Source organism: Podarcis melisellensis (genome assembly GCF_964234715.1).
Source record: "Podarcis melisellensis genome assembly, chromosome: 1".
In the NCBI taxonomy this organism is placed as follows: Eukaryota; Metazoa; Chordata; class Lepidosauria; order Squamata; family Lacertidae; genus Podarcis; species Podarcis melisellensis.
The window spans coordinates 30,743,905-30,852,332 of NC_138528.1; the positions used below are offsets into that span (position 1 = coordinate 30,743,905).

The 108,428-nt window shown below is 41.9% G+C and overlaps 3 protein-coding genes and 1 long non-coding RNA gene across 7 annotated transcripts; 1 reads left to right on the forward strand and 3 right to left on the reverse strand.

The window, feature by feature from the left end:
• Positions 1 to 17,010: 17,010 nt before the first annotated feature.
• On the reverse strand, positions 17,011 to 67,831 carry YLPM1 (YLP motif containing 1). 4 transcript variants are annotated; one of them, XM_081908239.1, is made up of 21 exons: positions 66,742 to 67,830; positions 62,043 to 62,282; positions 56,090 to 56,281; positions 53,686 to 54,959; positions 49,776 to 51,881; positions 47,643 to 47,733; positions 44,017 to 44,506; positions 42,244 to 42,336; positions 41,479 to 41,656; positions 40,863 to 40,996; positions 38,552 to 38,706; positions 38,015 to 38,077; positions 37,625 to 37,744; positions 36,853 to 37,029; positions 35,685 to 35,768; positions 35,427 to 35,510; positions 34,355 to 34,438; positions 26,206 to 26,257; positions 19,014 to 19,144; positions 17,693 to 17,874; positions 17,011 to 17,406 (listed from the first exon to the last, which is right to left on the reverse strand). In XM_081908239.1, exons 1-20 carry the CDS (start codon positions 67,735 to 67,737, stop codon positions 17,728 to 17,730), a joined length of 6,891 nt encoding a protein of 2,296 aa, XP_081764365.1. In that variant the 5' UTR covers positions 67,738 to 67,830; the 3' UTR covers positions 17,011 to 17,406; positions 17,693 to 17,727. The 4 variants fall into 4 exon arrangements, with proteins under 4 accessions (XP_081764365.1, XP_081764364.1, XP_081764367.1 ...); XM_081908238.1 differs by having other exon boundaries at positions 40,863 to 40,999; positions 66,742 to 67,829; XM_081908241.1 differs by lacking the exon at positions 62,043 to 62,282 and having other exon boundaries at positions 40,863 to 40,999; positions 66,742 to 67,829.
• LOC309373146 lies at positions 21,318 to 25,348 on the reverse strand. The gene is made up of 2 exons (XR_014169791.1): positions 25,247 to 25,348; positions 21,318 to 24,998 (listed from the first exon to the last, which is right to left on the reverse strand). It is a non-coding gene; the product is annotated as an uncharacterized lncRNA (long non-coding RNA).
• A 1,782-nt stretch (positions 67,832 to 69,613) lies between the features above and the next one.
• Positions 69,614 to 75,832, reverse strand: FCF1 (FCF1 rRNA-processing protein). The gene is made up of 8 exons (XM_081915814.1): positions 75,705 to 75,832; positions 74,611 to 74,678; positions 74,237 to 74,308; positions 73,208 to 73,356; positions 72,563 to 72,635; positions 71,693 to 71,780; positions 71,236 to 71,330; positions 69,614 to 69,875 (listed from the first exon to the last, which is right to left on the reverse strand). Exons 1-8 carry the CDS (start codon positions 75,705 to 75,707, stop codon positions 69,827 to 69,829), a joined length of 597 nt encoding a protein of 198 aa, XP_081771940.1. The 5' UTR covers positions 75,708 to 75,832; the 3' UTR covers positions 69,614 to 69,826.
• A 1-nt stretch (position 75,833) lies between these two features.
• Positions 75,834 to 98,220, forward strand: AREL1 (apoptosis resistant E3 ubiquitin protein ligase 1). Its single transcript, XM_081910462.1, has 20 exons — positions 75,834 to 75,973; positions 81,947 to 82,194; positions 83,215 to 83,274; positions 83,726 to 83,952; positions 84,653 to 84,890; positions 85,006 to 85,175; positions 85,252 to 85,432; positions 85,604 to 85,851; positions 86,214 to 86,291; positions 88,046 to 88,187; positions 89,218 to 89,339; positions 91,498 to 91,573; positions 92,079 to 92,188; positions 92,683 to 92,862; positions 92,968 to 93,093; positions 93,259 to 93,388; positions 93,499 to 93,557; positions 94,280 to 94,369; positions 94,841 to 95,016; positions 95,217 to 98,220. Exons 3-20 carry the CDS (start codon positions 83,259 to 83,261, stop codon positions 95,317 to 95,319), a joined length of 2,472 nt encoding a protein of 823 aa, XP_081766588.1. The 5' UTR covers positions 75,834 to 75,973; positions 81,947 to 82,194; positions 83,215 to 83,258; the 3' UTR covers positions 95,320 to 98,220.
• Positions 98,221 to 108,428: the final 10,208 nt, after the last annotated feature.

Genomic DNA, 108,428 nt, shown 5'->3' on the forward strand with positions numbered 1-108,428 from the left:
ATCCAGTAAAATGGGTCGCATATAAATAATAAAGCTATCAATATAGACACTTTTAGCAATTTGTTTCCCTTTAGCCCCAGATATATGGATAACTCGGTCAAGTGGAAACAGACTGAGATGTGCTCAACGAAGCTGTATTCACTGTTTCCTCCAGTTGCTTAGCTATGTCTGAAAGACTTTACAAACGCGTAAAGTAAAAAGGGAAGTTTTCTGCTACTTTTTGAGGGAAATTTATACAGTAAGGCAAAAATGGCTACTCTGTTCCCTCTGCACAGACAACATATTGTTACTTGCTTCCCACTTCTCTGTGTAGAAGGCGATTGAGAGGGACAGCACATAACCCAGGATTGCTTTCCTTTGGGAAAAGAGACCACTGGAGCCTTAGGGCATTTTGTTAATATTTGAGTTTATTTACAAATACACAACGTAAGCACAGGTGGAGGGAAACAGCGCAACACCCGCCTTCCACTTTTAGCACCGCTTGTTTCCCTCGAACTTTCCTCGGCTATGAGTGGCGGGCGCGGCGCTACGGATCCCTCTTCGAACTCTGGGCAGCAGACGGCGGCGAAGAGAGGCGGAGTTTGCGAGCTGTATGCAGATAAGGTGCCGCCGCGGAGCATTGTGGGGAGGCGAGAACCGGGGCGCGAGGCGAGCACGGAGAGACCGGGGCTCCGTCAGGCTGGGCTGGTAGATGATGCCCGGCTGCGGGCGAGCGAAGGGAAGCGAGGACAGAACCCTCGTGCGGGCCTTGGTATGCTCGCTGTGCTTTGAAGGGGTGCGGGAGGACGGCGGCCCGGGTCCGGTCTGAAGAGAAAGCATACTTACCTGGCAGGGGAGACACCTTGATCATGAAGGAGGTTTTCCCAGGGTGAGGCTCATCCATTGCACTGCGGGTGTGCTGACCCCTGCGATTTCCCCAAATGCGGGAAACTCGACTGCATAATTTGTGGTAGTGGGGGACTGCGTTCGCGCTTTCCCCTGACAATTATGGTCCCAAAAACAGAAGAGAAAATGCTTACTTTTAGGTTAAGGCTGGGCTGTTTTCCAGTAGTTTTTACTTCAATGCAAGAAGTGTCTAAGTGGGAAAATAATATTTGTATGTTATGGCACCGCCGCAACGAACAGATACGAGAGCTGTCATGGGCTCTTTTGACTTGTAACTTAAGTTGATAAGGTAAAGGTAAAGGTACCCCTGCCCGTATGGGCCAGTCTTGCCAGACTCTGGGGTTGTGCGCCCATCTCACTCAAGAGGCCAGGGGCCAGCGCTGTCCAAAGACACTTCCGGGTCACGTGGCCAGTGTGACATCGCTGCTCTGGTGAGCCAGAGCTGCACACGGAAACGCCGTTTACCTTCCCGCTAGAAAGCGGTCCCTATTTATCTACTTGCACCCGAGGGTGCTTTCGAACTGCTAGGTTGGCAGGCGCTGGGACTGAGCAGCGGGAGCGCACCCCGCCGCGGGGATTCGAACCGCCGACCTTTCGATCGGCAAGCCCTAGGCGCTGAGGCTTTAACCCACAGCGCCACCTGCGTCCCTACTTAAGTTGATACGGAGCAGTTAATAAGCCCTCTCTTTGGGTTTTGATCAATCGGATACAACACCATCTAACAGTTTATCTGTCCAGTCCACATTTTACTAGCTTCTCCCACAATAATATCACAGGGGATTTTGTCAAAAGCCTTAAAGCAGTGTTCCCAATTGCTAATTAATGAGGACTCCCTGTATTTCAAAAGCCAAGCCACGGACCTACTTTTGAAAATTTTGATAACTCTTTGGTAGTTACCTCTGCAAAGAATTTGCACTCTATGGCAGTTTCCTCTGCAAAAAAATTTTTTTAACACAATGTGGATTAAAGTAAAGGTAAAGGGACCCCTGACCATTAAGTCCAGTCCCCCCTAATAAAGGATTTTAGGTATACTAAAAAACAGACTAGGGCTGAGCGATACCTGTTTTTCAAGTTGTGATATAACAGCAGTTAAACATTAAAATATTCCGATATATCACGATGTCTGAAATTGGGGATCAGGCGTGAGGATGTGTATTACAATTGGCTGCCTTACTCTCTCCCATGAGGAGCGGCAGAATGCTGTGTATTGCAAGATTAGAATCGTTTTCCCGCAAAACCGATTCTGGCCAATATATTGAAAAAACGCACAGCGCTAAAACGGATAAAAAAATTATATTACCATGCAAAAAGAATACAATAATTAGGACAAGTCAAAGGTAGTGAAAACACCTGGAAGAATCCCGCGACTTACGTAAAGCCCATGACAACAAGCTACTTCTCCTTCTGTTTTTTTGACCATGATTGTCAGGGGAAAGCGCGAACGCAGTCCCCCACTACCACAAATTATGCAGTCGAGTTTCCCGCATTTGGGGAAATCGCAGGGGTCAGCACACCCGCAGTGCAATGGATGAGCCTCACCCTGGGAAAACCTCCTTCATGATCAAGGTGTCTCCCCTGCCAGGTAAGTATGCTTTCTCTTCAGACCGGACCCGGGCCGCCTTCCTCCCGCACCCCTTCAAAGCACAGCGAGCATACCAAGGCCCGCACGAGGGTTCTGTCCTCGCTTTCCTACGCTCGCCCGCAGCCGGGCATCATCTACCGACCAGTCTGATGGAGCCCCGATCTCTCCATGCTCGCCTCGCGCCCCGGTTCTCGCCTCCCCACAATGCTCCGCGGCGACGCCTCATCTGCATTCGGGAGTCGCTCCGCCTCCTCGCGCTCTTCCCCGCCAAGCCGCGTTCCCGCCAAAGAGGAGGTGGAGCTGCTGACTCTCAGTCCCAGCGGCCGCCTCTCTGTTCAGGGCGCCGCCGGAGGAAGAAGAGAAGTTGGTTTAAGGCAGCGTTTGTTAGTTCGCCTTGTCGTCCTCGCGCTGCCGAGCACTCGGCTTGCAAGGGCGATGCTTTGGCTCCACAGCCCAGGAGACAGGGCGGGAGAAATAGATTTCAGTATTTGCTCACATTCCCAGCCCATTTTCCCGGCCTCTTTTCCTCTGCTCCTCCCATGCCCTCCCCTCAGTTACTAAGTTTTGCTCATGACAAACTTTAAAAACCTAAAATTTATTATAGTTAACAAAATACCAGAGAGAAAGCAATTAGAGCCACTCTCACGAGGAGAAGCTACTGGAGAAAACAGAGGCAGAAGAGTGGCAGAGAAGACAATCCACACGCACATGACCGGATGCCTCAGGATTAAAAAGAAACCCCCGGGTCGTGGGGAAACGGTGAAAACCCACTAAGAATAAATAATCTGAAAGTGACAGCAACATGGAAAAGAAACCTCTATTAGCTGAACAATACTGAACGTCTACAGTAGTTGCTCTGCACTCTTGCTCGTTCCATGAACGCCGTAGGATGGCGCTGCTGGAAAGCCGTTGTCTCCGGAGAAGCACATATTTGAAATATTTTATTGTCACTTGTACAACTTGTATACAGTGAGATTACACCAGCACCCCCCACTCAGCTCTCTTAGTCTTAATTCCCCTCGTTTACTGACTCACACCCACCAAACCTGAAAGTCAGTTGCCCAGTTGTTATTTTTCATTCAGCAGCCTAACAGCCCATGGATAGAAGCTGTTCTTTACCCTGTTGGTGTGACTAATCACGCTTCTATATCTTCTGCCAGAGGGCAGGAGTTCAAGAAAGTGCCAGCCAGGGTGTGAATCATCCCTGAGAATTTTCCTCACTCTCCTGAGGCAACATTCTTCTTCTATTTCATCCAGAGGATTCACGGGACAGCCCATAATATCTTGTGCTGTTTTCACCACCCTCTGTAGGCACGTCCTATCAGTTGGTGTCAAACCAGCATACCACACCCTGATGCAGTATGGAAGGACACTTTCTATTGTGGACGGGTAGAAGGAGACGCGGGTGGCGCTGTGGGTAAAACCTCAGCGCCTAGGACTTGCCGATCGCATGGTCGGTGGTTCGAATCCCCGCGGTGGGGTGAGCTCCCGTCGTTCGGTCCCAGCTCCTGCCCACCTAGCAGTTCGAAAGCACCCTTAAGTGCAAGTAGATAAATAGGTACCGCTTTCTAGCGGGAAGGTAAACGGCATTTCCGTGTGCTGCTCTGGTGCCGGTTCGCCAGAGCAGCTTCGTCACTCTGACCACGTGACCCGGAAGTGTCTTCAGACAGCGCTGGCCCCCGGCCTCTTAAGTGAGATGAGCGCACAACCCTAGAGTTGGACATGACTGGTCCATAGGGGCAGGGGTACCTTTACCTTTACCTAGAAGGAGATCATCAAATGTTGATTGACATCGTTCCGCAATACTCTGAGGAGATGGAGTCTCTGTTGGGGTTTCTTAACCACCTGGGTTGTATTTATTTTCCAAGTAAGGTCTTCACTGAGATAAACTCATAGGAATTTAAAGGAAGAGACTCACTCCACACAGCCCTCCCCGATGTACAGCGGGGCTAGTTCTCCTCTCTTTCTCCGAAAGTCCAACACCATCTCCTTTGTCTTGCTGATATTAAGGTGCAAGTTGTTCCCAAGGCATCATGTAGATATTTTTTATATATTATGCATTCATATATATGAAGGCCGGGCAACTTCCTACGGAGACCTGTGTAAAATACACGTTAATATTAGAACGTAAGATAAAAAAGCCCTTTGGGATGAGACCCAAGGCCCACTAGGGACAACACTCTTCTCACAGCAGACCAGCCTCTCTTGTGGGAAGCCCACGAGCAGGCCGTGAGCACAGCAACCCTTTGTGTGATTCTTGATTCCCAGGCGGTTTTCTGAAAGCTCTCCTAACTATGACAAAAAGGCAACTGAAAACATTGAGCAAAACATAAGTCAAAATCTTAGTAAGCCCAAGTATTTTTATTGAGCAACACACGCTAAATCTGCTTTTGTACACCAAATATCAGGGGAAAGCGCGAACGCAGTCCCCCACTACCACAAATTATGCAGTCGAGTTTCCCGCATTTGGGGAAATCGCAGGGGTCAGCACACCCGCAGTGCAATGGATGAGCCTCACCCTGGGAAAACCTCCTTCATGATCAAGGTGTCTCCCCTGCCAGGTAAGTATGCTTTCTCTTCAGACCGGACCCGGGACGCCTTCCTCCCGCACCCCTTCAAAGCACAGCGAGCATACCAAGGCCCGCACGAGGGTTCTATCCTCGCTTTCCTTCGCTTGCCCGCAGTCGAGCATCATCTACCGACCAGTCTGACGGAGCCCCGATCTCTCCGTGCTCGCCTCGCGCCCCGGTTCTCGCCTCCCCACAATGCTCCGCGGCGGCGCCTCATCTGCATACAGCTCGCAAACTCCGCCCCTCCGCCTCTCTTCGTCGCCGCCGCCTGCTGCCCAGAGTTCGAGGTTCGGGAAAGCAAGCGGTGGCGGGTGGGCAGGGTGTAGTAGGCGGTGCTAAAAGGAAAGAGCAGGATGGGCGGGGGGGGGGCATGAGTGAGCGAATCTTCGGTGGGAACAGTGCTGGCGTCAGGCTATTTTGCTCCCTTGGCAAGTCTAATTACTTGCACCCCGAAATAGAAATTGCTAACTTCGGTTTTATAAAGCAGCCCTGTCTTGGGATTTTAAAAATCTTTTATCTTTTATCGTGTTTTTAATATTCTGTTGTTGTTGTTAAAAAGCGATTGTCTTGCAAAAAAAATTAAAAACACAAAACTTGAAACTGCTCATTTTATTTTAAATTGGAAGAGTCTATTATTGTGTTTCTCAAATGTAATAGAAAATGTTTTAGTGCACAACTAATTGTATAAAACTGCGCCCCTCAAAGGCCAGTCCTGAGTCCCTTTGAGGTCTGGTTGGTTTAATGACAGCAGCACCCTGGGTAGGAAGCCTCTGAAACCTGCAATGGCACCAGGCTGTCTTATGTGGCTTCCTTTTCCCACTCTGAGCCCAGTGGATGGAGTCAAGGAGAAGAGTCTGCTGCCAGCCTAGTTGGCATTTCAAAATGACTTTTTCCTTCAAAGGGGGAAGATGGAGTCACAGGGGTTGAGTATTCACTATACACATTTAAAGTGTGTTTTCCCCTCAAAGGATTCTGGGAACTCAGTTACCTATTGTCAAACTTAAAAAAAACCCATACCCAGAATTCTCTGCAGGATAAAATGTGCTTTAAAAGTATGTGTACACAATTGGGTTCCTTGTGTAACCATTGTGTGCTAAACTTTACCCACAGCCATCTGTGATTTGAATTCAGTATTGCTCAGGCCTCACTTAAACTTTTTCTGGGTCTGCCCTAACCCTCCTTTTAAGATCCCCTTTATATTCATTTGGATGCCAACAACAAAAGGAGGAAGCATTGAAGCAGGGAAAAGGCAGTTGGGGGGGGGGGGTTACCATACCTCCATTATCCTTTCTGTGGGGATGGATAATTGGTCAGTGGTAGTAGATGCTTTGCATGCAGAAAGTCCCAGGTTCACTCCATATAGTGTTCTTTTTAAAGGATCAGGTAGGTGTTGTGAAAACATTCTGCCACAGTACCTGCAAACCTACTGTTAGATCTGATATAAGACCAGTTACCGATGTTCTAAATTCTCTCTTCCAGAGACAGATTGGCACTGCTTGTTATTGTTGTTTGTAAAATCAATGTGTAAAGGTAAAGGGTAAAGGGACCTCTGACCATTAGGTCCAGTCGCGGACAACTCCAGGGTTGCGGCACTCATCTCGCTTTATTGGCCGAGGGAGCCAGCGTACAGCTTCCGGGTCATGTGGCCAGCATGACTAAGCCGCTTCTGGCAAACCAGAGCAGCGCATGGAAACGCCGTTTATCTTCCCACCGGAGCGATACCTATTTATCAGTTTGCACTTCATGCTTTCGAACTGCTAGGTCGGCAGGAGCTGGGACCGAGCAGCAGGAGCTCACCCCATCGCGGGGATTCGAACCGCCGAACTTCTGATCGGCAAGCCCTAGGCTCTGCGGTTTAACCCACAGCGCCACCCATGTCCCAATATCACTGTGTACATGTAACTAGACCTTAAGGCTGGAACCAATATTTATCTCTGTGGTGGAACAGAAGTAGTTTCCTGTTTAATATTACAGTGGCATTGTTTCAGTTTTCTTCAGAATCAAAACAAATTGGTAGGAGGACATTGAGTGGCAGTGGTGGCAAGACAGTTACCATTGCTACTCCCCCCCCCATTTAATGAAGCAAGTTTTGTGGCACTAACTCCCTTTTTTATATTTCTGTGTCATTTGTTTTGTGCTGTATTGTAAAAACACCCCGAAATCTGATATGATGAAAGGTGGTGCAAAAATGTTTTAAATAAAGGGCTGCAGGTGTATTGCTACTTCCATACTAAGTAAACTAACTTTTACAACCGTTCCAGCACTGCTCCTGTTGTAGGTGTATGCATGGGCATAGCCAGGATTTTTGTTAGGTGTGGGGCAGGCCTTTTGTTGGGGCTGGGGGAAGAACCTCAGTTTGCTATGTATTTTTATTATTTTATTGATGGGGGGCAGCTGCCCCACTCTGCCTATGCCCATGGGTGTATGTATTTTATATGCTATTGACATTCAACTATCGAAAACAGGTTGAGGAACATTTTTCATCCTGAGGGCCTCATTCCCTTTGGGGCAATCTTCCAGAAGCCACATGTCAGTGATGGGCAGGGCTAGAGGCAAAACTGGGCAAAGCAACAAATGTAAATTTTACCTTTGTATAGGAGGCTAGTTTCTGCACAGTCTCACGCTTCTCCATCCTGGGAAGCAAGTGGCAATATTCGAGTTAAATGACACATACCAGCCAGGCAAGAACACTCAAGGTGTGTGTGAAGCAGGGGTGGTGGCTGTGGGAAGTCTCAAGGTCTTGGAGGCCTTGCCACAGGCCATGCAGAAAGTCAAGCAGAGCTACCTAACATCCTGGCAAGGCCGGCATGGGAAGAAATCACATGTTTCTTTTTACCCACATTAAGGCGTGACATTATTACCATACTTCAATGGCTCATTTATGAATCAGATTTGATTCCTACAAGTCATTTTCTGTCTCCCTGTGTTGGGCATTACAACTCATTCAAGAAAATGGATCCGAAACACACACGCTGGAGTATACAGAACAAACCACAAAACTGCTTTAAAAATTCTTTATTTTCATAAAATGCATACGTAATCAGCAAACGTTCCTATAAATTAAGCTTAGCAAGTACAGGGCAACACTGTAGCAAAAAATCCTGCTTCAACAGGAATAATTAATCTGCAATTTTAGAGAGTGGCTTTCAAGGAAATACACATTTTCACTTTATTGTATGAAACAAAACAAAGCAATGCAAAGTGCTGTTTTGGGCATGTGCAACAGTTACAAACAACTCAAAAGTAGTTGTTCTTTAGTATTATCTTGCCAGCACCCTACATTTAGGTGGCACAAGAGCCTCTGTTTCACTTGATTTTTCCAAGTTTTTTTGTTTCTCAAGTTTATTTATTACTTACATTTATAAAAACTACTCACCATCCTGTAAGATGATCCCAGGGCAGATGATGCACAATTACGCAATAAATTTAAAATGTAATTAAAATGGCACTAAACCCATAGAAACAGTCCAGTAGCACCATGAAAAAAAGCTGTATCCACTCAACGGCTTCCTAATGCCTCTATGAAGAGAAATGTTCTAAAATCTATCAACGGTGATGGGTCTGCCTTCTCACCTGAGGGAGGGGGAGAGTTCCATACACAGCAGCCCCCAAAGGCGGCCTTATCTTGCATCACCACATAGCAAAGCCACACTATTTCCCCTTCTTTCCTTCCTTGATTTGTCAAGTTCCATAACAGTAGTGCAGAAATACTTTGGGAGTCACAGAAGTAAAAGACACCATTGTGGATAAAGCAACTGCAGCTTTGTCCTACTTTTTTGCCAGGTAAGGCTAGCAGGGCTAGTTAAAAAGAAAAATTTACTGATGCAAAAATGAACCAAGGGTCTAGAGCAACCAATGATGTGGGAGAGGAAAAGGCCTCTTACCTTTGGTGTGCCAGTTTTGACTTCTAAGTGGCTACAGCATGGTTCAATGTGGGCAAGTCACCTTCTGAACTTCCACTGAAACCACTGTCTTCTAGACAGTGTGAAGTAGAGAATAGCGTATTGGACTGAACAAGGGTTTCAACCCCTCTTCAGTTGCAAAGGTCATTGGAGAACCTCAGGACCACACACAGTTTTTAATCTCTTGCACAGGGTGGTTCTGAAGATAAATGGAATAATCCCTGTACTCCTCTGAGGAACGGTGGGATACAAAGGTGAAGCACACATGCATATAGTGTCAAGGTAAAGGGTTCAGCTTAGTTCCTTAAGCATTTAATGAGCAAAACAATTCTTATTAGAATCCAGTTCCTATTAGAATATAGACTTTCCCCATGGCTTACATTTAAGTTACTTTAGATATCTTAATTCTGCCACTGACTGGGAAGATCAGGAGAATGTGTGAATGCATGCATTGCAGAAAATATTCACATATGAATATTTTGCTAAGCATTTCCTGATTTTAAATTTTAGCCAGCATCTAGGAGCAGTATTTCTTCTTCTTCCTGGGACTAGAGAAGAATCGCACAACAAACGAAACAAACAGTACTGGAAAATGTCATATTAGTGAATTCACAGTATTTGACAGCCTCTCAGAGTATACCGAAGTATTAGAATAAAGGATAAATAATTGAGTAAGAGGGAGAAAACTGCACCAATGAGCTGGAATATCCTTCTGGAGATACATACAATTTCCTGAGATTACACTGTATTGTGTCCAATATAATGCAATAGAAGAAACATTACAATGGACATAGTAAGGAGTAAATTGCTTGAGATTTCACTTTGCTGTTAGGTAAAAGTAGGCTAGCAAGTCATTCCCAGTTTAGTCGAGTGTATTCAATTCAGAGAGAAAATGTAAGTGGATCAATAAAAACCGTGCAAAACAAGAAGTCAAGACTTGTGCAAAGAAGCATCACAGGGTTTTAGGGCAGATTTAAGCGCACAGATACAATGCAAATACTCAGTTGAGTATAGGAACCTCCTATACTGAGCAACACCATGTGAACTGATGTAGTGATGTAAATTTCTGCCTAGGACTTGCGCTGTCATGGCTCTTTCCCACATGCAAGCCATCGCCTGATGCCGTGATCCTGGACAGACATATATGCATGTATATAAACTCTTTCAGCCAACTCCCCAGCCTCCAAAATTCAGCAATCTAGAAGCAATAGATTTCTGGAAAAAATGACGAGTTTAAGATTTCATTATGTTCAAATGACAAGCTACATTTTAATATTACATGCCCAAGTCCCAGGCTCATATGGTTATGAGAAGCTTTTGCTGTTGTTTTCAATTAACGGCAATTTATTGTTCAGGAGTGCCTTACCTTGTATACTCCTCCCTGGTCACTTCAAACCTGGGGATAGCTCAATTGGTTGAGCACATGACTCTTAATTTCAGGGTTGTGGGTTCGTGCTCCATGTTGGGCAAAAGATTCCTGCATTACAGGGGTTGGACTTGATGCCCCTCGTGGTCTCTTCCAACGCTACAATTCTATGAAAGACACTCTTAGTACTGCCATGATTCCAAGGTTCATCTTATGTTCATTTAAGTGTGGTAGCACATGGAATTAGAAATGTCCTTCCAATGAACATTAGGAAGGCACCTAAAGTATTGACATTTAGGTGCCTGCTTAAAACTCACCAGTTCATTCAGTCTTTCTCTGAAATCTAGTTATGTTGGTGTATTATTCTGACCTACTGATTTGTGATGCATCTTTGTTTTATGGATGTGATATTATTGTTCGTCACTCATGCATTTTTCTTGGTGAAACGGAAAATGCTAAACAAACAAACAAATGAATGTTTTGTCCAAACCTAAAACTGTGGTTAATTTTAAGTATGGTTTACGGAAACAAGCCCACTTCATGAACCACGGCTTGTTTCCTTAAACCATAACCACAGTTTATTTGGGTTCAGACATAAAGCTAAACTGTAGTTTGTATGTTTTCAATTCTCTTTTTATCTATCACAATAGTGCTGAAGGATTATTTTGCTGATGAATCCAAAGCTTGTTCAATTAACACTAAATTATGGTATTGAATGAAGCCATTAGTTCTCACATTATGCTTCTTAAAGGAAGGAATTTAGAGGATAATTTCTGTTATCTTAAACCATGTATGTATGAGGTACACGGACTATGGCACATGTACAGGCTTTGTGTATGCCATGATTTCACAGGAATGCAGTTAGGAGCAGAATGTGGTGGTGGATACAGAATCTGGTTGAGTGTCTCATGTTATTTTTCAAAAAAGCAAATCTCTGGTTTTCGGGATGAAATTCCAAAAGCCAGAAGCTAAATAAGATTTTCAGAGGTTGTTGTTGGGCTCAAAATTTCTCATCCTCTTCATGGACTGGTAAAAAAAGCAATATTATGCATAAGAAGCCATCATCATAATTGTTTCTGTCTTTATTCATCAGCTTATCCCACAAAGGGTTTATGTACAATATAAAGAAGTAATTTTTTAAAAATTACACACAATATTTTACACACAATATTCTTTAGTACAGACTACACACAACCCTGGGTAACTCTACTTTGCTAGAACTGCTCTACTGTGTCTCCTGTTCAACTTCTATTTCTTATGCTGTAGAAACTGATTTTAAGTTAATGTTAAACTTCAACTTGGAAAAGGATGTCATGGAAAAATATGTTTACATCTCCATCATGTTCTGTACACCATGTTCTGTACATCCTTCTGCTTCATAGCTACACCTATGTACTTACCTTATTTGCATATGATCCCCACTGTCAGAACAGCAACCTGCCAGTCATGATGCAGGTCAAGAAACAGACAAAATGGGGTTTTTTCCATTAAACAATATAAAGTATTTATTATGTAGCTCCATTCATAACACAGCAGTAGGATTTATCTGAACTATTAAATATTTTATTTTAATTGAAATGAATATATCTCCTATGCTATATAACAGGTGTAACCTTCCTGCCAATTAGATTTAATGAAAAACCATTCTACTATAATGGAGCACTTGTTTATTGAAAGAATCAAAAGACAACTTGGGACGACATCGGCAGAGTTCACTACTGTAGCTATCAAATGTCACAATTCAGCCTAAGGCAATCCTAATGACTAATCACAATTCAGCCTAAGGCAATCCTCATTCTGTTATATGAGATTTGTAAACATAATATTGTCTATTTTTGAAAGAGCAGTTCCCAAAGAATGCAAGCTGCCATGGTTATTATAGATGCATTTGATCATGGACTCCCATGGATACTATCAATATGCATCAAAGTATCATACACAGTGAAGTCAATGTATGGCGAAATCACCCTCATCCTCAGCATGAGGATCACCCTTGTCTTCTCCTGCTTTTGGTCACAGAGTCTGGAAATAAGTGATACTCCATTGTATTCAACAGAGAACTAAGGTGAACATCCCATCAGTTAAAGGATTCCTCCTTGCATAGTGGGAGTTCCTCTTGTCCCTCTGTGCACCTCCTAAATCTGTTCTGGAGGTTCCCCAAACACTTGTGGAGATTTGTGGACAGGGCAGGGCAAGGCATGCACAGAGGGAGGGAGGGAAAGAAATCCCATAGTGCTAGCACAATAATTTGAGTCCTGCCCACACTGTCCCGATGGAGGTAGCATTTGTGTAGCTGGATGATGGTCACACCCAATTTTGGAATAAGGTCCTATGCTGCAGGAGGCAGCACAATCAAGAGTGAAGCAAACTGTAACCGAATATAGAATATACACACTTAAAAGTAGTTGGGAAGGAGGTGAAGGGTGGAACCAGCATGACAAGTGAGAAAATGTAAGGGGAAGAAGTTGCAGTGTGCCTTCTCCAGCCCCAGGTAAGTAACTGTAAAAAGATTTGTAAATTTACACAGCAGTCAATGTATATTACCCTATCACATACACTCTGGCGGCCCACAACTCCCACAATTATAAAACTACAACCCCCAAACTAGTGAAAATATAGTAGAGAGAAAAAAGAAGAAACCAGAAAAAAGTAACATGAGAGAAGGGTGTTGGGGTTGTGTTAGTGCAAATCAATAGGAGCGCTCATGCTTAAAAACTGAAATAAAATCAACTTTTCTGCCAGATTAAAACAAATTGAATGTGAAAGACACTTTGGTCAAGTGATATGTGGGGAAAAGGTTGGATTTTTGTGTGCAAGGATACTGGTTTATCCATCTCTGTATTGCAAAAACCATTTGTCAGAATGCGGAGAGGCTGTGAAAACACTGGACAGGTGTCTGGAGCAGTGATGGACTGGATGCAAGCCAATAAACTGAGGCTGAATCCTGAAAGGTTGGAAACACTTGGGTGTTTTCCATGAATCAGAATTAGGTGTGTACCCTTTTTCTGGGAGATGCTGCACTCCCCCTGAAAGATCAGCCTGAGAGTGCTCCTAGCTCCCAACTTGTCACTGAAGTCTCAATTGGCTTCTGTAGCTAGGACTGCTGAAGCCCAACTTAGGCTGGTTTGCTGGCTTTAGCCGTTCCTGGGCTGGGATAGTCTGCCCTTTGTTGTCCATGCTCTAGTAACCTCCTTGGAGTATAGGTGGCGGCCATTTTAGGTGTGTTCAACTGACGCGCGATCGTTGACACGCAGGTTCTTTTGAACCCAAAAGAAGGCGGAATGAGGGCGGAACATGTTTATAGACACTCTGCCAACATGCACAAGGGCCAGGAGTGGAATTCCCATGAGAAATGGTCGCCACCGGTACTTGACGGTCCGGGGGCTCCAGGGGGTGCAGAATGAAACTGCTACGTTAACAAGCAAGGCAGCCGGATGGGACCGTAACAACAACAATAATGGTACTCAAGTGGTATGTACCAAGTCATTGATCAAAGCATTCCACCCTCCTACTCAGAAGTGTACCAGTGAATTATAGTACTGACAACATTTCCCCACACTACTCATTTTAGGAAGCCAGACAGATATGGGAAATATTCAGCGTTTCTCATAAACACCTCATTCCAAGCTCAAAGATCAAGGAGTCCACTAACTTTTAATACTAAGCTGATAGTAAAATGATGCAAATTGCTCTTAGTGAGGGCAACCAATGTGCCATTTACACAAAGAATATTGCATACATTATTTAATACCTACCCTGTTTTTCAATTACAATTCTACAAAGCTGTGACAGATAATTATTCAGAAGCTGAATAATTATCAGTTTGAGGATGTCAAACATGTGGAATGAAAGCCTCCAAAAATTACTTTTATAATTCATTAGTTTATTATTTTTTTTGCTACTATTCAAATAGTCATCAATGACCCAAGTACATGGGTCCTATTGAAGTACTTGAGTCAAGACAGCCTTTTCAGAAGTGGTGCCCAAGATTTGAACAGCCTCCCAAGGGACAGCTGCCTCATCCCTCTTCTGCTTTTAGATAGACAGTGAAGATCGTTTTATTGCAACAAGCTTTTGTAGATTATTTCCCTCATATTATTTCATCCTGTCAATGCACTTTTAATCCATTTTCAAGACTGTCATGCTTTCATTTATTTCATCATTTTTTTCTGACTATAGGTTGTCTTGAAAATCATTGTTAGAAATGCAGGACATACATGCTGAAAAATAAAGCCAAGGCAATGGGTCTCCCACGTGGTCTGTCCACAACTGTTCTTCAGAGGCATTCCATGAAGTCTCAAAGAAAGTAAAAGGAAAAAGAAAAGAAAACTATGAAAAAATAGGTGTCACCCTTGTTGGTCCATTGGAATATCCATTACATACTTCTAGTCATATTGGTTCAAGTAAATACTATTCCAATTGTTCGTCTCTTTCTTCCCCTTCTTGCCATTTCTCCCTTCTTGCCAAAGGGGGTGTATGGGGTGTTAGGGGAGGGGAAGAACTTGGGGGGGGGGAGGAGAGACACATCATGCTCCGTCTGGGGTAGTTTGTCCATCTTTGGTTTCCACCTTGCATTCAGCTCTCACCTGTGGCTCCTAGAAGCTGTCAGCACAAGACCTGGAAATGGCTTTGACTGGCCGGATAAACCAGGTGAGGGTAGCTGATGGGTCTCAAACCCTCGGTGAGTTAGGGACTTCTCCTGCATGTGAAGACAGGCTCCAGTGGATTGAGTGGACGAGAGCAATAGTGGGACCAATGGTCAAGAAGGTGGTTTCTGTATGTGTTGCAGAGGGAAGTGAGGGGCAGATGGGGCTTGTCAATCTAATGCAGCACATCTGGGAGAAGGAAAACACCTAAACATCAGCTTCCTTGCGGGATATCTTCGGGAGAAGAAAATTCTAAGGAGGAAACCCTAAACAAATCTGGAGTGGAGTCCCTAAGACAGCAGGATGGCATCTTGTATGTCTCTTTCTGGCAACTCCTGCAGCCAAGCTGGTGTCAAACGTATTGCTCTGCTTTCCATTGGGACCACATAAATGAGGCCAAGAGGGGAGTCTTGTTGTCTTGGCAGCCCAGGACCTCCATATATGCTGCCCACGCTTGTGCCCTGGAGAGGTCACTTTGGTGCTGCTTATGCAGCAGTTTGACTTCACCCTCAGGGGTGCACTCCACTATCTCACTTGAGATACAGATGCAAACAATCGCTACATATCGTATGTGTGGCACGTTGTCCATAGGTGGTGCTATCAAACCACAGGAGTCAGGGAAAGGTGAATGAACACATAGAACAGGAATAGAAGAATTGCAACCACAAATATATAAGTGACTCCATGTAATGTAATGAACTATAGTATGATGCTTGGTAGTATCAAAAGGCACCAAAGTTGTGACTGAAAATGATGGTAAACCAGCAATTAAAGTACAGTACAATTACTTATATCCAGATATAGTATGACAGGAAGATTCAGACCTGAGTTAGACAAGATGCAGTGAGAATCTTAAGTCTTCCATTTCCCCTCCTTCATTCTGCAAAAGAGCAGTAAGCCACAACAGCCAGCTTAACTAAGTACCTGCGGAAGTATGTTGGTTTATATATGAAAGGCATCACTACATAAAAACTCACAATTCAGTCACCTCTGCAGAGTTCAAACATGAGATTCTCCTGAGCATCTTTATCTGAAAGATCCAGTTATTATTCCAGCAATGTAGGTTCCCTTTGTCTTCTCAAAAAATTGTGAGTTTCATTTAGAAACAAAGAGTGCAACTCTTGAACTTCATAAGGTCACAAGAGCTTCTAATTTCCCATGTCTCCTCGTAATTACTGTGAAATGCAGGCCCACAAATAGCTTGCCAAATAATAAAGAGTCACAGTGCGACAAAATAGGAAAGTATACATATGAATAAGCTTTTGTAGCCATTTAACATTCTGCACTGTATCCAAATATTCTATTGTTCATTCTGGGAACAGTTTCCAAATTATACATAATTAATCAGACTAGAAAATGTCAAGTAAACAAATATATTACAATGATAAACCATTCATTAAATACTAAACAGTGGCCCTCCTTCAATACAGCAAAAAATGCCCTCGTCATTACTAATGTACCCATGAATAAAAATAATTTGCTAGGCAATCACAAACTGATTGGCTAAGAAGAGTTAATGAAGCATCTTTCAAGGCCACCACCACCACCCTTTTTCTAAAAGAAAACTAAGATAGCAATGGTCTCATTCAAACGATTTGGCACCTTCTCCATCCATATAATTCATAACACAAACCACTGAATTGGAACTCGAAAAGGACAAAAGCAGTTCATTGCATTTGTTCGTTAGCAAGCATGCAAAACGGAGCATGTAACAAGACAGAGAGAACATTGTATGTAAAATCGCTTGACCATCCTCCCTGAGGCAAATCATTTTCTCTCCAACATAAAATAAAGCCTTCTTCTTCGGACAGCTGAAATGACTTTTAAGCTCCATGCACACACTAATGCTTTCTGGCATTAGTGTGCACATTTAATTTTTTGTGTGAAGAATAAAATTGTTTTGAACAGGAAGTTTATAAGGAACACAACATGTTAATGACCAAGGGCTCCGACATTCCGCAGAGTTGAAGGGATCATCTTTTTAAGCAAACCACACAAACACACACACACACACAAAATAGAGCAGCCTATATAATATATGGTCGACTAAGTCATTCACTAGGTTCGTAGTGAAAGTTTATTGTTCTGTTTTCTAGTACAATAAACTACAAAGTTTGTACAGTAAAAAATAACAACAGCCACAAAGCAACAATGCACTTGTAATGCTGACATTCTGCGACAGTACAGAAGAAGAAATGTCCATGGCCTCATCTTTCCACTCTTCTGCACGCATAAAAGCTAGAACTACTAATTTTAACACAAAAACCTTTCACATTTAGATGCAAGCTCCATATAACTCGGGGGTGCTGGATATCACCAGGTAGAATTCCAAGGAATGCAATAGGGAAGAACACAAAAAAATGAAGTTTCGAAATAAAAGAACCGCACAACTCTCCAGAGGGCGAATGACAAGTTCCACGTCACCCTGTGTTCAGCTCTCATCAAAGCGAACTGCCTGCAGGGAAAAGGAAACTGTTACAGAAAAGTAGTTAAGTTTTGGGGACTGTGAGAAAAAAAGCAGACTGCTGTTCAGTAATCAGGCTTTCCCTCAATTTTTTGAACTGTGGCATTCCAATTCCCTCCAGCTACCATGCATCATATAGAGGAGATTGGACACAGACATGCACAACTGAGAAGTCTATCTATGGCCTAATGTCCAAATTATTATCGAGCGGAGAATGCTATCATTGTTCATTCTTGAGGTCATTCTCAAAAACTCACCAAGACACAGGAGCTCTTACCTCGTAGGCAGAAAAATTCTACTCGACAAATTGCGTCAGATGTACTTTGTGCGATTGAGGGCTCTCTCAGCAAAATGACCACTTTCATCGGTGATTTTCTCCCAATCCGTTTGTCCCACCACAAAACCAATGGCCCTCTTTCTGTCTGCATCCTTTTTTTCTTCAAGGTCTGCCCACCTTACCTACGAAGAACACAGCATTGGGATGATACTCAGTTCCAGAAAACGAAGCGAGACATTTTTGCCAATAATACGGTTTTGCGCTCAGCGAAGGCTTCGGACAACTTAGAAAAAGGGAAGGCAACTTTACTGGTTCAGCATTCTAGAATGCTCAAAGATTTGCGGCCCTCACAAGTTTGCAAGTAGAATTTATTTAGTGTCATATTTATTTATTAAATTTAGATCCCACATCTTCTTCCGAAGAGCATAGGAGCTAGTGCTCTGAATGTGCAAAGCAGGGAGCCTTTCACGAAGACTTTTGCCCCCTCTTCAGCAGATGCGAAACTGTTCACGAGGAATTCGCTGGGGGAAAAGAGTGAACCTGTCCCAGTTGCCAGGACAAGAGAGATGACATTCCTTCGCTCGGCTCCATTTGCGTTTAGTTTAGTAGTTGGGTAGGAAGGGGATATGTATAAAGATGCACATCCAAATGTGTGTCTTACTACTGTAAGGGAGTGCAGATGTGATTCTTCCATTTGCATGGCATTACTTTCAATGGGATGCATGGGACAAGGAAACTGCCGGCGCACTGTAGCAAGTTGTCCAGGCAACGAGGATGTGCTCCCTTTCCCACCACAACAGATGCAGGTGCGAAAGTGAAATAATATGTGGAAAGAAGTGCAGGGTTTTTCCTGTGTCCCCACACCCCCTTCCAATGTTTTGTACAAAAAACCAAACATCATTAAAATTTGGCTTAGCACTAAGTGGAACCAATCCTTCTTCAGGGAACCTGTACAAACTTCAGGACAGCTCTAATGTGTGTACTCAAGCCATACTGCAAATCTACCAAATACCTCCATATTTTCCATTTCCCTACTTATTTACTGTTTCCTCATCTTCTTACTAAGTAGCCTCTGCTGCCTTTAGCTATAAATGTGTACTACTAAGCTTTGCTATCTTCCCTGTATTTACAGGAGCATGACAAGATATGGATTTTCAGAAGAAAATTTCAAGAAGAGAAATTGAATCTAATGGACATTAAAATGAAAGCAATGGCTCCACAGTGCTTCCAGACATAGATTAGCTGAACTAATAGGGAAAACTTTAGGGAAAACTTTCTGGGTGAGACCCTCTGAGACATTAAACCAAAATTACTTTATTACCCTCTTCTTTCCAGGTTCAGAAGCACGGGTATCATAATCATCTGGAAGCTGAAGATAATCTTCCATTCTGCTGGCAATTGCTTCCCAATCACGCTTCCTCTTAGCACCAGTTCGCAAGCCATCCAATTTGTCTGAGAACAAACATACAGCCTCAGGGTTAAAGGGGAAAAGCACACTTGTGTAATGCCCAATACAAACAAGATGCATGGGAATGCTTTCAGAAGGGCAAGCTGCTATCTTATAGCAGTGATATATGCAAGTTCTTGGGTGTCTTCATGAGCAAAATGGCAAAACCCATTGTCACTTTTTTGAAGAATCAATCTGTGATGATCTGGGAGAAAAAAATTGTGCTGGATGCTGATACAACAGGCCATATCATGTAGCGATACCTGAACATGTTTTTGAAAACGATACAAATTTAAATACTAAAGGAAGTTTTTAATACCTTGTGTTATGCCAACGCTGTGGCAAATGCGTACCAGTGCACCTGCCAGATATCTACATTTATTTTTGAAAGACTATAAGACGGCTTTTGAACTGCCTGTGTTGGAGTCAAGGACATTTGACTTGTGGTGCAGAGCACCAGCCATAAAAGGAATAAACCCACAAGCAGTTTCTCACTTTGCCTGAACGGATATGACTGTCCTCATGTGAAGTTCAGTATTACTGTTCTAATAAACTTTTGGTGTGGTCAATTTTTCCTGAACATTAATCTTTAAAAATGTGTATTATTAGGAAGCAGTTGCTATTGCCGAGAAGCAAACTGTTATGAATAGGTGAAATTTGTGTCAGAGCTCACAAATATTTTCTATATGCATAATTCCCCCCCCCCCCGGTTCATAATGCACTACACAATTCAAATAACGTACTACACAATTTAAAATTATTTACACCAAACTATTTTAAGTGTACAACAGTATGTTTAATGCTATAGGTTGTCTAAATGGTTCCCAGAGATTGCTATTAAAAATTAGCAAACCTCAAACTATCTGTTTGTAGACAGAGCTTTGCCTTGCCTATTTGCCAGAAAGCAGAAAATATCAATTTAAAGAACTGCAAAAATTAGCTTATTTATTAATCCAGTGAACCAAAGTAGCAGCTATATCTAATTTAACGTCAAATTACAAAAGAATTTTCTGTAAATCAGAAGAAAAATGTTAAGTATTAAATAAATTCCATTCAAATAATCTAAATGCCATTTTTCTATTCTTGCTGGAACTACTTCAAGCCTGAATGATGATAAATGCTATAAAATTTACATTATTTGGAAGGATAATATTTATCTGTTATTCAGCCACACTTACATTAACCTGTTTTTAAAAGTTAAACACGCTAACTATATCCAATTAAAAATGGCAGTTACAGCTCCAAAGATACCATCTGCCAGTAGTCAGATATAAGTATTGTTAACATTCTGCAATAATAGAAGTGTTTTGAAATCCGAGTGTTATGCACAACATTGCTCAGAAAAAACACATTTTCTATCAAAGAGTTTAGAATCATGAATAGAAACAATTAATGTATAAATGCCATGTTAGCAGATATCTTTACATATTCATTTAAGATTAGAAGTATATAAGATATGTTGGAACTTGTACAAAAGAGGGCCAGGAGCTAAAATGTGCTTGTGTATACATTGCAGATTTTTCTTTCCATATGTCATTCTTCAATGTTGCATGAAAATATGTTCCAGAACATCACCCCATCTTCAAAGCAACATTGGGGACGGGGCTATAGGAGGGGAGAAAATCGCTGCAGCTCATGCAGCTCCTTGGACACTCATCCAGGAATCAAATTGTTCTGAATGAAAGCATAAACTGGCATATCTGATCATCAACACAGAAGAGTTTATTCCCTCATTCAGGTGGGATATGAATGATGTATGCAATAGAAAAGTGAGAAAGAGGTACTGAACAAAAAGTCCTTGTTCATTCAGCAACCTGTTTCATAATATTTCGTTCCTTTTCACGGTGTATTTTTAAAATGTGATGTAATTTTAAAAGGTATTACAGCACAATTTCTCCTGCTTATTTCCAATATGGAAGCCCTTCAAGCGTCTGATCAAATGCCATTCACATTGATAAGGCTGTATTTTTTTCTGACCATGATGCATATGTCTTATACAAATATGCTATAGTGAGTAAACGTCTGCTTAAGCCTTTTTCTGTAGTTATTCCACAAGCACATCCATGGTACACTGAGGATTCCAATCACTGAGGTTTTTTCACTGCTTTAGTGACCTCGTTGCATTGTTATGTGTGGTGTTCTTTCTGTGGCCTGCATTTCTTTGTAAAATAAATTTCCACGAGGAAAGAAAAAAGTGATGTGAACCTTAAAATGCAAAATTCAACAAATACTTACCTCAATAAACATAAAATAAACAAAGAACAGCTTAAGATATAAGGTGCCAATAGTGATAGCCATTTCATACACCGTTTTTATAAAACAGTGGAGACGAACATTAGATCTATGTTTCCCATGAAGTTTGATTTGGTACCAAAATAACATGGAAAAAAATGAATCAAAAGAGTGACTGCAGATGTGAAGTTGTTAGATGGACTCATGATCGCTTAGCAGCAGTTACATTTTTAGCTGAGGTAATAATTCATTTGGAAGCAGGTATGCAAGAAAATTTCAGGTACATAGTATTCAGATGAATGCCAATGCAGCATTTTATGTTATAGGCAACATTTACTACAATAAAAGGTTTACATATATCTATGAATCAGGAATCTAACACAGTGACATTTCCTTGAGGTTTATGAGGGAGCACTCACAGGGGCAAACATTTGGATCAGATCACAACATTCAACAGCATTTTGTTTCAGAGCAACTTGGGATGATGAGCAGTATTCCTACACTACCTAAATGATTTTCTTTCTAAGTTGCCCTCGTAAAATAACTTTCACCAGGAGGGATGGGAGGTGGGTATGTCAACTATGAATATCGCTGGCCATGGTACTTCTGGTATGTTAAGTTGGAAACGGGAGGGACTGTGCTTCTGTTCCTATGTGACCAATCAGTTCCGAAAGGTACTCTGCTCCATGGAATTTATGCTACAGGGTTCCAAAAATATCCATCTTGAGTTCCTTGCTGTGTAATGTGCGTCTGAAATGACTGTCATCTGCAGACCTGGTCTGAATTGCCATCAGTATTAACATTTGACACACGATTCTCTTTCTATCTACATCAACATGGACTACAGAAGCTCTGAACATGTGTTTGAAATTGGGAAAGAGGTTGGAAAAATAAAGATAGACCTTCTGATTCGATTTAATCAGATGAAAGGTTAAACATTCTTTTTGTCAGAGTGGTCAACCAGACACTTCAGGGAATCCCACCAGAATGGCATGAGGCCAACCCCCCCCACACCCCTGTTGCTGGTACCCAGGAACTGGTAGAAAGAAACACTGCCAAGTAAGACTGAAGTACTGTTGGCTGGTGATGTAGTTGAGCAGGAAAGGATTTGGACAGTTCTTGGTGGGCTTGAATTCACCCTAAAGGATTGGGTTTGCAGCCTGGTGTTGTTAGGTCTGGTCTTGCAGATAACTTGAGTACCCTTCATGGCTCATAGCACCTTTTAAGCAACCTCACTTGGTACACAAACCGTGGCCATTTTTTTGAAAAACAAGCTCTGGCCAGAGTTATGTTATGCATGCCTTGATAACCTCCAGATTAGATCAGTGCTATTTGCTTTATGTGAGATATCCTTTCAAGATCATCCAGAAAGTTCAAATAATTTAGAACAAAGTAGCAAGTCTTACCTAGAACTGATAAGACTGATAGAAGGAACATTCTCAACAGCACTTAAAGAGGTTTCCTGCCTTCCAATTTGTTTCTAGGCACAATTCATGATGCTGGCTCTAATTTATAGAGCTCTAAAGCATTGGCTTGGGGCCAGGTTAGCTGAAAAACCACCTATTCCCTAACAAACCTGCCCAGTTATTGTCTTCACAGATTCTACTAAGCATGCCCCTACCTTTGAGTTGACATGGAGGGCAACAAAGGTGGTGCCTTCTGGCTCATTGCACCATCTGTAGAGCTCCCTCTAATGTCTATTTGCTTAGTACCCTCCTTCGACCACTTTCAAGATCCCAGCTAAAGGCACTGCCTCTTTGCACACCCTTTATTACCTTTGCTTTCATGGCTGTCTTAAAACTGCTTTGAGAGATGGTTAAAATTGCTTCTAACCCCCATCACCCCAATTGCCGACAGTTATGTTTCGACAATGGACTGAATTATTTATTTACGTGAATTTCAATAGCCTTGGAAGCTGCCTCAAATCAAAGCTGAGAGCTGAAGCACTAACATTTTAAAAGTAAATTAATGTAGGACTCTTCCTTATGTAAAAAATGTTACTTACGTAAAAAATGTTACCGCTGGAGGTTTTACATACAATGTTCTTATAAGACAATTGGTTTGTTCACAACAGTCACATAAAAACAAATTGTGCCTCTACAGTGAGTATGTGACCCCAACATATCAGTTCATGAACTTATCTACACACACCTCATTCAGTGTCCACCCAACCATAAGGGCAACACGGTAAGACAGATGTTTCCTACCATTTGTTACAGAGCAACAGTTAGAAATTACAGGAACCCCCAGGTACAGAGTAAGAAAGGGATGTTTCCTATATAATTCTGCCATTTCCTCCCCACTGAATGTAGTATGCCCATCTGAATGTATTCTATGAAAATCACAATGTACTGCTATCTCCTGCTTTTGCACCTCCAGAATTACCATCAGAAACCTTGGCCACCAGTTCCAAGTCACTAAATATCTAATTTAACCTAATGGACTGAAAGCTCATGAAACTACTATAAACTGAGACGATAGTAAGGAACACTCTCTGAACTCGAACAGGGACTGAATATGTAAAAATTCTCAATTATGCGTTTGTATATAAAATTAATTGCTGAATGCAAAAGGAAAAACTTACTATAGTTAGTCAGATATACAAGAGTATATGAGGTCAAAATGCACGCACTGCCATAAAAAAATCATGTAACTATTTACAAATCATGTTAAATCCATCAAGATTTTACACTACGCAGGTATGACAAAATATGACACTGAATTAGAGACAGTAATATATACATTTCTTGCATGTGAAGACTTTATTGGGTAGATTCTTTTCAACTACTTAGCTCTCCAGCATGAGATTTTGGCTGATATTAGGAATTTACGATGCTCTTTTGAGATTTCAATAGCACATCCAACAGAACTTAGCAGCAGAAAATGTGCCACAACTGAAAAGGCTATTTTATGCAAACAGTATAAGCAATGAAATAGTCTCTTTATACTACACCCTAACACTGAGTATGAGCGTATACACTGTGTGTGTATGTCTTGTGAGTATGCACCAATATTCAAATTCAAACTCTCAAGGGTCACCACACACACTTTGTTTTCCAGCTTATGCTGCATACTCTCAATGTAATCCAAAGCAGAGCGATAGCTTCTCAGATAGCATGTTCAATTAATCAATGCTAATTTGATTATGGAAACCCCTTTCCTGTGTTGCATGATTGACACCAACCCAGACTGATATAGATATCTGCTCTGCAGTTTAATATAGATGGTTTTATTTACTGTTTCATATGATTTTTTAACTTTAGTATTGCCGTTGTGTATTACATTGACTTTTACAGCACTGAGACTGCTGTGATAAAAGGCAGGTTATCAGTGCTTTAAATACGTAGACAAATGCTGAATATGCCTGCAGTACCTAAAATCCTGGAAGTTAAAGGTATCATGGAACCTCGGAAGCCGAATGTAATCTGTTCTGGAAGGACGTTCGACTTCCGAAACGTTCAAATTCAGAGGCGCAGCTTCCAGCTGGCTGACAGCTAGGCTTTTTGCAGATCAGAAGTCGAACGTTCAGATTCCGAGGAATGTTTGAAAACCAGAACATTTACTTCCGGGCTTTCGACGTTCGGGAGCCGAAATGTTCGGGAATGAAGTGGTTTGAGAACCGAGGTTCTACTTTACAATGAAGGGAATGGGGTACAGTGGTACCTCAGGTTACATACGCTTCAGGTTACAGACTCCGCTAACCCAGAAATAGTACCTTGGGTTAAGAACTTTGCTTCAGGATGAGAACAGAAATTGTGCTCCAACAGCACGGCAGCAGCGGGAGGCCCCATTAGCTAAAGTGGTGCTTCAGGTTAAGAACAGTTTCAGGTTAGGTACGGACCACCGGAACAAATTAAGTACTTAACCTGAGGTACCACTGTACTTTATTAGTATTTTGTCCAGCAAAGCTTTCAAGACTGATGCTGGAAAGCAGCACTAATGGTTTAATTCAATCTGTTTAACAGAGAAACTGAAAAGTAATGGGAGTTCCTTTATGCCAACATTCATCGTATTTTTCGGCATTATGTATATATTATTTCTTTGATTATTTCTTTCACAAATGTGCTAATAAAATTGATTTCAATGGTCAGGCAACTTCCTTTTGAATAAGGTTTATTCCTATGAATCCTATGAAACAAAAGCTGCACTTCCAGAAGGCTTTTTGATGCATTACTTAGGCTGGTCAATTAAATTACTGCATTATGGCAGTAGTATAAGAGGAAGCATGCTATTAAATAAGATGGTTGAAAATAAACGTTAAGACAGAAACAAGGTGAAGTATGGGCTTCATATCTTCACTCAGAAGTATTGAGGCTTACCGTAATTAAATGTAAAGAATGAACTGACACTTGATGTCATCACAAGTTGACCAAACTTTCTAGTAACAGTACTTAGACATGCTCGTGGTCATTTGTTGTTCCCAACGATGCTACAGCAAGGCATAGTGCCGAGCAACATATGAAAACTAATCAGTTTAATATAAATGCCCCGTAAATAAAATTATAGTGTAAAGAAGAATATAAATTGATTCTATTGTCCTCAGCAGCTCAGCAGGAAATGCAAATGCAACTCACTTATTTGAATGCTAGAATAAAAGTAACATCATTACGCAAACCACACAAAAAGCTACAAGTTAAAGGATTCGATTATTTGTACCTTTTCCAACAATAAAAGGTAAGTGCATATTACACAGCTCAGAGATATTTGTATTTTCAGAAATGGCATACCCAATTCATATCATTTTGCCTTAGGGCAAGTGTTCAGAGCTGCAAACAAGAGATGTGCAAATACTGTCATATATATTTTACTTGGAAAAAAGAAATGAAATACCCACCTAGTTTTGCTTCAGAAGTATCCATCTCCCATTTGCTTTTCGGAATGTAACCCTAAATCATATACAGAGAGAAGCTCGAAGGATTAGAGAGAGATAAGAGACATAACATACATTTTAATTTGCAAAAGCATTATACTGTAAACATTTCCTTAGGGCTACCTGAATGAGAACTGTGAATGGGAAGAATGTTTTTTAAAATGCAAACTACTGCAAACAAAATCATAATTCCATCATATCCAGTGCAAGAGATCACTCTCAGTAAATAAAGGGCTCCTGAGTCAGTTTACAGCAACAACAGTAGAAAGACATATTACATACTTCTCACTGTGGCATGATCTGAAGTATATTTGTGACAAGTCACAGAGACCCAGGCACATCATGGATCTCCAGATTTCCCCAACTCTGTGTGCTGCATCATAATGCCCTAATTTTGGGGAGGGGGAGAGGGTGGAGCAGGAATGAGGCTTAAGAGGTTCTAGGGTTTGAGTAAAGAGTTTTACCCATTGTTATTTGCATTCGTTCCAGAGTATTTTCCACAAACATAGGATCAAATTATTTATTCTGAAATAGGTATCTTTTTTCAACCGTACAGAAGAATTCCGCAATTTGTGTTCCGACTACACAGTGTATTTTTATTAAACAATTTTATAATGGCACAAATATTTAATATGAGAGAACATAAAAATGCCGTGCGAATCCAGTTTTATTCCTTTGGCTAGCTTTAGATTATATTTTATATATGAGGATATCTCCATATGCTCAGCTTGAGTTTGATGATGTTTATGTTATATGGTGCTAGTCACAGATGTAATGCCAAGTGTAATGTGTGAACTTAAACAAGTCCGGTTCCGATCCAACGGAGCATGTCTGAAGTACTTGATGAGTAACTTGCTTTTTCAAAAATAAGAAGAAATCCCATCAACCAGCTATTTGGTAGCAAATGGGACTGAATACAGTGCTTGTTCTTTCTCCTGAGCAGCTGACACTATTTCAGCTTTGTAAAGAAAACAATGTTTATGCAGCCCGGGCTGCTGGATTGGAAAGCGGTACTGAGAAATAAACACATGTTTTGTGAACAAGACTGCCCCATTCAGCTACCGACATACATGCACGGCCCTAAGTGGACCAAAGTGAAAGTCTGTAATAACAAAAGTACAACCCTAACAATCATTCTTTGTTAAGATTTTATGTGAACGGTGTGTCTCAACTGAATATAACAAACATTTAACTTCATCCAGATAGGACAGATGTACAGTTAGTTGGTAGAAAACCTGATCTAGAAGCAGATGTACAACCTGTTTTGGATGTACTCTGCATTCCTTTTGATGAATCAGGTTTGTAGCATGAAGAATGCTCCTTGATCCAGTGCTGATTTTCAAGGTTGTGACTTGGGAGTGTCTTTTACCTACTTAGGCTGTTATACCAGCTGCTACCTTCCCTGGAAAATTCACATCTGGTTGTAGTCATTTATGCACCACAAAACTTTGTAACCCGCGCTACATGGGGTTGCCCTTGAAAAGTGTCCCAAGACTTTAAATAGTGCAAAATACCACAGCCAGGTTGCCAGCAGGAACGAGCCAGTCAGAGCATATTATTCCAAGTACTGGTTGATCTGCATTGTCTGCTGATTGGTTTCCAAATTGAGTTCAAGGTGTTTGTTCTTACCTTTAAAGCCCTACACATCTTGGGCCCTATGTATCTTAAAGGCCAATGTATCTCTGGTAAGTAGTACCTCAAGGGCATGCACAATGCAAAGTTTGACGCTTGATAGGTAACGAGTTTGGTGAATGTCCACCAAATTTTTAGTACTACTGCTAGTTCTATGAAATGCTCTCCCCAGAAAGAATCACCTAGCCCCAAAACGGTATGCCTCCAGGTGCTAGTCAAAAACTTGACTCTTTGGGAAGACGTTTGGAGCCCGGTGGTTCTGTTCTCTCATATATGAGTTATTCCATAGTCCCGTGCTTCCACTGAAATGACCATGTTGTCTATTTTTGTTCTGCCACTGCGTACTTTTGCTTTGGTTTTTACTGTGCTCTTTCTATTGACCATGTTGCTACCTGTCTGGATTATTTATATCATGCTTTATTATATAAATAATAAATAAATAAATAATTTCAAATAAACTAACCTTGTAAACCCTTATAGGTAACTCAGTTCATATAAATCCAATTAATGAGTCAGAATTCCATAAGTACATTTAGTTTCCTCATTTTAGAAATTCAGGAGTTTACTGCTTCTGTGAGAATGTTATTAATCTGATCCTTAGTTCAAACCATGAAAAGCAAACAACAGAGGCCGAAGACAGAAGTGAAAAAAGGCAGAGGAGGAACTCTTTCTTCTTCTGATAGCCCCACAACTGCTTTTCTCATTCCTTCTCCACCCACCCTTTTGAAATACTGCCCCGGTTGTTGCTTTTCCTTACAAAACAAATTGAGGGAAATGTACACAAAATTTTGTATAGTGTGTAATTTGGCCCTCACTTCTGCTATAAAGAAATGGCATAACACCAATGGAGTAATTCCGATTTCAAGAATGAAAAGCAAAGAACCTCTCAAATGGCGCAATATCCCTATGTATTTAGAATATTTTCCAGCTATTAGCCATTGGGCCAAATTTCTTCAAGCTGTTTTCAACCTTACCTGTGAGTTCTTCTCACAAAATGGGTCTTCCCTCTCCACTGCAACTTTCTGCACACCAAGAAAAGCAGTTCCTGAGGGTTTGGAGACCCTCTGGAAGGGCATGAAATAAGCATGGAAAGACTGCAATGGGAAGGGAGAAGTGCTGAACATATGTAGTATCTTCCCTTGTGTAAGGAGAAGTACCTTTTGCTTGGCATCTTTGGGTCCAAACCATTGTCATAGTGGATCAGAAAATGTGGATCAAGAAGTGGTGAAATAAAAGAAAGTGCACAGTAAGAATAAATGGACTGTTATTCCAATGGAGGGCTGTAGAAAGTAGAGTCCCCCGAGATTTGGTATTGGGACAGGCACTTTTTAACAATGTAGAATTAGGGGAGGGAAGTGAGGAGGCCAAGGTTGCTGATGTTCACAGTCATTAAAACAAAAAGAGATTGTGAAGAGCTCTGAAAGGACCTCTCCAAACTGTGATAATGGACGACTAAAATGGCAAATGCATTTCAATGTAAAGAAGAGTAAAGTGATACACGGCGGTGCAAAAAATATAAATCTCACGTATATGTTCAAGCAGTCTGAACTAGTGTTGACTGACCAGGAACAAGACCTTGGGGTCGTAGTGCATAGCTCGATGGATATGTGAATATGTTGACCCAGTGTGCAGTAGCTGTGAAAAAAGCAAATTCCATGCTTCGGATTGTTAGGAAGTGAACTGAAAATAAAATTGCCGATATCATAATGCCGTTTCACAAATCTATAGTGCGACCGCATTTGGAATACCGTGTGCCTTTCTGGTTGCCTATCCTCAAAAAAGATATTGTAGAATTGGAGAAGGTTCAGGAAAGGGCAACCAAAATGTTAAAGGGGACGGAGCATCTCCTCTGGGAGAAAAGGTTAAAAACATTTCAGGCTCTTTGGTTTAGAGAAAAGCTGAGCCAGAGGCAACATGATAGAAGTGCATTACGCCATGTACGTTATGGAGAAAGTAGATAATTCCCCCCTCTCTCATAGCAACAGAATTCATGGCCATCCATCCAACGAAGCTGAGTGTTTCGAGATTCAGGAAAGATAAAAGAAAGTACTTCTTCACATAGTACACAAATTATGGAATTCTATCCATAAGAGGCAGTGATGGCCACCAACTTTAGAAGAGAGGCTTTAATAGAGAATTAGACAAATGCCATCAAGGGCTACTGACCCTGATAGTTGTGTCCACTGCCAGAGGAAGTATGCTTCTGAATAGCAGCTGCTTAAGTGCTGTTGCTGGGGGAAGGTCCAGGACGCTGGTGACCTTCCTTTGCCAAGGTCATAAGTCAGTCTTAGGCTAACAAGCTTTGGTATTTGTCCATCCATCTGGTGTTTGAAGATCTTCAGGAACAATGACAACCTCCAAACCGGTCCTCTCAGTCCCTCACTGAGTCAGCAGAAAACAACGCCCCAAAGACTAAACCAGACGCATCGATGACTACATATTTATGAACTGTTCTCAATAAACCTAACTTTTAGTTTAACAGTATAAACCACATTTGTGTGGATTTTTAATAGCTGCTATCCTTCATCCTAATAGTTGTTTCTCATTAACATTCAGAAGGGGATTATTGGGAAACAGTCAGGACCAGACTACCCTCCTGAGGAAGGCAACATCCTCATGGTCTTTTACATGGTCTGTAAAAGATCCGTGTCCTCCCCCCCCCCCAAAAAAATCTACCTGATGGTGCTGGATCTGCAGACTTTTAAACAAGAGAACTCAGTGGCTATACCAGATGAACAGACTTTGAGCATCTGTAGCTCTTACACCTTCTGAGGTAAATACGGAGTACTCTATGAACATCAAGTCAAAACCACTGCTCTTTGAGTTGGAGTATATCATCCAAATAGTTCACCTTGCATATGCATTTAGAGTTCCAAGCTCCAGCTTAATAGGAAGCTCAACCAGCAGTCCACTTTTGTACAAAGCCTTAGAACTGAAATTAAGACAGCAAAAATACTTACAATGATGAAGTACTACAAATAGAAATCATTGATTCTAGAGCGTGGAAACGTCCTTGTGTCCTCATATAATTCACAATGGACCTCCCCACAAGCAGTAATACTATAAATATGTCACCCTCAAAATAACTATAGTTATGTATCAACTATATATCTGATACACTCATTTTATAACCCTTTAAAATGGTTATATTCCTGTTTGGGTTCTGTAAACAAAAAATGATTTAAAATAAAACTCAAATACATTACTGTAAACGTTCTATCCTTTCAAAAAAAAAACCTGAAAAGTAAATAAACAATTTACCAACTTGAAACATGTCACTAACAAGCTTCTAAAAATGGCTCTTGGCCCAATATACCAGGGATGAATTAGGAGTTCTGAATATATATGCACTGTGAAGCATTTTGATTATATCACCACTTAAACGTATCCACTATCATAAAGTTTCACTCATTTGAGTCATGGAATTATATCTCGTTGTACGTTTAACCTCCAGTATCTTTGTCTTGCAGGTTACCCAGACTTTTATTCTTGCCATCAGCAGAACTTCCAAAGATCTCAAGAGCCAGTTCCTGGATGCTTTGAGAGATTATCAAAATGTTACCAGTCATTGCTGGGGCATCTCCTTTCATCTCTAGTTACTGCTGCTCAACTTCCAGGCAGATCAGTGAAGCCAACTGAATTCCAGATGCTGGGATTTGGCTGTTTGCGGCGCATATATACATATACATGTTGTTGTTGTTTAGTCGTGTCCGACTCTTCGTGACCCCATGGACCAGAGCACGCCAGGCACTCCTGTCTTCTACTGCCTCCCAGAGTTTGGTCAAACTCATGTTAATAGCTTGGAGAACACTGTCCAACCATCTTGTCCTCTGTCGTCCCCTTCTCCTTGTGCCCTCCATCTTTCCCAACATCAGGGTCTTTTCCAGGGAGTCTTCTCTTCTCATGAGGTGGCCAAAGTATTGGAGCCTCAGCTTCACAATCTGTCCTTCCAGTGACCACTCAAGGCTGATTTCCATATACATATACACATACATGTATGTGTGTGTGTGTGTGTGTGTGTGCGTGCGTGCGTGTGTGTGTGCGCGCGCACATGAGAATAATCAAAGAAACATGGTCTCCATAAAACAGTCAGGATCACCTCAGCTTTGCTTGTTCAAATTATTGTCACAAAAAAGCAGGAATATGTATCAAAGTCCAAAGAGGCCATTCCACTGGCATGATGCTCGTAGCTTCCAGCTGGTTTTTCCAGTACCTTGAGTAACTGTTTTACCTTGATATTGGTTATTTCTTTGTCAGAGACGCATCAATTATTTCTTGACATGTCTCTGAATTCAGCACCTTCTCATGGTTCAATTATATATGAATCTCAGAAATCTCATAAGTAAGCTGCAGAACCCAAGAATAGTCAAAATCAACTGATGCATGGCACTCTGTCTTCTTCAGTAACTTCAATTCAGAATTCTTTTTGAGGTGAACTGGTTCAGGATCATGAAGTTCAGAAAGTGTTAATTGTGCCCTATTATCACTGAAGGGGAGGGAAGGTACCAGTGGAACATCCTTGATGAGTTGCTCAACAATGGAATGTAAGACCTGTAAGTGCTGTTCAACAGTCGAAACGACTACCTTCCATATCTCAGAAATAAGTAATGGCACCAAAAGCTTAATTGGATTTCTTCTTTTTTAGTGGGGAGGCTTGGCATGGTTAGGAAAGACAGGACAAATCTGGCACAATACACACAATCCAGCTGTTCTCTCTCTTGGACATCTTGGCTGGGGATTGTGCATTGCCATATGGTGTAGAAGAGCTGTAGCAACAACCCACTTCCCACAGGCAACGGATTCTGTGTTGGGCTGTTGTCCGATTTCTTCCTGACTTTGGTGTTGCATTAGAAAGAAGGGCCTATCTGGTTGTCAGCTTCTTAACCAAGCAATCTTGGGTCTTCTAGCTTCCTTTAAGCCATTAAACATGTAATCTCCACTCACGCAGAGCAAAGGAAACAACAACCTCCCTTTGGCTATGAGCCTTATGTTCCAATGTTCCATTGGAACACGTAATGATGGTGGTCAACAAAAGAGGTTTAAAGACTCTCTCAAGGCAAATCTAAAAAAATGTAGTATAAACACCAACAACTCAGAAACACTGGCCTGCGAGTGCTCTAATTGGAGAACAGCTTTTACCACAGGTGTCATGGGCATTGAAGACTCAGGAAGAAAGGGAGAAAGGTGCATAGCGGAAGGCGCGCTTGGTAAACCCTCACCATGATCAACTCTCGCCCGGAAACCTATGTCCCCACTGTGGAAGGACGTGTGAATCCAGAATTGGCCTCCGCAGTCACTTACTGTTACTTACTGTTAAAACCATGTTTATGGAAGACAATCTTACTTGGCTATGAGTGATCACCAAAGAAGAAGTAGTTCAAATGTTTTAGCCATAGGTTTCTACAGAACACATTGCCCAACATGGAATATGAAGAAAACTATCCTTATCTGCCATAGTAAAGTTATGCAGGTCATCCCACAAGTGCTTATGACCAGTCTCAGTGAAGATTTTTCCTGTCTCATTCCCATCTTTAAGAGCTTTTAACCTCAGGTGATAGAGATGACATATACGCTTCTGGTAGAAACATTCAGTACTACCAGTCTTTTATGGCACAGTCTACAGCAGAGATTGCAGGGGACTGTTCATGCCCTTTTAAAGTATCTGAGAGACTCATGCACTTGAACAGCAATGACATGAGGAACATCTCTCAGATCTCTTTGAAGATATTCTTACCATTTGAAATCCAGTTGATTTCCAGTTGGAAATTTTGGTCACCTGGGACCATGCCCTGATGTGCCTGTGGAATATACTATCTGCCAAAAAGAATAAAAAGAGCATGTCTGTGGAACTATCCTGCCCTTCAACCAAGGTGCTAGCAGGATGCGAAGATGGAAAGAGGGGCATAGAATTCAAGAAAGGATCGTTAGTGTTGTGTTTCAGCATATCCTAATGTTTTCTACTTTGTAGTCCCCTTCAAGAGGAAAGAGTGAAAGATGAAGATCAATGTCCCCCTCTCAGTCATCGGTGACTACATTAATGATGTGTCTTGCCTCTGCATCAGAGTTCCAGAGGAGAATTTGGCTCTTTGCTGACTGCTCTCTTATCAGCTGAATGAGAAGGAAATATTTTACTTAAGATCTTCAAAGGCTGAAATCCTGTAGTGGGGGCTTGCTTCTGAATAAACAAGCACAGGATTTCAAGCCAGGAGCTATTTCTTATAGCTAGAAAAAGTTTAGTTAAGAACAATTCTTCAGAAAACAGCAAAACGAAATTAACAATCTGAACATCTCTTTCTACATTCAGGATTTCAAAGAAAATTTCTCCATTCTAAAATAATGAAGTATAAACCCAGAACTCCCATATTGTTGGAAATGGTATCAGCCAGGGGGAGGGGATTTGGATTTTAGTGCAGACAGAATCCCTGTTAGGCACTGTAATAAGATAAATTTGTTGATGGGGTTGGGCTGATGTGTTTCCTACCAGTTCACTCTCTTCTTCCTCTGCATCTTTTTTGTTTTCGTCTTTCTGATCTTCAATGTTTGCATCAAAATCCTCCATCTCCACCTAGGACAAGGTACAATTTGAAAACTACACATTACCTGTTTGTTAGAGATGTTGCAGCACTAACTTTGTACTTAAATAAGAGAGACTCAAAAACATTTTTTTTGAACCAAAGATATGTATATACTATACAAGTAAGATTTATCTTTTCTACAGAACTGTACTGTATTTATTTATTCTTCTATTTCTCATCTCAGAAATTGATGAGAAATTTGCAACTTGCCTTTCTGTTCCACACACCTTCTTTAATACTGATAACTTTGCATTACAATACTTCTCTTTCTCTCCACATATATGCAAATATGTTCCTTTTAAAACCCCCTCAAAATTCCTACGCTTTCTTACAGTGGCAGACAACTTAAAAAGTCTTGAGCAGATGACTTCCTTTAGACACTTGTTTTGCCTGTATTAAGTGTGAAAATGTGTATTTGTACCCATAGTATACTGTATAGGATCCTAAGTCACTGGCCCATGCAATTACAGTAATCTCCTTCAGAAAGCTAAAATATTTACTCAAGAGTGAAAGAGAGAAAGACTTTACTTTATGGAATGATATCAGTCAAACCACTATGTTTTGCTGTGTGTTTCCTCATGGGAGTCCTGTGTTGGCCTTGGGAGTGTACAATTCTTCCAGATGTCTACTACTTTTCAATTTAAGATTTCACTAAACAATGAATCTGTAGTCAAATCCTGTACCTGCTTTCTACTTTAATAACTACAGTGGTACCTCACTTACATACGCTTCAGGTTACAGATTCCGCTAACCCAGAAATAGTACCTTGGGTTAAGAACTTTGCTTCAGGATGAGAACAGAAATTGTGCTCCAACAGCGCGGCAGCAGCGGGAGGCCCCATTAGCTAAAGTGGTGCTTCAGGTTAAGAACGGACCTCTGGAATGAATTAAGTACTTAACCCGAGGTACCACTGTATTCATCTTTTCTACAGCCATGAATATCATATACATGGATAAGTTGGCTTCTTGGATATCTCACCTCTTCAATAGCAGCATCTTGTAGCAAAGAGCGAATGTCTAAACGTATCATATGACGGGGTGCTGTTTCCCAATGATCAGCCATCTGGAATTGGAAAATGAGAGTTGGAGCAGTTTCTACAATATTCAGTATAAAGAATGCTTGGGCTACTAGGACCAATGTGGTACCATAAAACGTAGTACCTTCAACCTCCCCTACCCCCCCCACCAGGATGAGTAATTCTTGTAGCTCTGTGACTCCAAAACTTTATAAAGTTACCTTACTGATCTCCTTGAGCTTACGTCCATGGACATTTCTCTTGCAACAAGTTTGGTTGTCTGCAGTAATTTCAGCTAGGTAGACCTAGAAAGCATGGTGTTTGGGGGGGGAGAGAGAATGTGCTCAGAAACATCTGATTCATCCCCAACGTATTTTCCAAAGTAAGCTTGGTGAACTAAGGAGAAGGAGTGTGTGCAAATTTAAATGGAAAAGGCAAGGCTAAAAGAAAGCACAATCAGCGCCAAGGATCCATTTGGACTTTAATGTGGAAAACTACTGGCCTGTGTGCTCATGCCCCTCAGTCATTTCTTGGATTTTATTGCTCTTTTCTAGAGAGGCTTTCAAAGTAATTCACAACAAAACAACAAATGTATTATAAAAACAAAACACTGTAAAGGCAGTATTAAACTACGTGGCAAACTCAAAACAATTCCCCAGTCAACTACAGCACCTGGATCAGGAACTTTTTATTGCCTTTCTTTAGGTGGAGACCAAAAAAAAAAAAAAAAAAAAAAAGGTACTCTGATGGCAGGGAATTCCACAACTGGCTGCCATTCTAAATTGCAAAAGGGGAAAGTGGGCTGTATTATTTTCTTTGGATTCCCGCAGGGCTTCCTACCTTCCACCTGCCATCATCCTGCTAGTTTTTTCTATCATGGCCTGGTTAGATATGCTTCCAAGTCAGGCCAGGATCTCTGCTTGGGCAAAAATCTAGTTTAGGCCTTGCCCTTATGTTTCACTAACCTTGCTCTCTGCCTCCAGCCTGCTTGTTGCCCCCCTTATCGACCGCTTCAGGGCATCTTAGACCCTTGAATGACACCTCAATTTCAACTGAGGCCATTAAGAGAGATTTAAGAGGCTACCTAACATGAAATCAGACAATTGGTCCATCTAGCTCAGAACTGTCTACTGGCAGAGGTTTGCCAGGGTGTCAGATAGGAATAATTCCCAGCCCTACCTGCTGATACCAGGGACTGAACCTGAAATTTTCTGGGCTCCAATCACACCCTTAACATTCTTGGCAGTACTGTCCTTATATCCTACAGGTACCCATGGTTTGAGTTTGCCTTGGCTGCCAGTGGCCCAGTGTTAATGCTCAGGGTTCAAGGGCATGGAAAACCTGTTTTAGAGCAGCTAACAATGACAGAGATTATCCAATAATGTTTACCTCAAAGCCTTTTGTTTTTGCAGCACTCCAAAACTGCTCAAAATGGCGTACTCTGTCATTAATGGCATCAAGGATGATAAAGGGGAAAAACCCATCATCCAAAGTCTTTTTGAAAGTTTTGAATAAGCTGGCACGATAGATTTCTTCCATATCAGCTTCATATTCATACTCCAAAATCTGCTCCAGAAAAAGAGAAGGTTAGCTAAAAGAAGAACAAGCCTTCTTGCTAAAATCTGAAATTCAGTTACTGCTATCACATATGCTGGTAAATATATCACATATACTGGTAAATGCTACAGAATAAAATTGTACGGATGTCATCATACTGCAGTTCCCATGACTGCCAACAGATGGCCATGGGAACATTCAGGACTTCAAAGCACAACATGGTGCTGTCTGAAAGCCCTACGCAGTCCAGCATTCCTATCTGTGTCTCCTGTTGTCATTGAACACTACTGCAGTGGTCCATAAGTAATGGAGAAGAAATATGTTGCAAAAGTTGGATCCAGACATGTGCTGGAGGAAGATGGCTTTTTGTGTTTTTTAAAAAACCAATTATTCCTCCCCCCCTACAGTCCCCCATGTCCTAAGAAAATATGTTCCAGAGGATTGGGAGGAAGGGCAAAGAGTTGAAAAATCACATTTCCCCTTCATCTATGGAGAATATCTGCTGGATCTTAGCGCCTTCCACAAACAGAAGGATCCTTTCTGTAGTCAGGTGGGACTCTATGGATCTAACACAATGAGTTAATCAACAACTGAAATGGAGTACCTTCTTTTTAACTCTTTTCTTTGTATCAGGGTCTCTCTCTTCTTTCTCTATTTCAGTGATAAAATAGTCGTCCAGGCTGAGCACTCTGGGTGCAGCTCCTCCACATTCAACTTCCTTATCCTGGGAAGGAAACACACAATTAATAAATAGCCTGCATTTATGGTGCAAGTGCCTCAACTTAGAACATACAGCAGCCCCTCACTGTTAGTAAGAGGGAATTTTGTTCCCCCCTCTTCATTACAAGTCAATCCAGCCACTATATATTTTAGAGCTCTGAATGATTAAATAAAGGAAACTGTGCACTCAGACAGCTGGGACCAAAATGCAAGTGCGTTCCACTCTTCAGTGAAGACTGAAGATGCCAAAGAAAGCTGCTGGTTATTCACTCACCCTGATAAGCTTAGCAACATGAGTCTTTCCACTGCCTGGCAATCCTCTCATGATAATGACAATCTAAAACAAAGACAGCATAAATTAATTGTGTTATTATTTACATATTCATTGCATTTATACATCGCCTTTCTGCCAAGGCACCCAAGGTGGTTTACACTTCTTTACTGTAACAACTTCACTGTTCTCTCCCTGGCAGCTGCTGAGAGAAACATTTTGCAACCACAGAATCAACCAGGCACCACATTTAGCAGCATGAGGAATGGTAATGGTAGACCAGTCAACTCCTTTTCTTGCTTGCTACTCAAACGTGGCAGCTCCTGTGTGGGGATTGCTTTCATCCTCACAGGGTAGCAAGCAAGGGGAGGGGAGATCTGGCTGTGCTTGGAGAGCAGAACTGCCTCCAAATTCTGTCAAACTTTGGAAGGCATGTGAATCTGTCAGGGGAGATTACACATTACATAAACATTAGCTGAAGTGCCTATTTCTCATGCATTTTGTTGCTTAATATTAGAAAGCCACATTCACACTACTCACCCTCTCTGGTCTACTCTCCCTTCCAGGTGGCTTCAGTATATCATCCACATTTTTAGATTCTGGTTTCCTCTCTACACGAGGAGCAGGTGGTGGTTGTCGGGGTAACGATGGAGCAGAAATGGGCATTCTTTCTTCAGGGTAATTTCTGCGGTCACCTAAATACGAAGTTCACACAAGAGAGAAAAAAAGAATTAACTAAAATTATGCACTGAATTACGAGACCATTAGTTCCTAAGAGACTTCCACTACTGTTTCGAATATGCTTTGTGGGCAATTTACTCATTAGTCTGTACATTTCATTCATTTATTTTAAAGTGAAGTTTCTCAACTGGAACAAAAACAAAGAAGAACCCCAAAAGATGGCATAGTGCAATAAAAATGAATGAATAATATTTTCCCTTCAAGCTGCAGACTTTGATACTGACTTCTTCAGTGGTTTAGGAAAGTTAATTAACCTTTGTTTCAGGAGAAAAAATGTGCTCCTTTGATTTTAGCCACAAGGACAAACAACAGAAATGATTATGAGAAAATAAATCTCTCAGAAATAGGATAAATTAAGGTGTGTTCTCATATGTACTGAATAACAGATATATTGCTTGAATTGGAACATTTATCTAAGAACATGCAAGGGTCTAATTAGGAAAGTAAAGGTAAAGGTAAAGGCACCCCTGCCCGTACGGGCCAGTCTTGACAGACTCTGGGGTTGTGCGCCCATCTCACTTAAGAGGCCAGGGGCCAGCGCTGTCCGGAGACACTTCCGGGTCACGTGGCCAGCGTGACAAAGCTGCATCTGGCGAGCCAGAGCCGCACACGGAAACGCCGTTTACCTTCCCACTGGTAAGCGGTCCCTATTTATCTACTTGCACCCGGAGGTGCTTTCGAACTGCTAGGTTGGCAGGCGCTGGGACCGAGCAGCGGGAGCGCACCCCGCAGCAGGGATTCGAACCGCCGACCTTTCGATCAGCAAGTCCTAGGCGCTGAGGCTTTAACCCACAGCGCCACCTGCGTCCCGCATCTAATTAGGAAAGCAAATGCCAAAAAAACCACATTGAAAGGAATAAGAATTTTCTATTACCATGTGTAGCACAATTTCCAAATACAACTTTGCATAATCCTTTTTTTTGGGGGGGGATAGATAAATAAAATCAAGAAATGTTTAATGTGCAGCACCTGCTTTGTACATGTGATAACCACAATGGGTGATTCATGAATGAAGAAACCTAAGAATCTATCTGCATGAAAGTCTTACTACAGTGGTACCTCGGGTTAAGTACTTAATTCGTTCCGGAGATCCGTAATTAACCTGAAACTGTTCTTAACCTGAAGCACCACTTTAGCTAATGGGGCCTCCTGCTGCTGCTGCTGCGCCGTGCAATTTCTGTTCTCATCCTGAAGCAAAGTTCTTAACCTGAAGCACTATTTCTGGGTTAGTGGAGTCTGTAACCTGAAGCGTATGTAACCTGAGGTACCACTGTATAAGAATGAGATAGATTATTCATATCCTTGTATATAGGACAACGGCTGCAATTCTACATGCACGTAGCTACAAGTAAGTCACAATGAACTCAGTGGGACTTACTTTTTAGTAAACATGCATAGGATTGCAATGTATATAATTATAATGGACTGTATCTAATGTTGGGTGAAAAGAGTTCTACTTGTGTAACAGGACTTTACCTTTCTCTCCTTTCATTGTGCACCCCCAAAATCTTCTCCAGAGGGTCCCCCAATCCCTATAGCAGAATTTGAGGGTGCATGGGAAGATTGCAGGGGAGAAGAGGTGAGGGAAGTTCTGTTGCACAAGAGGAAGTTTACTGCATGAGCAAAGCAGTGTACTGGATGTAGCCCAGTATCTATTCAGCACATGCAAAGGCTTCGGATATTGAAAATACTGAGTCTCAAACTTCATAGTTATTGCAGGGAATGGGAACCTGTGGCCTTCTGATGTTGTTGGACTCAAACTCCTATGATTCCACACTAGCCTGGCCAATAGTCAGAAGTTGGGTCTTACTGATATTAATAGTCAGACAGACCGAACACAGTTCTTTATTTATTATAGATGTAGCTATACTGCCCTTTAATCAAACTCCTGGGGTGCTTCACATAAAAAATTTCCATTACATTGGAATGCAAATATGATTATTCTTAAAACCCCTCTTTAAACCAAGGAGGGTCAAATATATAAATGAAACTTCAATCACTGATAATACTTTTATCGTTAATTATAAGGAACAACTAAGCAAGTTCATATTCCCAAATTCATTCTGAGACCTCAATATTCTAATATTTCTTCAAGGTTGAAGATTTATACCTCCAAACATCGGAGGCCCATGATCATAAGGTGGACGATCAGGTTTTCTGTCATATGATTGTCTTTCAAATCCTCCCCGTCTTGAGTTTGAATGGTCTTTGTCCCGATAGGACTGAGCTCTTGAAGGAGATGGCCTGCTAAAGGAAGACAGCATATTGTAACACAAACTGCATGATTTCTTTGAATATTACACATTTAACAAAAATGTACACGAGATTCTCTGATAAACCAATTTCTGGCCAATCCTATACTTTGCTGCTGGATGCAATGACTATCCTTGATTAAGCCCACCCCAAGTAATATATCCCTGTATGAAACAGTTACAATCTTAGCCATACACCTTTCAACCAAGAGGGGAAGAAAATTGTAAATGTCTGTCCTGCCATGGCACATGTTCACAAGGCTTCAGCCCACAAGCAGAACATGAGTACAACAGTGCTCACTTCACTTGTGATTCCCAGCAACTGGTATGCATACTCCCTCTGAGTGTGGAAGTAAAACATGATACTCACATGTACAAAAATCAAAAAGGAGAAGTGACAGTTCAAAAACTCAGCACCGCAACCTGTATGAAGACACACTTCTGAATCCTACTTATTCCTCCTATATTACATACCTGTCATCTCGTTGATAGCGTTCTTTGTCAAATCTTTCCCGTTCGTGTTCTCCAGAAATACGGTCCCTGTATGGCTCTCTCTCTCGCCTGAAGTCTCTGTGATCAATATTGACATTATTTTGCCGCTCAAAATAAGCATCTCTTTCCTTGAGATATCGATCCCGTTGGCCTGGGTGTTCTGGAAAATGAAGTCAAAATAATTTTAAGAGTTATTCTACAGGATCACAGAATGAGGTAGAAGCATCAAGTAGCAGATTTCTTGGGCTGAACTACTTGACTACAGTAAGGGATTGCATGTTTGAATGCTCCTTCATTTTAAACACGCCATTCAAGACAAAACACAAACAACAAGGAGAAGGCTATTCTAAATCTCTCTTCCCCAACGTGCTAGTTTTCTATGTATAGGGAGCTTTTTATATGAGGGGGCATTCCACCCTACCTTCAGTCTAGTACAGTCTTGAATTCTACCACCTCAGTCTACATCAGCCATCCTCTACCTGGTGCCCCAACAACCATGGCCAATAGGAATTATAGATGAAAACATCTGGAGCACATCAGGTTGGGAATGGGGATGGCTGTTGTTCTTCATAGTATCTAGAACAACTCTTTTGACTATTTACAAGAATTCAAGACATGGTGAAAGCCATATTGCTTTAAAAAGGAGGTGGAATGCGTGTATGTTTTAACAAGGAACCTACCAAATATCAAACTGATGCCTGCCTTCTACTTAAAAGAGACATCTCAGAGACACCAAAGTACACCCACCTTTTGAAAAGGGCTGCCTCTCATGAGGAGCTTCTGGACGCAGAGTTATACGCTCCCCATAAGGAATTTGTCCACCTTTACTACTGGTTATATCTGTCAAATACAAATTAGCAATAATAAAATTAAGAGATATTGCCCCAGATACCATCTTTGAATAAATGCATTCAGACCATCACCAGCAGCTTGGAAATCTTGGAGGCTGGGGAAGAAGATTTACCATCCACTGCCCTCCCCAGCATTTCCCTTTGGCTTTTGTCAATCTCTGCAGGACGAAAAGATTATGGTAGTCAGCTGCAAGCCATATAGCCTGGTGAGGAGACCCCTCCCAATCTAAACTGCAGTTACTTAATGCCCTTGGAGTGCAGTAAGACTAGATCCAAAAACTGGAATTTTATTGTCAGTTAACTTTTGTTTTGTTCTGTTCTGTAATGTATTTAAGTCCAGCTTATTTCTTTTGCAGTACTGAATTTATTCTGTTTGCTGAATTGTTGGTTTTTGTCCTATTTGAATGTACCAATATGTTTTGAATACCACTTCTCTCCATCCTGCCCCATTAATGTTTTGTATTCTGAAAATAAGTGGATGCCTCTTATAATTTGGTTTGGGTGGGCACAACTTGGTGTAGAAAGGCAACCAAAAATAAATTAAGCCAAACTAAATCAGCCAACCAATAAGTTTCATTTCTTCAACAAAGACATTGGCTCGGGGGACAATAACAGGAAACAGCTGCTTTTTTATTTTAAAGAAGAGCTGTATAAATTGCTTAGTCATCAAACAGCATTTGCCACAATGTGGTACTGTGCATTACTTACAAAGCTTTAATTAAATTAAAAACAGGCATTCCCCAGCTAAAGCTCTCATGAGAAAAATACCACGGGGAAAAAAACTAGCAATGCTGTAATTTATTGATGGCTAATTGTTTTGTTTCCAAAAAACAAAATAACAGATGCCAATAAGGAACCTTAAGTAGAAACACACACAAAAAAATCACAAAACTGGTTTTGATTAGTGGGTCCCCCACTTAATCAAATCTTGTCTGCAAGGAGGAACTGGGGTGTTTTGATATAGCAGCAACCTGGCACAACAGCATGTTTCAACATAACAAACGCTTTAAAAAAGCAGAACTGCCTCCCTCAATAATTCCAATGTCAAACCAGTCCAGTATTCTGTTTCCACACTGTTCATATTTTTATAAACCTCCACCATGTTATCTTTTCTCTAAACATTTTAGCCTGAAATGTTTTAGCTGTTCCTTACACGGAAGATGTTATTAGGTTTTGTGAACCTTTCAGACACGCGATCAGTTTATGAATACCTAGGTAACAACCAATGTTACCAATATCTTCTCCTTTACATCATATTCTTGCAGTAAAATGGCAAGTTCTGACTGAACAATGGCAGTTATAGAGGCTGCAAATTGGCAGTTTATTATTTATCTGCATAAGGCCCAAAGTATTATTTGTTATTTCTATTGATTAGCCATCTCATAACACAAATACTCTAGATCATATTCTGTATAGGAAGGAATAAAACAAGAGCCCTTTCTCATTCTAGTTCATAGACAGGCTAGACAATTTAAGGATCAGGGAATCAGACATAACATCAAATTTCTCTATTAAATTATCAATGTAAAGATGCCCCAAAGGGCCCATTTTTAATGCACAGAATGCAGACCAGCACACTCCTCTGATGAGAATGATATTGGCTATTTTTTTTTATGCTACAGACATAATCATTCTGTTAATTAGCATTATTAAGATAAACAGTAATCACCTTGCCCATGGCCGTGTCCATGCCCGTAGTCAACAGTCTGATGAATAATTGGTGGCTTGGAAAGTTGTGCTATACCCGACCCAAAGGAAGTTGCGACTGTTGATGAAGGTAATGAAAGATCTGATGCAGGTAAGTCATTCTCGGATTTTAACCCTTTATCTTCACTGCTATCCCAAAGTCCCTGGAAAGAATCCTCATCCCAACGTTCTTGGCTCATGGCAGGTGATGATTTGACCATAGCAGCTGGACCTTGAGAGGCTGCTGCAGTTGAAATGGGAATTGGAGTACTTGGCTGTGTTGGTGGACCAGACATTTTTACCGATGGGAGGGGGCCCTTTGTCGCTGGGACAGATGGCTTTGCAAGTGCAGCGCCTGGCTTGGCTGTTGGGGCAGCTTTCCGAAACATGACGGGTGGCTTTACTATTACAGCTGGCGTAGGCTTAATAGATTGCTCCTCTATTGGTATCTCAGCGTGCATTTCAGAAGAGGCCTAAATAAAAGGATATTTTAAAATAAAAGGTACATGAAATTAATAGCCATTTAAAAAATGTTGTCAGATACTGTCATAGCAAATGTGTACTTTGATACTTAAAACAGGCCTTTTGGGGTACAACATTGATAAAAGGGTACAAAGAAAAGGCTAATTCTTTTTTTTAAAAAGGTGGTTACATGGAATTTACAATATTGAAACTTCTCATAAGGAATTTGTATACAACTTGTGTCTGTTGCTGCCTTATCAATCTCAGTTGCCCAATGCACCTTCTCATCTAAAGTTCTTTTGTGGCCAGGTCAAGTTTTGTAAATCACCCAAATGTGGAGCAGCCATAGTAGTGGAGACAAAATATGACAAAACACAGCTACAGATAAAGTTGCGGCTACCTGGTGGTGATTTGTTATAAATATTATAAAAATGTTGTTTTGCTTGCCATGAAGCAGTGGTAAGTCATTACTTCCTCCACATGGTTGTGTCTTTGAGATTTCTCTAAGTAGAGAAATTTACAAATGTTCAATCTAGCCCTCAGTTAATGTGCTTTTTCTTAGCTACATCTGACAGGCACCCAATAACGCCCATCCATGTTTTGATAATCTCTTTTTTTTTAAAAACAATATTTATTAGAGTTTCCAATTATAACAATATAAAAAAAACCAAAACATTCCAATTTATAATCTTATTTTCCATAACATTTTTCCAAGACTTCCCCTCCCCTCCCCCTCTTGTATTCCAGTTCTTACAAATAAATTCTGCAATTTCTTATCCCAAGTTTTGAACTTATTGTCATTAACCCAGTTTAAAAATATTTTCCCATTTCCTAAAATTGACCTGTTCCCTTCCACGCGTTCTTCCCTTTAATATACATAATAGATTAAAAAATAATAAAATAAAATATAATTTTACGCCCTTTGGATTCCAAATTTCCCTCCCCCTTTTCCCGGTTGCGTTCCCAATATTTATCAACATCTGATGTCTTCCTGGAGCTCCCACATTTATTTAAGCCATAGTCCTTTACCAGTCATCTTTAATTTTAAATGTCCAATCTTGGAAGAAGTCTATCTCAAAAAGGTCCATTTTTTCCATCCAGATTTTTATATACTTGGGAGTAGAAACTCCAATTTTACTTCTTTTTACTTTTTCAAATCTGGATGTCCCAAATGTTCCCACTTCCAACTTTGTCCAATTCTTGTTGTTCATGTTGTTCTTGTTGATCTCTCTCCTCTTTTTCTCCCTTTTCTCTTCTTGTTTTCCTGCACAAATGTTCTAATTCCAAAAGCCTCTGAATTCCTCTGCAATGGCTCTGTTATTCAGGAACAAAACATAATGCCAAGTCCCTTCCATTCTTCAATAGATAAGTCTATTGTCTGCTTTAAGTATGTAAGCCTCTGTAGCCAAAATAGTATTCCATTTCTGCAGTTTCCCAGGAGATAAAAAGTTCTGTTCAGATTCAATGCCAACAACTTGTAATATCCCTCAGTTCCTCTAGGTGGATTGCAATAACTCAGTTCCCTTCCAGATCACGTCCACCAGTCAAAGTAACTTATTATTCCTTGTTTTAAACATTTTAAAACCAAATTGTAACAAATGTAACCGGCAAAGTCCTCGTAACAAAGTTCTCATTTTTGTTCTTCTGCTTTGACAGCTCTTTGACAGCTGTCAAAACCTCTCCTTGTCTTCTCCCGGCGCTCTAACGAAAACGCTCCCAGGTTCCGTGGGGGGTTTACTTTTTTGATCCAATTCCACTATTCTCCTCCAGCTCAGTCTTCTAACTTTCCATCGCGAAATTTAGTGACTTTATCAAAATAGGGTTGCGCTCGATCTTAGATATTAAATCCATTACTTTAGCTCCTCTACAACAGGGGGGGGGGCTGACTTCCTTTTTACGCCTCCCCCGCTCGTTCCGAATTTTTTATAAATTTATCGCCTTTTTTAATCCAAGTTCCAATTACTCACAGGTTGTACTTTAAGTCCGAATTTCCAATAGAAGAAGTCAGCGCTCTCCGTCGAATGGCATGCGGTTTCACTCGGCAGGGGAAGCGGAGGACTCAAAGCACCCCCCCCTCCGTCACCCGTTCCGTAGCCTTTAAAAAGGCTCCTTCGCGGGTCGGGGGGGGCTTAAAAGGTGCCAGCCGAGTCACCATGTCCATGGGTTTCAGCGCCCATGGTTTTTAAGGGTCCCCGCGTCGCCGGCGCGGGAGGACCCAGCCCCTGCCGAGCAGGCTCCCCCCGGAGCTCGGAGGGAGTCCGCCATTCGGCGATGGCGCCAACCCGGAAGTCTATGTTTTGATAATCTCAGGGATCAGCTGCTCTAGCATGCTCTATGTGGGGCCACCCCCTTTAATGCAGTGGAAAACTTGCCACCAGTAGAAACGAAGTGGTCCAGCCGAATTCAAAATGATGGTGATTTCCTAAAGTCCTTTATAGTCCAAATCCAGTACAGTGGTACCTCGCAAGACGAATGCCTCGCAAGACAAAAAACTCGCTAGACGAAAGGTTTTTCCGTTTTCGATTTGCCTCGCAAGACGAATTTCCCCTATGGGCTTGCTTCGCAAGACGAAAACGTCTCGCGACGTCTAAAAACAAAGACATGTTTTGTTTATAAAGTTAATTTATTTTCCCTTCAGTTTTTGAACTGCTCTTTACAGTATGTGTGACTTTAAAGAGCAGTTAATAAACTGTTGTTGTACCAAATTTGGCTTTGTTTAGACCTTTTTTGACCATAGGAACGCATTAATTGATTTTCAATGCATTCCTATGGGATTTCGTGCTTCGCAAGACGAAAAATTCGCTAGACGACAAAAATTGCGGAACGAATTAATTTCGTCTTGCGGGGCACCACTGTACATCTTTGGGAGACCCTGCTCCTAGACTCTCCCTTGTCTCCTGAAATTTGCAGGAAAGGTGCACTGGAATCACAGTGAGAGTTACGAGGATGAAGATCTGATTTCTCCATAATGATGCCCCATTCTCAAGAAAGACCTGCTGCAGAACCACTGCTGCCTCCGACCAGGGATACAGAGCATAGCCATAATGACTGGTAACTAGTCCGGAGGGGTGGGGAAGCAAGCTCAAGCATAAGTTCTTAAAAGCTTCCATTTAAAAACAATATTTTCCATAACAAGACTTAATTTACCTGAAAGTTATCCTTCCTAGCTCTAGGAATTTCCTGTGGTGGCAGTTCAGGAACAAATTCATTCATCTTCTTCATATGTTCTTTCTGTTCTCTGCAGTCAAAAAATCATATTATTCATCTTAAATGTTCTTTTAAAAACCACAAAAAGTATATGCATTTGTCTTAAACAAGATTTTAAGAACCACCAGGTTTACTTATGTTCATCTGTGGCACCAACACTGTGGAATGCCCTCTCTAAGGAGGCCTGCCAGGCTGAGAAGCTAGTGAATTTTAAGCAACAAACTAAAAATTCGCTACTTTGTAAAACATTTAGACTAGTATTTCCAAAACTTTACACCCCTATCCACCTAGAGCACTTGAAAATTGCTGAGCATCTTGCTGGACCACATAATTATTGTTCTGCCTATTATCACAATTGTAAAGCACGGTGAAAGATTATGTATGCTTCTAAATTGGGTTCTTATTGTTTCTTTTGTTTCTTATATAATATTTTATTGTACTACAACTTGGATTTTATGGAACTGATCTGCCCTTAAATATTTTTCATCTCGTTTTGCTTGGCAGTTTGCAATTTTAGGATTTTGGCAGGTTTTTTCTGCTTCAGTTGATTATTTTTAGCACATTTTGATTTGTTACTCTATTGTTTTAATATAGTACCGTTAGCCACTTTAGGCTGTCATTTGGCAAGCAGGAAACACAAATGTTTCCAACAAAATGTGCTACTTTCCTCAGTGCCAAAAATGAACATTTGATCCTTCACAGAGAGCATTTAGTTCCCAAGGTACATTTCTTTTTCACACCAGCTCAAATCTCATTGCAATTTCTGAGGATATCATTTTGGTGTTAAGAGAGAGAATTCAAGCCTTTGTGATCAGAATTCTCACATATTCCAAAAGGACGTCTGCAGGCCACTTTCCTGCAGTTCAGTAAATGGTGAAACACACCACTGTTGACAACAGGAACTAGCAAGAGAGATTTTTCTACATATCAGTGGAAGCTGCATTGTACCGACTGGCAGCAGCTCTCCAGGGTTTCCCAGCCCTGCCCAGAGATGCCAGGGATTGAACCTGGGGCCTCTGCATGCTCTAGCACTTGTTCCTGTCTCAGGAGTTATAAATGTCACAATTACGTGCACTGCTTGAAAATCTAGATTTGATGTATCCATGGAGTGCAGTGTAATAGGACTGCCTGGCAACTTTACACAAGAGTAACTTAAAACCAAGCACAAAAATATGAAGTTTCCTCCTTTAAGGCAATATTAGTGTGAGTGGACTTTGTACTGCTTCGTGTGAACTGATAGACAATGCTGGGCCTTTTGTTTTCACTGGCTCCCTTTTCTGAATTTCTTAAAAATACTGCAGGTCTGCATGAACAAGGTTCTCCTGCCTGAATATTTACTACTCAGTTTTAAGGATAAGCATGATCACCGGGACGCGGGTGGCGCTGTGGGTTAAAGCCTCAGCGCCTAGGACTTGCTGATCGAAAGGTCGGCGGTTCGAATCCCCGCGGCGGGGTGCGCTCCCGTCGCTCGGTCCCAGTGCCTGCCAACCTAGCAGTTCGAAAGCACCCTCGGGTGCAAGTAGATAAATAGGGACCGCTTACTAGCGGGAAGGTAAACGGCGTTCCGTGTGCTGCGCTGGCTCGCCAGATGTAGCTTGTCACACTGGCCACGTGACCCGGAAGTGTCTCCGGACAGCGCTGGCTCCCAGGCTATAGAGTGAGATGAGTGCACAACCCTAGAGTCTGGCAAGACTGGCCCGTACGGGCAGGGGTACCTTTACCTTTATGATCACCGCCAGCTATGTTATCTGACTTTTTTCTAGCATAGGTATGCTATGCGCAGAACTGTTCTTGATTCCATGGGAGGTTCTTCAACATTAAAAACACACCTATTTTAACTTCATTAGTTTAAGACTGATAAGAAGTGCTGTTTAAAGCATAGTTATCTCAATGACCCTTGACTTATTAAACTTGCATACCCTTCCATCATCTAAGCTGACCAAAATGTTCAAAGCTATTTACCACCTCATTATATGCATTTTTGCAATTTGCAAGAGGGAATGCAAGGCGGAGGGGAGATGAAAAAGCAACGTTTTTGCAAAGCAAAATAAACAAGAACAGCAGCCAACTCACCGTAGCATTTTTAGCTCTTGGGCAGCCTTCAGGATTATTTCATGTTGCCTTTGACTAAGGACCATTACACCTCCCAGCGAGGGTTCAGAGGCTAAATTTGGCTCGTCTCCCAGCAATTCAGATGAGCGTGGTGGCAGAGGTGGTGGATCCAGACGATCATCTAAACGTGGGAATCTGTCGATTTCATCTGAATACCACCTATCTGAAAATCTTTCCCTTTCCCAATCACCCCTGTCGGGTGGGAAATCGGATGGCTCCCTCCATGAGTCATGTCTCTCTGGATACTCTCGAATTCTGAGCTCCCCCCGGTCTCTGGAATCTCTGTCGTAGAAATCCCTCTCTCTCTCCTCCAGCCATCGCTCCTCACGGTACCTGTCTAAAGGAGGAAGTGGAGGAAGGGGTGGCAAAGGTGGGAGAGGAGGGATGTCCAGATCACTAAGCGTATCTCTGTCGCCCAGTGGTCTAAGGTAATCTCTGTCCCAGTCTCTTTCTGAATCACGATCATACATATCCAAGGGTCTTCGGACCCTGTCCAGATCTCTGTCTATCTCTCTCTCTCTCCCCAATGGCCTTTCCCAGTCATCCCAATATGGTTCTCGCCTATCAAGATCAGCAGATATTGGAGGTAAAGGAGGTAGAGGGGGAAGAGGTGAAAGAGGTGGCAATGGATGGCGGTGTGCTGACAAGTCATCTCTCTCATATGGATCAAGAGGATCATCATGGTATCGCTGGTCACGCTCAACCCAGTATCTGTCTCTTTCCCAATCCTCCAATCGTCTGCGCTCTAGAGGAGGAATATCTTGGTATTCAAATGAGCGCTCCTCTTCCATGCCTGCCTCTCCATAAGACCATGGAGGCCTGGGTGGTTCTTCACGAAATGGAGGCAAATTATCCATACCACCTCCAAGGCCTGTGTCACATCTGTGCATATCCCTCTCCCGGCTACTAGGCCTTCTGACTGGGTCTCTCTCCCGGCTACTAGGTCGCCGTCCTGGTCCCCTTTCACGGTTACTAGCCAGCCGGTCCAGTCCCCTTTCTTGACTACTGGGTTGCCTGCCAAAGCCCTTTTCCCGGCTATCTGCATGGCCTCTCTCTCTGCTGCCCATCTGGGGAGCTGGTTCCCTGTCTCTAGCTGGTAACCCTCTGTCTTGGCTTCTCGATTGCCTTTCCAATGCCCCTTCCTGGTTGCTTGACTGTCCACCCACCCCAGATTCCCAACTGCCCAATTGGCCCTCTGGCATCCTGTTGTGGGGTCCTGGCCCACTGTTTACATCTCTGCCACCTATATCTCTGGTCAGACCTCTACCTCTGTTTGGTACTCCCCTTCCTCTGGCATCATCAAATCGGCCTCGGCCCCTACCTCTATTGTCTTCCATTCTACCCTGGCCCCTGCCCCGGCCTGCTGGCCCTTTGGCCTGGTTATCTCCCAGCTTGATTTGTCCCCTCTCCCGGCTTTCCAGTTTAGATGGCTCCTTGCTCTGATTATTTTCAGAAGAAGTCAGTTTGTTTTCTGCAGAATTCAACTCTTTATTTCCCATCGGCGCTGGTAGTAACATTTTCTTCTCCCCTGGAACAGTGGAACCTGGTGTCTGATGGAGAACACCCGAAGTAAGAGGTTTTTTTGATTCTTCTGTTTGCAGTTCAGTCTCTGCAGAGCTTGGTTTCTTTGTTTCTGACAATGTTTCTCTGCCCTCTTTTCTGGATGAATTTTGCTGTGCTTTAGACATGACTGTACCTGGCTGAACAGAACCAGTAACCTTTGTATCTGGTCTAGGTTTAGATTTATTTGCAACTGTCTGATCATTGCTCATATCAGTAAGAGATTCCTTATGTTCTGTCTGATGGTTCTGTTGTCCCAAAGGAGGCCTAGGCCCCCGCCACCGTGGTCCACTTGCTTGGGAAGCCTGCATTTGTGAAGTGCCTGAGGGAGTATAAAATGCTGCTGCTGGGCCCCGGGGGATTTTCCCCTGTTTGCCTGAAGATCCATCGACAAGCTGATTTTGAAATCTTGGCCTTGGACCATCGAAACGTTGCCCTTGAAAATGAGGTCCTTGCTGTCTTGCAGGTTCAAATTTATCGAAGTCTCTTCCTCGAGGTGCATCAAATCTGTGTATTTAGAAACGAGACATTTTATTCAAGTAATAGATTTTGTGAGACTTTTTTATATAAAACAACTCCATAAATCCTCTTGGAAACAGCTGCCAAATTAAAATCTCATTAAGTAATAACGATACACAAAATTCACCAAAATATTAGATTTGCTGCATGCAAATGGAGCATGACAGAAACAAGTATTGGATTCACCCATATCTATGCTCATCTTCTCCATCTCTTCCTCAGATAGAAAGGAATGTCTGACTCAAGGGTTAGACTCAAGAACCACCTTATTTGGTTCATGGGGTGAAAGATGTAGACACATGCAGTATTCTACTGAGTCAGGCGTCTTCATCCTTTGGGAAAAGCAGATAGAGGTTGAGGCACAGGTATGTGTGAGCCTGGGATTTACTTCCTGTCCTTTTAGGTGTAAGAAGTAGTGTCCGACCAAGTTCTGGGCTCCAGAGAGCCTAGAAGTCTCACACTTCAGAAAACATAATTTAAAAGCATTTATTAAATTATAAACTGAAGATGACAACTGAGATTACACTAGTGTTACAAAAAATAACAATTTGCAATACAGTATCTTCCTCTTCTCTGTTTTGTGTGTGCAAACAAGACACCTGCAGAACAATCACTTTTGCTGCTTACAGGTGGGCACTGAAGATGATTTTACTTAGGAAGACTTTTGCTTTGTTAGGTAGCTTCTAGTTGTTGGTTTTTGTTTTTTAAAAAACTATATATAAACTGTTGCTAATTTTGTGTAAAGTGGGATATTACTAAATAGAGCAGCAGGAACAAAAGCACAAACTCTGCTTTTGGTTTGTTTTTTGTGAGACCAGAATTATACATTTGGCAGCAGACCTGAGTGCCCTGTGAACAGCAGCAGTTGAGTGACTGGGAGAGGGGGCTTAACTCTGGCCCCAATTCCCTTTTCACTGACAACCTCCCTCATGCTTTCCCCCAATATGCATTTGAGGCATCATGGAGGAAAGTAATTGCCATACTGGGATGTGCATGGATTTACTCCTTCCTTCACCCTGCAGCCCACACCTGAGTACACTCTGCATGTAAGTTTTATTTTTAATTCTCTATTTCCCCTGAGTATATGGATGCCTCCATCTTGTTTGTGAGTGAAGCTGTTTTGACTACAAAGCTTCTGGCACTTAACCTCATTAGCATTATGAAGACTGGTACTACAGGCTCCCACAGATTTGGTTCAAGCATTGCCCCTCACCAAGAGAATTATCAAGTAAAGAACAGACAATTCTATTGGTTTCTAAGGACACTCATGGTGGCTAAATTCCTAATGCTTCAATATTGGAAGGAGGAGTCCACCTGCCACCCCTGTGCACCATAATCATGGACAGAGGACATGATAAGAGGCAGCATATGAGAAGGTGACCTTCTGTAAACGTAAGGAAGATGGGGAAGCCTCCTACTAAAGGTCTATTTACTTGAATATCTGGTCACTGGGTTTGTTCTGGACCACCAGCTGCTCCCCCTTTCCCTTTGGGAGCATTCAATTAAAAAGCTACTAACAACACACAAAATGAAAAAAAAAAAAAGACCTGGCTTTGGGTATTTCAAGAAATACTCTGGAAGAACGTATAAGATTAAAATATAAGCATAAGATTAAAATAGGCCAGGGATACCATTGGGCGGGCAACAACCACTCAATGAGCACAGTCACATGAAATACTACGTCCTACTGGCAAAGCACACAGGATTACATAACAATAGTTAAGAGTGTTTCTACTGTACTATCATCCAAAACAGCATTGCCATACAAAAATGAGACAGAAAGGAAACCTACCTTGACACCCTTGGGCCTTCATGGTGCTGTCCCCTGGCAGAATCAGGAAACCCGGCTGACCTCCCTGGTCTGCTCTGATAGGTAGTAGTGGTGCTGGTGGTGGATGCAGATGAGAAGGACACTGTAGAGTGAGGTTTTACTTCAGCAGAAGTTAGTTCTGATGAAACAGAACCAAATGGCATTGCCTGTTTGCCCAGAGGCGCATAAGAACTGCCTTGGTCTGAAGTGCTAGCAGATGATGTCACATTTGAGTGGTAATTCTGGGTGGCAGATGTATCAGTAGTTTTAAAAGAAAAGGAAGCAGGGGTGGGAAGAAGAGGGGGCCTGGTTGCATCCATTGTAGCGTGGGTCGTGGCAGGAGAAACCGTAGCCTTAAATGAAAAGGAAGAAGCAGAAGGGGTGGGAAGCAGGCCTGGCCTGACAATATCCATGGCCGGGGTGATGACGGGTGTATCATTACCTTTCAAAGGAAAAGCAGGGGTAGGAAGCAGAGGTGGCCTGGTTGCCTCCATGTTCTGGGAAGTGGCAGGAGACTCAGTTACTTTAAATGAAAAAGAAGCAGCGGTAGGGGTAGGAAGCAGACCTTGCTTGGCCATCTCCGTAGTCTGGGGAGTGGGAAGTGACTCTTTAAATGAGTAAGAGGCTGGAGAAGGAAATGGAGGTGGCCTGGTTGTCTCTGAGGCCTGTGAGGTGGTAGAAGACTCCGTTACTTTAAATGAAAAAGAAGCTGCGGAAGGAGTAGGAAGTAGACCTGGCCTGGGCATTTCTGTACTTTGGGTAGTGGGAAGTGACTCAGTAACTTTAAAAGAACCAGGAGTAGGGTACAAATTTGGCCTCGGTGTTTCAGTGCTCTGGGTGCTCTGAGGACCAGATTCTTTTGAAATAGGCATATCAGACTTTTGTGGGCCAGAAGAGAATCCAGTGGAAGGTGGAGGCAGCGCAGCTGAGGGCAAAGGAGGCTGCCCAACGGACATACCACTTTGTACTGTTTGAGAATATGCAGAAAATGCAGGTGGCAAAGTTACACTCCCAGTATACTGACTGCTCATGTTCCGAAGTGACTTCACTTTCTCCTGAAGGTGGGTGTAAGTGACTTTCATCTGTCCCTGCCACATTTTCCACTGTTTCTCACACTCATGAAGTTGGTCTTTGTGAGGGTAGGCCTGGATTTGATCCTGCCACTGCTGAAATTCACGTTCCCACTCCTTGTAAAGTGGCTGGAACTGTTTGTTCTGTGTTTCATAATGCTGTAGCTGCGTATCCACTGACATTGTCTGCCAGAAAGAAAAAGTAGTAAGGAACACCCTTTAAGTTAGTTCAATGTACTCACAATGCTTTAGACACAAACATATCTTAATTGTCGCATAGCAAAGCACAGGTCTGTACACTGAACACTGTTCATGCTTTCCAACAGCTTCCATGAAATTGTTGTGCTTTAAAGGTGAAGCCATAGATTTGGGCCTTTGAACTTTATTTTTCTTTAACATCACAGTTTCACCCCCTACCAAACTAAAATGATTCTACACTCTGACTCTAAATATATTGCATGATTAAACCTACTGAAAAAATGGAAATTCTTTCTACATAGTCTATTTAGATTAGTGAACAAATTTTTTAGTTTTCTTCTCACAAGGAAGATGCTTCAATATAAAGTATTACTTTTCTTCTTCTCGGTTCAATTTCTAGCCTACTCTTCATTGATTCACTATTACAGGGCAGGTTACAGCATAAAACAAGACTGAAATGTTAGCTTCTTGTCTGCTTTTTCAGAAGTTAACATGTAGTCAATGAGCAAAGGTCTACATCAGAGTTGGGGAACTTTCTTCTCTGATGGTTCAGATCTGTATCTGCCTCACGGGTCAAAATTTGGCAGTTTGCCCATCAGTCATAATGATGTCAAGGTGATGATGCTCTTTGAAGGTGCACCCCCAGAGCAGCTCCAAAGAGGCTTGCTCCAGGAACACAAATGAGTTTGCATTGAAAGACCTGCTTAAATGGAGATCCCTCCCTCCACTTCAGCAGGGGCTTCAGTGCAAGTCCTAGAGCAAGGCACAATCTTGCCTTGGTTACTCACTGGTAGATCAGGATCGGCTGATGGGTGATTGAAGCAAGCCTTGCTCAAAGCAAAAGAATAATTGGGAGCTCACTTTACTCTCCCAGTTGTTCATTTGGAGCCACCTTGGTAACTGCTCCACACCTGAGGTGACATACAATGTGGTGGGACGGAAGGCTGCGCTTTACCAAGAACAGCTTGCTGAGCCAAACTGGGACCTCTAACAGGCCAAAGCTGACCTGTGGACCACCATGAAGAGTCATGAAACTCTGTTAGCACCATTAAATTGTACTAAGTATCTCACTCAAGTGGGAAAAATATGGATCAAATCATATTACTTTAATGACTCACCGGCAAGTGCGACAACTGTATGATCTGTTGGTAGCGCTGTAGAATTTGTTGCAACTGTGCATGCTGCTGCATTATTCTCTGATACTGGAAACCCACTCGCTGCTGTGGATGCTGTTGCCATTGTGTGGCTGCTGCCTGTAGTTGCTGTAATCTCAAACTTTCCTCAGGATCCTCTGGTGGTTCAATGCTCAACTGGAGGAATAAGCAAATATCAAATAATAGAAAACTTGTTCAGTCATACAGCACATCAGTTATACAGCTCTAATCATTGTCGGTACTGGGGAAAGTAGTTGTACATGCCCGAAAGCAAGCAAATACAGAGGGTTTTGTCCCATCCTCCCCTTCTTCAACAAGTTAAATAGTCCAGGCACCGCATAATGTAAGTGCATGCCTATGGTAGAAAGTATATCTGATCACAAGTCAGAGCAGGATTATCCCAGTTCCTCCTTTTCAAATACAGATTTTTATTTTTATTTTTAGTGAGAATCTCCTACCAAAAAACAAAACAAAAAACAAACAAAACAAAACAAAAAAACACACAACACTACTTCCCAAGAGCACTACTTTTGGTTGCCAGAACACATAAAAACTAAACAGGTATTTTACAACTATCAGAATTTATTGCACTATCATATCTCTAGATATGCTAGTGAAATAAATTCTGATAGTTGCTCTATTCCATGATCTGTTGTGCAAGATACTGGATGATACACAACTAAGGACTCAGCTATACAGTTACAAATAAAACGTTTTAAGTGTGTTTCAAGTGCAATATACAATGTGACACTATATGGTGATGGTGAGCCTTATGGAAAATTCAATGAATTTTTTAAAACACTTTTTTAAAAAAAGCATTTTCAGAACAGTTTTTATATGTGTATAGATTCTACCTAAATCATATTCAGAGAGATCCACTGAAATAAGTAAATTAGTTACTTGAGTCTACTGATTGCAAACCATAAATCCTCACTCACAGGAGAGTGGCCTCCAGAAGACACCAGGGCATCACATATAACCCAGAATAATTGTAATTAGATTACAATGGTAAATAGCTGAAACATAACTCTGTCCAATAAATCTATGCATAGCATAGCTTTAGCTTAAATAAAGACTTATGCCAGATACAAACTTAGGTAAGTACAAACTGTTGGTAATCTGAGATAATAAGATACATCTACAATCCTTTTATATTTGTTGGAAGCCACCCAAAGTGGCTGGGGGTAAGGTAACCTAGTCAGAAGGGTGGGTTACACATTGTGCTCACAGTAAAAGTTACTACACAGAAGCAGAGCCAGTAAGGTCCAGATCTTTTACTGTTGCAGACTGAGCAAACAGAAAAATAACTTCCAGTTTGCAGGCTTTTCATATACAGATACAGAGTGTCCCTGTTGCTCTAATTCCAAGGCTTCAACTGCAATAGTAACATCAACACAAAACTAGCTGGCATGCCTTAATCACATCAATATAACTAGAGTTCCAAGGCCATTACCACAGCAACTGGCTCATTTGACCTTACACCTCACACATCAGGTGATTTATGCCCATCAAGGAAATTCCTTCCTTCCTATGCCCAGCTACTCCAACACAAACCTATACCAGTTAGCATAAGAATCTCATGCACTGCAAGGACTCACTTAACTCAGACATCCTCAGTTAAACTAATAGGTGGTAGGCAAATTCTGATTCCAAGGAAGATGGCAAAAATCCTGACTGAATAATCTTAACACCGTATGGACACCAACAGTTGCCCCCAAACTAAGGTTGTAATCCTATACACATTTGCCTAGAAATAAGACCCACTGAAAACTAGCCAATAAGAAGATCTGTTTAGCTTTATGCTGTTAAGTTTGTTGAACTTTAGTTGAAGTACAGTCCCATTGATTTTCGTGTAATCAAAGTATTGTCTAAGTACAGCTAAATTAGTCTGGACCCCTGACTATTAAGTCCAGTCACAGACGACTCTGGGGTTGTGGCGCTCATCTCGCTTTACAGGTCAAGGAAGCTGGCGTTTGTCCGCAGTTTTTCTGGGTCATGTGGCCAACAAGACTAAGCCGCTTCTGGTGCAATGAAACACCGAAACCAGAGCAGCGGAAACGCAGTTTGTCTTCCCGCTGTAGTGGTACCTATTTATCTACTTGAACTTTTTGGCATGCTTTCGAACTGCTAGGTTGACAGGAGCTGGGACTGAGCAACGGGAGCTTACCCTGTCGCAGGGATTTGAACCGCTGACCTTCTGATCGGCAAGCCCAAGAGGCTCAGTGGTTTAGACCACAGCGCCACCCACGTCCTGCCTTGGGGCTATAAAATGAGATAAAAGTGTTCCAAAAAAAGAACAAACAGATGCTGGACCAAGACTTTAGGATTACTGGGGATATTTAATTCTTCCAGAGTAGTCATATTATCACTTTAGAACCATACTACTTTTAATGATGGCTGATGAACTAATTAATTGGTGATGTGCCCAGGAATTTATTTGCCTAACACTTGCCCTTGTAAGTAGTACATCATTTTAAGTCTTAGCAATTAAATCCAATCACCAGATATAACAAGTCACTCTTGTCAGAAACTGTAGGAGAAATCCTACATACACTGAACGCTTCAAACCAAGAGAAGAGATGTATTGTATCTTCGTATTATTTTATGGTATTTTATGCTTTATTGTATTGCAAATGCACATTATGTTGTATACTTCCTTCCTATTTTAAAATAAAAATACAGAAATATAACTGGCCTATCACAACATATGAAATCCATAGAATGGTCAGAATAGAATGTAAAGGAGGTGTTGGTGCTTTGTGTGTCAGTGGGATACAGAATCCAAAATTGAGAAATAGAAAAACAAACTTATGAGTAGAGAACAGCACAGCAAAAGAGTAAGTAAAATATAAGGAACACACTTAATATTAAACCATAGTTTAAAATGAACTATGGTTTAGCACAATGTGTATGCTGTTTAAAAGTCCACACCAGGGCTCCCCAGCTCACAGCTTTATTGCACCAGGGAGGAAACAAACCAGAAGCTGGCTTTGCATTATGTATAAACCTACTCTCATGGTTTGTTTATCTCCAGACAAATTATGAGTGCTGGTTCACATGCCAGTCTCTGCTTTGTTTCCTCCTTGGCACACCGGTCAAAAGTGGGGGATCAGCATAGTGAGGACTTCTGAGCAGCATGCAACAGAATTTATTTTTAACATTACATGCAAACTGGGCTAATATCACTCCCCTATCCCAAACTTTGATGGTGATCTTTAAATGCAAAAGGTACTTAGGTAGGCAATTGAAACAGAAGATGAAATAATAGTGGGTTACTTCAGCCACCCCTAAACTGGCTGGGTAACAAGTCATGGCAGAGTCAAAATTTCTAGATAGAAAGAGTTTGGATCCTAATTGCCTGGGACTGGCAACACTGATCAAATCTCTGTCAAACTCAACATTCAAAAGATCAGAAAACTGCCAACAAATTCAACACAGTCATACTTAATTTAAAACAAAAGGATCTGCAAAAACAAAGAGGATTCCTATTAAACTGAAGAGAGAACAAACTCTGGCAAACTGAATGCAAATCAACAATAAAACAAGCAAAAATCAACAACCTGAGAGACACACTGAAGTTATTAAAATAAATATTAAACAAAACTAAGACTCACAACATAATGTTACAATGTGGAGTGCTCAGTCTCTAAACTGTTCCCTCCTCCTTCAGGGACACTCCGTTCTTCCCCTTTTCAGATATTTGTTTAAACCTAACAGATGCCCCTCAACATTCTGCAATCACTGAACATGCTCAGTCTTCACTGGGCTGTTTTGGGAAAGTTCCCACCCATCTATGCTCTTTTTCCTAAAGTTTTTTTCTACCTCTGCAATCTTTGGATACCTTTGAACATGAAAATACCTCCATCTTAGTTTGCAGCTGTCCCATTTTGATTACAATCCTCTCAACACTCACCAACTGAGATTGTGATATGATCAGAACACACTCTACAGAGAAAACCAACTAGTGGAGGTAGCAGAAACATTTAAGATGATAAAGGTGTAAAAAGAATACTGAAGGACTATAGCAAAACTGCAAAAATTATTATTTCTATCGGTCAAAATTGTTGGTCAGTTAATTAAATAAATAAATAAATAAATAAATAAATATGTAATAGTATTAAAGTCAACCTTCTTATCTAAAATGCATTTGATATAAAGAGGGCATCCAGGTAGTTACAGACCTGCCAGCCCAATTTCAGTTCCATATAAAATGAAAGAAAGCATTAAGAACTGTCAAACATAAAAACAAGAAGTCTTACTAAAAGAGGGTAAGTATTGCTTCAACAAAGGGAAATATAAACTTTCTACATTTCTTTTGAGGATACATATTACAGATGACCAAAAGGTTTTTGGCTAAGTCATTTGGTCAATGTATAAGTGGAGAGACTCTTACAGATTAGGATAAAAAATAAAGAAGATGAGGACGTAGTGATAAAATGGGCAGGAAGGGACATAGGAAGTTGCTTTATACCAAGTCAGAACACTGGTCTATCTACCTCAGTACTGTCTACACTGAATGACAGTAACCCCTCCAAGCAGGAGTGTTTCTCAGTCCTATATCTAAAGACTGAAAATGCAACCACTTGCTAGCAAAACATGTGCTCTACTACGGAGTCACCATTTACACAACAGAGGGACAATGGATCCCACAGAGATCTTTATAGGGGCTTGCTGGGTTATATTATTAATAATTCATCTGCAATAGGATTGAACAATGTGGCAGTTACGTCTGTAGATGACACCTAATTAGTTAGGATGGTAATATCCCAGGCAGTTGTGAAAAGCTTTAAAAAGAATTTATCCAAAATGGAAAATAAGGATTAAAATACAAGTACCTAAGATTCCATGTAAGCAAAATGTGATGCGTATGATTTCAAAAAACTATAACCTTATTATATGCATACTAGTGGCACATAATCTGGCTGCAACTACTCAGGAAATAAAGACAGTCACTGGTTGAGATGAGTTTATAAAAGGAGTAGACTAATTCATGGAGAACAAACTTATGAAAGTGTAGTATCTTGACAAGTAAACAGTATCCATGATACAGAGTCAATCAGTCTCTCTCTCTCTGTATGAGATGCTGCCAAGCAGGGTGGGGAAGAAATACAAGGTGCCTATCACCAGCATTGTCTGATCCACAGTGGATAAATAAGACTAGACTTATCTCTGTGAATTATGGTTTGCTCCAGCATGGCAATCCTTATGGTCTTAAAGCTTGATCCTAATATGGAGATGTTACTGTTTTACAGTGTTGGAAATATGTAATGCAACTTCTTCCTGAACGCAAAGTCAACACAGAAGCACAAATAATTATACTGCGTTATCGTTTGGTACCTTCAAGTAATGAAGATACCCAAAGGAAGCTCTGAATAGCATTACCTTCTTTGAGACTTTCCACTCCACATACAGACATCCCCCAATGCACACGGCATTTCCACAAGATGATTAAACTCCACATGACAGAACGCTAAACATTCTGAACTGGACGTCAAAACGGCCAGCCATTTGCTAGCAAAACATGTGCTCTACTACAGGGTCACCATTTACAGAACAGAGGGACAATGGATCCCACAGAGATCTTTATAGGCTCTTGCAGTTCATTTCTGATTCATTTACATTTATCTCCTCAACCTATGCTGAAGATGCAAGGAAGATTTATACACTTGCTATGAAATGTATTTAAAAAAAACTTCAATACTTTGTTAAGAAAAGCACATAAACCCAATGACTGTTGTCTTTAAGGTTTGCATCAGGGCCATGTAAACCACAACTGATCAGCAAAAGGTCTCATAAATCATCCGTGTTCTAAGCCTACTGCACCAGGACCCTATTTTTTTCAATCAGTCCTTCCAGACAATCTGAAATGACAAAAGAATGAACACAACACATAATGACACCTCTGTGCACAGCATACCTTGGGCTCAACAGATGACAAAGGAAGGTCATCACCTTTGGGCTGCGGTAATTTGGGCTCAGAAAGCAAAGGGGGGTCAGAAAGCACATCAGAAATGGGTATTTCCCTTTCTTCTTGCCTCTGCTCAGGAGCATCATTTACCACTCCTAGACCTGATGGCAGCTGCTGTCCCAGTGCATGTGCTTTTGCCTTTTGCTGCAGAGTAAGCAGATGCTGTTGATACCAAAATTGCTGCTGTTCCTATAACAAAAAAGATGAGAAGTACAGTAGTATCTCGCCTTAAGAGACAAGGTCATACCCTAGAAAGAAAGCTACATTAACCACTGAAAAATGGCAAATGTGCCTCATTTTCAAAGGACACTTGGACCTACTTTTGAAAAAAACCAGAGTAGCATCCAACACTGCAGTCTCGTTTGTTCAGCAGACTTCTGAATGAACAATGTAAGTTATCCTCCTTCTTCTGCCACACCAGCAAGCCCCTGTGTGCCCTCAAAGTCTGCTTGAGAGAATTGGAGAACCCTCTGAAACAAATTTTGGGGTTACACAGAAGGAAGGGGAGGTCCCATTCCACAAGAGGAAATTTTCTGGCACAGCACTGGATACGACCCCAGGTTGCTACATCTATTCCTTTGGAGTAAGGATCAAAAGGCACAATGAAAATGTAAGCCTTTAATAGGATTTTAATTATGGAATGGTTTTGTAATTGGTGGCCTTTAATCTGTCAATAATCATAACATTTTTATCATTTTTTCTTAAACATCGAGTGTCCATGTTTCCTTTATTTTACTTCCTTTCATTATGACTGATTCTGTTTTTCAATCTGGCCTAGGGTACAGTATTGTCAGAAGGGCAGGGCAAGAAAGTTTCAAATAAATTCATATATAAATAACAGGAAAATGGGGTTTATAGTTTTAAAATTACTTTAGTACTGTGATTTATACTGTTTTATGTACATTGTTTCAGAATAAATCTCAAGGTGGAACATCAGATAAAGCAATTCAGAATAAAACAAATTCAAGATTTAAAGAAAACATTCCAGATCCTTCAAGCGACATTTTGATTTCCCCAGTCACCAATCTAGTATCCAGCAATCTGCATGTGGTTGCAAATGGACCTGTAACAGTGGCAAAATGCGCTTGGCTAATTTCTAACATTCTCAGAAGTGGGCTGGTCTGGCCCATGGTGACCCTCCTAAGGACGACTTGCACAAGTGGGGACATTAATACTTACACCCCTGTCGTCCCATACATGCAAGAAGCTCAGGAAGAACCCAGCACCAATTTTTTAAGCATTTCAATGACCTGTACAAACCAGTGATATCAGACTTGTGCTTATATGCTTGCTTAAGCAAGGAACATGTCCCCCCCCCCAGATTCTACAGTAAAAAACACCTTTGTGCAGGTTACACTTTTATTCTGCTTCAGATTAACCCTTTTGTCTGCCCTGGGTCTGTTGTAGCCCCATTTTTCTTTAGCACCTGTTGGTGCTAAAGGCACCAACTGTATTTGTTTTCTATCAAAATATGTATAAACACAGGGAGAATCTTATAACATGTTGGATGTCAAAATGCTACTTAGATGAGTGCTAAAATATGGAGAAATGCATACAACCATGATTGGCTTTGTCTTCATCTGCAGTTGCTTTGTAGCTTCACTCCAATTACTGTACTCTGTAGCTACAAAGACCCATCTCTGCTGTAATACTAATTTTTCACCATTTCCTGATTCTTTGCTTAAAGGAAGGTGATGTTTAAATAAATTCTACAAACATTTAAAATTGTATTTATGATAAGTGTTTCAAAGAGGTCAATAAAACATTTCTCTCTTTCTTTGGAGCTATTCTCATTCTCTTGTAGGGAGGATTCAGGTCTTTAAAAAAAAGCCTGCAGAAATTTTGCTTTCTTAAGTTTTGAAAGCAAAATTATATAGAGAGAATCCTCTTCTGATACCTCTGAACTCATCAGTTATTATAGATTGGCCATTTCTGTTTTCTGGTTAATTATTTAAAACTGTGATGATTGTGATGTGTGCACATGTCCACATGCACTCATTTCTAATAACATTTATTTATCTGTGAAACTGATTAACATGAAAAACCCCTCTTTATTCATTTTTCATACTAGACTACAGAACACATAGAATATGATTGGGTCGCATAGATATATGGTCTCCGTATCAGGATTACTTACACTATATAAAGTTTACACTGTAAACATCTGGGCAACTACTGATTGCAGAAAAATTAAAGATGTGCCAGTACAGCCAATACTGCATATATCTAATTTCCCTTTTCTTCAAAATTCCTGTTTTCTGTCTGAGCGATCAGAACAGCCCCAATCCCCTGTGTTGTTTATTGAGAAAGTCTCACTGAGATCAATGGGACATACAATGCAATCCTTACCCCCAGATACAGTAGTTAGGAAGTGGTATATCTCCCCAAATTAAACCAGTAGAAGCTATGTCAGTGTAAAAGACAAAAGAAGGGTTCTGTCAAGGGGGGTGGTGAATGGGTATGTTGAAGGCATGTAGAGAGATAACAAAATTGCACTGCATCCTAACACTGTCTATCCATTGGTTCCACTCCCACCCACAGAACCTGACATAATTTACATCACCCAACATGCAGGTATAATAACTAAATTCACCCCAGGAGACAATGGAAGGGCAGAAAATGCAGGTTTAGACCGCTACCCCTCCTTCTACCAGAAGCAGTAAGAATACAGCTGATCTGCTGACTAATTATTAGTAAGATTTGACCTCCTAATAGCTTAAGAAATGATTTTATCAATATGATAAAATGATATGCGTGGCTGGGGAAACCCAGCCAGATGGACGGGGTATAAAAATTAAATAATAATAAATTATTATGATGACTCAACTAACAGGTCAGTAATCTACCCCTATCACTTGGTATAGAAATCTTACAATTAAAGATCTGAAAACTGGCTTGAGAACTGGTTCACAAACTGGCTTACTCTCAGCAATCAAAATCTTAAACAAATACAAATGAAAATGTACTGTACAATGTAACATAAAAGTTAGGACATATCCCTTTTTCTCCCTGCCTTACACCTAACTGAGCTTAAACAAATTGCATAGAAGGAGAAAAAAGAATCTGAGCATGCACCATTCTGAATCCCTGCTCCAACCTCACAGGATACTAGCATCAATGAAGTATACATTTTTCATTCTTTCCATCTTAGAAATTTTCAACTGTTACATGAAGAAATTACAGATCTGCTCTGCAAAACGCTTCAAAGAAAGGCACCCCTTTCTTTTCCACTTCTCATATACTCTCATGTATTTTTCACAGGAATTGTAAAATTAATGTTAGATCATTATGGGGTGGCAAGTCTGCCTGGATACGTGTGCCTAAGTGCTAATTCCCTTTTGTACAGTTATAAACAAAGCACCACAATAATTATTAATACTAGCTATATATGCATGGAACAAGAATACCACAGAGTTCAGAGAATAGTAGAAAACACACAGGCAAATATCACATGTGTTATTTTCCCCTCCAGCATTCTCCCTTATAGTAAAGTATGCACTGGAACTGCATGGTATATCACTGACAGCAATCCTATGACTATCAGGTTGAGATACCTTTTCTGAAGGTAACTAAATAGGAAAATAAAATCACTGCTGTCATTCCCTCATCAATTGTGAGTGACTGAAATGGACATGGAGCCCCAGGGAGTGAAATGCTTACATCACAATCCAAGGTACATAATTCTATACCAGCCCCTTTCAAATGCCACGAAAATCATAGTTAGAAACAAACTATGGCTTGCTGTGAATGAGCAAAATGTTCAAATCATACTCGCTCTGCTCCTAAAGGAGGAAATGAATCTTATTTCAAATCAAAAAAGGAAAGGAATAACAGCACAAGCCTTCTCAGAAGTGCTTTCGTAGTCCCCAACACATGGGACTGCCTGTGATTTTCAGAGTTGAAAATCATTCCGCTTAACTCTGAGGCACTCAGTTTCTCAAAAAGACAAACAAAAACCCAATGTTCTAGGCCTGAGGCTTCTTAGCTTCAATTAAGCCCCCCCCATCCACTTTTTGAAACAAAAAATATAAAGGTGCATTAAAGCCAATTTATTTGTTACTGTTTTCTAAAACGAAAGCACTTCCTTCAAAGAAAAGATATGAACTTATGCATGCTTGTCCAGGCAGACTTAGCGCCCACATGGCGCTAACCTGTGAGTTTTCACATTTCCTACACAAAAGTCCTTTTTTGTTTGGGAAAAGCATAATTTATCAAGCAGCCCCAATATGACAGTAGAAAATAAATAACTCAGCAAATAAATGAAAGTAGGAATGCCAGCAGCTCCTCCCCACTCATCAGATGGCCATTCTGATAACCAGGAAGGAGATAATTTGCATCATCAGGGCATTGGGTTGGGCAGTTTAAAATCCCTCCTCTCTTTTCATCCAGGATTGTGTGCACTTTTTAACCACCATCAAAACTGGTGAGGTCTCTCTCATGGGTCTAGTCAAGACTAGGCTCCTGGGTGGGAGGTCAGTTATCTTTGCTTTAGACCCTATGGCCTAATTTTAACCAAGATGCCTGCTATTTAAATGAGAATCTGCTATTCCATCTCGTCAATTTTATCTTACTCCAACTCCCACCTATGCACATCTCACCCCTGGGTCCTATCGAGCTATTCAAACTACGGCGGGCACATCAGTCTTACCTGGGTGGTCATTGTGGAGGGGTCTGCGTGCAGGGCGGCTTGCTGTCGTTCACACCTAATATCTATGTCTGGACCACTGCCCTGTCTTAACTCCTGAGGTTCAAGAGCAGGCTGAGGAATCTGGGATGGGGCGAAGCGCGAGTCGGATGGAGTAACGGGCTGGCCCGGTTGGCAGGCTGAGGTCTGGGGCGTGGGTGGGTAAGCCTGGGACTGGTAAGGCTGAGCAACGGCTGGAGGAGGGTGTTCCGAAAAGGTGCGTGGAGCTGCCTTAGGCAACTTCGAATGGGGTTGGTAGGGCTGCGACGAGGAGTTCTGTGGCGGCAGAGCCTGAGACATGTAAGGGTCCGTCTCAAGGGAGGGTCCTGGGGGCATGTACGGCTGGGCAGGTGACTGTGGCGGAGAGGACAGGTCCATGTCCATATCCATGCGAGGGCCGGCCGCGGGGCCATGGGGCTTCCACTCATCCCGAGGCGGCTCCTTGACATCCTCTCCGAGAGGCAGGGGAGGCCTCTGGGCATTGTGGAGCAGCGCGTCCCGCGGGAGAGGCGGCGGCGAGGGCTCGCGGTGCTTGAACGGCTTCGGGTAGCTGCGCGCCGAGGGCGGCCCTTGGGGCAGCGGCGGCTGCCAGGGAGCGGCGGGGGGAGCAGGAGCGGCGCTGGGCAGCGGCGGCGGCGGCAGGCTCGGCGGAGGCCCGCCGGGTGGCGGGGGAGGCCCGCCTAACAACACCGACTGCAGCTGCTTCTGGTGCATTTGCTGGAGCTGCTGCAGCTGGACCAGGTGCTGCTCCTGCAGGCTCAGGAAGCCGGACGCGCCGGCGGCGGCCGTCGCGGCGCCAGGAGCCGCCGCCGAAGCCGCGTAGCTGCCCAGAGCCGGCGGCGGCATGGCGCTGGGCAGCACCGCCGGAGGAGGCCCGGCCATGGGCGGCGGAGGCATCATGGTGGGCGGGGGAGGGTAAGCCCCAGGGGCCGCCCCGTACAAACCCCACGCCGGGAACATGGAGCCGGGAAGCGGTTCTCAGCAGGCGGCAGCGGCGGCGACGGCGCCTAAACACAGGCCGCGAAAGCGGCGGGTGGCGACGGGGGCGCGTGCGGTCCACTGCGCCTGCGTGGATAACCGGAGTCATAGAGAGCGACTTCCTCAAGCTAGAGTGTTTCCGGTCCGGCCCCAGGCAACTGACTCCACGGAGCAACAAACTGGGCGCTCCCTGCGAGAACGCCTTGGCCAAGGCAGGGCTATGTCGCCTGGAACAAGGGGGAGCCTGTAGCCTTGTCGCAGAACTTCAGCTTTTATAATAACGTCCATCAAATATGCCCCTCCCCTTCCATACCGTTTTTTTATTGGTATGATTTCATTATTTGGAAATATAAGTGATGCCAACCTTGTGGAACTTGTTCAGCATTCTGTTCTGGAAGTGGGCAACTAGATGCTTCTGAGAAGCCCACAAGTAGGACCAGAGCAAGATGGATCCTGCATTAGTTTGGCAACTGAAAGAAACAAAAACATTACCATCCTTCCAACTCACATTGGGCCACCAACCTTTTGGGATTAGTGGGCACATTTCAGATGCTGAGGGAGTGCTGAGGTTGGCATTTCCCTAAAATCATAGAATGTAGAGTTGGAAGGGACCCCCAAGGGTTCTCCAGTTCAACCCCCTGCAGTGCAGGAATCGCAGCTAAAGCATCCATGACAGATGGCCACCCTACCTCTGCTTAAAAACCTCCAGGGAAGGAGAGCCCACAACCTCACGAGGGAGATCGTTCCACTGTCAAACAGCTCTCCCTGTCAGAAAATTCTTCCTGGTGTTTAGTTGGAATTTCCTTTCTTGTAACTTGAAGCCATTGGTTCGAGTCCTACCCTCCAGACCAGGAGAAAACAAACTTGTTCACTCTTACATGTGACCCTTTAGATATTTGAAGATGGCTATCATAGCTCCCTCTCAGTCTCCTCAGGATCAGTCCTTTCAACTGATCCTCATAAGGCTTGGTTTCCAGACCATTGATCGTCTTGGTTGCCCTTTTTTCAACTGCAATATCCTTTTTGAGATGAGGTGACCAGAACTTTACACAATATTCCAAATGTGGTTACACCAAAGATTTCTATAATCACAGTTTTATCTTCAATTCCTTTCCTAATGATCCCTAGAATGGAATGTACCTTTTTCACGGCCACCACACACTAGGTCAACAACTTCATCAAGCTATCTGGTCTGTCACCTCCAGTTCATCAAGCTATCTGGTCTGTCACCCCTAATATGCATCACTTTACCCTTATTTACATTGCAAGGTGCTTGCCCTTCTAATTTTTCGAAAGATTAACAGAGAAACTGAGGGAAGTCAAAAATGGAAGCATGAGTGTAAAATAATTTGTTGACTGTATAAAACTTGTTTAGAAAATGAATAAAAATTATTTAAAAAAAGAAAAGAAAGGTGCTTGCCCTTCTAACGCCCATTCGCTTGGTTTGGAGAGGTCATTTTGGAACTCTTTTCAATCTCTTCTTGTTTTAATGACCTTGAACAATTTAGTATCATCAGCAAATTTGGCCTCCTCACTGTTCAGTTCTAAATGAACAAGTTAAAAAACACTGGTCCCAATACCTATCTCAGGGGAAATCCACTTTCTACCTCTCTCTATTCAGAGAACTGTCAATTTATTCTGACTTTTTGCTTCCTGTGACTCAACTAATTCCTGATCCAAAAGAGGATAGTCTTATGACTGACTGCTGAACTTACTCAGGAGTGTTTGGCAAATTACCATATTTCTGCATAACCCCACCAAAAGTAACCTTCCCAACTTTTTGTCATGAGAAACCCCAACTGAAATATTTGCAACTTGAGAAAGGACTCAGATAAAAAAAAGAGAAATTCTCAAAAGCCAATTTCTAAACAATAATGAATATTTATTCTGGAACACACAGCAAGGGTACAGTTCACATGATTTTTCTCGAAGAGACAAGTTTGAAAAAATCAGTTCAGCTTCAAACACTGCAGGAAATAAATTAGAAACAGGAACCTTGTAACAGGCCCAATGTTGTAAAAATTGGCAGTTGGACCCAGCAGACACATCTTGGATGCTTTTCAACAGGTGGTTAAAATCGGGGGGCTCCATAGTCATCAGGCATCCGCTCAATGTTATATCTAGAATGAATGAAGCATTTTGGTAAGTAGTCTATCATAAGCCCACCATGGAATGCAGTGAAAACACAATAAGGGTGCCACTGTATTTGCTGGCATTATTTGATTGCATTTGATTAAGTGAGCTCGAATCCATAAAACCCTTTGCTGAAGGCCCACAAGCCAACCATCTTTCTGAAGGTAAGCAGGCAAGGGTCTGGTCACCACCTGGAAATCTCTTGTATGCCACCTTCCAATTTAATAAACAAGGACATGAGAACTGCACACTTTTGGAGCCAGGGACCAGTCTTCTTGTTTTTTATTAGTCTATAAAGAACTATATAAATAACGATGTATTAACTTTTACTTGACATAGCCCTTGTTATTACTTATATAGCATTGCCAATGAGTAGTTCTTTGAAGACTAATAAAAAGCAAGAAGACAGGCTCTGTTCAATGGAGCTTGCAAATCTTGATTTAATAGGAACACAGGAAGCTGTCTCAAACTAAATTAGACCATTGGGTCCATTTAGCTCATTATCATCAATGATGACTGGCAGCAGCTCACCAGAGTTTTGGGCAAGTTTTTCCTAGCCCTACATTAAGACACCAGGAATTGAACATGGGATCCTTTGCATACAAAGTATGTGCTCTACCAATGAACTACAGTGGATAACAGAGTTTGGGGCAGAAGGGAGTGGTAACACCAAACATGTATGGGTATGAATAAATGCAGTTACGTATACAGGTGACTCCCCATTTACATAGAGGTTACGTTCCAGCCTCATCGCACATAAGTGAAATGCACGTAAGTGGGGAGCACCCTGAAGTGTCCTTGTGGCTAGCGAGGAGACTCCAGAGCTTGAAGAGAACATCCTGTTTGGGCTCTGGTAAGAGTCTCCTTGTTGAGGCTGCTCAGCCTCCACGCGGAATAGCTGATGTACAGGGTAGTGCAGCAGCAGCAGCAGCAACTTTCCCGCACGTCAGCTGTTAAGCGGGGGAGCCAAGCAGCCTCAACAAAGCCCCACTGCGCCTCTGGCTCATGAGAAGACCCTCCATGGACATCCTACTTAGGTTCTGGGAAGGGTCTTTTCAGATGCCACGTACTTCCAGCCACTTCTGGGTTCCTGGCGCTGTGCCTGTGTGCAGTAACATACAAAAGAGGAACTGCCTGTACTTAGGCTTTCTTTTAGTTTGAGGAGCAGGATATGAACACAATAGCATTCTCGCACTCATGTTGTGGTTTTCTTATTACTATTAAGCCCTTCCTTTATATAGGTAGACTATCTATAAAACAACAGGCAAAGTTTCAAAATACACTATAACAAAGTAAACTGCAATTTAATTTTGTCAGAATATTACTCTCAAGTGGGAGCTCACCTACCTGTGGTTTGATATATACATTATTGGGACTCCAGGGATCTTCCGTATTCTCCGCTTGAGGTCTCTGTCTACAGTAGCCACTATGTAACACTTGTGCTGCAAGAAAAGAGGATAATCTCGTAACTGAGAAACGAATCAAATGCTGTCTTTCCTTTGGCCACGGAGTGCCAGAGGATACAAATTTCCAGAGGGAACAAGTTTTTAGACAAACATCAAATCCCCCTCCCTTAAAATACAGGATCTCCAAGGACATGTTCTGAACAGCTGTGGAGACAAGATCTTCTTTGTTACCATCAACTGTTTGTAGCAGTGGAATCTCCTTCCAAAATAGGCAATATCAGCTACAAGACAGCTTCAATTGAATGTCAGCTTCATTCAGGTCATAAATTTCAGCAAATTAAGCAGTTCTACATACATCTACATGCCTACAGAACAGACATTTCTAGAGGTAGAGGTACCTGAGTGACCCTCTGCACCAAACAGTCATCAGCATAGGTCCCTTTGTGAGTGCAGGGCAAGCGTTCAAATCGTGGGTCTTTTGCTATCCTGTAATATAATCAAACAGAGAATTAAGATAGCATTGGGCCAACTGACATAATTAGAAGAATTAAAAGATTCCTAGAAGAAAGACAATTTCTGTCTTTTCCTCACTAGGTATACCCCAAATCTGCAGGTTGCTATTCTCAGCTTAACATTTATTTCTGACTGTCATCCTGCCTGTCAGATGTATTGCCTGGGTATGCTAACTGCCTGGCCTCCAGCAAATTGAATAACAGGAAGCTTCAAATTTTGTGCACACGACTGAACCTCCTCTTCCCTTTCCCCCACTCACACCCTTAATATCAGAGTCTGGAGGATTGTAAGACCCCTGAAGCAGATTTGGGGGCATGTGAGAGGCGGAGAGTAAACTGAAGTGCAAGGCAAACTCCATTCAGTTCTCTGCCTGCTGATGGAACACAAAAACCTTCTTGAATTCTTTCTCAGTCTCCTTTGTGTAGCACAATAAACTGCTTTCTTGAAACCTTGATCTAACTGGTGAATCTACAAGCCAGTAAGTTATTCTATGAACTTGATCATTTACTCAAGCTACAAACTTAGGAGGAGGGCAGAATTGAATTCTGCCTGGAAGAGACTGGGAAGATCAACTGCCTTGCTTTCTTCAAAAGGTACATCCAGCCTGGTGAACAAAAGAAGTGAAGCAGTGACAAGCTGTCCAAGTTTAATGATTTGGAATCTAGCTCTTGTACCCCAAGGAAGAGTCCCTGTTCTCCACATTCATAAGTTAGATTAGATAAACTCAATAACAGAGTCCACTTATAGGTCCCTACCTTAGGGCAACACGATACTTTTGCCCCAGTTTCTCAATTTCAGCCATGACACAATCTGTGATACACGGAATACCTACAGGAATACAATAAATATTTAATATCACCAAACTGAATTGCAACAAACTCCTGCAGGTGCCTAAATCAGAAAATATGAGGTTTCAAAACTATGAATATTCATGTAGCCCTCTGAAAGTCAGTCACATCATTGACAATTATCAGAACAGAAAGCACACTCTTAATTGATCTGCTTTTCATTTCTATTTATATTATTCTGTGCATCTAACTGATATTTTGAGTAAAACATTAATAAAGACCTCTTTGACAGTTATGGTAAAATCTGATAATCAGCGAACTTTTTTATTTCATTAATGCAACAATAAAGTTAGCAATAAAGTAGTGATTATTTAAACAGCTGGTAGTCATGATGGATACACTTGTTAAGTCTAACTGGAAAGCATTTAGTGGCAAGCACTAAATGATGATGATGATGATGGCAACAACAATAAGAATAATGAAAGCCAGAACCTCATACATTACTGCTACTTTAGTCTTAACAATGTGCCACCATTGATGGAGTTTTTTATAGTCTCAACTTATCACAATGATGTTACCCTGGAACAAGATGTAACAGATCTACATACTTACACTTAGCATAGAGGCAATCCATCATTGACTGCACCAGATCCAGTTTGGCTTTAATAGAAAAATTAATGAAGTTGGTATCAACCAGGATGTAGTAGGGAGGCCCCAGTTGTGTATTATATTGGAAGAACAAACAGGAAGGGTATTTAGGGCTGAAATGACAAACATGGAACAAATCAAGTTACAAAGGGGAAAACAAAACATACTGTCCACAAATGGCATATAACTTCAGAAGTACTTTTTCTCAGCTTACAAACTCTTGAAAAGGTATTGAAAAATGTGTCAAAATGCTCAGAGGACAAAACACTCAATAAGTCACATTTACTGCTGAAAGTGTGCTCAAGCATTCTAGTGTGTGTGTGTGGGGGGGGTGCTTTTACATTTCAACCACCATCTCTTGAGGTCCCACCACATGGTGTTATTCTCAGTACCATCTTTACAGCAGGGAAGAACATTTTACAGCAAGAGAAGGGCTTTTAAAAAGAGTTTCCTCAAGTTGTGGAACCTTCTCCCAGTAGATGTCTTTTCTTTTCAAGACAGCTAAGCCCTTCTGCTCAAAATATTTTGGCAGAACACCAAAAATCATTTATTCCAATTATTTGTATATGTGCTACTTGTAAGAAGCAAAAGAAAGTTTGGCCACTTTTATCACTGACTTGCAATGTGCCTCCCACTACCTGCTTGATCAGCTCTAGTTTGCTAATGACCCAGATAATAACATGTGTTTGCCAAGCCAAATTAAAAGCACCCACATAACAGTCTTCAGGTTAAGACACAATTGTGAGCATGTTCACCTGAAAGTTAACATCTACTACAGGCATAGGCAAACTCGGCACTCCAGATGTTTGGAGACTACAATTCCCATCATCCCTGACCACTGGTCCTGTTAGCTAGGGATGATGGGAGTTGTAGTCCCAAAACATCTGGAGGGCCGAGTTTGCCTATGCCTGATCTACTATAATCAATGGAATTTATTTCTAGTTTTGTATTAAGGTAGCCAACAGAATAGATGGGAAATCATTAGATACTTACACCTCTCTCTCTTTTATCGCACTGGAATCATCCTTCTTTTTCTCTTTAGGTTTCGCTCGGTCTGCCTCTTTGCTAGGGGTGGCAAATTATTTTTTAAAATCATTTGTACACACCATCTACTCAGTAAACCACTGTAGATAACCAAGGGATATTATTGTTGAGAAGAATTGTATCAATATAGGATCACAAGATTAAAAAAAAGTTTGGAGATCATTTTGGAGCACCACACAATCCTTCCATTATGAATTTGACTCAATGGGACTTACTTAAGTATAGGATCACTTTGTTAAGTATTTCAGTCTTGTTAAATATGCAAAACTCTTAGAATTTACACTTCAGTAGTTTCTACTAATAAATATTATCAAGAGACTTACATGCGCTGGTCACGGAGGCTGATCATGCGCTTCATGGCAGCATATTTCTTTGCTTTCTTTTGTTTCCCCTTAAAAGGGAAAAATTAATAATAGACCATTATTTTTTTAAAATACTATAAAACCTGTCATCCTCTTCCACACACAGTACAGTCACAGCCAGTGTTTAATACCTAAGAAAGGAGATGCCAAGACTCAAATCTTTTACCAACAAGACCCAGTTCCTGATCTGTGTGGGTGGTAGCTATGGTAACTTATTGGTAACGGAAAGGCACTCCATACATTCTGTTCCTTATTATCTAACATGCATAATAACGTCTTTACTCAAATTAGGTTCTCATCAAAACACTCCAAAGTTTGCTTCCCCAGGTTTTAGAGATACAATTGCAGGATCTAGCCAATCATAACCACTGGATGGACATAATTCACATACATATTGCTTACTGACTTCAAACCTATCCTCACCAACAGTGTTCCATATTACTCTAGGATTCACATACCCCAACAGCTGAACTACCCAGAAATGTGAATATCTATAAAGAACATAGTAGCATAGGAAATATTTGGTATATTGACTAGAATGGGGCAAAGACAGGAGCATATTAAAAAATAAATAAATGTAAGGGGCAGACAGGAGCGTAGGTTTTTTTTTAAAATGTAAGTATGAAACTATTTTTGGATCGCAGACTCGCCACTATTTCTCCCCCACAACCTCCAGCACCCGTCCCTCCCTCTAACACTTTCTACTCCCTCACAGCACGGGTCCTGAGAAGCACCTTCCCAACAACAGAGATAAAGCTAGTCATTTCATACGCTCGTAAGCGGGAGCGAATTTAAAAGCACGCCTGGTGGGATTTTAAAACACTTTTTCAGTTTCCCCCTTGCCCCCGTCTCTGTCCAACATCTAGCATGGTGAGCCGCTCTGGCGAACTCGAGACGTTTAAGTTATGCCCAACGAAGCTTTTGCTCAGCAAAATGGACAATGGAGAATTAATCGACAATGGAGAATTAAATGGACTGTGAGAGGACCGCGGGTGAGAGCAGCCAGTTCCCTGCCATGCCACGCCACAACGCCGCACCCGAGGTAAAGCGCTCACCATTTTGGTAGTCCCAGCCACAGCGTTCTTCTCGCCCACTTCCGGCGCGCGCCATGTTCGTTCGCCCAACGCTTTGAGCGTCACTTCCGGCCACTGGCGGCCGGGGGGGGGCAGGGAGAACGAGTGAGAGAGAGAGTGTTGTAGCTGGAGTGCGCTGTGGCAGAGCAGGCACGGGACCGACACTGACCGTTAGTCCCATGACCAGCGCGGCTAGTCCGTGACTCGCCTCAGTTGCCTCCCATGAGCGCCGCTTCCCCTTCAGAGAGGAGGCAAGAGAAGGGAGGCATTATTCGGCGGTGGGGTTGGGGTTTCGAGGCGCAGAAGGAAGCAGCCGCCGCCGGCGGGAAGGGGGCGGCGCCCTTGGGAAATCTTCCGCTGCCCTGCAAGGAGGGGGAGCGTCCCGGTTCCTTGAAGTAAAAGCGGGGTGTGGGGGGAGGGATAAGATGTAAAGCGGGCGTGGTGGTCCGAGTCCCGCGAGGGCATCGGGCCCGGTGGTGGGTTTCGTCCTAGTTTCCATTTGGGGCTAAGAAGTAAGTTTGGCCCTCAAACCCCGTTCTTCAGATTGCGCCGGGCCAAATACTCAGGTTGCCGAAAGCCCTGAAATAATTCGGCACCATCTCGTTTTTCCTCTCCCCCTACCTTCCAGAATATTCTGTTCCCCGCTTTTCCCCCTGACGGGACTCAGGTTTACCTCAGGTGCTTGTCTGGCAGAGGGGAGAAAGGGTGATCTTGTGGCTACTTGGTATAGTCAGCGTCTGCCTGGCACATAGTTACTGCCCTCAAATTTTTGTATCCAGAGTTTCTCTCCTTCCTATTCCTTTCCCACTTTGAAGGGCAAGTTAGGAAGGAGCCATGCTTCTTACACTGCTCTCACATGGGAGTTCCCGATTCTAGGAACCATCCTGGCTTCAAAGGTTTCCTGGCTGTCCTGTTGTAGCTAGTTTTGCTTTGTTTCTGTTCTTCCACACTAAAATGTTTGTTCTTCATTGATCTGGAGGATGGTGTTCAGTCCTGAATATGCTTCTCTTCCTGAAAGATCCGAATCGTGAAAGTGTTTATCTTCTTGCTCCCTTTTCTTTTGGATTTTTGTTTGTTTTTCATTTTGGTTCCAGTTCTGTTAGTATTGCCCTGTATATTAATCCAGTAATAGTCTGTAGAATTCTGAGTTTGTATAGGAGATCTGTACTTTCACGCCTTTTATAAGTGTGAAATGAAATAGTAAATGTTTTAAATTCCCAGTAGGGAATTTAAGCACATCCTATTGATGAATTTCAAACCATTGTAAATACAGTGTAGCTGATTTCACAGCTGTTGTTAAAAAAATGATAGTGATCTTCCAGCTGATCTTTGAATAAGCATTTTGTGGAAACATGCATACAGAAAGTCTGGAGTTACGTGGTTCATTTGATTCTTTCCAATTAATTGCTGATTAATTTCTAATCTGATTATTTCAGTATCTTCTGTTGTAGAACAGTTTGGGACTTGCTGGTCAACGGAGGAAAAAAATTGTTTGCAGGTGTGATGTACTGTAATTACTGATTAGCTGATCCATATTAAGCGCAAGCCTTTTTGAAGTTGTCAACTCATATAATAATGATGTTAGGTGGGTTGCCTTGCCCTCCTTTCAAAGTGGGCCCATAGAGGTGGGGAGGTAATGGGCTAGTCAGATCCCCATCTGTCTGCCAGAGGTAGGTAATACATTTAGAGAAAAACAGTTTTCCTGATGTGAAATAAAGGCACACTGGTAAATTGCTACTCTTATCTGAATGGCTGCTTTTATAATACAAGCTTATACATAATTGTTCACTTAGTCACTAATGCACATATGCCTGTTTCACCATGTACATGCACTGCAGATAGCACACATTCAGTGAAACAGGAGTGTGTAAATGCATTACATGTGACAAAATGCATAGGGAGTTTCTGCACCTCTACATGGAAGTGACTTCTGTGTAGGGAACATTGATATAAGCAAAACTTCCCTCAGTTGCTTACATAATTGCTAGCTATAAACATATGTGTAAGCTGAGAATGCAATTTTTAAAAGGACAGCTCTTTAAGACGTTAAGCGTTATCAGGAGCGTTAAGATTGAAGGGAGTACTGTGTCTGGTAGATGATGTGTCTTGGTAATTATGGGTATATGGGCTGTTTCACCTTTATCTATTTTTGAAGTATTTAGCTTTAATGATTTGTGTAACACTTTTATTTATTCTGGCCTACAAGTGTGTTTTGTGCTACAAGAACCAAAATAAAGCTCTCCTTTGTCTACCTTATTTGATTTGAAATGGGATTTAGGGAGGAAGATGAACTCATGGACAGTGGAAACAGTATGACTTGTTAATGGAAGATTGGTTTGGAATATTTCATGTTCATTTTAAAAATAATCCTTATTTACATTTAGCATCTGTAACAGTTTTTTATAGCATGCAAGAAGAAGAAATGCTAGTCATGTTTATTTTTAAAATTTCTTCTTATTAAAGATCTTCTTGGGTTACAAAAGTACATGCAGTTTCTCTGCTTTCAGTTCATAGAGTTCTTTCTACAGATCATTCATATTTGATGTGAGACACTAATGTTATAGGCAGTATAAAGTTGGGGGAAAAGAGGTGGGGAGGGAGAGAAGAGGGGTAGTGAACTTTCATTCTTTATAGTATATGTGCTGTAAGACTTTTGTGTCAGCGTCACGTGGGTAGGTTTTATTGCTAGTAAGGTTTATAAAAGGTGGAATTTGGTGGGGCAGTGTAACCTGGCAACATGGCAGAGACCTGTTTTTTTGTTTTGTACTGATGTAGGCAGCACTTACCTGAGAGTAAATCCCATTGTGGCTTGCTTTTGAATAGATACGCATAGGATTGCATTGTTAATTGCATTCTGGATTATAAATTTACATGTGATGGGAATGCAGGTTTGTGCTAGCTGAGCCTGCTCAGTTCAAGCATTGCTGCTTGCTTGTGGTCTGTGTGCAAATTATTTCAATGTGACAGAACATTTCCCCTCAGATTATTCTGTAACACTGCACATGGGGAATAAAAAGTTGCTATAGTTTGATGTGGAAGGGGAGTGGGTACCACTTCAGGATTCTAAATATAGAAATCATGATAGCAGTGGATAGCTCAGTTGGTAGAGCATGAGACTCTTAATACCAGGGTCATGGGTTTGAGCCCTACATTGGGTGAAAGCTTCCTGCATTATGGGGGTGGGGTGGGTTGGAATAGATAGATGATCCTCATGGCCTCTTCCAACTCTACAATTCTATGATTTTATAAGTTTAAATAGTCATATTAGAATGATGGGCTTCAGCTCTAATAGTATTTCAGAATCCATATTTATTTGTGCAAGCTGAGGCAGAATATAATTTGGACATTGTTTTCTGAATTTTTGATGTTTTCCGTTAGCTCTGAAAGCAAGTGTGTTGATTAACAGTGCAGTATCCAGAGGAGAAGGGACGCGGGTGGCGCTGTGGGTTAAACCACAGAGCCTAGGACTTGCTGATCAGACGGTCAGCGGTTTGAATCCCTGTGACGGGGTGAGCTCCCGTTGCTCTGTCCCAGCTCCTGCCAACCTAGCAGTTTGAAAGCACGTCAAAGTGCAAGTAGACAAATAGGTACCGCTCCGGCAGGAAGGTAAACGGCGTTTCCGTGGGCTGCTCTGGTTCACCAGAAGCGGCTTAGTCATGATGGCCACATGACCCGGAAGGTGTACGCCGGCTCCCTCGGCCAATAAAGCAAGATGAGCACCGCAACCCCAGAGTCGGTCACAACTGGACCTAACGGTCAGGGGTCCCTTTACCTTTACCTTTATCCAGAGGAGAAGATGGCACCCCGCTACCCTTAGCACTGCACAGAAAGACATGGGTATTCTTTAGGTTGAGCTATCCGATAAAAACACTACACTAAAAAGTGACTTCTGCAATCATTACCACCGCAATACTATCCCTCCCTGTACTTTGAATGGCCTAGTACTTCTTTAACTATTCGAAACAACAGTCTGTGCATGCAAATGATTTTCCTAGAGTGTATTATGGAGTAGGGCTTTCAAAGTATTTGGATTTACAAATGGGTTTTATCATTCATGTTATCTTGGGATCAAGGCAAGATCAGGTTATAGAGGATCTGTAAAATTGCCCACTGTTTTGAAGAAAGGATATCTAAAACAAATGCCTTCTGAATGATTTATTCATTCCTCTGGTCATTACCTACTTGTTCTAAGCAGTCTGATGATCCAGATTAGCTCACCCAGTCTAATAATTAATGTCATTGTATCCTGGGAACGGGCTAAATAAGTAAAGCAGCTTGCACCTCTGTGCCCTAAGTGTGTTTGATGGCTGCTCCCAGTTGATGCGCTGCATAGGAGAACGTGTCAACTCTTTTTGCTCTCTTTTGTCTGTTTAGCTGGCATCTTGCCTGTCATTTCATATAAAACAAATGAATCAGAGTTAAATTTACTGAGACTGCCTTTCAGGGAAGGAGAATTCTGAAATAGTGCACCTAAGAACAGTGACAAAGTGCTGAGTTGTCACTAACCTCCAAAGATTAGAAAGGATATTGCCAAGTTTCAGGTCAAAATTTATCCAGAAAATATCTGTCATTTGATCTTGCATGGAGGATGCTAATGGAAGGGCATCTCAGAATGACAGTTTTGTCTCTTGCAGTAGTTACATTTATCACTTCAATGGAGAGAATTCTAAGCCCATATTTTAGTGTTATGGGATTTCTTTGGAAAGAAAAATGCACACATAACCTTTAATAAGGTTCAGTAATGGAGAATTTTGATTGAATTTCCAAGCAGCTCAATAGAGAGCTTGTTTTTGAAGATGGACTTGAAGAAGATACCAGTTTCTTTGCCGTGGGGGGATAACCTTGCCATGGAAATACTTGTTTAGGCTATTCTTAAGTTCTCAATTTCTGGAAAGTTTGGAATCATTACTATGAATTGACAATAATATAATCCATATCATGTGAAGAAACTCTTATACTTAGACAAGGGTTACTCAAGCAAGACTTTGATCTTTAGCAGGCAGTCCCTAGACTTGATGAAAGATATTGGAGGAGAGGCAACTGCTTCATCTGGTACTCCTCAATACTGAAATGAAACTTTTTTCACAGCCTGGATTAGAATGTAGATGCTAACTAAATTTCCTGGCCCCCACTGTAAAACATACAAGTAGAGGGGGTTTCTTGTAAGTAAGGAGGATCTTTACTCAGGCAAATAAGGATACATTTTCTGCAGCAAACATGAAACGTAAGGAGTAACAGTTCAGGAGTCAGAGCAGGGCAATAAGTTGATAACTGAATGGAAGCAATGAAGGTGTCCCCACATCTTGCTCATCTGGCCTCCCCTGTTCAGCTAGGAAAAGAAGGAATGCTTGGGCAAGCGGGTTTTCCTCAGATATGTTAAAAGGAGGAAACTTGAGACATTTGTTAAAAACCAGTGAAGGTGTTGGATACAATTTCCTATCTCAATAATTTGGAAATGTGTAACAAACAAAAGACTACTAAAGCTACAGACCTCTTGGAGTTGGGGGAAATCTCCAATACTTAACCATGTAAGATTAGAGTAGTAGTTGCTTGATAGTTTAAATGTTTTGCAGGCATTGGTAGTGGTGTATTTTCCCCTTTCCCGTTTATAGGTGTTTTGTTTAAAAAATTCCCCTTTATAGTTCTCACTAAAGAATAATTGGATGACGGTCAGTGTTTTGGATGAAATCGAGCATGGCATTTCTGAAAACAATTATTTTTGAGGCCCTCCTTTTGTTTCATTCTGAGTAAGAAGACACACTGTTGTCATTGCTAATGGATATAATTGCTGCTGAGTGCCCCAGGTCCTCCCCTCCCCTGCACTTTGTTGTTGCTGCTTTGCTACCACATTCTGATTTTGTGAATGCTGTGGATACAACACATCTGTCCTCTTCCTTTGTCCCCTCTCCAATCCATTATATTTTCAGCTGCATCTTGTGAAACATTATGGTACACATTCATCTTATATATAAAAAAGACATTTCTACATGCCCATCATCTTGGGCAAAGCTGCTCTAAGTTTCAGAACATAAAATCTGCGCATATATATATATAAAGCTCTAGTGCTGTTGAAATTATATGATGTGGTCTATTTGCTGATGTCATGCTTGGATTTTGGCTCGTTTAGCTTAAGACTGAAGTGGTGCTATTGAACTGTTTTCTTGTCCAGATTTTTTTTTAAAAAAAGATGCATGTATTGATTATGTATTTATGTTTCACTTCAGGTGATCTCCTAGCAAGTTTTTTGAGTGCTGCATAGTGTGACAATGCAGAGTGCCACTACTTGGGATAGTTGTCTAATCGTCGTGTTTGACTCCCGAGCTGTGAACCTGTATTGCAGGTTCCAGGATTATTTGTCTCAGTGATGACATTCCCTTCTGCTGTTTTTTCCCTGGTTTCTGTATGCTGAACAAAGTTTCTGATGAATGGACGCTCCCCTATTGTCTTTCAGGGCATGGGAGCTGGTGTAAAGGTATGCCCTCTCTCCCCAGCCAAACAGTGGAAAATGGTGGTGAACCTAGCTGTGTGGGCTGTGAACTGCAGCTTGATATAACTGCCCATCAGAAAGGATTAAAGCTCAGTATAGACTTTCAGCATAGTTTATTTGCTACTTCTGTTAGCTGGCAATACTATAAAATATGTTGCTCTATTAGATGACTGCTGTCTTTTTAAGACTGGACTATTGGGAACAAATTGCTAATGAAAAAATTCTGCATTTACAATAACACTAGTATGTAGCACAATATGGCCTAGGAGCTGATGTGCCATAAAATGCAATATGCCAACCTACCTGGTACCCTTTCTGCAGGGCTGAGGTGGGTGACAACTGAGGAGACAACCTATCTGGTAGTGATGCGTGGTGATGACCCATTTAGGGAATACTTGTCTCAGAGAGACTTGCCACAGGTTAAGACCTCTTTATTTGCCCAAAGCTTCTTAATAAAACATGATTCACTGCTAAGACAGTTGTACTTATGGTGCTATTTGCTGGGTTTTCTGTTGTTGCTGATTCTGCTTTTATACATTTATTCCTTTCTGCTGCTCTGGCATTTCATTTTTATTGTTTAAATTATTCTAAAGTTAGTTAATATTGTGAGCTGCTTTGGAAACTTGTTAAAATTTAAAAGTAGGATATAAGTAAGTTCTCTAAATAAAACTGGCCATGTGTAAGAAATGGACTTACCTATGTTTGTTTTTCAACCTTCACTGGATAATTTCAGTGATCTTCAATTTCTGATACTCAAAATAACCTGATATATAGTGGTGCTTCTAATTCGTTTGTATTACCTTACTTTGTAAATACCTTGCTTTGTAATTCTGTGCTGCAAAACAGCCATACATTAGTTTTATTTGTTTTTCTTTAAATGGAGGGCAGATTTGAGAAAAAAGGAAGTTTGGGAGAAGTTTGGTGCATTTTCTTAGGGACCAAACACTTTATTGCAAGATTTGCAGTGAAAGGGATATTGAACTAAATCTGCTTTGTGTATTCCAGATGCAGCTGTGATCCTCGGCTGTGTCTCTCATTGAAGGGACCTGATGTTTTACGTTATTGGTAAGCAAATAAAGTATTTTTACAAAATCCAGAAGAAGCCTGTAACTTATTTTAATTCATTCATGTGGACTTCATTGTCTGTTTTGCTAATACTGTGTTTGTTAACTTACATGCCATTTTCTCCTAGCGTTATCATTGGTCCGAATCTTCCTCAGTTTCTTTCCTTAGCTTTTGTTGTGGTGACAGCAGTCTTTGAGGCAGACATTTTAGTGGCTGAGGTAGAACATTAAAATGATACTGCCATGCCATGGGGGTAAAATATACCGGTAATAAACTATGTGTAATTTACAATTTGTTGTCTCAGAATCAACTGTCAATGGTAGAGCTAGCCCTTCTGAGATCTCCAGGGTTAAATGTTGTAAACTCTCATCTAGAGCCTCCATGGTGATTGATTTTCAATGCCTTCTTGGATTAATAACTACAGTGTATTTCCCCCCCCCCTTTTGTATAGGTGGGATCACAGTATCTGTGGTAGCTTTCTTTTTCACCATTAAGTTCCTCTTTGAACTTGCCGCACGTGTAGTCAGCTTCCTCCAGCATGAGGACCGGGAGCGCAGAGGAGAGCGGACAATTTATGACTACGTGCGAGGCAACTACTTGGACCCCCGCTCTTGCAAAGTCTTCTGGGACTGGAAGGACCCCTATGAGGTGGGCCACAGCATGGCCTTCCGAGTACATGTAAGTGAATATTTTCTATTTCCATGAATACCTGAGGAGTGGATCTAGGTTTTATTTCAAGACAAACCTCTTTAGAGATTATGGGACTGTTCCTTGGAGGTTTTGTGCCAGTTTTGTTACTTCGGCTAAACAGCTTAATGCTGGTGGTTATCAACAGCACAGACTAGGCAGTATATTGAGGCTATCTCCTACGTTTTTGCTTTTGCAGTGAGTTTGGGTGAGCTTCTGACTGCTAAGTTTAGACAGGTCAGACCTAGTATCGCTCTTCTGGGTTTGTTTTTGCTTTGTATGCATATTTAAAATTTGGTGGGCACATATCTTGAAGCATGATTGGGCATGATGTTTTTTTTGCAAATGGTGCCAGCATTTATATCAGGGATGTTGTAAGGGGAGAGGGAATAAGCTATCAGTGATTACTAGTCATGTTGGCTGGTATAATATCTCTAGGATCAGAGGCAGCAAATCTGAATACCAGTTGCTGGGAACAACAAGAGAAGGCTATTGTGCCCATGTTCCACAGGCATCTGGTTAGCCACTCTGGGAAACAGGAGGCTTTAGTTAAGCCTCTGGTCTATTCCAGAAGGGCTCTTCTTATGTTCTTCAATAATTACAGAACCGTTCATCACCTAATATTGGGCACTAATTGTGATATAGCATATTAAGATGCTGTTTTGCATTTATTTTTTAAATCCCCATGCAGTTATTCTATAAGAATGGCCAGCCCTTCCCTGCTCTTCGTCCTGTGGGCCTGCGAGTTCACATCTGCCATGTGGAGCTAGCAATGGATATTCCTGTGACCCAGGAAGTACTTCAGGAGCCCAGTTCCAATGTGGTGAAGGTGGCATTTACTGTGCGGAAGGCTGGGCGCTATGAAATCAGCATAAAACTTGGAGGCTTGAATGTGGCATATAGCCCTTACTACAAAGTCTTTCAGCCAGGTAAGGCCTTTTGGGGCCTATAACAAACCAAGGCATAGGAAGGAGAGCATGTCTTGTAATACGCCCCTTGTAATATTACATGCGAGTCTAAGCTGGGTGTTGTTCCTTATTTCAGGAATGGTGGTTCCTTCGAAAACCAAAATTGTTTGCCATTTCTCCACTTTGGTGCTGACATGTGGGCAGCCTCACACACTGCAGATAGTTCCCAGAGATGAGTATAATAATCCTACCAGTAACTCGGTATCACTGATAGATGAGCACAACTACAGCCTCTCAATCCATGAGGTGAGTCCATCTCTGCTCTATCTTCTCTAAGACTGGAATACACTGATATAGTCTAACTTATATTCATTTTGTCTAGCTTGGTCCCCAAGAAGAAGAACCTTCTGATGTTTTGTTTGAAAAGTCTGTGGTGTCTAATCGACAGACTTATCAAGTTTTCTTGAGACTCACCCTACTCCGTAGGGGATGTTTCCGTGCCTGCATCTCCTACCAAAGCCAGCCTATTAGCAATGGAGAGTTCGATATAATTGTTTTAAATGGTAAGTTTAGAAAAATACATTATTTTTACTGCCATGTTAACTCCCACGATGCTGTTGCCAGCCATTAAAAGTTAATATGTATTTCATTTATTGCATTTGTGTCTTGCCTGTTGTCCAGCAGTATCAGTCTGACATTTTAGCCTCATAACAAGTGAGGTTTGTATCTTGCAGAGAGTGAAAAGAGTATCGTGGAGCGAAATGTTTCTACCTCAGGGGTCAGTATCTATTTTGAGGCCTACCTTTACAATGCTAGTAGCTATGCCAATACCCAGTGGCAACTTCCACCCCTGCATTGGGGTACCTCTCAGCGCCGACCTTCCACTGCTACTGAAGATGAGGATGAAGACTCTCCTTCTGACAGCCAGACCCCTGAGAAAGTGAAGAAGCCAAAAAAAGTGTATTGCTATGTTTCACCCAAGGTAAGACTAGTTCGTCTATTCCCTAGTTGCACAGGATTTATTGCTATTATGTGTGGCTGTGTTATCAATCGGCTTCCAGGAACTATTTCCCTATGGTTGTTGGCCATTATTGCTGTTGTGAGGGACTGTGTATTGTGCTATGAAACAGCTGGTGTACATTTCCAAGCATATATTGGAGACAAAATTGTTCAGGACTTCTTGGATTATTGCTCTGCTAACAAGAGAACTGACCTGTGGCTACATTTTATGGTGGCTGCTGGGTTGTCAGGAAAAATGGAGTTGACCATTGTTCAAGTTCTTTCAGATTGGTTCATTTTTTTAAATATGTGACTCTCCATTGTTTTTGTTCCTTTACTTCAAAGCAATTCTCCGTAAAGGAGTTCTACTTGAAGATCATTCCTTGGCGCCTCTTTACCTTCAGAGTGTGTCCTGGCACCAAGGTATGTTGGTAAAATTCCCCAGTGAATAATTGGATTTGTTTTGTGAAAGGTATATTCCGTTTGTCAGCCTAATCACATAAGATTGAAAACTGTCACTGTTAGGTTTTTAGATTTGCTTGGGAGCCTGCTGTGGTTTTCTATATTGCATCCTGCAATATACCGTATTTTTCGCTCTATAACACACACCTGACCATAACACGCACGTAGTTTATAGAGGAGGAAAACAAGAAAAAAATATTCTAAACGAAACAGTGGATGTATGATTTTTGTGGTTCATGCTGTGGCCACAGATGTGATCTGACGGTGAGTTTGGGGTAGCCCAATGCAAGAATCCTGAGGATCCATGTGGATCCATGCTTTGTAACCACGTTTTTGCGCCATTGCAGCCCCATGAAACAGTGGGTGCGTGTGTGTTTTTTGGTGCAGGCTGTAGCCATGGATATGCTATGTGATCTGATGGTGAACTTGGGGTGACCCAGTGCAAAAATCCTGAGGATCCATGTGGATCCGTGCTTTGTAACCACGTTTTAAGTGGGGAGGGAAGGAAAAGCATTCAAGGGACAAGGAACACGCGTGGGGTGTGTGGAGAAGGATGCTGCTAATAATGCAGAAGAGGGGTTTAAGGGAAGAAGGAACACGCGTGGGGTGTGTGGAAAAGGATGCGGCTAATAATGCAGGAGAGGGGTCTATGGAGAGAAGGAACACGCGTGGGGTGTGTGGAAAAGGATGCTGCTAATGATGCAGGAGAGGGGTTTAAGGGGAGAAGGAGCTCGCGTGGGGTGTGTGGAAAAGGAGCTTTTCGGTGAGCTGAGCTGGGAGGGGGGAGGGAAAGAGCACTGTTGCTTTAAAGGAGCCAACCGGACAGCAGCCACTTACAGCAGTGTAAGCAGCCCCTTTCCTCTCCCGCTTTGCTCCTTCTCTCCCTCTTTGCTGCTTTACGCAGCTAATGGCGAATCCCCTGCAACCCAAGTCCTGCTCAGCGGATCAGCTGAGACGCTGGGAGAATCGTAATTTCCCCCTCTCCCTCATCCCGTGCCCTCCTGTCCCCAGCAGCCTTTTTAAAAACTTTTTTACTGGTTTTCACTGCGCTCGTGGCTCAGAGCCCTCCTGTGCCCTGCCGTCCCTCTGCAGCTTCATTGCTCCGTTTAGAGAGTGCATGGACCTTTGCTAGCTGAGGCTGCAGCAGCTGTTGCTGGCTATGCGGCGCTTTTTCCGGCTCGCTATGGCTCCCGTCTGTCCCTCCTCGCGTGTAAGCGGCTGCTGCCCGCTTTGCTGCCATGGCTCTCCTTCCCTCCCTCCTCCTCGGCTCCTCCCCCTCCTCCTGGCTGTAAAGCAAGCAAAGCTAGAGCCGTGCAAAGCCCTGCAAGCGGCTCCTGCTTTGCTTGACTGACGGCAGCCATGGCTCCGGTCGAGTGCATTCGCTCCGTAACACGCACAGGCATTTTCCTTTACTTTCTAGGAGCAAAAAAGTGCATGTTTTGGAGCAAAAATTACGGTAGCTTTCAGGTTCTTTTTTTCTTGTGATTTTCCTCCTCCCCTAATGAAGCATGTACTGAGGCTCATTCTACAAGAATTGCAATTTATAAAACCTTCATCTCAGCTGTAGGCATGCCAGCAGCTTTGCTATTAACTGGTTCTGAGCAGATAGAGGGGCAAGGAAATGTGCCCAGAGGGTAACCTTGCCACATCTGATCAATGTGCTGTGCTTTCTGGTAAATGATTCCCCGCCCTTTCCTGCATTTCTTTGCTGCTAGTTTTCTTACCACGGGCCTGACCCTGTGCACAAACTGCTGACGTTAGTGGTGGATGATGGGATCCAGCCTCCTGTAGAGCTGAGCTGCAAGGAGAGGAACATCTTGGCGGCAACTTTCATTCGCTCTCTGCATAAAAATATAGGTAAAAAGAGTCTGGGGCATAAAATTCTGTTGCATGGTATCTAATGCATCACAGCTTGCATAACACATACTACAGAGGACAGCTGCCATTCTATGGTGTAGACTGCAAGTATTTTCAGAATGGATTGCATCCTTTTTATGTTGTGGTGTGCTGCTTAGCTCAATGTTTGTTTATAAATGTTGAGTAGTTCAGTTTGATTTAGGATATTGTAATTATTATAGAGCAATCACACATGTTTCCCCCGTTCTTGATAAATTTCAGTCTGTTGCTCTCTTCCTGATGTCTCTTTAGAGGAGTTCACATAACTATCTACGTATGTGTTGAGGTTATGCATTCTCTCCCTACCCCTCCTAACATCTTTAGTGCTTCTAAACAAATAAATATATTTGTTTAGAAGCACTAAAGAAGAGGGCCTTCTTGGTAGTGGCACCCACCCTGTGGAACACCCTCCCTTCAGATGTGAAGGAAATAAGCAGCTATCCTATCTTCAAAATACATTTGAAGGCAGCCCTGTTCAGGGAGGTTTTTAATATTTAATGCTGTACTGTTTTTAACACTTGATTAGGAGCCACCCAGAGTGGCTGGGGAAACTCAGCCAGATGGGTGGGGTATAAATAATAAATTATTATTATTATTATTATTATTATTATTATTATTATTATTATTATTATTATTATTATTATTATTATTTAACCTCTCCAGCTTGGTCTCAGAATAAGGAGGTTTAAACCCTGAGCCCATGTGTATGTGATAGAGCCAGTGTGTGTGCGTAAATACAAATATGAGGAAATACTAGAGACAAGGAAATGATAATGAATGCAATGTTTATGTTCTGTCTCCACAAAATAGTCTTTACAATTTTTTAAAACTATGATATGTATCCCTTTGTTTCCTCAAATCTTTTGTACTGAATTTTTCTTACTCCTTTTGGGATGATAATCTGTCATATTTTATGACATTTCTGAAACTCATATGACCTTGTAAGGTATTTTGAAGGAAACAGATATGACAATGGGCTTGTTGGTTTCAGGAGGCTCAGAGACTTTTCAGGACAAAGTAAACTTCTTCCAGAGGGAGCTGCGCCAGGTGCACATGAAGAGGCCCCATTCAAAAGTTACTCTAAAAGTCAGCCGCCACAACCTTCTGGAATCGGTGAGTGTGTCTGTGATACAGAAAGCTTGGAGTGTAGCATAGTTTTAGAGACGTTCTGTAGATCATTTCCTTCCTGTTCCATGTTATTTCACCTTAAGCTGCAGAATGGACTAGAGTGATATGAATTCAGGGTGATAGTTTATTCACTCATATTCTGATTTTACACCTTCCTCTAAAATATTTAATTGCCTATGACCAGAGAAGCCTGCATCAAACCAACTATTAGTCATTTTTAATGTGGCAAAGCCTCAATGAGAAGCGAGGCAGCCCAGGGCAGGAAGCACAGAAACCATCAGCTCCTGACAGAAACATCAGCAGCCTGAGAGAGATGCTTGGGCAGCTACTCCCCCACCTCTGCTGGAGCTGTTAAAAACCCGTATTATGAGGGAACCCAGGCCAGGGAGCATGCATACCATCAACTCCCAGTTTGCTGAATGATACTTGCCCTCCTGCATTTTATATACTGTATTAGTTTTAAAATTGTAAATCAGCTTGGGGGCCTTGGCAGAAAGGTGGTACATAAATCCAAGGAACACATAAATAATAAGTTTGGGGAAGGGGTAGGAGGACGTGAATCGTAGTCTCCTTGTTATGCAAACTCTTACAACATAATTAGTTTTAGTGCAGCAGACAGATAAAATCAAGGGAATTCAACTTCCAAGGGTGGGGGAAACTAAAACATTTTAAGTGGAAGATGAAGATTATCGTGAGTGTGAACCAGAGGATGTGCTGTCACTGGTAAGCAGCAAATGGCTTTAAATCATTTGACTGTCTACTATATCAGATCCAAGAGTTGCCATAGGGTTTTTTTTGTTTTGTTTTGTTTTCTGGTTTTGCTGTAGCTATAAATGGAACAGAGATTCTATGGCTTGACATTTCTAGTCGTTTTAAATATTTTGTTCAAAGCAAGCTTAGTCTTGAGGGAGCAGTGCATTAAAGTGATAGTATGTGTCATGAGGGCAAGTCATGAAACACTTTTATTTGTGAGCACTTAGGAAATGAGGACGAGAGCTCTTCAAAGATTTATAATAAAAAAACCCAGAACTTTCAGTCCCTATAGCTCAGTAGTGTGGATCCTTTTCATGTCAAGAGCCACATTACCTCAGTGGGGAGTATCACTTATAACTCTTAAATTGTGCTTTATAGATCCAATAATCTCTTAGATCACAGCAGGTGGGGTCAACACCCAAAGTAGGCAAAACCTTTTCTTTGTGTCATTCCCTCCAATCAGTTTTTCTCTCACTCTCCTCTTCTCCTTATTCTCCTCTTTTCTGCAAACAACTGCTTGCACTGTCCTTGCACAAAATACTGCATATGAAAGGCAATCAGGATTAGTTAGCATGGAAATGCTGCAGTCTGTTGTAGGATGAACAAACTGCTCTGTTCTTCTGCTAGCAGCTCTCTGGTCATGGAAAGAAGCTTTTCTCTCTCCCTCTCCAGTATAAAAATGTAACGGACTAAAAGTTTGCAAATGGAAAGGAATATGGATTGGTGCCTGCTGAAACTAGTGGTTTCCTACAGCTCCCATAAGGTCATCCTTCTCTCACTTTAAGCTCCACCTTTACAATGAGATGATAGCAGTGTTCTGCTTGTCATACTGCAAGAGGGTGGAGGCAATCCCCACACTAGGCCTCAGCCCTGTATACCAGAAGGAGCATCTCCATCCCCATTGTTCAACCCAAACACTACAATCCAGCACCAAGGGCCTTCTGGAGGTTCCCACACTGCGAGAACTGAAGCTACAGGGAACCAGGTAGAGGGCCTTCTCAGTAGTGACACCCTGTGAAATGCCCTCCCATTAGATGTTATATAACATTTAGGAAACATCTGAAGGCAGCCCTGTATAGGGAAGCTTTTTGAGGTTTAAGGTTTTACGTCCTGTAAGCCATTCAGAGTGGCTGGGGCAACCCAGTCAGATGGGCGGGGTACAAATAAGTATTCATTCATTCATTCATTTATTCTGTATGCATATACATAGGGGGCGAAGCATAAACCCAATGTGGCCAAGAGGTAGAATCCTTGGGCTGACTTTTCTATACAGATGAGAGAGGCAGTAGAAAGAAGTATTGGAGAATTGCCTGTTCCTGAAAATGAGATCTCATGTTAGCCCTCTTGGTTGCAAACATCAGTTTATACTGCGTTTTCCTTATGTTCCTAGTCACTGAGGGCAACAAGGAATTTTTCTGTTTCTGACTGGAGCAAAAACTTTGAAGTGATTTTCCAGGATGAAGAAGGTGAGTTCACTTGTAATTGCATTATTGCTGCCAGAAAAAGAGAGTTTGGTTTTCTACTTCTAGCAACCAATTTTTTCTGAAGTTTCCATAATATCTCACAAGCATCTATAGATTTATTCCCCAATCATCTTCATACTGGCTATATAGTAAAGCTAAGTGAAAATGCTATTGCACTTAAGTTCTGCTTGCAGGCTGCCATGGCCACTGTAAGAACAGGATTCTGAGATAGATGGGTCTTTAGCCTGGTCAGGTTTTGCGAATCCCAATCCAGTTAATTTACATTACATCCTTTTATTATCTTGTCTGAGTATAAGGTGCCTGGTGTGCTAGAAAGAACTGATGGGAGGAAAAAGTATATGGGTGTTCTATTTATCCCACTTTGTGTAGAGGACCATGTAGTATGGTACTCCCTCTAAAGTGAAGAGTTTTTTCTTGACAGGTGGGTTTTAGAAGGCATAGGATTACCTCAAGATCTAACTGGTCTCTGATTTGTTCTGTCTTGTAGCCTTGGACTGGGGAGGTCCTCGCAGAGAGTGGTTTGAATTGATCTGTAAAGCTTTATTTGACACTACCAATCAACTTTTTACCCGCTTCAGTGACAACAACCAAGCTCTGGTTGGTATTTTCCTGTCATTCATTGGTGGAAACAGGAAACATTGCAGCTGTTCTTGTTTTCTGTAGAGAATTCACATTCTTTTTCAGACTTTTTCTAGTTTCTCCTGTAAGCAGAAAGAGAATTGGTTTGCCTCTTTCATGGGGGTATTAAAAGGCAAACTTAAACAGGAAGATGAATTCTCATGAGTAGTACAGATAAATTCTATGGCAGGTATGAGAAGTGCAATCTGTAATTTGATTTCCTAAGTCATATTTTCTAAAATATAGAAAGTAACACTGTTTCTTTGCAAACTATATATGGCATGCTCATGTACCGGCATGCCTGTTTCAGTGCTGTTGAGAATACACTCAGAAAAACAGTCTTTAAAGGATGTGAAGATCTTTGACCACAGGGTACAACAAGAAGAGTACATGGGGCTTTTTCAGGTGTTAAATCTAATTCTAAGTTAGAGCTAATTCTAAGCTGTAGTAACTGTGAGCTGCCTTGTTTGTAGGTACATCCCAACCCCAACCGGTCACCTTTTCTGCGGCTGAAAGTGTATGAATTCGCAGGGCGCTTGGTTGGAAAGTGCCTCTATGAGTCATCTTTGGGAGGGGCTTACAAGCAGCTGGTGAGAGCTCGTTTCACCCGGTCTTTTTTGGCTCAAATCATAGGATTGCGGATGCATTATAAGGTAAAATTGCTTTCGAGTATAAAGCAGAGACCAAGCACGATTCCACAGCACAAACTAAATTTGTTTTCTTTCCTTCCCCTTCTCGTATCTCCTTTTTCCTCTTAGTATTTTGAGACAGATGACCCAGAGTTCTATAAATCTAAAGTTTGCTTCATCCTGAATAATGATGTCAGTGAGATGGAGCTAGTCTTTGCTGAGGAAAAATACAGCAGATCAGGACAACTTGAGAAGGTAAGAGCCATTGGTTAGGATGGTGCAATTTGAAATCCCTTTATCCGCAATGGGGAAAGGAGCAATGTCTCAATAGGAGGGGAAAGATGTGAAGGGTTCATCATTGTGTGGATTTATAGAGTAGATGGGATTCCACTCATAAATTCTCTCATGCCTTGTTTTCAGGAGGTTGAGCTGGTAACAGGTGGTGCTCAAATGCCAGTTACAAATGAGAATAAAATTTTCTACCTGAATCTGCTTGCACAGTACAGACTGGCGAATCAGGTTAGAGAGGAAGTGGAACACTTCTTGAAAGGTAATGTGTATGGTCTGCACTTTTTTTTATTAATGTTGTTCAGAATTGTTCTTTGTTGATGCCCTTGCCTGGCTGGCATGATTTTTATCTGTTCTGCTCTCATCTTCTAGGTCTCAATGAACTGGTCCCTGAAAACCTCCTTGCTATTTTTGATGAAAATGAACTTGAGGTAAACTAAGATATTTGCTGTCTTTGATCCTGTTGCACCTTCCTGAGATGAATGTGAGATAGCTGGGGGTAAGGAAGAGTGGGGAACCCCCATTCACAAGCATTCCCTGTACGGATATAGTAACAGAAATTATTTTAACCATACCAATTTTTATGAGGTTTTCCATATAAACTAGATAAACTTTTACCCAGCACAAAATATATGTTCACTCAAAACTCTTAGTTTCTACTGGTTTGCTAGGCAATTTCAAGTGCCTTTCCAATCCAGTTGAATCTCTGCTCTTCCCTTCCTCTGCCTTGTAATAATAAAGAAACAATTGCCTGATTCTATGACCCCAACACTAAAAAGTCTCCTATCCAACCCTGCAGCTTAAACAACACTCTGGTGCTCTAGTTCAGATTGATTACTTCTCACTCTGTACCTTACCTACTGTTCCCTACAGTATATGCCACATCCGAGATATAATGTCATTAGACTTCTTTTTTTCCAGAAGTTTGCATACAGTACTGTCATAGTTAACAAGAGTAATTTGGACACATGTTTGAGTTACCAAGTCCCCAATGCTGCATTAGAGCAGAAAGTTTTAAAACCTAGAAGGAGTAATAGCTCTAGCTTCTAATCCTGAGCATCAAAAATACAAAGCTGACTGTGTTAATTGAATGGTACCTAGTTTAAAGGAAAGAAGACAACTGTACACTGACTGAAACTTTATTTTCTTCCAGTTGCTGATGTGTGGTACTGGAGACATCAGTGTCTGTGATTTCAAAGCACATGCTGTAGTAGTGGGAGGTTCTTGGCATTTCCGAGAGAAGGTAAGAAAGATTAATTGCCTGCTCTATACCAGATTGGTTGTACTTTGTGTTGGTCATGACTGAGACAGTGATTATGTATGTCTTCATGAGGAAATACTACTTCGTTTTCCTTTGGCTGGCTTTTAGCATCTCATGAAAGCTCTTTATACATGCGTCTTTTACGCTTTCTCAGTTAAGGGCAATGCTTCCTTTGGGCCAGACCTTTAAGTTACTTAGCAACAGCAAACATTTGTGCACACCTGTAATTTTATTACATAGCCTTTTTGCTGTTGTTGTAAAAAGGTCCCAAAGAAACATCAAAAGTAGCAGTGGAGCTTAAAGTGAAATATCGCTTTGGGAGGTGTGATTATGGTAGCATACATTAATTCATTTTCTGGCCTGTCCTCATAACTGGGTGGTTTGCAATAAATTTGGTAGCCTTTTCCCTTGTCCACTGTTCTTGCTTCCCATACCTCTTGCTGTGTCTTCCAGGTTATGCGGTGGTTTTGGACAGTGGTCTCCAGTTTCACACAAGAGGAACTGGCCAGGCTGTTGCAGTTCACCACTGGTTCTTCTCAGCTGCCTCCTGGAGGATTTGCTGCACTTTGCCCATCTTTCCAGATCATTGCAGCTCCGACGCACAGTACACTGCCAACAGCCCATACTTGGTGAGTACCTGTCACTGAGTCTTTCTGTTATCTGCAGCAAGCTGATCATGAACAGCCTTCCACTGATCTTGCCCATGTGTTTTTTGAGATAATTTTTAATGCCGTATAACTGCTCAGGTGGGTTACCCTTGCCTATGAAATGCTGAAAGCATTATGTGTACATGTCTCATGCTATGTACTAGTTTTGTTCTTTCTTTCAGTTTTAACCAGCTGTGCCTCCCCACTTACGATTCCTATGAAGAGGTGCACAAGATGCTGCAGCTGGCCATCAGCGAGGGCTGTGAGGGTTTTGGCATGCTCTGACTCCCACAGGAGGAGTCCATCTCGCTTCCTTAATTCTTCAGGGCATTGCCCAGCCCCACTTCACTACTCCAGTCTCATGCCCAACCTAAGGGCAATGGAGAACGGAGCAGAGGCACCACGCAAACAGAAATGTCAATCTGCAATGTCACATGGAGGCCTCCCCATGTCTGAAGTACATTATTGGGAGCACATATTGCCCCTTCCCCTTCCCAGTGTGGTACATGAAATGGAGTGGAGTTCTTCTCTCGAGGTGACATGGTACTTGCATTTCACAGGACGTTACTTGTCTGGTTTTATGAAGGAAGAAAGCTCATAAGCAAAGAGTTCCAATTTGTTACAGGAAGAGATTTGTAACTTACAATATTCCAGTTGCTTTGGGGATGAATGGACCACTATGGAGCTCTAAATCCCCAGATTATGGGAAGCCTTAATACTTTTCCATGCCTTTGCCCAGGTTTTCACACAAGTTAATCCCCTTTCCACTTGGATGTTACTGGAAGGCATAAAATCACCCCCACCTTGCTTTTTAATTTTCTTAGCCACTTTCCCCTGGATGCTGTCAGCACTTATTCTTGCAGAAGAGGGAAGGCAGCATTTATGTCACTGGATTACTAGTGCTGATATTGACAGTGACCTCGTTCTACCTCTACCAAGAGCTGGCAACAGGATATTATTTCTGCAGTGGCAGCAGCTTCTGTTGCCTTTGCCACGGAACTGGAAGAAACTTGTTTCTCCTCCCATCCCTATTTCTGACCATGGTCATGAACTTTGGCAGGAGCTTGTTTTCCCTACCATCCAACTAATTTCCCTTCCTCATAGGATAGATGAATGTATCTACCTGAGGTCTGATGCATATGCTAGCACTGACCTTTTGGGGTACTTAGAATGAGGTGGTGGTAGGCCAAGAGGCAGCTATGATTGTATGCATCAAACATACATTTGTATGCAGGTAGAGTGAGGTGATCAGTATTGGATTGGGCCCAGTAGCTCATTCTCTCTCCTATTCTACACAGACAGGCGTCTACCTCTCCCACATGACAGCCAGAGTATTCTCTAGCATGCTTCGGGCAGAGAATTGTTAAATAAGGTATTGCTACCTGTGTCCTTCCCCCAGCCCCTGATAACCTCCTTTTTTGTGTTCTGAGCATTCCATGACATTTGGAGTGGGGTGTGGTTAAACTGCAGGTGCTTATCCAGGCAGTAATGAAGTGGGTCTGCAAGGCAACACATTGCACTACCCAAACTTCAGACTACATGAGGAAGCCAAGATGAGCTTTCATGTACAACTGACCTCTTAATTCTGAACACGTCCTTTCCACTGCTCCCGTTTCCTTGGCAATGAAGGAGTGGGAATTCAGGGATCTCAGCTGGCAGTCTAGCCATTTTTTTGTCAGCAAAGCCAAAATCTGATTGGATTGTGAACTGAATATTTTGTTGGCACCGGAAGTGCATTTCTCCTGGTCAGGAGAGAGATGTTGGTGGCTGTTACTAAATGGGAAGAGCCTACAATATGACTGCTTGGGTTGAGGGAGTCCCCCCCCAGACTAGACTCTTAATTGGATGTCTCATAAGAACAAACTTAGGAAAAATACAATTTATAGTTGTGCCAGCATTTTTAGTTCAGTCATTCTGCCATAGATTGGGGCTATAGCATTGTTCAGATGACACATTTTGCTATTATTATTTTTATATAGTTGTACTCCCCCCGCCCAACATAAACAGAATCATTTGCAGATCAGAGGGGAAAAGACAATTTGCAAACTTGCTTAAGTAGAAGTTCAAGCCATTATTTTGCCAAAAATGTTAGAACTCTGAGTATTGGGACAACTCAGGAATCCCTTCCTTTTGGGGCATTTTTAGAGACCACCACTGTATTTTCCTTCATGGCAGGCATATTTCCCCTCCTTTAAGCAGTTGCTCTTTTTAAAAGCATGTACATGCCATCTTATTGCACTAAGGGCGGCTTCTGTAATCAGTGCAGTTAGGGCTCCTGAATGCCTTTTGACGCTACCCACTCCTCTCCCCAGGGACCAAAAGGAGGTTATGCTGTGCAGCTCAGCCAGTTGATGGTTGTAGGGTGCTGCTTGGTGCTGTTCCAGTCCTTTGTCTTGTTCCCTGGTCTACTGGAGGCTTTTCCAGCCATGGCTCGAGGTTGGTTCTGCTACATCTTCCTCAGGAATCCCCTCCTTTCTTCTTTAGAGCTCAGCTGTTTTTATACTGAGGACTGAGTGGCTGGATATTCAGCAGACATCCTCTGCTTGAAACCACTCACCTAATAAAATGTATTTGGCACTTCTTGCCTCTTTGCAGATGCGAAGGATTTTCTTTTTACACAAGCACAGTCAGAGCAGTGGTGGATGCTGCTAGTTCTTCGCTTAATAATGCACTTGTGTGTTTTCTCCTACTCTTGCCCCCATCATCAGCAGGTCCATTCTTCCCAACGCTTTATAATTTCAATGCACAGGCTCTGATTTTCCTAAATCTTACTTGTTCTTTCCTAACCTTGTGTGTTGCCCTGATTCCCGTGCGAAGACATGGTACGGGCTGTGCTCTAGCCATCTATACTGTGTGTATGCGTGTCTTCTGCGGAGGTTTGTTCCTTTTCATTGGCCCTAATTCGTTCCATCTAATGTTAAGTGCATTGGTTTCTAGGATAGCGGTTATGCTCATGGTACAATCTCAAGTAGATCTCTTTCACCTGGAGCTGCTGTGGATACCAGAGGACTTGGCCTGCATCTGAGAACTTATCTTGCATGTTTTAGAAACCAAGACCTATTACTTTAGTTTGGCCAAGGCCTGTTTCCAGATAGCCAGCTCCAAAAGGAATTAAGCAAGATTATGTAATCCTCTAATAGATTATTCTGTAAATAGTTTGTACAATAAATAAAATATTTAAAATTTGGTGTGCTTGTCATATATAATGAAAATTGCTCTTGTATTGTTTTCCATGCAAGGCTTCTCTGAATAGTTTCCATCCCATTTCTCAAGACAATTTTATTACTGACATTTTGGCACCAACTCTGTTGTAGTGCAAACTCTGGCTTCATATTACAAAGTTTCAAAATGAATGCAAGCAACAGTGGTGCTTGCATGTTTGAAGCCCACTCCCAAAATAATTTTGCTGAGGCACTTGCCAGAACTTGGGTAGGATTGAAGTAAAAAGCTGACGTCACAAAATAAATTGGGATTATCCTAGCAATTGCCTGGACACAGCCATTTACATGCTATTATTGGACATGTATTTCAAACTAAAAAGGAGTGATTTTTGTGATCCTAACTCCACAGATCACTTCCCTCTATGCCTTGGACAATGCTATTAACATAACATTAAAAAAAAATACTTTAGATGCTTGTGTTTCATGAAATGACAACATATTATTAAAATAAGAGAGTATAGAAACACACTTTTCAAAAAACTGTCTTACATTCCAGTCAATGACTACTAAAATAAAATCCAATAACCCATATGCACAAGAAATACATACTTGAGTAGCAAACAAACTTGAGCCAGAGTGAACCTTTGAAAAAGCTTTCTCCAAACAGCAAAATTTAAATTAAATGGTAAAGGAAAAGAGAAATACACAAGGTTCTCTGGTTGGGGATTTCCAAATAGATGAGGCAGCTAGGGAGAAAGCCCTGGTCCCCACTAATTTCAGCTCTGACGGAGCAAATGTCTCCCAGTCTGAGAATGGGAAGAATATATGGGAAGGTACTTACTCAGGTACACGACTCAAGTCATTTTGAGATTTATAGGTAATAAGGTCCTAAAAACTACCTGGGTAGATTAATGTGCTATACTTTACAGCAGGGATGGAGAACCTGTAGGCCTCCAGATGTTGTATGCAGCTCCCATCAGCCAGCCAGCATTGCCTGTAGTGGATAATGGGAGTTGTAGTCCAGCAGCATTGGGAGGGCCATAAGTAGTCCACTCCTATGTATCTATTCTATAGTATAGTACCGGTATGTTTTCTCTGCAGCCTTAATGTGGATTTAGAGGAAGAAGGGGGATTATAATTTTGTGAAATGGTGCTTCATCTTTCCTGAACGTCTGCAGAGAAGATTCAATACCTATTTGTGGCTTTGGTTTCCAGCAATCATCATTTCCTTTTGCACATAGTGATCAAGAAGTTGATTAGGGCAAAAGCAGACTACCTGATTTCCCAGGATTTAAAGGAAACAAGCGCATTGCTGCTTCTTGGCCACTAGAGGGAAGCCTACACTTAAAACATAACTACTGCCAGTGTCTCCATACCCATCATGATCATACATCTGAAATGTACATCCATAAGATGGCTTTACACACCAAAACTTATTTTTAAATTTCTATCCTGTTCTTTCCCATGAAGGAGCCCAGGATGTCAAAACTACAAAACAGCAGGATGATACTTAAAACACACATCTTAAAACAGTTGCATATCCTCACAGTTATAAGTTTCAAGGTGGGGAGGAACAGTATACTTCAGCCACCCATTCCCTGGGTGAACAGGGATGTTTTAAAAATTCTCTTTAATTTTGTTAATGATGGACAGGCGTACCTCACCAGCATGGGCATTCCATAAATGGGGGACCATTACTTTAAAAGAAAAATGTCACAGGTCAGCGCCAACTGGGCAGCACCCACAATGGAACCTCCCCTTCTGATTGTAGGGTGCAAGATAATTGGGGGTAGGCTCTTCTTTAAGAACTTGGGTCTCAAGCTGTTATGGGCTTTGCATGCTTGTACTAACGCCTTCAATTGGGCCTGGCAGCTCACTATAAGAAGGTGGTTCTTACATCCAGGGCAAATCAAGAAGAATGGGGGTGGATTTCTCCCTCTGGTTTCATTTCACATTTATAGATGATAATAGGGATTCTGATCTATCTCCTTTGTGAATCTGGAAGCAGGTGGTGGTTGTTTTTGTTATAATCCAGGTTGAAAGGCTGTGGCCATCCATGCTTTTCCAGGCTCTCAGTGTATAGCCTATTACTACTGCAACCCAGACTTCGGGTGGTTTTCATGCATTTTTGACACTTAACTGTTTTAAGATTTAAGCATGGTTCTTCTAACAGATTCCAGGACTTGTCTCATTCAGATGCAATGCAAAAACATGGTATAGCATCATAGGAACAAGCCTGGCTATGCATGGCCCCAAGAAGACCAGAAGTTTATGCTTCCATTTTTATCTAATCTGAGCTTACTGTTATGTCTGGACAAGCTGTGGTCAGCCTTAACTGGTTTATTGAAGCAAGTCAACTTCAAAGTGTAGTGGAGCTGGCTTAATAAACTGTAGTTAAGTGTAATCAAAGTTAACAGTGATCAGTTGGGCACTTTAACAATACAGAAAGCTAACTGGTTTAAATTTGCCATGGCTGCAATGTTTATATGGCTAGCAAAAAAATATGAATCAACTTTGCAATTCCATAGTAAATAGAAACTAGTAAGAATTCAGTTTTGAACAAGATAACAGGAGGCAATCAACTACAGGGCACTTCCAGACAATTGTCTTCTGGTGCTACTGAATCGTTCTTTCAGTGCTCAGAATTGCAGTTGACTTTCTACCCTAGTGCTGTGTGAACATGGTATGTTTTTTCCACACCAGTGGGCAAGACAGCTCTGTGGATGGAGCCATTTGAAACTTGGAGTTTTAGAAAGAAACAAGATCATAGAATCATAGACTCATAGAATTGTAGGGTTGGCAGGGGCCTCAAGGATCATCTACTACAGGGGTGGCCAACTCCCAAGAGACTATGACTACGATCTACTCACAGAATTAAAGGTCAAAGTTGTTGAGCTTTTTTTGGGGGGGGGGTATGAAGGAATATGCAGGTGGGATTGAACCCATGACCTTGGTATGCTCTAACCAGCTGAGCTAGAAGGAGGAAAATATTCGTCAATTTACTCAGGACCGGGTGTGATTTTATTCAGCTTTATTAAGGTTGCATTCAGATCTAGGGCTTATTACACTTGTTTTATTGGTTGTAATGCTAGTGCTTCTATCCTGATTATGAACATTCCTTTTATATGGCAGTACCTGTTGCAATAAAAACCCCTGTGGCTTTTTGATAGATACACTAGCATGTCATGCTAATTTTTTAACAACTGGGATACGGGCCAATTTTCATCAAGTGTGCGGCAGTGGTGTGATCATGAAAACCACAGGAAAATTACAACACCAAACTTCTGTGACTTTCCAAGATAATGTAGCTGCGAATGGGGTTTTTTTCCTGGAAAAAATTAACATGGAAATGAGTGCTAAATGTTTGCTAGATTCCACTAAATTTCCAGAAGTGACTTTTACATTGTGTGAAAGATCACATAAACCTGAAAACCAGAATAAAGTGCTGTCTTGTGCAGAATCTTGTTTTTCTGGGCCAAAGTGCTTCCCTTCCACCAAAACAAAATGTGGTCAGTGTAATTAGAGCCTCTTCATACATGTTTTTATACATGCAGGTCCTGTTTTATGAACACAATATGTTCCCTGGAAATTTTTCATTTGGCAAGCTCTTGAATTAATAAAATTGTTGAATAATTAATGAATTAATAATTTTTGTTTGCATAACAAGTTGACAATTTCCATTGATTTCTATGGGGGAATTTCTAATGCCTTCTCAACAATGGACTTCATGGTGTGTATAGTGAGGTTTGGGTACTAATTCCTTGTGTTCAGATAAACGAATATTCACATAGCAAGCATTCATAAAGCATGACCAGCGTATATATGCCCCTTATATTTTTAGGTTTTCATTTAAAAGAAAGAACTTGATTGTGAACAACAGTTATACGTGTATAATTGACTGGCTGTAAATCTGTTAGGAGTGGTGGTTCTCTATTGAATAGCTTTGGTGTATTCTGCATTTAGAAGGAATACTGAGTTTCACTCTGTTTGACTTGCCCACTTTATCTTCCTCTGGTTCTTTTGGTCCTGTTTTAAATCCCTATGTGGGTCAAGCTAGAAGTTGCACTTAATGCCTGGATGCTTACATGCTTGCACAGTTGAGTGCATAAGTGTTCAGGCCCTGCTAATATCTCCCTGTGTTGCTTCCGTTTTTACTCTTTTCGGTTACCTCACTTTAAAGGCTGAAGCTGTTCCCTTTTCCTCTTCCACTGTATTAAGTTGACCTTCCTTCTGCAATTAGAGACATTAGAGCTTGCGCTCACTGGCGAGAGCCAACTTTGGCATGGTTCAGCCTGAAAAAGGAAAAAAATCCTCGCAATTCTAAGGCTACTTGCCCTGTTCTGTTCTCTGATGATCCGAGCAGTGTGTGTTCATTCCTCCTCATTCTCCCTGGATAGCGCTCACCTTTCCAGTCAGTCAGGGTAATTTGCCCTGGCACCATTTTGGCACAGGCTGGACCTCAGCATCGCTAACAGCCAGGGTCAGCTGTCAGCCTTGGAGCCATAAGCCTAATTCAATATTACACATGTAGGTATTTTTTCCAAGTTCTCTCTGGGCTGCAGGCTTAAAGTCTCTGTTCTCAGCTGGGGTCCTTGATGCAGTCACTTCCCTTGCCGTTACACAACACCCCATTAGGAGGAATGGCACAAACATGCCTGAAAGGGGCCCCTCCTCCTGCCCAGCAAAGCCACAGCCCCCAGGTTCGCAGAATGGAATGGATTTTCAGTTAGGAAGAAAGCTGCTTTCTTAAACATTTCTGTTCCTTCTCCCATCTCAGTTTTGTCATCGTTTACCAGAAACACGCTGCGGCTCCTCGCCCTTGGGAAGCAACCTGGCTCTTCCTTACCTGCCTATTGGTACCTGTCTGTACCAATGCCTAATGGTGACGTAGGGCCTGCAGGAAACATGCCATGAAATTGGGGGTTTGTGTTGGAAGGTAAAACAAAAACAAAACCAGGATTCTGCTTGAATATTTGGGTATTAAAATACAATTGCAATTTATTACCAGGGTCCATTGTGCTTTATTGGCCATGGCCATGTAAATGTACAGTTTCATGAGCAAAAAAGAAAAAAAGCTTACATTTCTGTCAACAGCAAAAAAGAACACGGGGAGAGAGAAACAAGGGCAGCATTCATTACTAAGGTCATGCCCAGCAGCCCATGCAAAACTGGATTTTTCTCTTAGTCAATGTAGAGTCCAGTGGTTCAGCAGCCGTTGTGGACATTGTGCCCAATTAGCTGCGACCTGGGTAGCACATTCCTACCCGCATATTTTGTGGTCAGGATGATTCATTATGACGATTATACAGAGGAAACGGCTCTTGGGAGACTTCACTCAATATGATCCCCAGAACTGGCAATGGGTTTGCTGTAGCAAAGGCCATAAAGAGCCAGTTCCCTTTTGGAAAATTCAAGTTTCAGACAAAACAAACAGTTTTAGGAGAGTCTGGAGAGGTCATGAATACTACAAAGTGCTGTCATATTTTGCTGGACTGTAGCATTGACAAGACTTGTATGTTTGTGTTGGCTGTCGCTTGGTTGAGCTTACAGCAAGCCTAAACATCCATGTGCTAGAATGTTACTGTACAATATTACTTCAGCTTCCAAAAATTAGGTGCACTTCCCCCCCCTTTTACTCTTGCTTCTTCTCCCATGGTACCTCATCCATTAACTACCTATGAAACATCTGTACATGCATTTGATTCTCTTTCACATTGGTGGTTAGCAGAGTAGACAAACTATGGGACATGACAATCTCATTTCCAGAAACAGACAATCCACAAGCTTGTAGAGTAGAGAGGGGAGCTTTTGGTCCTCCAGCTACTACTAGACTACAGTTCCTATCATCCCTGATCATTAACCATGGGGCTGACAGGAGTTGGAGTCTAATAGCATGTGGAGAGCCATAAGTTCTTCAACCCTACTGTAAAGAATCCAGCTAGTTTTTAATATTTCCTACCTTCAAGAATAGGGGACGCGAGTGGCACTGTGGGTTAAACCACAGAGCCTAGGGCTTGCCGATCGGAAGGTTGGTGGTTCGAATCCTGGCGACGGGGTGAGCTCCCGTTGCTCGGCCCCTGCTCCTGCCAACCTAGCAGTTCGAAAGCACTTCAAAATGCAAGTAGATAAATAGGTACTGCTCTGGCAAGAAGGTAAACGGCGTTTCCGTGCGCTTCTAAGTCAGAAGCGGCTTAGTCATGCTGGCCACATGACCCGGAAGCTGTACGCCGACTCCCTCAGCCAATAAAGCAAGATGAGCACCGCAACCCCAGAGTCGGTCACGACTGGACCTAATGGTCAGGGGTCCCTTTACCTTTACCTTCAATAATCTCTTTAACACCTGCTGTTGAACCTTTGTGTGCTGCAGGAGACTGGAGTATGTTCTAGGGTGCCCCCCCCCCATGTGGATCACTGGCTTCACCATTGCTGTGTATAAGCTGGGAATGTATCCAGAAACACACACAACATCTTGCGGTAGCTATGCACTGCTGGAAAATTGATAGGTATAGGAAATAAATGTTTCAGGAAGGCTTGTCTGCTTCTACTGATCTTGTTGAGGTTGATAAACTTTCAAGGAACTGCAGTGTTCAAAACAGTTTTGAAACCACCAATTTAAGGCAGCAGCAGTAGCTAAAGTTGCAGGAAAGCAGTATAAGGGGCCCACAGCCATGATCAAAGTTAATACTGATGCATACGTGCAAGTTCTTAAGTTCTCCCTTTCCATGATGCATCTATTAATCAAAGGTAGTTGTGGCAGTGGTTTCAATGATATTTTGATCTGGGTTGAGGGGGCTTGTACTTTAAGAGTAAGCATGTGGCTTAAACCCTGTGTGCTTCTAGTGTAATTGATTATTAGCAACAGAAATCTCACACCGCTGCTGCCCATGCTATTTTCTGCCCTTCAAAAGTGATTTGCTGGGGGACCACTCCTCCTCTGCATACAAGCCCATTTGTTGGCATCTGTTTTGTCTCGGGAGACAATGGACAAAGTGTGCCTTCAGGGGTAAAGTCAAACCATTGGAGAGTTACAGCTGTAGAGGCCACATGCAAACATATGTCATGGATTGCACAAGCTGTCATGGTCAGTAGTGTTCTGTGCTTCATCCAGTGCACCATTTCCCATGGCTTATGCACCCCGGTTCTCTGTCAATGGAACACAGCCCATTTTAAAGCATGTGGATTGTCCTTTTGTTGCATGGCTACTTCCCCCACCTCATGTGCAGGCTGAATACTGTGCAATTAAGGGCTTAACTACTATGTTACAACTTGTAAAATGTGGTCAGGCATGCATTGATTTCTCATGTAGTCTAAGTCAGGCTCCCCAGGTATCTATCTTATTTCCTTGTACTGCATGTAGCACAGATTGAGACCAAGGTCTTTTGGGGTGCTGGAGGCTAATCCTCGGACAACGGGAGGGAGAACAGAGGCAACTGATAACAATGTGGATATTTCTTATTAGAGTGGTACCTCGGGTTACATACGCTTCAGGTTACATACGCTTCAGGTTACAGACTCCGCTAACCCAGAAATAGTACCTTGGGTTCAGAACTTTGCTTCAGGATGAGAACAGAAATTGTGCTCCAGCGCCGCAGCGACAGCAGGAGGCCCCATTAACGAAAGTGGTGCTTCAGGTTAAGAACAGTTTCAGGTTAAGAACGGACCTCCGGAACAAATTAAGTACTTAACCCGAGGTACCACTGTAGTATTATTTTAAAGTCAAGTGATCTTCCCATGTACAGGGAAACAGGTTTGGAAAAGTTCACTGGATTTAACAGGGATGGTACCCTCACACCAGATTCTTTCCCACAAACCCCCTTTCCTCATTGGTTTCTCCTTTGTCTGAGGGGAAGTTGTGCAAGCAGGAGCCCTGCACAGACCGAGTGATACAAGTATGCCACAGATGGGATCATATCAATGTTTTTGCAAGTGAAGGCAAGACTGTCTGAAGTTTGTTTGGACATATAATTCTTTCTGGTTTCACAAAAATCTGGACACGCTCCATCTATAATCTCATGTTTACTTCTAATGAACAAAGCTCCCAAAATATGAACAAAGCTGAATGGGTGACAAACCTAGCCAGTACCCTGAATATTTATTTTAGCGACAGTGCCAGGCACAGATGTTCTCTCTTTTGATGGGATCTTCAGCTAGAAGAGGAAACAAGGGTATCAGCTACAACGAATTCTTGGACATTCTATTCTGCTCTTGGGAAGAAGGAAAAAGTCCCAAACTAACCAGCACTGACTCATGTGGTGGGTGTTTCTCTTACTTGCCATTATGATAATGGCTCTTAATTGACATTGTTGCTGTGAGGGATGGAGATCAATATTTGGATTGCACTGAATGTCTGAAATTCAAAAGACAACTCTGGTTTTGCAACTGCAAGATACCTCTGGAAGTGAATTAATATGTCAAGGATCTGATCACATTGATTATTGCATTGGTTTGATCAGGAAAGCATGAAAGTCCATGAAGCCAGATGATCATTATACTTCCCACTACACATTTGCACAGTGTCTGCTGCTTCGTAGAGCAATAGACATGATGACCAAGCTATCCCTAAGTGAGAAGGCTCACCCTTAAGTTCTTTGGTCGCATGTGGTCACACCCACACCATATATTTAAGGCATTCTTAAACCAATTGTAACAGTCATGACTTCCCCCAAATAATTCTGAGAATTGTGGTTTGTTAAAGGTGCTGAGAGTTGTTAGGAGACCTCTCACAGAGCTAAAATTCTCAGAGTGCCTTAACTGTATGGTACAAGAGTGTACGGGTATCAGAGCTGCTTGGCAGTGGAACAGATGCCCACGAGAGGTGGTGGACTCTCCTCCCTTGAGGAGATTGGATTGCCATCTGTCATGGATGTTTTAGTTAAGATTCCTGCATTGCCGGGGGTTGGCTTAGATGACCCATGGGTCCCTTCCAACTCTATGATGCTAAGAGTGGCTTAAATGTATGGGAAGGATGGGTCCTGTATGTTGACATAGATAGTATTAAGAAGAGGCAGGGTTATGTTTGTGTCATTGCATACTCCTCAACTGTCGAGATTTGAGCAGAACATCCCAGAATTACTGAAGCCACCCTGGCTTCTGATTGGATCCTGGAATTTCTCGTTTTTTGGTCTTGTGCAAATCAGCTGGCTCTCACTAGAGCTCAGGACCAAAAAAAAAAAATGAATGTCCTGATTTTGATTAGCGGGATGTTGGAGGGTATATCATTGTTCTTGAAAGAGAGGATATATGATGCTCTGTGGCTATGCCTGCCACATCCTTGTATAATACTCTCTCTGCCAACAGTATCTAAGACTGGGCGTCCTTTAAGCTTTTCTAGATGTATTGATTAATTGCTAGGGGAACTGACTGCGCAATTAAGAATTACAAAATGCAAAACTTCCTGACAAGAGAATTAGATAAGGTAGCAATGCATGTAAATAGATTTTTATAAGGGACTTAACAGGATATTTGAACAAAGAGGGAAGCAAATGCAGCATTGCAAAGTCTCTTTTTGTTTAAATTCCATAAGCAGTATCCAATAACTATTTTAGGACGCACACAGCTCATAGATTTATGTCAGCAAAACACATTGATTCGTTTATAAAAAAATTTCATGTGGACCACAATCAGTCTTCACTCGTGCTAAATTTGATTTCAATGTGAGTTCGGAGGTTGAATAATGGGCCCCCCTGAGTTGTAATTTTGTGAGACTCTTCTGGACCAGTTTCCCATCAAGCCCAGCTGTCATTTCCCCACAGTCTTTGTGGAATCCTGACAAAGTGGGTTCACATATGGGTTTTCTGTGGTCCATTGAGGCTACAGTGGCCTTCATCATTCGGTTGCCACTTGTTGTTAGGGTCAGCCCTCTCTTTCTGCACATGAAAGGGAACTACAATCGTGCATTGTGTGAGACTCTATTGTATTAAATATGGTCTCCCCTTTCCCAGCAGCATAGTGGGATAGAACTTCTTTCGAAGCCAGGAGGGGAGTTGCTCCCAGGGCCATCTAGATTAAAAAAAAAATGTGTACAGAAAATAAATCCATACAAAAGCTCTCAGGAGCCCCACATTCCTCTCCTAACCTCTTCAGGATGGATTGTTTTCAGGGTTTCCCCCAGCAGACAGGCAGTTTCCTAGGACAATACACTTTCCAGCAGTGTAGGCAGCTTTTTCCTCACAAGAGGAGACGTGTCCCTACGGTTTGCTGCATTGTCTCCGAGGGGCTCAGTACTCCACCCCC

Bases quoted from the DNA above. Each gene is read 5' to 3' on its own strand.
- FCF1 (XM_081915814.1), bottom strand. The intron at 72,636-73,207 runs GTAAGTATGTAG...GTATTCCTGTAG, and splicing joins GGATTGCCTCTATGCTAAGT to GTATTCCGTGTATCACAGAT. The intron at 69,876-71,235 runs GTAGGTGAGCTC...CATTCATTCTAG, and splicing joins ATGTATATATCAAACCACAG to ATATAACATTGAGCGGATGC.
- AREL1 (XM_081910462.1), top strand. The intron at 83,953-84,652 runs GTAAGTGAATAT...ATCCCCATGCAG, and splicing joins GCATGGCCTTCCGAGTACAT to TTATTCTATAAGAATGGCCA. The intron at 93,389-93,498 runs GTAATGTGTATG...CTCATCTTCTAG, and splicing joins AGTGGAACACTTCTTGAAAG to GTCTCAATGAACTGGTCCCT.
- YLPM1 (XM_081908238.1), bottom strand. From the start codon at position 67,737: ATGTTCCCGGCGTGGGGTTTGTACGGGGCGGCCCCTGGGGCTTACCCT. The intron at 54,960-56,089 runs GTGAGTCATTAA...TCTTTCTGGCAG, and splicing joins TACAGTTGTCGCACTTGCCG to ACAATGTCAGTGGATACGCA. The intron at 51,882-53,685 runs GTAGGTTTCCTT...CTAAATACACAG, and splicing joins GAAGGCCCAAGGGTGTCAAG to ATTTGATGCACCTCGAGGAA.